This window comes from Dioscorea cayenensis, chromosome 11 (genome assembly GCF_009730915.1).
Source record: "Dioscorea cayenensis subsp. rotundata cultivar TDr96_F1 chromosome 11, TDr96_F1_v2_PseudoChromosome.rev07_lg8_w22 25.fasta, whole genome shotgun sequence".
Classification (NCBI taxonomy): Eukaryota; Viridiplantae; Streptophyta; class Magnoliopsida; order Dioscoreales; family Dioscoreaceae; genus Dioscorea; species Dioscorea cayenensis.
This window is the reverse complement of record NC_052481.1, coordinates 20,445,109-20,570,629: the sequence shown is the minus strand read 5'-3', so window position 1 is coordinate 20,570,629 and position 125,521 is coordinate 20,445,109. Positions and strand designations below refer to the sequence as shown.

At 34.0% G+C, this 125,521-nt stretch overlaps 15 protein-coding genes and 1 pseudogene across 20 annotated transcripts; 3 read left to right on the top strand and 13 right to left on the bottom strand.

Annotated features, from left to right (window-relative positions):
- Nucleotides 1-24,208: 24,208 nt before the first annotated feature.
- LOC120272065 (glyceraldehyde-3-phosphate dehydrogenase B, chloroplastic) lies at nt 24,209-26,664 on the top strand. Its single transcript, XM_039278803.1, has 9 exons — nt 24,209-24,380; nt 24,458-24,571; nt 24,717-24,878; nt 25,079-25,246; nt 25,329-25,489; nt 25,598-25,659; nt 25,742-25,791; nt 25,902-26,308; nt 26,383-26,664. The coding sequence occupies exons 1-9, from the start codon at nt 24,291-24,293 to the stop codon at nt 26,516-26,518; spliced, it is 1,350 nt and encodes a 449-aa protein (XP_039134737.1). The 5' UTR covers nt 24,209-24,290; the 3' UTR covers nt 26,519-26,664.
- Nucleotides 26,665-26,761: 97 nt separating this feature from the next.
- Nucleotides 26,762-29,248, bottom strand: LOC120272066 (homoserine kinase-like). Its single transcript, XM_039278804.1, is given in 5 exon segments — nt 26,762-26,993; nt 28,070-28,328; nt 28,330-28,563; nt 28,565-28,927; nt 28,929-29,248. Coding segments are annotated over 4 exon segments (1,032 nt in total). The 5' UTR covers nt 29,115-29,248; the 3' UTR covers nt 26,762-26,993; nt 28,070-28,079.
- Nucleotides 29,249-30,031: 783 nt separating this feature from the next.
- On the bottom strand, nt 30,032-34,008 carry LOC120272051 (glutamate receptor 3.1). 2 transcript variants are annotated; one of them, XM_039278782.1, is made up of 6 exons: nt 33,618-34,008; nt 32,164-33,534; nt 31,803-32,080; nt 31,667-31,698; nt 31,165-31,571; nt 30,032-30,713 (listed from the first exon to the last, which is right to left on the bottom strand). In XM_039278782.1, exons 1-6 carry the CDS (start codon nt 33,711-33,713, stop codon nt 30,291-30,293), a joined length of 2,607 nt encoding a protein of 868 aa, XP_039134716.1. In that variant the 5' UTR covers nt 33,714-34,008; the 3' UTR covers nt 30,032-30,290. The 2 variants fall into 2 exon arrangements, with proteins under 2 accessions (XP_039134716.1, XP_039134715.1); XM_039278781.1 differs by having other exon boundaries at nt 32,164-33,512.
- Nucleotides 34,009-39,351: 5,343 nt separating this feature from the next.
- LOC120272241 (probable protein phosphatase 2C 47) lies at nt 39,352-41,358 on the top strand. Its single transcript, XM_039279005.1, has 4 exons — nt 39,352-40,108; nt 40,165-40,341; nt 40,417-40,622; nt 40,696-41,358. The coding sequence occupies exons 1-4, from the start codon at nt 39,959-39,961 to the stop codon at nt 41,252-41,254; spliced, it is 1,092 nt and encodes a 363-aa protein (XP_039134939.1). The 5' UTR covers nt 39,352-39,958; the 3' UTR covers nt 41,255-41,358.
- Nucleotides 41,359-41,785: 427 nt separating this feature from the next.
- Nucleotides 41,786-46,148, bottom strand: LOC120272242 (protein seele). The gene is made up of 9 exons (XM_039279006.1): nt 45,955-46,148; nt 45,788-45,814; nt 44,991-45,070; nt 44,684-44,756; nt 44,504-44,561; nt 42,830-42,881; nt 42,637-42,661; nt 42,169-42,260; nt 41,786-42,036 (listed from the first exon to the last, which is right to left on the bottom strand). The coding sequence occupies exons 1-9, from the start codon at nt 46,075-46,077 to the stop codon at nt 42,000-42,002; spliced, it is 567 nt and encodes a 188-aa protein (XP_039134940.1). The 5' UTR covers nt 46,078-46,148; the 3' UTR covers nt 41,786-41,999.
- Nucleotides 46,149-48,902: 2,754 nt separating this feature from the next.
- On the top strand, nt 48,903-51,213 carry LOC120272239 (F-box/kelch-repeat protein At5g42360-like). The gene has a single exon (XM_039279003.1). It carries the CDS (start codon nt 49,333-49,335, stop codon nt 51,175-51,177), a length of 1,845 nt encoding a protein of 614 aa, XP_039134937.1. The 5' UTR covers nt 48,903-49,332; the 3' UTR covers nt 51,178-51,213.
- A 27-nt stretch (nt 51,214-51,240) lies between these two features.
- LOC120271737 (uncharacterized protein At4g15970-like) lies at nt 51,241-53,159 on the bottom strand. The gene is made up of 2 exons (XM_039278412.1): nt 52,632-53,159; nt 51,241-51,775 (listed from the first exon to the last, which is right to left on the bottom strand). Exons 1-2 carry the CDS (start codon nt 53,157-53,159, stop codon nt 51,275-51,277), a joined length of 1,029 nt encoding a protein of 342 aa, XP_039134346.1. The 3' UTR covers nt 51,241-51,274.
- Nucleotides 53,160-55,110: 1,951 nt separating this feature from the next.
- Nucleotides 55,111-57,195, bottom strand: LOC120271736 (annotated as a pseudogene).
- Nucleotides 57,196-58,465: 1,270 nt separating this feature from the next.
- LOC120272566 (uncharacterized protein At4g15970-like) lies at nt 58,466-60,469 on the bottom strand. The gene is made up of 2 exons (XM_039279424.1): nt 59,928-60,469; nt 58,466-59,032 (listed from the first exon to the last, which is right to left on the bottom strand). The coding sequence occupies exons 1-2, from the start codon at nt 60,456-60,458 to the stop codon at nt 58,532-58,534; spliced, it is 1,032 nt and encodes a 343-aa protein (XP_039135358.1). The 5' UTR covers nt 60,459-60,469; the 3' UTR covers nt 58,466-58,531.
- A 14,777-nt stretch (nt 60,470-75,246) lies between these two features.
- LOC120272491 (uncharacterized protein At4g15970-like) lies at nt 75,247-76,925 on the bottom strand. Its single transcript, XM_039279320.1, has 2 exons — nt 76,365-76,925; nt 75,247-75,878 (listed from the first exon to the last, which is right to left on the bottom strand). Exons 1-2 carry the CDS (start codon nt 76,908-76,910, stop codon nt 75,378-75,380), a joined length of 1,047 nt encoding a protein of 348 aa, XP_039135254.1. The 5' UTR covers nt 76,911-76,925; the 3' UTR covers nt 75,247-75,377.
- Nucleotides 76,926-88,593: 11,668 nt separating this feature from the next.
- On the bottom strand, nt 88,594-91,732 carry LOC120271846 (uncharacterized protein At4g15970-like). Its single transcript, XM_039278524.1, has 2 exons — nt 91,022-91,732; nt 88,594-89,257 (listed from the first exon to the last, which is right to left on the bottom strand). Exons 1-2 carry the CDS (start codon nt 91,640-91,642, stop codon nt 88,775-88,777), a joined length of 1,104 nt encoding a protein of 367 aa, XP_039134458.1. The 5' UTR covers nt 91,643-91,732; the 3' UTR covers nt 88,594-88,774.
- A 3,002-nt stretch (nt 91,733-94,734) lies between these two features.
- LOC120272631 (phytoene synthase 2, chloroplastic-like) lies at nt 94,735-96,362 on the bottom strand. Its single transcript, XM_039279501.1, has 6 exons — nt 95,990-96,362; nt 95,854-95,904; nt 95,589-95,761; nt 95,266-95,501; nt 94,996-95,188; nt 94,735-94,917 (listed from the first exon to the last, which is right to left on the bottom strand). Exons 1-6 carry the CDS (start codon nt 96,360-96,362, stop codon nt 94,735-94,737), a joined length of 1,209 nt encoding a protein of 402 aa, XP_039135435.1.
- A 1,710-nt stretch (nt 96,363-98,072) lies between these two features.
- On the bottom strand, nt 98,073-99,594 carry LOC120272529 (putative Myb family transcription factor At1g14600). 2 transcript variants are annotated; one of them, XM_039279367.1, is made up of 6 exons: nt 99,179-99,594; nt 99,002-99,078; nt 98,880-98,916; nt 98,723-98,783; nt 98,516-98,630; nt 98,073-98,342 (listed from the first exon to the last, which is right to left on the bottom strand). In XM_039279367.1, the coding sequence occupies exons 1-6, from the start codon at nt 99,333-99,335 to the stop codon at nt 98,130-98,132; spliced, it is 660 nt and encodes a 219-aa protein (XP_039135301.1). In that variant the 5' UTR covers nt 99,336-99,594; the 3' UTR covers nt 98,073-98,129. The 2 variants fall into 2 exon arrangements, with proteins under 2 accessions (XP_039135301.1, XP_039135302.1); XM_039279368.1 differs by having other exon boundaries at nt 99,002-99,076; nt 99,497-99,594.
- A 4,021-nt stretch (nt 99,595-103,615) lies between these two features.
- LOC120272579 (sucrose synthase 7-like) lies at nt 103,616-107,783 on the bottom strand. Its single transcript, XM_039279439.1, has 16 exons — nt 107,566-107,783; nt 107,354-107,486; nt 107,115-107,269; nt 106,834-107,026; nt 106,626-106,744; nt 106,328-106,544; nt 106,144-106,239; nt 105,765-106,055; nt 105,508-105,674; nt 105,197-105,421; nt 104,800-105,121; nt 104,473-104,717; nt 104,254-104,392; nt 104,049-104,137; nt 103,926-103,949; nt 103,616-103,831 (listed from the first exon to the last, which is right to left on the bottom strand). Exons 1-16 carry the CDS (start codon nt 107,664-107,666, stop codon nt 103,765-103,767), a joined length of 2,583 nt encoding a protein of 860 aa, XP_039135373.1. The 5' UTR covers nt 107,667-107,783; the 3' UTR covers nt 103,616-103,764.
- A 489-nt stretch (nt 107,784-108,272) lies between these two features.
- On the bottom strand, nt 108,273-115,550 carry LOC120272282 (protein ACCUMULATION AND REPLICATION OF CHLOROPLASTS 3). Of its 2 annotated transcripts, none has more exons than XM_039279059.1 (16): nt 115,255-115,550; nt 114,989-115,047; nt 114,735-114,799; nt 114,471-114,605; nt 114,131-114,179; nt 112,131-112,243; nt 111,973-112,044; nt 111,599-111,709; nt 110,915-111,096; nt 110,628-110,834; nt 110,448-110,539; nt 109,946-110,355; nt 109,719-109,823; nt 109,498-109,635; nt 108,786-108,952; nt 108,273-108,570 (listed from the first exon to the last, which is right to left on the bottom strand). In XM_039279059.1, exons 1-16 carry the CDS (start codon nt 115,521-115,523, stop codon nt 108,495-108,497), a joined length of 2,250 nt encoding a protein of 749 aa, XP_039134993.1. In that variant the 5' UTR covers nt 115,524-115,550; the 3' UTR covers nt 108,273-108,494. The 2 variants fall into 2 exon arrangements, with proteins under 2 accessions (XP_039134993.1, XP_039134994.1); XM_039279060.1 differs by having other exon boundaries at nt 114,970-115,047; nt 115,255-115,396.
- A 3,944-nt stretch (nt 115,551-119,494) lies between these two features.
- On the bottom strand, nt 119,495-122,329 carry LOC120272573 (protein indeterminate-domain 4, chloroplastic-like). 3 transcript variants are annotated; one of them, XM_039279431.1, is made up of 5 exons: nt 122,146-122,329; nt 121,897-121,959; nt 121,603-121,782; nt 121,112-121,511; nt 119,495-120,554 (listed from the first exon to the last, which is right to left on the bottom strand). In XM_039279431.1, the coding sequence occupies exons 3-5, from the start codon at nt 121,748-121,750 to the stop codon at nt 119,744-119,746; spliced, it is 1,359 nt and encodes a 452-aa protein (XP_039135365.1). In that variant the 5' UTR covers nt 121,751-121,782; nt 121,897-121,959; nt 122,146-122,329; the 3' UTR covers nt 119,495-119,743. The 3 variants fall into 3 exon arrangements, with proteins under 3 accessions (XP_039135365.1, XP_039135366.1, XP_039135367.1); XM_039279432.1 differs by lacking the exon at nt 122,146-122,329 and adding an exon at nt 122,091-122,109; XM_039279433.1 differs by lacking the exon at nt 122,146-122,329 and having other exon boundaries at nt 121,599-121,782; nt 121,897-122,042.
- Nucleotides 122,330-125,521: the final 3,192 nt, after the last annotated feature.

Below are 125,521 nucleotides of genomic sequence, written 5' to 3'. Positions count from 1 at the left end.
TTACACGTAAGTTGTTGTTGTTGTTCTTCTTCTTCTTCTTCTTCTTCTTGTTCTTGTTTATGTTCTTCTCCTTCTTTTTCTTCATCTTCTTCATCTTCTCTTCACCTTCTTCATCTTCTTCACCTTCTTCATCTTCATCTTCTTTTCATCTTCTTCATCTTCATCTTCTTTTCATCTTCTGCATCTTCTTCTCTTCATCTTGTCTTCTTCTTCTTCTTCTTCTTCTTCTTATTCTTTTGTTCCTGACGCATACAAAACGCTTTGCCCAATTGAGTCTGACGCCGATTTTCAACGCATGTGTCATATATACCATAGTTTCAACAAATTTGTCGTGGACATCATCATCGAGGATGTGAATATCTCTGTAGATGAAAATTCGGCCTCCTTGATCTCATCGTAATACAACAATCACTGATTTTGCTGGTTACTTATCATTTATATGTTCTTTTGTTCTATATAATGGTACTATGAATGACAAATATTTCATGTGTATTAATATATCTTACTGTATTAAAAATGATTTTTTGTGTAAAATACCATATTCCTGTATCTTATTTTGATTTCCCATGTATAATATGTGTTTCCCATGTAGAATATTTGTTTCATGTGTATAATCTATATTTTCTGTGTATTATTATTGATTGTGTGTATTTTTTTAATGCAGAGAGTCATTGTCAGACAGCGTCAACCCCAATGGCGATAGTTTTCTCTCCCAACATAATTCATTTGTGGCGCTCAGTATTGCCAGGTTTACTGATACACATGATGGGTCTGCTTTATAAGTAGGTCAACTGTTTGAGAATGCATACCACTTTAAAGATTGCTTGCGAAGCATAGCTATAAAGAAAAATTTTTGACTTTACATTTATAAAAAATGACAAACTTCAAGTGACTGTAAGGTGCGCTACTCAGGAATGCCAATAGCGAGTGCATGCTTCTAAAGAGGGAATTTATGACGCGTTCAGGCTGAAGACAATACAAGCAACTCACATTTGTGGTGGAGGAATTGGTACAATAACATATCCAAAAGCAAGCAAGAAGTGGGTTTCCGAACGTATCATATATAAATTAAAAGAAACACTATTATACAGAGCTGTTGACATACAGAAAGACATATTGTGTGACCACGGTGTTCGTCTTCCATACAAGCGTACATGGATGGGGAAGGAGGTTGTCAAGTCGGTGATTAATGGTAGTAAGGTTAGTAGCTATGATTTGCTTCTATGATATACTGATAAAGTATCCGAGACAAATCCCGGTAGCGTTGTCACCATTGACAATGACGGTGAACGGTTTAAGCATGCTTTTTTTTTCATTTAGGGCTTGTTTATTGGGGTTCAAGCATTGGTGTAAGCCATTATTTTTTATTGATGGAACATATTTGCTTGCCAAGTATGGTGGGATTTTATTAGGGGCAATAGCGAAAGATGGCAATGATGGTCTATTTCATGTAGCATTTGCTATCGTCGAAAACGAAACTGATGAGAATTAGACTTGGTTTCTTGCTACTCTTGGGGAGCCCTTGTACGGTCAAGATACCTACGATAAAATTATAACATTCATATCAGATCGATCGAAGGGCCTGGTCAATGCCGTCGCGCAAGTCTTCCCCTCATCAACACATGGTTATTGCCTACGTCATTTGGAGACGAACTTCAGGAAGACCAACTCTAGCCTCGGGAAAACTTTGCGATTGCAATGCTGGGTTGTAATCGTGAAAAATGCGTACGCATACACTTCGAAAGAGTTCGATGATGCAGTTCGTGAACTTGCATGTCTATCGCCCGATGCACATGCTTGGTTGATAGATAAGTCCGATGTTTATCATTGGTCGAACTTTTTATATAAAGGAATCCGATGGTGTGAGATGTATTCCAACGTGGCAGAATCCTTCAATGCCTGAATTAAAGAGGCATGACATCTACCAGTAACAAGCATGGTTGACTCTATCAGGTTAGTTACCTACTGTGTATGGATATGGGTTTCCATGTAATATATGAGTATTTCTGTGTGTTATATAGATTTGTTGTGTATGATATAAGTTCACTGTGTACTTATTTATGTTTTCCGTGTATAATATTAACTTTACAGTGTATAAATAGACATTCCTGTGTATACATATTGATTTCTTGTGTAATTGTCGTTTTCCAGGTTTAAACTTATGAATATGTTAGCCGAAAGACGCGAACAATCCAACAGGTGGGATACACACCTCTGTCATGAAATACGGAAAAAGGTTGAGCAAATCATTGATGACAGTCGTTTCCTGAGAGTTGGTCGATCTACTGAAGACATGTACAAAGTCATTAACAATAACAACAACGCAGTCAGCTTCCAGTCTCATCGGTGTTCATGTAGAAGGTGGGAAGTACATGACCTACCGTACAAGCATGCATATGTGCCGATTATGCAAACAGACACGAATGTCCATTCTTATGCTGATGATTACTTCACAATGGAATGGTATCGTCGGGCTTACACGAATCTAATATACCCTGTTCCTAACAGTGATAAACCATCTGATGACAACCATCAACTACGACTTAGGCCACCAATATCAAAGAAACGACCAGACCATCCAAGAAGGAAAAGAATAGAGTCAGAAGCCTTCGATATCCGCGAATTACATTGTAGCCGGTGCCACGAATCTGGCTATAATCGGCGATCATGTAATGCAGTCATAGCGGATTGACCATACTAAACCTAACGGTAGTGTATGATATTTAATTTTGCTTTTGCATGTTTGTTAGCATGACTTTTTTAATATTTTTGCATTCTCTATTTTATCTCTCCCGTTTGTGTGTGTAAAACCTTAATTACTCTTCATATTTTCGTTTTGTTGTGTGTAAAATCAATTTTTCTTTGTATACTTTCGCATTATTGTGTATTAAATATGTTTTGCGGTGCAATACATACATAATCCATGGTTATTTTGTATGTATCATATGTAATTGCATAACGAAAATTTCAATTACAGACAAACATAGGTATTACAAACATAAAATCTCACATATAATTGCATAATTGTTCATGTTTGTTTCTAATACTTTATACATTTTTTTCAACATCCTCGCCCACAGCATTTTCAGACTCATGCACAGTTACAGCTGGATAATTGTTTAAGTCAATGGTTATCTCGGTGTTGAATGTGCGGGTATTCTCCTGGTTCTCCTTTTCCTGCCTCACTTCATCGGGGGTAGCATCTTCAGTAGTGGATTCATTCTCGTCCTTGTCTTTGATGGTGTTCTTCTCTTCGTTAGAATGTTTCTTGTCACCTTCAATGTCCTTCTCACCTTGGTCATTCTTCTCCCCGGCATCCTCTTTCGCACTCTCAGTGTCCTTCTCCCTGGCGGCCTCTTTCTTACCTGAGGTGTCGTTCTCCATGGCGGCCTCCTTTTCACCTTCTGCGTCCTTGTCACCTTGGTTGTTCCTAGCCTCGTAGGCCTCTTTCTCACCTTCTACATCCTTGTCACCTTCACTGTTCTTTTCCCCGGCGGCGCCCTTCTCACTTTCTATGTCTTTCTCACCTTGGCTGTCCTTCTCCCCAGCGGCCTTCTTCTCACCTTGGCTATCCTTCTCCCCAACGGCCTCCTTCTCACCTTCTATTTCTTTCTCACCTTGGCTGTCATTCTCCCCGGTGGCCTCATTCTTACCTTCGTCGTTATTCTTCAGACTAGTGCTTGGTATAATTTTTTTACTCATTGCGTAGAGAAGTATACGGGTGACATAGCGGAGGCGGAGGATTTGGATATCCGACTCTGATATAGACAATTATTCCCCGTTCAAAAGCTGTTCAATATATCGCATGTAAAACACCGGACGATCAACAGATGCCGGGTGCCTGCTGGGAGGCAGTCCAACACATGCTCAAGTGGGAGGTGTCGAAATGGATTACTAGATGTGTTGACCTCAATGCATAATTAAAAGAGATCCCACTGAACAGTTTAATAGAACTTGTTAGTCACTAAAGAGAAGAGCATAGGAAAGCATACTGTAATTCCATAATATATTTTCGTCACTTACCATGTCCACGGTGTCAGAATCATAAATGTCAGAGTTGAGTGACGAGTAGTGCATGTAGTTCTGTTTTTCATTATGCAAAACGAGCAGATGGTAATGACCATGAAGTAAGATTGGCATAAGTATAAGATCAGTTGTTTTGTACCCGTATCTGACCCTTCCATCAGGTTCTCTGCTTGTTCCACTACAAATTGTAATTTCTGCATAGTAAGAGCTAGAGGCCGTATGACAACTCCACATCTCTTGATTGCCAATCAATTTGTTAGTAATTCCAAGCGGAGTATGAGTATGAGGGCATCCAATACATCATCGGGGACATTTTCCTTCCCTTTGAGGAGGACGAATAGATGGGCACGGGTGGTATACCCGTAGTCTTTATCATTCCTCCAGATGATAGAGCTAGATAAAAGAAGCACATTGTTATCCATAAGTATACACAGAAATGTTAAAATAATATGATATACACATGTAACAATATCAATACATAGTAAACTAAATATGTCCATAGAAAACTAAATATTTACACAATAAACATATATATATATATATATACACACACAGAAAAATATATAATTTACATATGTACACGATTTTGTAATATAAATTGTCTGAGCTATACAGGAGAAAAAAGTACTTGTCGACACATGTGTTGAGGAAGATAGTAAGGGATGCTTTTTCGAATTGGTTAAGCCTTCCGAAACCCAGATAGGTCTTCTTCTATAGTAGGAAGTCAGTCTTAGCCTTCTTTTGATCCTCAAAGTATACCTGCCCTTCTGGTTGAGGTTGGTGTGTGACCATAGCAAGCGGTGCTTCTGTCGGTTTTTCCTTTCTCAAACCATTCAGGGATTGAAGTAGTGTGTCTACAACACGTAATGCTGCCTCGTCATTTCCGAAGTTGTCACTCGAGATGGAAACCTTTTCAGCAGGTTTGTTCTTTTGTGTTGGCCCCTATTCCTTGTAGCTCTCTTTGGTGGAGCCTTTTTCGGTGGGACTCTTTTTGGCTGAACTCGCTTTAGCGGTGTCTTCTTCACTTGGCTCGTTTTGGTGGAACTCTCAGAGATGGATTGTTTTGACGTTTGGGGGAAGCATGTTCGACCTTTACCGGGATTTGTGTAGTCACTTGGTCTCAGGAGGCGGGACATGAGACGGAATTTCATCCATGGCTACCTGAGGAGGCGGAACATGAGACAGAATGTCATCTATACCAGCTTCAGGAACTAGAATTTGATTACTTCGGACAAAGCGATCAAATGTGGGGACCTGTGTTGTAGTTTCTGACTCTTCTTCTTCAATAGCTATTGGTGGAATGTGAACATCCTCGGAAGTAGATTCGTCATACTGTGCAAAGATTTTCGCATTGCTTGTATACTTCGTACTGTACTAACTAGAATAGTTTTTCCAAGATTGTGCTACCCTTTTGAACCTAATTCTAGGAGTAAAGGACGATCCTGACGAAGGGGGGCGACTGATATCTTTTGCCTTCACAGGGGGACCGAATTCGGAGGCGGTGACTGTGACTCAGCCCTTTTTCACTTTGCATCTTCACGTTCACGCTCGTCTATACGAGCTCCCAAGTCACAAAACTCTATTAAGACTTAATGCAATAATCATCGCATTTCATCATCACCTTGCGGAACCTCCTCTCGCCTCTCTACCGATGACTGTCAACGACCAATTTCTTCAGAGGTGGGTAGAGGGGATTGATTTCGGTGTCGCTTCTTTGTTGGCTCAATACTGGGCTTTTTACCCAACGGTCGGGGGCCTTGGTTGTTGTCAGGACTACCTTTTATAGTAGCCTGACACTGATGTTCTGATAGGGGTTTGCTTCTGGGCACGCTTAGTATTACCAACTAATATATTCTCCTCGTCGTTAGCTGGCAGAAGCTCGGATAACTGCTAAGTAAACACGAAACATCGTAACATTAGCATAGTATACACACTAATTCTAGAATATATACAGAAAGCAATAAACTATACACAAGAAATATGATATTATACACAAGAACATAATATTATACACATGAATCGAGTAATATACATCAGTACAACGTCGTAAAACAGGGGAAATAACACATTCATCCAAATTACCAATCATTTTAAACAACAATAGGATTAACTTACTTTTCTCCCATTGATTGAGTTCAGTAGCGGTTCGATAGACGCCGACTTCATAAAACCAAATAATCGGAGCGATGGACCAACCTTTGAAATACCCTGAACTAGGGCACTTTTCTTTACAACGAAGTTTGACACGGGCGGCTGTCGCAAGGATGTCTTCCATTATCCACTTCTGAGTATCATGCGCCCATGCATAACGCCTGAGTAACTCTAAATCATCGGCGTACCCTTCTACGAATGATGGTGCATTTAGACAAGTGTTGGGGAACAGAATCATCGTCATGAAGTACACAACCAGGAGCTTCACAAAGGTCTTCTTGTCGTCGTGTTTGCTACGTACAATTCTCAGTAGGCTATCTTTGATTGCATCTCGGTGACGGTTGTGCATTTTATACAGAAAGTTCTTCTCAAATTCTGACTAGACCCATCTCATGCTTGAAAGAGACAGTATTTCTATGGCAACTGAGGCCTAGGATGAGAGCGACGTCTTCTGATCTGAACGAGAGCATGCTTTGTCCTATCTTAAACATTTGGATGTTCTCGTCGTACACCTACAATACCGCATCGAGAACCCCTCACTCTTGCAACATGGGAGTGACGCCTATAAAATGGGCAAATGACGTACCGCAGAGTATCTCCCAATGGCGCCTGTTTATTTGTTTTTTCAACACTGCAATGGTTTCAACAACTGGGCCCAGATAACACTAAGCGTTTACAAGTATTGTTGCCATCTTCTGATCTATATAAAAAATACAAACATAAACTCAATCACTAAGAGATAAATATAATATTATACACAACAAACCACAGAGTATACACTGGAAAAGTGACAAACCTTACACAAGAATATCGATATTAACAAAGGAATCACACAACATTACATAGAAAATAGGGAAAGCCACTCAGATAACCCTCATTCCATGGCAATCAGGTATGTTTTCTCACCTTTGTGTTGCCTTTTTCCCTTGAGATAACTCGACAATCTTTCACAGAAAGTCACTAGAGATCTTTGCCGAAGATATTCCCTAACAAATAAAAACCGGGGATGAAAGTCACCGAAGATCTCGAAGACGAGGTTTTGCAAGAAAGAAAATTAGTGGAAAAAAGGATTTCAACGACCTTCACCGAGATAAGAAGAAGGCGAAAGGATGCGGCCTTTGGTGGAAGATAGGGTTTCATTCCCGAATCCTAACGATTTGTAGTCCCAACCATCCTTGCCAGCGGTTCCTAAGGAAAAAGCGGGGTTAAAAACGTCATTTCAGCCGATTGAATTCAACCCCAATTAATTCATCTCACACATCTTCTCTCAGGGGCAGCTTCGTTATTTCACAGGCCATTTAACGCCTCCGTCTTCTCCGTCAACTGATTTTGGGCTTAAAGGTAAATTACAAAAAAAGGAGAACCCCTGAGGAAACTTAATACTTTGAGGGATTAAAAGGAATTATTACAACTGTTGAGGGATTTTTGGGTACTTCCCCTTTTTCTAATCCTAATTTTAACCAACGTATGATTTTGTTCAGATTATAATATAAATACAAAAAAATTAATTATAAGGAGAAGGGGATAATCTTGAAAATAAAAATAAATCTTTAAAATAATCTCCCATTTTTTAAAAAATCCAGATAAATAAAAAAATTGAAACAAACCATCAAAGAGGGTTACGGTAAAAAAAACAAAAGAAAGACCCGATTTTTAAATTAAAAAAATGATAAATCCAAAAAGAAAGAGTTCAACCATTTTACCCGGTGAGTTAACAACAAAATGAAGCAAGAAACGCATAAAATAAAAAAATCAGGAAAAAAAAGATTGTGAAGAGAGGAGAAGGAAAGAGAAAAAAAAGAGACTGTGGAGAGAAAAAGAAAGGAGAGACTGGGAAAAAATAAGAAAAATATAGAGAGGAGAAAAAAAAAAAGAGAAGAGAAGAAATGAGGTAGACAGAGATTTGTCAGGAAAAAGACTGACGAGGGAAAGAGACCAAAAAAAATTAAGGTGCTCTCATCTCAAATATTGGATGAATTAAATATATTTTCATAGCATAAATTAAATCTAAAATAAGCATTATGCATGCATGTTATCAGATGGATCTTATTTCACTCCCTGAAAAGAAAAGCTCATGTGTCTCTTTTGTTTATGCATGAAGTCATGCTTGCTCTCTGCACATGTATGTACACGGTCATTTTTTCCCTCTTTAAAATCCAGATGCTCTTTGAGGTTTGACACTGATCTTCTCTTGTTCTCAATTTCCATTTTCTTCTTTTGATGTGATGTTGACGGGATTTCATTTAACAAACATGTGTTAAGTGGAGTGTTGGAATGACTTAAAAGCCATTGTTGATGTTTAAGTCTTTCCTTTCCATCTTTGTATGTGCACAATTTCTCTTCCGGTATCCACAAGTGCATGAATAGGATAGTCCTGAATCTTAATTTGATCAACATTTTAATTCATTGATGATACTTGGGACGGTCTCTCATTAGAGTTAAGATATCAAATTTCCCATTAACTTGGGATGTGAACCAATTGCTTATGATGGAATTAGAAGAATGACCATATGGGTTTATGCTCTATGCCATGAATTTTTAGTGTATTCGATAGAGTACTTTAGCGTAGAATGAAATAGACTTATATATAAAATTAGTGGGGAGATATGCAAAAAAAAATTATCCAATGAATTTATTTGCAAAAAAAAGGTGTTGGAAAATACGAGAATGCCATAAATTTGGGTTAGAAGCCACAAAAATAGAGAAATGTATAAAAAAATTATAAGTTTAAGGGATAGTCTGCAATGATACTAGGAAAATTTAGAAATGTGGGAAATATGGGTTTATTTACAAAAATATGAAGAATATATATAAAAAAGAAGTCGAGGGGTCTTATTGCAAAATATTTAGGAAAATGTGAAAAATATAGAATTTTGGGTTTTATTGCAAATATTAAGGAAAATGTGAAAAGTGAAAATTTTAGGGCTTTATTTGTATAAATTACTAAAAAAATTATGAAAAGTAAGGAAACCAAGGTGTGATATGAAAAAATGACTTTGGAAGGGTTAAAATGCACAAAATGAGAAAATTGGGATTTTAGTAAAAGTCGAGGCGTATTCTTGTAAATTTGCAACCCCATTTCCATAAACTCATGTTAAGTCCAATGTAGTGGTAGAGAGCTCTTCTCGTGAAAGTTTTCGCGTTACCTCATGAAAGTTTTCTCATTACCTCTTGAGACTCCTTGAGTTGAGTGAAAAATGCTCCAATGTAGTGGTAGAGAGCTCTTCTTATGAAAGTTTTCTCATTATCTTTTGAGACTCTCTTGAGTTGAGTGAAGAGTGGAAAGTCTCTTGAATACTACCCACTCTTGTTAAGTCCAATGTAGTGGTAAAGAGCTCTCCTTCTGAGAGTTTTCTTATTATCTCTTAAGACTCTCTTAAGTTGAGTAAAAAATGATATGAAAACCACCACCAACTCATGCTGAGTCCAATGTAGTGGTAGAGAGCTTTCCTTGTGAGAGTTTTCTACTTACTTCTTCAAACTCTTTTGAGTTGAATGAAAAATGCTATGAAGACCACCATCTCTTACTAAGTCAAATGTAGTGGTAGATAGCTCTCATACTGAGAGTTTCCTCATTACCTCTTGAGACTCTCTTGAGTTGAGTGTAGAGATGGCAATGGGACAGGGGCGGGGCGGCCCCACCCGTCCACCACATATGTTGCCCTGCTCCCCGCTTCTCCCCCTTTTTTTTTAACTTTTCAATACCATAATTGCCCCGCAGATTTTTTCAATCGTCCTCCCCGCCCCGCTTTTACAAGAATTGAGATAAAAAAAATAAAATTCCACTATCTTCAGTTCATTTACATCAATAATTACAAAAGATATAATACTACATTAAATAACAAATGGTACAATTTATAAAACAACACAACAAGACCATTCACCTTAAATTGTAAGAAAATATGAGAACAATTAAGTCAAATAAAATTTTTAAAAACATAGTCCAAGTTCAACATCCCATTAGTTACTAATAAAAATACCAAAGCAACCTTTGTTCAAAGTTCAAAGATGCTTATTATAAAATAATATTACATAGTCCAACATTACATTACATGCTAATAAAAGCAATTAAGTCGAATAAAAACATAACATTACTAATCAAAACATGAAGAACATAACCATACAAAGCAAGTAAGCAACTTGTTTTTAAGTTCACACATATCAACTTTCTAGAGTAATTAAGTTAAATGAAAACATAGTCCAACTTCCATTACTTATGAAATAACATTAAATAAGAAACATCTTGAGTTTGTCTCCCTTTACCAATCCTATAAAAAAAAGTAAACAAAAAAGAGAAAATATCTTAATAAGAATTCTACAAAGATATATAAATATGGAAGAAATAATATACTTAGGTACAATATAATTTACCAAGTCAAAAGCCATGAAATTGATATCATCTTCCTCCATACAAGTTAAAGTAGTTTCCAATAAATTTGTATTTGGATCTAGTAAAAAACAAAATAAGATACAAATCAAATTTGTAATAAAAGGTGAGATAAAAAAAAATTATTAAGTTACCTTTTAATTGATTCACCAACTAATTTTTGGCACGAGTTAAAGCTTCTACCATAGTTGAATGAAGTGTACTACGAGATGCACTCAACAATCTACCGCCCGTACTAAATGTAGATTCCGAAGCCACTGCTGAGACAAGGATACCATATAAATCTTTAGCAATCATTTGCATAATCGGATACTTGACGTCGGCAGTCTTCCACCATTGCTATAAATCAAAATTATTAGATCTCGGTCAACATCTTCTTCCAAATTAAAATCAAATTCTGACTTCTTTTGAATACTTCTACTTTTTCTCCTACTAAGAAATTTATCATATCAATTTGTAACAATTTTTTTCTGAGCCAATGTAGACAATGACAGATTGTTTTTTCCAACTCCGAATTCTAAATATTTTGTTTGATATTCAGAAAACAAATTATGACAAATAGAATCAATTCTATCAATTTCAACATCACAAACATCTCCATATATTTTAGAAAAGTGATATTCCAACATGCATTTCTTGTAACTTGGATCAAACACGGTAGCTATCCCCATGAAGCCATGACATGCACTCCAATATTTATCAAAATTTTCTAACATCCTTGTAGCCATCAATGCAACAACCACATTAAAATTATAAAGCCATTCAGTTAACGCAAATTTGATCTCACAAATCTTTGAAAAATAAATGTTTGTCGTTGGATACTTTGTGCCTGAAAACATTTCAGTTACTTCATAAAAGAGTTGCAATTTTTCAGCAATTATCCTTGCCATATCCCAATTTGCCTCTGTTGATGAAATCTTGTATATTAACTCTCTTTATCTTGCACGGCTAAACACATCTTTATAGGCGAGGGATGTATATCAATCATTAAATATGTTGAATTCCATCTTCTTTTGCAATTTAGGCACAATTTTTTTGAAGTTGGGACATGTAATTGTTGAGCACACTCTTCAAACTTCTCTATTCGTTTTGGAGTAGCTGTCCAAAAAAGAACACTTTCACTAATTTTATCAACACCATCGCCAATCACATCCAACCCATCCTTGACAATCAAGTTCAAAATATGTGCACAACAACGGATATGGAAAAATTTACCACAAAGTAAAAGTGATCTTGGTTGAAGCCGATCAAGTAATAGATTGACAACACTATCATTGACAAAACAATTATCTAAAGTGTTTATAGATAATTTTCCATACATTCCCCAATCTAATAGTGTTTTTATTAACTCCTTGGTAATTATTTCTTTTGTGTGTGGGGTAGGGACATAACAAAACACAAACATATATTAAGCCAATATTCATATAAAATAACTTAAAATAATTAAAGGCATGAAAGAAATAAAAAATAAAATTCCAAACTATAACATAAAAATTATCAATAAATTATAAATAAAATCATATCTTAGGATCCGTTTTTGTAAAGCCCAAGAATCATCAATGAAGTGAGCGGTAAGTGCCATATATCATTTCTTTTGGTGATTAGTTGTCCACATATCACTTGTAATTACAACTCTACTATCATTCATTTCAATCATTCTCATTGTTTTCAACTTCTCTTCTTTGTACATTTTAAGGATATCATTCCTTATTGTGTTACGACAAGGAATATTAAACAATGGTTGGAGAAGAAAGGAAGATCTACTAAAGCCATTATGATCAACCATTGATAAAGGGTATTCATGCACGATTATCATTCAAGGAAGGTCATTTCTTGCCAAAGCTTGGTTAAAGGCATAATTGCTAAGTGTTGTCATTCCATCCACCTTGTTTTGCTTTGATAATAGAAGTTGTTGTTTAAGGTCTTTGTGTGTTCATTTTGGACATCTTCTAAGGTGATCATGCAAATGAGTGGTTTCATTTTTAGACTTCCCACCAATTCTCTTTTGCAATAATTACATATTGCTTTCCACTCTCCATGAATTTCTTGTTTTGTGAAGTTCCTACACCGGTGATTTTAATCTTTTTGGATTGTAAGTGGTATCATCATCACAATTCATTGAAGATGTTGGACAAATTGGAGTAGCATTTGAAATTGGAATTGAGGTAGAAAACCCATAATTTCCATCCACCAATGATGGAGTAGAAGTTAATCTTACATCCTCATCTTGAAATATAGGTGGTGATTATTAATGTTCATTTTCCACGGGATTGGCCACATGTTGGCTATCCATAATAAATTTGATTTAAAAAACTGAACAAAAACAAATTAATGTGGCAAATTATATTAAATCTTTAAAATAATTGAAAACCAATCAAACTATAATTCAAACTAGAACAAAAAAATATCATAGCTTAAACACTACAACAAAACTCATGTTTGACTTTAAAGAATTAACTTATAATTGTTTATTGAATGTAATAGACATCAAATTAAAGCATCATGAGACATGACTTGTAAATGCATCCACCACCATAATTTTCATCAATAATAATGCTCAGACCTTCATTAATTTCCGGTGTCCACTTCAAACCATTCAAAATCTTCTTCTTACTTATGTAAATGTATGTCTTGAAAACGCTCAATTAAATATTAGCTTATTCTTATTTTAAACAGAAGGAATTTTTTCATTGGAAGGTCTAGTTATCCATGACTCATCATGACAAATGTGGTGCACGTTTTTGAATTAAAAGTCATACTACATTGAAGCAAAATGTGTTGCATGACTTGCTAACTAAATAAATGTCTTTTTTCCCTTTGAGTTCAATTACCTTAAGTTATAAATATTTAGTATGGGATAAAACTCTTATAACAGTACATGCATGTCAATTTCATACATCATGTGCATTTTTATGAATAAACAGGTTCTTTGATCATGCTGCAATAATCACCAACAAAGACCAGATCATGGAATCAAATAGGAACAATGAACACAATCCATGCAACCTCTGCACTAGCTACACCATTAAAAATAAAAGTAAGAGAGGATCCATTGAATGAAAAACTCACTGATTTGAACGGGCGATGGTCAAGAATGAGGAGGAGGTGGTATTTCCGGCGATAGCGGTAAAGAAGTTGATGGGTTCCGGGCCTTCTGGCGATGAGGTGGTGGAGATGACGAAGTGAATGGATGATGGATCTCAGGCTCTCAGCTCAGCCATTAGGGTTGGGTCCGTGACTCTATGGGAGAAGATTAGAAAGTTAGAAGAATGAGATTAGAAAATAGAAATTAAGGAAATGTTTTTATAAAACCCTTGTAATATACATTATTTATTAATAAGTCCAAGTTATAGCAATATTAGCAAATTATATTTTTGAAGTATTGTATTTTTGTAATTAAACCATTAATACATAAGTTTAATTAAAATACATAACTATCATAACTAAGTGAATGTAATCTTATTTACTTTGATTTATGAAGTGAGAAATTTTAAAAATTATATATATATATATATGAGTATATATCCAAATTTTTTAGCGAGTGGGCGGGCGGGCGAAAGTAAAACTAGACTCGCCCCGCCCCGTCCCTCGATTTTCAACAAAAAAAAAATCGCTTGTTCGTGGTAGATCCGGTCAGAAACCACGGGTCGGTTTGGTTTTTGTCATCCCTAGTTGAGTGGAAAGTCTTTTGAAGACCACCCACTCATGTTGAGGTCCAATGTAGTGGTAGAGAGCTCTCCTTGTGAGAGTTTTTTCATTACCTCTTGAGACTCTCTTGAGTTGACTAGAAAGTCTCTTGAAGACCACCCACTCTTGTTAAGTCCAATGTAGTGGTAGAGAGCTCTCTTTATGAGAGTTTTCTCATTACTTCTTTAGGCTCTCTTGAGTTGAGTGGAATTTCTTTTGAAGACCACTCACTCTTGTTGAGTGGAAAGTCTCTTGAAGACCACTCACTCATGTTAAGGTCCAATATAGTGTTAGATAACCCTCATTGTGAGAGTTTCTCTATTACTTCTTTAGACTCTCTTGAGTTAAGTGGAAAATATGTTGAAGATTATCAACTCATGTTGAGGTCCAATGTAGTGGTAGAGAACCCTCATTGTGAGAGTTTCTCCATTACCTCTTTAGACCCTCTTGATGAAGTGAAAAATATATTGAGTGAGTGGAGTTCAAAACAATATATTAAAGAACCCTCATTGTAACAGTTTCTCTTAAGTAAAAAAAATCTCTTGAAGGCCGGTGACCCTTGTGGAGTTTAAAGCAATGGTGAAAAACTCCCCTCTTGAGATCTACATGGTCAGTAGAGGTCTTTCCCCACTATTGAATGATGCTCACATCTCACATGTCAAAATAAAATAAAATAAAATAAAATAAAAGGAAAGGAAAAGAAAATAACTCTCTCAAATCTACTATAAAAAGCTCAACTAGTAAAAAGAAAGAAAGTTCTCTAAGTGATGACTAAAAAAAAGTTCTTGGAGTAAAAAAAAAAGCTTTGAGCAAAAGAAATATGTTTCAAGTGAATTAAAATATATATACATATATATATATATATATTTCCTTGATAATGATGAAGATAAAGACTTCACAAGTGTGGGACACTGAAGCCTTCAAATTCCAAAACCAAAAGATCTCAAGTTTATGATTCGCAAACAAATGAGGATCACCACCCAAAATCCACAAAATATTCTTAAAAAACAAACAAGTTAAAGCAATCAAGTTAGTGACCTAATCATATGAATAGTCATGCTTAGAGATACACAAGCTAATACTCAAAAGTATAGGAGAGTCGAGGCTTGAAAAGTTCAAATGATGGGACAAACAAATGAGTTCAGGAATCTCGAGACATCAAAAGTCAAAGAGTCAAAGAGCTTCATAGGTCCAAGACTGAAAGCTTCACAAACGTAAAATGCCAGAGCTCCCAAAAATCTAAACCAAATGGAATCGAGCTTGTGATTCAAAAACATAGAGAAGTCACAACTTGAAATCCAGTTGATATTCAAGATATAAGCAAGAAAAATAAGACTAAAGGCAACAAAATCAAAGGAGACATCCTCAACGCAATCTTCGGTGAAAAGTTAGGATAAGACAAAGTCGAAAATAGACTCAAATTATGTAAAGCTAGAGGAAGATTAGGATAGTAAAATTATGAGAGATAGAGTTTTCTAATCATTTTTTTCTCGATAAAATTTATGTAATTGATCAAATTAATTTATCTCATATTTGTTGTGTCTCATCCACACTTGCTCTTAATAGGAGGTTACCATGCATTAGTCTGGGGTAATTAACGTTAGGGGCTTGCTCCTAATGGAAATCATGAACTCACAATCTCTTGAAGTCAAAAAAATTAAAATTGATTTGTGATCAATAATTTTTTTAATCGGTCGATCCTAATTAAAGGCCAGGTAAGAATAAAAGGGCCCCACATCATTATAAAAGATTTAATAAATCACAAGTCTCGACGGGTGGATTTATATTTATTTGAATTAAAAAGAAAAATTCTTTCCTTTGGAGAGAAATGACACTACTTTATATATTTGAGTTTTATGGAATTATTATAATATTTTAAATTTCAATTTTTTTTTAATTATTAATTATTATTATTATCATTATAAAGATTTAATAAATCATAAGTCACAACTGTGGATTTATATTTGTTTGAATTAAAAATAAAATGGGAAATGGCGGTGGTGAAAATGGGGGTAATTTTGAGGCTTGTTTTTAATATTGTAAAAAAAAAATGGGAAATGGCGGTGGTGAAAATGGGGGTAATTTTGAGGCTTGTTTTTATTATTGTAAAAAAAAAATATTTACGAAATTACGCATGTTCTAGATTATTTATTAGAATGCGCAAGTTAGGTAAACATGGTGAAAATTTCTCCGCTTTTCAATCCTTAAAAAGGGAGGGAGAGCTTCTCCTATTTTTCATTTTTTTTTTAAAATTGAAAACGTGAGAGTGGGAGATGCCCTTAAGTATACATGCTTAATCTTTAAAAAAATAAAATAAAATTCTTAACGACAACTCAGGGGAGTTGCCGCTAAGAATTTTTTAATTTTTTTAAAAAGTTATATTAGAAAATAAAAATTTATTTATATTTTTTTTATGTTTTATTTTTAAAAAAATACAAATCCCAAAAATATTAGTAAATAGGGCGGTCAAACCTGCACCAGTTAGTAATTATTATGAAGTAGGGCGATCAAACCTACATCGGTCGGATGGTCAAACTTGCACCGGTCAATAATTAGTACAAATTAGGATGCTCAAACTTGCACCAGTCAAAACTTATTACAAAGTAGGACAGTCAAACCTACATCAGTCAGTAATTAGGATGGTCAAGCCTACAATTATCATAAATGAAAATAGTCAAAATTCGAACTTCTTATATAAACCAACCTAAGTAGCCCATTTTCACTCTTGCACACTATTTACTCTCATTAAACTCACTCACCCTTACTTCTTCTTGGCTTCAACAATGGTAGAGACCTCACTTGTTTTGGTTTACTACAATGGTTTCATCATTGCAAGTGAAGACACAATTATATTTTCGTCAGAGGATCAATCATATTTTTATGTCAAAGACGACATCTCTTATGAAAACTTAAAGTGATCTATTGATGAAAGCATTAAGATGCCGGACAACCAAAAAGTTTCACATATCAAATACCTGCTCCCAATTTCTTCAGGATCCAGCAATATTTGCTATCGATCATTCAAATTGCATAGTGATCGAGATGTTCAACTACCACAAAAAAAAAATCCCGATATTGGCATTATATAATTGTACATGGAGTTTAACATTACAACTTCTGAGGGTGCTTTTTCCTGACAACAAATCGCCACAAATGACCAGTTTAATGCAACATGGGACGAGTGAAAACTTCATCACCATACCAAGTTAATGAACCTGAAAGACTCTCTACAGAGTGGAGGGCACAAGATGATCCACCCCCAATATTGATTTCACTAATTCACAACATCCAGAAGGCGGAATGTGTTCTTCTCATAATACTCATGAAACCGAATTCGGTGGGTATGACGATCTAGTATAGACGATGATGATGACAATGGTGACAGCTTTGGGGAGGACAATGAAGTAAGTGTTGATGACATTCACTTAAAAACCTGCAATTTCGAAGATGTCCCTATGGCAAGCCATAATATCACAATAGCGCCAATGGAGCCTCTAGCACATATGCGGACCCCTGATTTGGAAGCAATGTTCACATAAGAATTCCTAGAATACCCTTTATTGTATGCTGATACATTAAGCAGAGTAATGATAAATGGAGATCTGCAGGTATGTATGCAATTTTAAAGCAAAAATGATGTTGTGATCGCAATTAACCATTACTGCCTACTGAATTCAGTAGAATAAAAAGTCATCGAGTCCGATCTGACTCGATACTCAGGTAAATGCAAGTCATATGGTGATGGATGCAATTGGAGGGTTCACACATTCTACAACAAGCAAAGACAAGTTTGGGAAATTACAAAGTACACTGGGCCTCACACGTGCGCATCAGCAATGATCTCCCATGATCATTCAAAGCTAGATTTAAACATGATTTGTCAAAAAATACAAGCACTAGTCCAACAACAGCTAAGCATTAATGTATCAGTCTTGATAGCGGAGATCAGGAATCGATATGGATACACATTGATATATAGCAAAGTATGGACAACTAAGCAAAAAGCGATTGAAGCAGCATTCAACAATTGGGAGGAGACCTACAACAAATTACCAAGATGGCTATCATCATTACAATAGTTTTTTCCGGGGATAATAGTTGATCTTGTGACCTTATCTGTTACGTGATACTCGCATCTTTCACAGAGTTTTCTAGGTGCTTCCCCGTAAGTGTGGAGGTTTTCAAATATTGCAAACCAGTTGTCCAGAAAGATGGCACACAAATTTATGAAAAATACAAAAAGTACTTTACTGATAATGATCACACAAGACGGTAATAAAAATATCTTGCCAATTGCCTTTACTATCGTGGAAAGAGAGAGGCTGGCTGCATGAACTTTCTTCTTGCGTAACTTACGTTCTAGTGTAATACTACAAGAAGGAATATGCTTCATATTCGATCGTCATGAATCTATCAAATCAGCATTTAGATTGCTTAGGCGTCAGATGAGTACTACGTGTGTGTACCATATTTACTGTACACTGTTTCAGAAACAAAAAAATGCAACGGATAGTTGTTAATATTATCAAGTTACAAATAATTTTTAATCCAAGTCTTACATTATTGTTAATTGTTGAGATTATCTTAACTTTATAGGTTGATTGTTGTAGGTTATTCAAAAACCATTCAAGATTTTAACTACTGGTGCATGTTATCATAGGACAACGATGCAGAGGTGACGAGATGGCTGGATAACATACCGTAGGAGAAGTGGGCTCAAGCCTTCGATAAAGAAGTGTAAGGTATGGTCACATGACAACCAACCTCGCAAAATGTGTTAATTCCGTGCTTAAGGGAACAAAAAACCTTCCCATAACAGTTATGGTTAAGTCAATGTACTTTTGACTTGTTGAGTTGTTTGTGAGGAAAGGTGTGCAGGCGCAAGCTCAGATTGCATCAAGCCTTATCTTTTCAAAATCACTGATGAAGGCAATCCAAGATTATCAACAAGCAGTATCTAGTATTTACGTTCGCCAGTTCGACCATGAAGAGAAGTCTTTCATAGTGGATGAGATGTCACCCCCGTAATGTGGGGGTATAGCTGGGAGTTATCGCATCAATCTAAGAGTGCATTGGTGTGACTGAAATGTTTTTCAGAAGCTACATTTTCCATATCGCCATGTCCTTACAGCATGCTCGCATATTCGTCTACATTGGGAGGAATATGTTAACAACGTATATAAGCTTTAGACAATATTTAATGTATATTATAAAGAGTTCGAGCCAGTTTCAAATGAGGGATATTGGAACCCTTATAATGGTCCACATCTATGCTTGATGTTAGATGAGAAGACCGACGAAAAGATAACCAAAATCTACAAGGATTCACAACGAGTTGGATATTAGGGAAGGTGTGCAGCCACAACATTATGGTTTTATATTGCAATGAAGGACATAATCCTCGAAGATGTCTTCTTTGTTGTAATGTTTTATGATGTAAGCTTTCCATATATTTATAACATACAATGACTTATCATTAAAAACTTTGTTTAAGCCTATGAAGAAAAAATAAATGAAAAAAATAATAAAAAAATGCACAACATAGAACACCAACCAAAAAATAGTAGACAACATTCTGCACATATAATAAAGAAAAACAACATCTAATACAACAACTAGTCTACCATTTACGTTGTTATCTCTCAGTAAAACATTGAGGTGGATGGATATCTATATCACGCAGTCCCCCGGCCTAGGTCTTCGTGCTTGCTCGGCTGATGGATCGTCATCAGATGATTCATTCAAATTGTGCATCGCTGAAGCTAGCATGTTCAGGTTTGCAACAAAGTACGAAGGGTTTGACAATAATTCCCAGTCTTGTTACCGAAATGGAGTTGAACGACTAGATTGTCCGCATTCTATAGGCGGATGAGGTTGATACTCAAATAAATTCCGCACGAAGTCCATCCCGAAATCAACCGAGTATCTATTGGGCTCAAATGGAGGAAATCGATGGAGATGAGATGCTTGAGTAACATTGATATCATCAGATGAGTGACATGATTGGTACCCCTCATGATGTGGTTGACGAGGAATATGTGTCTCGTCATGTTCGGCCTGAGAATTACACCTACAACATCTTCGTATAGGAGGACTCGATGGTAGCACATCTACATCGGCTATAGGAAACGCTATGAGTGGCGCTGGAAAAGTGTTCCCTCTCGTACGAGGATCCAATAGGTTTTGATCTGTTGATAAAAATAGTATGGTGCTAGTGGTATACCATTCATAATACTCCGCCAACATTGCGTTATTTCCGGTGAGAACATGAAAAGTGAGGCAACGTGATGCTCTATCTCTCTAATATCCAATCCATCTCCTGTGTATCAGTACCCAATCTGTGTCGCTTTTTCCATGAAGATCATGATCATGGGTCAGTCTAATGCAAACTGGAGCAAGCTTAACACCTTGGGAGAAGCTAAATTGTCTTATCACCCGATTGGTTTAGTGTCACTCAACAACTTCAAAGCAAATCAATGATGTAAATACAATCTACAAAGGTCTGTCCACAAAAATGTCGAGTGGTACTTGTGCTATTATCTCGTCCGCATCATAAGACCGCTATATAAACTATTAAAAATTGTTTACCAAATTAGCAACGATTATTAATACCGAAAATATGTGCATGTATTACAATCTTTTTAACAACATTATCTGTTGTATCTCTAAGCGATCTAGTAATTGCTTGTATAGCTTCATATTGTACTTGTTGCTGCGACTATTGTCATCCACTTCAATGTGCGCCCACCTAAAAAATGAGAATGAATTACAATTTAATTTATTATAATTGAGTGTAAAATGAAGCATCAATTTAATTTGTTCTCACCTACGGGCAAAAGGAAAGGATACGATAGAACATGTTTGAGAGGATATATTTGAAATCCTGTACCATGCCCATGATTGAAGTAATATCATCGATCCACTGATATTCTTCATATCCTTGTTGGATGCACGGCATAAAGACCTATACAGAGTTGCTAGACATGCTAAACCCCAACTATATCTTCCGGCTTCTGTAAAATCCCTCAAAAGTGGTAACCACTTCAGATGAACCCTGTTATGGGACATATCCAACATGAGGATGTAATCGATAAGCCTTAAGATATATGTATGTATATAATATTCTATCTCTCATTGACCTGCATCTTATGACAGACATGCCAAATGTTTCCTCAAGCCACGCTAGTGTTATACTCTAACCTTTCCTTTGCTCTGCCGGTTGGACCACTCCGAGAAACTCTGCACAGCGAGCACTTTCTAAACCAAAAGTCTACCAAATAACTTTGTGGCCGTTAATAGGTAAGCCTAGTGATAGCGCCACATCTTCCAATGTTATTATTGTTTCACCGCATGTAAAGTGGAACGTGTGTGTTTCTGTCCGCCATCTCTCCACTAATGCACTCACAAGAGTGGCACCAATTCCGAAATTAAGAATTTGACCCGTATGGTAGAATCCATCTTTTAAAAGGCCTGTGATTTCACGATGAGGCTCTACAATAGACACATGTCTACATCTTAAAACCAGATTAGGTTGTAAGAAGTTATTAATCAATTCAATAATCAAATAACACAAATTAAAAAATAAAATAGGTTGACCTGAAAAAATATAAGGCAAGGAAAAAAAAATATAAATCCAAATATATATCTTCCAAAATTTAAATATGATTGCACACTAAACCATAAACATTGGCTTGTTATTTATATAATATATCACCTATCTAACCCTAAACCCTAAACTATAAACACTAAACCCTAATCTCCAATCCCTACATAGTCAACCCAAAAAACTAAACACTAAACAACAAATTATTAACCCTAAACACTAAAATCTAAACCTTAAACAGATAAAAATATTTTAATAAAAAACAATATACAATTATTAATAAAAAAAATTAACCTAATAATATAGTAGGTTATCTAATCAAACATGCTTGGGCACTAATAAGACAATTATTAATACGATTAATAATTATGACATAATACAATTATTAATAAAAATTAATGACATAATATAATTATTAATAAAAAATTAACCTAATGATATAGTAGGTTATCTAAATAAATATGCTTCGGCGTTAATATAACAATTATTAATACAATAATTAATTATGATATAATACAATCATTCATAAAAACTAATGACATAATACAATTATTAATAAAAAAAATTAGCCTAAAAATATGGTGGGTTATCTAACTAAACATGCTTGGAGCGCTAATAATAAATTATTAATACAATTAATAATTATAAAATAATAAAATTATTAATATAAACTAATGAATTAATATAATTATTACTCAAAAATTAACCTAATAATATAGTAGATATTTAAGTATAAAATACAGAACAATTAGAAGTTGAAATAGGATTAGAAAGGGAGAAAATGAGAATGGAGGGGAGGTAGTATGAAGTTGGGATTATATAAGAAAAAAAATAGATGAAACGATAACATTGTTACCATTTTTATGGTCGTTAGTGGACTATTTTTTATTTTAAAACAAAATAAAATCGGAGAAATTCGTTTTCCCCCAAAATGCATATTTTGGTAAATAATCCAGAAAATACATAATTTAGTAAAAAAAATTTGCAATATTAAAAAAAACCTAATTTGAAGGTTCTATTTAAAAATTAAGTTATGGTGTTCATTTTAGTTTTAATATTAATATAGTGGTTATTACGTAATATTTATTTAAATATGCACAGATGTTAACGTTTGGAAACTCTTTTTATTTTTATTTTTATTTTTTTCTTTCTATAATGCTTTTTTTCCTAATTTTTGTTATCATATTCAATAAATCATAGTTTATCTATTTTATTAAAAATTCACACAAGAATTTGCACTGAATCACAAGACTGTTAAGATAGAAATGAAGTTGTCCATGAATTATACAAGCTCAAGCCATTAATCAATTCAGGCCCAAATGGGAACTAATTTAAAAATACAGAGATTTAGGAAAATTAGAATCACTGCATAAGTGCTTGGGATTCCACAATTAATAAACATAAGCTCAATATTGATGAGCTAAGGAACATTATATACAAAATATTTCTCTAATCTGTGATAAATTTCTGTGTCAAAAGATAAGATGTGGAATGAATAAAAAAACAATAGTTATCGTCGAAAAAAAAATGGTGAATTAGAAGTGGATGAATTTACATTGTTTAATTGGAATATTTGAAGGGATACAGTTTATTAAGAATTGGATCTTAGACCCAATTATAAAATAATGTTAAAAATTTGTATTTGAATATCTATAATAATTTTTTTATATAACACATAAATAATATCTTATTTATCATTCATGGTTGATTTTGAGTTAGATTAATTCAAATGTTAAAATTTAGTTCACAAAAACAAATGATTGGCAATCAACATATATTTTTAAATTAAATCCCTGCAATAATGGCTCCACTTTCTCAAAGGCTTAAAGCAATAACCAAATATTCTCTATCTTTAAAATGTAAAAATAAAAAATAAAAACAAAAATGATCCGAATCGAGATGTGACTCATTCTCATCTATTTTCACCGTTGGATTGCTTCAATTTAGTGACTTAACAAAAAATATCAATCTTTTAACATAATTATCAACCTATCTCTACATTATACAATAAACAAACACTAAAATTTATAAACTATGTTTAAAAATAACTCACGTCTTGGTTATGTAGAACCAAATAATCCACTAAATTATTTTTCTCGATTACAACCGAATAGCAAATAAGAGAAACCACTGTAACTTCAAAACCATGAAACAATCCATCCAAAATAAAAAGGATCAACAAGGTCACAGTTGTTAAATCTCAACCAGAATCATACACACAACACAAAGGGATAGAAATGTGTGGCCTGACACAAACCCCTTATCCCACATCTTGTCTTTTGACACCACAAAACTCCACACCTCTTGAACATTTTCATTGCACACCAAATACAATCACCATACAAAAATGAGTGATGCTAATTAATAGCACATAACTTTGAGCAAATTATATCTACCAGTGCTATGTAGTTTCATCTGGTCTGAGTTGCAGCAAAAATGGCCAGCCATGCAGCTCTTGTTTCATCCAGAATCCCTTCCGGCGCCAGACTCCAATCTAAGGCCTCTCACTCTTCAAGCTCCCCCAAGGTTGCATTCTCCATTTGTTCTCTGGAATTGTCAGCTTTGTTTTTTAGCTTTTAATATTGGATTTTCATACTATGCAGAGGCTCAATGTTGCTGAATTCTCCGGCCTCCGGTCAAGCTCCTGTGTAACTTATGCGGCTCATGCTGGAGAAGCATCCTTCTATGATGTTTTAGCTTCACAACTGTCTTTCAGGGTTAGATTCAAGTACTTTTGAGAAGATTTTCTGCATGAAAGATGTGATGTCAAATAAGAGATTATTCAACCGATCATAATTCGCTCTAATGTTTCTTATACTTAGTACTGATGACGACAATCATGTGACATTTGTTATGCGCCAGGGGACCAATGCCAGGCCTGTGAGGGGTGAGACAGTTGCTAAGCTAAAGGTGGCAATCAACGGCTTTGGGCGGATTGGTCGGAATTTCCTCCGGTGCTGGCATGGTCGAAAGGATTCGCCACTTGACGTCATTGTAGTGAATGACAGTGGAGGTGTTAAGAATGTAAGTCAAACTACTTGAGCTGAAAGCATCCTATTGAGAAATAATTATAAGATAACAGATGTCTTTATAATTCCAATCTCTTCTGTTTGAATAACTAAAAACACATTTCTATAAGTGGAGATAAAGTACAAGGTGTCTTCCTTAATTATGGACATAGTTTATAATACAAAATCTAATAGAGTTTTTTATACTATTTGTAGGCTTCACACCTTCTCAAGTATGATTCCATGTTGGGGACCTTCAAGGCAGATGTCAAGATTGTGAACAATGAGACAATTAGTGTCGATGGAAAGCCGATCAAGGTTGTCTCAAGCAGAGACCCCCTGAAGCTACCATGGGCAGAGCTAGGCATAGATATTGTCATTGAGGTATCAAATAAACTTATCTACAGTAAAAACAATGACAGAAAGGGTAAAAGTAACAAACATATACATATTTGATACCAAACAGGGTACTGGAGTCTTTGTTGATGGTCCAGGTGCAGGGAAACACATACAAGCTGGTGCAAAGAAGGTTATAATCACAGCACCAGCGAAAGGAGCTGATATACCAACATATGTTGTGGGTGTCAATGAAGGGGGATACAACCATGAGGTTGCCAACATTGTCAGGTGAGTTCTCTTCATGGAAAATATGCTAATTCAACTGGTATTTCTCAGAAGAAAAATATATGTATGTATATATATATATATATATATCTCATTGCTTACCATTTGCAGCAATGCATCTTGCACAACAAATTGTCTGGCTCCTTTCGTTAAGGTTATAGATGAAGAGTTTGGTGAGCATTGTTCTTTTCACATTTAAACATATATAAGCATTTCATTCAAAGTTAACAAATTTCTGCTGTTTCTGTTGTGTAGGAATTGTGAAGGGGACCATGACTACAACTCATTCATACACAGGAGACCAGGTGTGAATTATTGTTCAATGACTAATAAGTAACAACTCTTTAAATTCCATGAAAATGTAAACAATGGTAGAGGACATGAAACTAAATTCATATGCACTCATAAATGGCAGAGGTTGTTAGATGCATCTCACCGTGACTTGAGAAGAGCAAGGGCAGCAGCACTGAACATTGTCCCAACGAGCACAGGCGCTGCAAAGGCAGTGTCACTGGTACTGCCCAACCTAAAGGGTAAGCTCAATGGCATCGCCCTCCGGGTGCCAACACCAAATGTCTCTGTTGTGGACCTTGTGGTGAACGTGGAGAATAAAGGCATTACCGCTGAAGATGTGAATGCTGCATTCAGGAAGGCAGCTGATGGGCCCCTGAAAGGGATCCTAGATGTGTGCGATGTTCCCTTGGTATCAGTTGATTTCCGGTGCACTGATGTCTCATCCACCATTGACGCATCCCTGACAATGGTCATGGGTGATGATATGGTTAAGGTGGTGGCCTGGTACGACAATGAATGGGGATACAGGTAAGAATCCTCACAGTATGATCATCCTTCTCTTCTTTATGGATTTATGCTGCAGTGAGTTGCTTCTTTTGCAGCCAACGGGTGGTGGATCTGGCGCACTTGGTAGCAAGCAAATGGCCTGGAGCGCCAGTACAGGGAAGCGGAGATCCACTAGAAGATTTCTGCCAAACAAACCCAGCAACAAAGGAATGCAAAGTTTATGAAGCATGATTCATGCCACATATTTCTTATTACGATAGTTTGTTCAGCAATGTGATTACATAACCATAATGCTGTGGAAATTGATAAATTGAAAATTGTAAGGATAATGCATATGCTTTCAATGGGAAATTTTTCATGAGTGGGTACTGTAAGTACTAGCATACGATACAAAATTTTATACAATATAATCAAGGGCATGTCATGCTTTGGATGGAAGCATATTGCACCAACTCAATCAGCAGGCAAACCATCTCAAACAATCAGTTACTACTAAAAAAATTCCACCAAACATGGAACAAGTCTTTTTCCAACTGTCATTTATCTCCCCTTTCAACATAGAATTCAAGAATTTGCCACTTGTTCTTCTCATGAAACAATCTTCAAACTAAGCACAGGATGTCACACACCCATATAGACGAGTGTCCCGAGCTCACTGGGTGGTGGCTGAATTATTCTCATAGCAATGCGTCCACAGTGCCGGAGTCTGCAATATATCCTCTTTTCAAAACATAATCCATAAAAAATAAACAAAAAAAAAAGAACACATAAATGAAGAATGGTTTATGAGAATACTTTAACGAGGTAATTTGTGTAAGGTTTGATTACTGAAAACCATAAAAACATATTTCTGCTGCTATTACTAAGCAAGCCAGATAAAAAAACATAAAATTCAGATCACTGATGATGGAGAAAAAAAACTCCATAACTTACAATCAAATACAAAACATACATGACCAAATAACAAAGAGTATATTATTTGGAAAATAATGCAGCCATGACTTAGCAAATCACTAAACATAGGTCATTAAAGTTCATTGGCTTTCCTGAAAGTTTGAGGCATTAGATTTAGAATTCATTAATAACTCTAATAGAGAGACAGACATCCCTACAAGATAAGTTCTTGGAGCAAATAGGAATGTGAAAGTAACATTAAGCAAAAAGAACAGTTTGAAAATGTAAAAACTCAGATGTCAAACAATGTATGCACCATACATTACAATAGCCCATGATATAATTCCCAGAAATTACACTCTCTCCTGTATTCTACCCAAAAGTAAATAAATAAATAAACAGTTCAAATAACTAAAATTCCATTAGATTGATGCCAATGCCTATCACTATCTCCGGTTAGACTTTCAGGAATTCTCTTATAATGCAGGTCAGTTGAGAATTCAACTCTAAAATTTTAATTTTTATTTTCAAGATCCAAATAAAAATATTCAACCAATGTGTCCAATTGTCTTCTAGACTCCAGTAAACATTTCAATAAAAATTATGAACAAACTCTTTCTTGACATTAAAATGTTTGCATGATGCTAGGATTACACAAGTCAAACAAACAAAGCTTTATGCAAACCAATGGATAAACAAATACATGAACATCCATTCAGCTTGATAAAAAAAAAAAAGCTACTGTGAATAAGAACTAGGCAACTAGCTTTCCGACACTATGGCAAGAATTTCGGCAGTGATGGAGCTAAATAATGATTAAAGAAAATGCTGAGATGGGATAATCTACTTCAAAAGGAAAAAAGAAGTGAAGGTAAAAAGAGGTCTCACCTTGAGCATTCTACTGATTGCTGCTGCTGATTACTCTGGCTCCCACTCGATCAAGCTTGGACACAGTGGCCTTAGCCCTCAGACCACCATTCACCAAGAAGGCCTCAACCATCCGATCACCAATCTCCTTCCCCTGCTGCTCTCCATCAATCACGGCCACCACAGTTGGCCCCGCGCCGCTAATCGTGCATCCAAATGCCCCAGCCTCCATAGCCGCCACCTTCACCGCCGCCATCCCAGGTATCAAAGGCGCCCTCTTTTGGCTCCACAATCACGTCAGACGACAATGCCGATCCTAAAACCCTAGCGTCCCCCTGTAACACCGCCGCAACCAACGCCGCCGCCTGACTCGAGTTTCGAATGTGCTCCTTCATTCCCACCTCCGCCGGCAACGCCTCCCTCATCTTCTTCGTCGGTGCTTCAAAATCCGGGCTCACGAGCACGAAAACCAGATCACGATCGGCGGGAAAGTTGAGCGGCAGGATCTCGAACGGTTTCGTAGCTGCGGATGAGCACGAAGCCACCGAGAATGGCGGGGCCGATGTTGTCGGCGTGGTATCCGCTGACCTTCGCCTCGGACTCAAGGCCAGCAAGGACGAGGTCGTGAGCAGTGAGGGTTGAGCCGAAGAGAGCATCAACTGCCACAGCGGCGGCGGCGGCGCTCGCAGCACTGGAACCAAGACCGGAACCGAGCGGAAGCCCCTTCTCAAGAGAAAGAGAAAGCCCGACGGATCGGACACCAAGCTTGCGCATGATCTCAATGGCGGCGATGCCAGCGCAGTTCCGGAGAGGGTTGTGGCTAAGCTTGGGAGCGCCGGAGATGGAGGAGATGACTATTTTGCCGGGAGCAACACCAGGGATCGACGGAGAGGGTGATGACGTCACCAAGGCCATCGACGGCACAGCCGAGGAAGTCAAAGCCGGGGCCGAGGTTGGCGACGGTGGCCGGAGCGAAGGTCTTCACTGATCGGAAGACGGGGGAGGGGTCTAGGGTTTTGGCGGAGGGGTGGTTAGGGTTTGGGGAGTGAAATGAGAAGCGGAGCATCGGACGGTTGAGAAGCGAGGATAGGTTGGTATTGGACGGTGCTGATGGTCAAATGGACTCCTCGTGATCGGAGAAAACTCGACGGAGGCCGCCATTATTGGTCCTTGATACAAAGAAGGAGATGTAGTTTAATGAGGTTGATGACTATATATCTGTGATCATTCCTCGAGATCAGGTTTCATATCCGGGTTATGGATCTTTGCTTCGAACCCGGATCCGATAAGACATTATTCGATTAACACTAATAATGCATGGTTTAACGATAATAATGATAATAATAATAATAATATACTAGTATATATGCCCCCACCACCGGTTCAGGAGTTATGGATTTTTTTGGTTTTTTTCCTCCATTTTAATGATGCAATTGCTTTTTTTTTTTGAAGTGGGGATATTATTATTATTATTATTAGTATTATTATTATTATTATTATTTTATGAATATATGTTTATATCATATGTACATTGCAAAAATAAGAATTTTACTATGATTTTTTTCTTGCATAAAATTAATGTATAAACTTTGGTGTGTCAGAAATCTTACTTTATTCCAAATGTATACAGATTATTATAGAATAATTATTTATTTATACTAATTATTTTTTATCAATGATAACAAAGCCCCTATAATGATTAAAAAAAAAATCTTTTAGTCAACTATCCCTCCCCATCTAACGACATCATATCTTTTACGGAAGGTGTTTTTATTTTTACTAAAGAGGCTAAAGATGAGTTCCCAGAGGCTAAATTGAGATCATGAGAATACAGGAGAAAGAGTTAAGAAATTAACTCCCTCATTCATGCACAACCTTTGATATGACTTGTCTATTCTGCAAATAAAAAACAAAAAAAACAAAATAAAACAAAACAAAAAACCTCATCGTCCGATCAGGGTAAATAAGCTACATTGGCAAAAATAATAAAAAAACACATAACTCCCTAAAAAAAACCAGAAAAATCACAGTATAATTTACACAAGAATTTCATTGAAGCAAAACTCCCTAAGAAAGACATGATCATGGGTAAATAAGCTACATTGGCAAAATTGCAATAAAAATTGCAGAAAAATTACACTACATATAATTATCATGTTCAAACTTGAAACCTCATTGTTTGATCATGAGAATGGCAATCATACAAGGTACTTTTCTATTCTTTTTAAGTGATTTAAATTAACTAACTTTCTAACTCAGAACCATTTCCTGCAGACATCTGCAATTGTCTAGTTCTAGACCTGTTCTTCACATCTTCTTCCTTGTCATCGACAAATGAGAGGAACCGGTGGAGACTACGGCCAGACCGAGTGCTTCCTCGCTCGGAAGATGATGATATTTCTTCACCCACGGAATGGCGACTGAACTGCCTAACCATTTGAACCAAGTAGACAAGGAGAGCAATAAAGCATGCAAGTCCACAAATGAGAAACAATCCCCAAAAGCTACTAAGATTTAGTCGGTTTGAGTCGAGTTCATCGGTTGTTGAACTACATGCGCCTCTAGTCAACCACTTGTCGTGTATCTTTTGAAGATCTCCGTTCTCTGATAGTGCAAGAATGGCAGTTGACATGTCAATGGCTAATGGAGAGTCTCTTGGAAATGCCTGGAATTGAAACAATGTGAATGATCATTGTGTGTGAATGATAATGTTTGATATTAGAAGTGCAACAGAAGCGGTGAAACAATGTTATTATGGGATTTGTGGTTAATGTTTCACGGAAAGGCAGTGACTTTCTTCTTTGTTATGCTTATCTTCAACAGAAAAGACTATGTTGACATGAGAAATGCAATTGAAGTGGTTAAAGATTGATATGATCTTGAAAGGAGAAGAGAAACAAAAAAGAGGCGGCAAAGTTCTTTTTTATCATATCATTATCTTCAAAAGTGAAGAATGCATTGACAAAGGAAGTGCAATAAAAGCATTAGAGGAACGATGTTTTATGTGATTTCTTTGCTAATGTTTCATGAAAAGGTAATAATCTTCAACATGCAAAGACTATGGTAGCAAGAAAGAGAAATAGTAAAATATCGTGAGTGTTTGATAATCTACTTACGAATCCCCAGCCGCTTTTGGTGAACTCTGAACCAACTATTGTATATCCGCATTGTGTTGAGAGAAAATCCTCAACATAAGGGCGCTCATCCACCACAGCAGCAACCCCTCCATTGCTAGGACCAAGTTCAAGGGCATGGGCATATTCAGAAGGGGAACCAAGAGCTTTGAGCCTGGATCTTGGTATGTTGAGCTCCTCTGTCAAGTAGTTTTCAGCGAATGAACCTACTTGAAACCCGATAGGCTCATCGCTAGCTATCAAGGTGTCAATGCCTTTGATAGGCGATGAGAGTTGCTGCACTGTGAGTATTGAAGTCAAACTTGCTGTGTAACTAGACTGAATGATCAATACTACAAAGAGCCATATAATCAGCACGGCGCGGCCTAGAGTGCTCACAGTGTTCTCTCCTGTCAATACAAATACAAACATAATTAATCAGATTATGGAACCAATTTTCTTCTGTCTGCCAAAAGAAGACAACAATTGGTTTTTGTTCACTCACTATGAGCAAAAAACAATGTTGAAAAGCTGAACCTGCAATGTAAAAGCATATGATCAAATTAGAAACATTTGACAGTAGAAAGTAAAATCTATAATTTCATTACCCAATAAGTGACAGTTTTCATTTAGGAACATACCAAAAGATGGTAACAAGTTGTTTCCTTGGAGGGCCACGAAATTCATCATTGTTCCTATGTTCAAGAATCCATACCACCACCCCAACGAAAAGGAAAAACAGTCCGGTGACACACCACATCTCTATACTAAACGGTCGCAAGAAAGCCCAAGGACTTGAGTGTTGCTTCTTAACCGGGGCTACTACAACAAGCCCAGACTCAATATACGGTTGTGTAAAATCAACAATCCTAGTTCGATTCGTGACAATGGCAATATCCCCTACGACACCATCAAATTCCTACAATAGGTAAAACCACACAACTAATTTCAACATGAATAAATCTTGCAACAGAAGAACCAATAACTCTTACTGATACTCACATTTGTTATAATCTTATTCACAAGCTCTGTATAACTTGGATTCTGATGGCCATTACCAAAAGGGATGAACCGGTGCGGAACAGGATATGGAAGCAAGTTGACTGCAGCAACAAACACATCTATGCAATAACCTTTTATAGTGCCAGTATGAGGTTCTTCTGAAACGAATTCTTGGTAACTAGCTCTATTAGGGACTCCAATCCTTAACTCTTTCCCGTTATTTGGAAAAACCCAACCTCGAGGCTTTGTGATTGTCTCCCCCGGCCAAATTACACTGTGGAGTTGTTGATTAACACTGGATCGATTAGGCGGCTTGGAGTATAGTGTTTCCGGTGGAACAATAGACAATCCAGAATAATTAGACCAGTAACCAACCGTCCGAAAACCAGTTCCAACAACATTGATGATATCATAAGCAGGATGAATGAGGTATCCATTTGAATCAAACTGAATTGAACCAATCACACCAGACATATTAGTCTGTCTGATTTTATCCAGCAAAAGCTTACCTCCATCAAAGACACTCATTGCTTGAAGGTTCAAGTTACCTTCTTGAATATCCCGCAGCCTTGAATCATTGGAAAATGATACAATTCCACCATCATTAAAGAAGGCATCCAGGGCACGAGCAAGGATCCATACAGTATCATAAGCATAAAAACCATAGGAGTTGATGTGAAAGTTGTCACCAGTTTGGTTTTTGACCAACCCGCTCCACCTAGCCACCAATTCACTCTTCTTCTTGGAGTCTGCTGTGTGTTGGCGTAGAGCAATGACGCCTTGCATTGACTCCATGATTTGAGCACTGAGCGGCGCTCTTGAATCAAGCAAAGCCGTAAGCGAGTCTGTTGCTATCCAGACATAACCATTAGACATCATTTGAAGATAATTGGCCACAGAGAATACGATCAGACTAACAGTGGGATTAGCATGAAGAACAAGAACCCGAGACTCCATTAAAGCAACCTTAATCAACAAATCTGTGACATCGGACCTGTTTGGTTCTGGAGGCAACGCAGCTTTGAAAGAGATTTTACAGCGCCTTTCAGCAAGTTTATCACCTAAAGCAGACACACCATTTTGGCCATATTCATAATCAACAAAGATTGCAATCACTTCTTTCCATTGGTAATAACTGACAATCTCGGCCACTGCTTGCATTTGAAAAAGATCACTTTGAGTGGTGCGAATGAAGAAGGGGAATTGAAGTGTGGAGAGAGCTGGATCCGTTGCACCGAAAGAAAGAAGAGGGACTTGGAGCTCATTGGCAATATGTGAGATGGTGTGAGCTATCATGGAACACTGCGGACCAACAACAGCCACAATGTCCGCTTCCATGAACTGAAATGCTATAGAAAACAATACCATCCGCTGAAATATGATGCAAAATAAGATTTTTTTTCTTTTTTTTCCTATAAATTTAGAGCAAAATATAAGAATTGATGGTGTTTTACCTTCCACAATGCCCATAAAGCCATTGCATTGAGTGTCTTGCGTATCAACAACGAGCTTGGAACCCTTGAGTACGCTTGGATCAGCGTTGACATCATCCAGTGCTGTGTGTATGGCGACACTAGCAACCCTTCCAATGGTGGAGTTGAAGGTGAAGAAAGCTCCAATATTCACAATTTTAGGCCTGGGCCTTTTGGTGACATTCACATCAACACCATTCACACAAAGAGCAAAACAAAGAACCAGAACACAGAACAACCGAAGAAGTTCCATGAAGAAACTTCTAAAATCCCAATCTTTCATATCAAATTTCAACCTTTTTCACATCAAAGAGCAATGACCTCATGAACATCAACCAGAAAATCCAAAACAACCCCAGAACACAAGAACGCAAAAAAATCTAATCTTTTATACAGAGATAACAAGCAAAACTAGCAAATCAAAAAGGGGCATGAGCAATTACAAGCAGCTACAATGAATATTTATGGAACCAAAAGAGAAACCTGGTGACCATCGAAGAAGCAACCATGAGATGCCTTCATGTGAACAAGAGAAGCACTAAAGACTTGCAGAGAGTGAATGGATGACAATAAGAATCAAAATCACAACTTTAGACTTAAAAAGGAAAGAGAAATACTAGTTTGGTACACATTCAATGTGAATAAAAGTTGAAAGAGGATTAGTGGTGAGTAACATGAAATACAAAAATCATGTAAAGAAAAAAAGAGAACTTGATATTCAAAACCTATTCATTGGTGTTCCTCAAAGCAATGGTGGATTCCAAAGTTGAGATTGATGTGATGAGATGTATGGCATTGGATAGAAGGAATTGAATTCCATGGAGCAAAAAGATGACAAGTAAGCATTGACTACATGAGAAATTGGTGTATTAGATCTTTTGTGGATTTCAGAATATTGGTTTGTCTGGGATTGTTGATGGTGGAAAGAAAGAATGGAAAGGAATTTGGATGACTAGGATTTTTGGGTTTTGTTGGAGGCTCTAAGGATGGAATCAGGTTCTTGAGCTTTTTTTTCTTTTTCTTTTTTTTTTTAATTTGATTTTTTTTATTTAATGCTTTCATATTTGGCAGGACCTTTCTATCTCCAAACATAATGGCATTGAAAACAATTCAAAAAATATTTCTTTCCAAAATATAGTAGATATCTTATTATTATTATTATTATTAAAGAAAAGTTTTTCTTTTACTTACCACTCTCAAAAAAAATAAATAAATAAATAAATAAGCATTTGTCAACACCTCACCTTCTAAAAATTAGGTCATAATTTTTAAAAATTTATTTTAGGTTTTTCTTAAAATATATAAATGAAAATTTAAATAATTACACACATACCGGTGAAACAAAATATCATTCGCCACATGTTAGTTGTTTTTATATGTATAATTTTTTTTAATAAATATGAATAAATCATAACTTTCAATTATTGTTGTTATTTTTTTTTACAAAAAAAAAACTACATAATAACTAAATAAAAAAAAAACAAAGAAGGAAAGGCCAGTATCAATAACAAACTTCATAAGCCATTTAAGCAAGTCCAAGTCCTTATGAAAGAGACTTGAACTCTCTGAGGCAAATTCTTTATTTAATCACAAATTTTGTGTTCATTTATAATTAAAAATGAAATGCATGGATATAAATTAATTAAATATAGCAACACACAATATTGATAAATTTCCTTTTTTATTTATAATTAATTACATTTAATTTTGAAATGAATTATTTAATTTACAGTACTAAACATGAAGAACCAAATTGAAATTTATTTAAAATATATTATATTATAAAATTTTTATGAGAGCAACTTCACATGAATCACATCTACATTCGTACAGTTAAAAAGAAATTCTGATTTTATTGAATGTTAAAATTTCAACTCACTTGTCATAACAGTAGTTAATATGGTACATATATATTTATATTTTTTGAAATATTATAATAATGTAATTTTTTTAATGTTTTTCTTTTTGAATGATTCAGCATGATTTAATAAATATTTCAAAATATTCTCATCCCTAAATCATAATTATTAAATAAAACTAAAATTTTTTGGCTGATTATTTTCTTAATGAATAAAAATCATTAAATTTAACAAAATTACATACTATAAATAAATAAACATGCTTTGTGAATTATGCTATCCAACTCGAATCAGAATTTACCATGTCATACTTGACATGTCACGTGATCCATTTAATTGATATAACATCATAGCTATCCTCTCTCATAATAGAACAAAATTCATGATAAACATGCAATAAATATCATGCAACATGAAATGAAAAAGATAAATTATTTAGAGTAATGATATTTACAAATAATTGATAGGCCGAATTGGTAGTCTTAGCCAAGTTGGCATGCATATCAGCATCCATGTTATTCTTTCTTTTTTTTTTAATAAAAAATTAATTTCTCTTTGTTATCTAATAAATTGAAAATCTCTCCCTAAACTCTAAACAATAAATCGCAAACTCCAAAAAACTTAGGATTTAGGGTTTAGGGTTTAAGGTTTAGGATTTAGAATTTAGGGTTTGTGTTTTTTGAATTTTGGATTAAAGATTTTGTAATATTTAGGTTAAAGACTTTAGGGTATTAGGGATTAGAGTTTATGATAAATCTTTAAACTTAAAAAATTATAAAACAAGGGTTTAGATTATAAAAAAATTATTTTTTTTTTCTAAAAAAGATATAGATAAAGAATGATGCGGATGTTCACATGGATTTCAACTTGGCATCTATGTCATTCGGACTACTAATTCGGCTTATCAATTCAGCCTAAATAACATTATTTAATTATTTACTCACTCAAATTTGAGTTACTGAATTATAAGAAAATTCAATTGAGTGCCTTTATTTTAAATTTACGCTAATTAGATCACCTTGACTAACTCTATTAATGGTATACTGATATGGCATGTCACATCATGGCCTCTTGCCATATTAGTATGCCACGTGGATAAATAATTAAACTAGACAAGAGCATTGCTACAACCTATATGATTAAAAAATTAAGAGAAATTTAAAAATCAAATTATCTTTTATTTATTTGTCATGAACCACCAATTACTCCCTCCGTCTGTTGTGAATAATCAAATCTCATATACGAAGAAAGTTGGTTATTTCATATAATTTAATAAAAAATTAGTTATCTTTTCAAAATTATCCCTAATTTATATCATCACATTTCTCTCTTATATTAAATTTCAAGAAGATAATTAAATAAAGTGTTAATGTAATTTTGGAAAAAAAAAATAGTAAATGCTTCTTGATGTTTAAAATGACAGATAAAAAAGAACATGAATTTATGACAGATAAAAAGAAACAGAGGGAGTGTATGAGTTGACTATCTCCAAAAGTAATGACGATCTTTATTTATGTGACATACTAACGTGGTAAAGGGGTATGACATGGCGGCATGTCATGTCAACTCATAATTAATAGAGTTAGTGCTGATGATCCAATTGAATGTGAATCTAAAGTTAAGTTATCTAATTGAATTTTTTATAATTTTGGTGGCTCTATTTAATTTAAATAATTGAGGGATTATTTAATTTAAATAATTAATCTCAAAGAATTTCAAAAGAGTTGGTAGAACATGTCACATTCTTCAATGAATTTGCACACACTAAATTGGTACATGAAAAGCATTAAAATTGTGGAACATTGTGCAGGGGTTGGTAGCTACCTATTTTTATCTCTCGTACAAATTGTTTTATTTAATTGATTTGGCATCAGTGAAAACATTTTTTAAAAAAAGGAAAAATAAATATGTTATTTTAAAAAAGTTGTATAAATCAATTTGGGGGAAAAAATATAGGAATCATTGGAAGAGAGAACACAATCCAAGAATAATGGTGGATAAAAAATATATATATTAAAATTTAAAATAAAAAGACTTCTGGGAAGAAATATCAAGTTTATTAATTACTAGGTTGATGATTTATATAATAAATACAGTGATTAATTAATAGTGTTGATATTACCTATTTATTATTTATTTAATTATTATGTTACAGGAAAAATTATCTATCACTCATGAAAATTTCAAATTTCCCAAATCAATTTTTTTCACTTGTTTTATATTTTTCATCAAAATTATCAAAATCGAATGATATATTGCACCGTCCAAGGGTTTTGTTCACTAGATCAATTACGGGTCAATTGAGTTAATGTGGAGTCAATATAAATATTTATAATATTTTTATAATAAAATAATATATTATATGATATAATAAAAAAGTACCATTTTAAATAATTTAATATTTAAGAAGGTAAAAATCCATTTTCTGAGCATGAAATAGTATTGTTCAAAATAACAAGAAGCCATTAATAGCAATAGATTCATTTTAAAACTTTTTACAAACTCTGTTTAGTTCAATAAAATTCATATTAGACCAGTTATAAATCTGAGTTAATCACAAAATTGGAATAGTTCTATGATTGGTTTAACTAGTTGATCTAGTAGTTTAATCTGGTTCTAAACCCACTTATGTAAGAGAAGAGCTTGCCTTCAAGAGTTCTCTCCTCCCACAATGAATATAGTTAAGACTTAAGAGTAAATGTATTATTTTATGTGATCTAAATTTAAATAAAATTTTAAAAAAATAGAGATGTTTTAGAAGTATAATAAATTTATTAAATATGGGATTGCAAAAATTACATAGAATGTTTGTTTTGAAGAAAACTCGTAATTAAACTTAAATGTCATATAAAGTGAAAATACAAATATATATTGAGTTTATAGTTATATTTCATAATTTATGGACGTTCTTAATTTTTCTTAAATGAAAGAACATGCCATTTATTTGTTGAAAAAATAATAATAATTGAAGGGGTTGGTGAGAGGTTTGGTATGGTAAGTTGGTAACTCTTTACATGAAAAAATAAAAAATAAAATTGAAATAACTTAAAGCATGCAAAGCTATTTCTGTCATTGTCCGTATTCTTTCCCATTATTATTTGAAGAAATGAAGGCATCTTTCAATTGTAGTGTGGACCCATAAATGACTCCAATGTTGGAACACTGCCAAAATTTAAAAATTACAATGAAATATCATAATTTAACATTTTAAATATGTATATATATATTATTGGAAAAAACAAACAGTAATGCATGATATATTGATATAGCTAATATTAAATCAAGCAATAATGGATCACGAATATTAATCAAATGATAGTTCTATAAATTTTCATCCCATGCAGATCTGGATCTCAGATAAAATACATCCCTTTTTTTTAAAAAAAAAATTAAAATTAAAATTCATTCTAATTGTTTCATCTAAATGATTTCAATCATGACCTTACAAATATAATTTTTTTATAAGGGTGTATCAGCAATTTTCTTTAAACTTACAGCAGTATAAAAGTAATTTTAATAAATTCTGAGGGTTTACAGATAAAAAGCCACTAGGGTTCATCACAGGTCGACACGCGTCACATAAAGATTAGTAGCCCACCTCATCACCAGATCGCGCGTGCGCCCAATTATCAAAGATCTCAACCGTCCAATCATCGGCCTCGAAAACGGACGGTTGGGGACCTCACAGCAGCCGCACTGGATCCACATCCAAACTGGACCCACCAAACCGACACGTGTCAGTCTACCAACCAATCATAGTCCTATTCGGTGACCGGTTAGACCTGTTATCGCCGGTGACTTTAAGAGCTCTATAAAAAAACGTGCAGTTTTTCTCCACTCCCTTCCTTCTCTGGTCATCTTCTTGCTTTCGCTTTCTTTTTCACCGATTTTTTCTGCCCTAATTTGATCTTCTCTTCAAAGAGAAAGTGATAGTTTCGTTGATTTGGTTGGAAATTCGTGCATTTTCTTGTTCTCTAGTGCTAATTTTGTAGCAAAGTTGTTTTTTTTCTTTGAAATTTTGGCCCATTTGGCTTTTTCTTTGGAAATCTAGTTAGTGCTTTGATGATTGATGTTTAACATCAATTGATGCTTGTTATTTACGGAGAAAAAGTTAGTTAGGGTTTTTTTTTTCTTTTTCAAGCACGAGGTTTTAGTGATTTAGGTGGAGATTTTTATTAGCATGGTAATGTGGGTGGTGTTTTTGATGGTACTTAGGGTTTTGAGTTGTTGAGAAATTTGTGGTAAGTCAAGTGCTTTGATGGTGCTTCTCTGAACGTGGAACGTTGGTATTCTTTTTTTCTATTTGGAGTGGTTGTTGAGGGTTGGGGAAATTTATTGCCTTTGGACCCATAAAACTCAATCTTGGATCATTGAGTTTTGTTGGTATTGGTTGGATTTAGAGTTTGGGAAATTGGTAACATTTGGAAAGTTGTGAGCTTTTGTTGTTTGGAGGATTGGGAATTGATGAAGATGGAGTCTGGAACTGATTTCTCACCTAATTATTGTCAGGATAGTGTTACTGAACCTATGAGAACAACCGGAAAACCTCCGCGACTGCGGCCGGTTATCCGGCATTGTGTGAGCACTGCTCGGTTGGCTAGTTCGACAGATTCGGTATGTTATTCTATTTGTATACGTCTTTGAAAGTGTCTAAATACTTGTGTTTGTAGGATTTAGCATCTCCACCGGAGGAAGCGCAACCCAGTTTCTTGCCTGTGTTTCGGTCCGGGAGCTATTCGGAGATTGGACCTAAACAGGACATGGAAGATGAACACATATGTGTGGATAATCTAGTTGATCATCTTGATGGTGTTGCTAGTTTTCCATTGTCAGGGGCTTTCTATGGAGTGAGTTTCCGAGGTTTATTTGATCATGCATTGCATTTTCTAGAGTTTATAGACGTTATAGTTCATGTTTGGCAGGTGTTTGATGGCCACGGTGGTAAAGATGCAGCTTCATATGTGAGAAGGAACATACTAAAGTTCATAATTGAGGACTCTCATTTCCCCATTTGCATTGATAAGGCCATGAAGAGTGCATTTGTTAGAGCTGATCATGCATTTGCTGATGCTCATTCTCTTGATAGCTCTTCAGGCACCACTGCACTGACTGCTCTTATTTTTGGAAGGTTTGTATTTGTTCAAACTTCCAACTAGTAATCATTATTTAAGTAGGTCCTAATTTTGGTACATGAACTGCAGGACTATGCACATTGCCAATGCCGGTGATTGTAGAGCGGTGTTAGGGAGACGAGGTCGGGCGGTCGAGCTATCCATAGATCATAAGCCAAATTGCAACAGCGAAAGGCTGCGAATCGAGAGACTGGGTGGCATTGTGTATGATGGTTACTTGAATGGCCAGCTCTCAGTGGCAAGAGCTCTCGGAGATTGGCACATTAAGGGCACGAAGGGCTCGCTCTGCCCTTTGAGTGCCGAACCGGAGTTACAAAAGACCATTCTTACCGAGGAGGATGAGTTTCTAATATTGGGTTGTGATGGCCTCTGGGATGTCATGACCAGCCAGTGTGCGGTGACTATGGTTCGGAAAGAGCTCATGGCTCACAATGATCCCGAACGGTGTTCGCAAGAGCTTGTTCGCGAAGCTCTCAGCAGAAATACTTGTGATAATCTAACCGTAGTAGTTGTATGTTTTTCACCCAATCCTCCTCCCCGGATCGAGATCCCGAGGTCTCGAGTCCGGAGAAGCATATCGGCCGAGGGGCTACAGTTCCTTAAGGGTGTCATGGACAACAATATCTAATGTATTTTCCTTTTGTTTTTCTGTCTATTTTCTGTCATTGAACTCCTGTAAATTTGAAGATACTGATTGATTGTTTGTGAATGAGAAGTATGTGCTTTTCCATACCTCATGCTAATGTCAATCTTTGTTGCTATTTGTCTAGACAAAAGCTTGTTGTTCTAATTGGCAAACAATAACTTCTAGTTGGACAATAGGTGGAAAGTGAAGATGTGGTACATTTACACTGGCAGTTTTGTCACTGAGTCTGCATAACTTTAATAGAGATAATTGTCCAAGAAACTTAATGCAAAAGCTCAGGTGCAGATCAAACTATTGTATGAAATTGATAAAATGACCAAAAGTAGCAATCAGAAAGCAAAAGATGGTTATTGCAAAGATGACTAGAGAGCACACACCTATCTGCTTTCCTATCTGTGTACTTTCGGTCCATTCACTGTTGTTCATGTGCCTGCTTTCCAACAAAAGGAAGATAAAGAGGCTCAAACATTAATAGGCTTGAAACAAAACCATTGTGAGTATATCATTCTATGATATCTGACTCATAACTGGAAGCTTTTCAAACATTAATGGATGTAGTTGAGGTACACATTAGTTTTAGTAGTACATAATCATAACATTTGTCTATATGAGTAAATGATTTAAAAAAAGGGACCTCTGTAGATGATTAAACGGATTGTTTTGTTGCCAAGCTTGTTCATCATCCACCGATTAAAAAATTTAAAGCAATAATTTATTTGCTTTGTCCTCACAATTCTTTATGGTCATCTTTAGATGTGGAATCACTGCAATCAACAGATTAAAAAAAGATCAACTTGCAGGTTGGAAAATAATAGTTTAAAGGGTGGTCTGAATTCAACATTGAAAAGCATTATATTGAAACTTATGTTCTAAGATAGCTTCTGAACTTATTCTACCTCACGTTGCGGCAATGCTTGCTGAGATCTTGGCACAAAATCTTGCTTACATCCTCAGGTTGAACAGATCCTTGTTTTATCTGCTCAGTGAGCTACAGGAAACAATTGAACTCTGACTTAATTAGCAGCATATAGCTACTAGAGATAATTAACATTACTGTACATAAACGAAGCTGGACTTTGTGCTTGTAAGATATTAATAGTAAAAAGTGTGCAATTATAAATGAGAGCAATGAGAACTTTGAACTGCTGGTTGAGGACAATCACAAATCTTTCTGGCATTTAAAATGCTCTTATCTTTGAAAGTAATTGTTTGTCAAAAATATCTAAAATCCTAGATGTAATATGGCCATCAACTTGTGTTAGATTAAAGTCATCATCACCTGACTTTCTCTTAGAAAAAATAGAAAAAATCCAACAACAGTATGAACAAGAGCATGAACCATGCTGCATGATTAAGTAGCATACCTCATCTTCTGTTTCCTCAAGCAACCTGCGCCCATACACAAGAAAAGTTAAATCCTCATAAAAATTCAACATAAAGAATAAACAAATGCGAAACAAATCTTTCACTCAAGATAGGCAGTCATATGAAGTTTGGTCTATGATAGATTGCATATGGTGAGAATTTCTCATACATCATAAATTATGGCAGTTATACCTTCCACAATATGAAGATAAATCTTTTGAATATGCTCGTGCTTTTGGTTTATCTGCAAATGGATGGTATATCTCATTAATACTATAAACCATAAAAAAATTGTGTATTTAAATATAAATAAGGATTAAAGTGAAGACAAATATATATTGTGGAACATTTCTCACAATGAGGATAGAAGAGTACTGGGAATAAGGGGAGATAGTAATTTCAATTTTCTTACTTCTTATCAACTAGGAATATTATTAAAAAAATAATGCATGCAGAGATAATTAGGGGCAATATTGTTATCATAAACAATATTTTCCATAATTATCCAGAAAAAATAAATATAAGGTTTGTTACACAGTTGGGTCCAGTTATAACAAACTAAGTACAGGAGTGTCAAAAATATTCCCTCATAGCCCCTTGTGCTTCATTTCCCTTATCTCCTTCCCAAAATAAATCTTAGGCTGTGTTTTATTGCCCTAGAAAAATTTTCTAGGCAGTTTGTTTGCCACATAAACTCTATCATGTGACCCTATTTTCCCTAGTAAAAAAATTTTCCTGCCTCATAGGAAAAGTTGGGCGTGCGAAATGTTTAAAATAACTTTTCTTTTAAAAATTTAGAAGAAAAGTTTTTCATTTTTCTTTAAATTTTTTTAAAAAAAAATTTAAATTAATTTAAAAAAAATCCATGGAAAATGTAACTTTTTTCCAAGGAAAATTGATGCAATGAGGCTTTTTCCAAGGGAAAATGTTTTATTTTCCGTGTAAAATAAGAGCAATCAAACAACAAAATCTGAATTTTTCATAGAAAATTTTTGATTTTTTAGCTAAAAAATAATACCAATCAAATGACTATTTTTTCATTTTCCATGTAAAATTTTTCCATGGAAAAATTTTCTTTTCCAGCCATTTTCCATGTTGCCAATCAAACACATCCTTAATATTTTCTTGATTCTCAATTTCAATCTTGTAATGTTTAAAATTATCTAATCTTTTATTTATCTTTTTAAACTTCATAAATTAATAAATTTTTTTCTTTTAATCTATTCTTATCTTTCTATATCGTTTATAGCAACATTCATGAACTTCCATCATTTGAAATTTTTTATTTTATCTTAATTTAAATTTTAATACGGTTTAAATCCCTTCAAAGTTCTATTTCTCCAAAACAATTTGGTCTGCTCCAATATTCTCCACACATGTATATCTATGTATATATGCTTCCAATGTTAGACACGCATAGTAACACTGCACATAAAACATTTCAAATATTACTAGTGGCATAACATCACTTTTGGCTATGATATGCAGCTGCAACACCAGAATCATCACACGGCAACGCAGATGTAGGTCACAGTATCAGAAAATTCAAAGTTTGAGTAAGAAAGGCCACAGGGGGCAACTGTGCAGATATTAATGATAAGTAGATTTCCAAACTTAAAATTTCATGCAAAGATTTTTATCTAAGATATGTCATCCAGAAGGAAGATGATTTAAATGTGTATATGTATAACCAAGATGTCAAATATTGTAAAATAATCATGATAAGTAATAGTGAAACCTTATAGATTAATAGGAAATTTGCAAACTCTTTAAGAAAAAGTACACCAAAACTTTGACATAATATTCCAACACAGGAGAAGCAAATGACTTGTAACTTTAATTCTGAATGAAACTGAAAATTTCTACCTGCTTTGAGGCTGTCCCAGTCCTTTACTTTGATCCATTCTTTTTTACCTGAATCCACCTGCAAGATTCACCATACATTTCAGCAAAATAGAAGATAGAAACTGAATGCGCCTGGATCAAACAAAAGCACCATTCCTTATGTGTGACAATGTGCTTAGGTCAGAAAATGAAACAATTTACCTTCTCCAGAGTGTAGTCAAGCATTTTCTCGCAGAGGCCATCCAAGAGTTCAACAACTCTCAACTCGCTGACCCTAGAAACAGAGAAAATAGACATTGGGAGTTATATTTCAGCTGGTTATAAAATTAAATATATGAAATAAACTAGTACACTAAAGCATATTCCCCTAGAAATAATATTTTACATTGTATATAAATGATTTGATCTTCAACTTTAGCGTACAATTACAAATTCAACCAGACATTATCAAAGAAAGAATTGCTTAAAAAAAATCAAATCATTGAGGGATCAGATTTCAAGTTGATACTTATAATCAATGACTTTCCCTTCACGCTGGCCCTTGGAGTCCAAACGGTGTCGCATGTCCAAATGGTTTCTTGGTTTTTCCTGGAATATAATGACAGGAAAATCAATCATATAAATAATATGACATATTTGACATAACCGATGGTCAAAGACTAAATTTAGAACAACAAAGAACTAATGGTAAATCAAGTTACATGATGCCAAGATAGAAGAGGATGGAGGAACATGGATATTCGACAGTTGACAGAAAGGAGTCTCTATTTACTTCCAACTAAGATTATGCTATGAAACAACTAATAACTAATTTCTCAAAACAAATAATGGTTCTGGATATCCTCTTATTAGAAGCAAATACTTATTTGTGAGAGTACATTCTCATGAGCATTTAGAAAATATGACATGTTTTTCCCAAATTAAAGAACTCAGGAAACAAAACTTATTCTCTTGCCAGACTGCTGCATTACTAGAATCACAAGAGATTGAACAAAATATAAAACAAAAACAATGTACAAACAACACATTAACATTCTCTTGAGCATGGAAATTTTAATTATTTTTTTATTTTAACCCAAAACAGAACTTGTTCATAGAGAAATGGTCAGAATACTGCATTACTAGAATCACATGAGATTCATGAGATTGACCAAAAATATATAAAAAAAAGCAATGTGCGAACAGCATATTTGGTAAAGGCGTAACAAAAATTTCATTCTTGACAAATAATATGAATGGATTTAGATAGAAAAACAAGTCTTTCATTGTTAAATCAGTTCAAAATCAACGATAATGAACACTTACTCTCAAAAGTCCAAGCTCAATCTCACCCTGCAAATCATTCAATACAACAATCAGTTCCAATAAAATTCCACAATGAAAAACTATAATCCAGAACACAAAATCAACATTCCCTAAAATCAAATCAAATATCAAAACGAGAAAGCAAGGAAAGGAGTTAGATAGATCACCGCGACGGCATTGCAAGCCCCGCACTTGTCATCAATGGATAGAACCGGAACGAACACCGCCGAGATGAGGACCAAGACCAAGCTAATGGATTGAATGCTCTTTGCTCGTTCCCTTCCCTCCATTTCGCCGGCGAGCTCGAGCTCTTCGTTGTTCGAAGCTGCGAACCGGATCGAAGGGGGGTCACTGCCTTTCAAGATCTTCAAAGAAAAACTCGTTTTGCGTGGCCAATCCGATGTGGCGCTTTCCTATTGGACGTAATCCAGCATAAGTGCCAACATATATATATATATATATATATTCTTTTCTTAATATTTGAATAATATGATTTTTCCTTTTTTTTCCTCTTTTTAAATAATTTTGGAAAAATTATTTTTTTTTCAACCTCGTATTATTTTATTTCCCTTAACTTCATTAAGATTATGTTTGATTGGTAGCATGGAAAATGGCTGAAAAAAAAAAATTTCATAGAAAATGAAAAAAAAATAGTCGTTTAATTGGCATTATTTTCTAGCTAGAAAATCAAAAAAATTTAATGAAAAATTCAGATTTTGTTGTTTGATTGCTCTTATTTTCCATGAAAATGTAACATTTTCTATGAAAAGCCCTCATTTGTTATTTGATTGCATCAATTTTCCTTGGAAAATTTTAAAAAAATTATTAAAATTATAAACAACGCTGTATGGAATTGAATTTTACGATCAAAACGCAGCGGGATCTTATGTTTTTCCTGGAAAACTTTTCCCATGATAGAGGTAGGAAAAATTTTATCATGTTATGTTGTTTGGATGAGGTTTAGGAAGGGTTCATAAAGTAAAGTAAGGAAAGGGAAGGGAAGGGAAGGGATCAACCCATATCTTGTTTGGGGCAAATGTAAAATTAAAAAGCCAACGACCTGCGGGTCTATTGGTACACGGGTCGCCAATAGAGCTCTCACCGAGTGGTGAGAGTTCGATTCTCGGCTGATGGCACATTTCTGTGAGTTGTGAATAGTGATTGTGTACGAGTGGTTCCAGCGCCCACGTGAGCGCGGCTTCGTCCCCACTTGTTCCAGCGAGGCTTGTGCACGTCCTTGGGGTCTCTAGTGGGTTCGCCCCGCTCCTCTTCCCCAAAAAAAAAATGTAAAATTAAAAAGGTTTTGAAGGTAATATAAAAGAAATTTATATACTGTTATTACCAAAATATCCTTCAAGTTTCAAATATTATATAATGATAAATAATGGATCAATAAATAAATCTAATCAATAATCTCAATTAAGTATTACTAGAAAAATGATTAAGTGACATAAGAAAAAAGATATTTTCATCCAATAAAATTATAACATCAGTGGATCTTTAGCGATGAGAGGAGAGGAAGCTCAGTGATAGGGTTTTTTTTTTTATTCACTCCCAAAATATAAAAATATTATTATTTATTACAAAGTTTTAAGAATATTTTCGTCCATAAAATTAACAACTCTTCTCAATCCTCCAATTTGGATGGTTTAGAAATGGAGTGTTTTCAACCCTCCATTTACTTTCTAAACTGTAACAGTCAATGAGGAGCAAGTGGTGGTCAACAAAAAGCAAGCTACCAATGATATGGTGGTCAACAGTCAAAGGGACAACAGGCTGCAGAGGAGCAATCGAAGGATGACAGCTGTGACGCATTTTAGGGATTATATCATGGGATGAAGCAAAGGAACTACCATATAATTATCATACTGATTGTAATCCTTAACCAATAGCGAGTGATAGCGTGAGGCACAAGACACTCATAGTAGTGGTTGTTATTGGAGTATATATTTTGTGAAGCAAGAAATTGGTGGGCAAGTAGCCTATCTCATCTTTTCCTCTTTTCCCTTGTCTTTCTCTCTCTTCTCTCTTCATCTTCTTTTTCCTCTTCCCCTTTTCTCCAAATCTCAGTGAAGGAAAACCCTAGCTGCCCACGGAGGCCCCGTCCCACAAGACACTAATAATATTTTTATATTTTGTAATAAAATATAAAAATATTATTAGTTATTACAAAGTTTTAAGAATATTTTTGTCCATAAAATTAACAACTCTTCTCAATCATTCAATTTGGATGGTTTAGAAATGGAGTGTTTTCAACCCTCCATTTACCTTCTAAACCCTTACTCCCTCCTCTAACTCTTCTCCCCATGCAAAGGTCAAAGAACCCTTATCTCCAAACCCCCCCTCAACCCTTCCTCCCAAACAAAGCCATAGATGTTTCTGTAGAGGGTGGCAACAGGAACCTTGCAAAATTGAGGCTCCACTTGATCGTTGGGATGTGCTCTTGTAGTTCAGTTTTTTGGTATCCTGAGATGTATTTATCCAAATGATAAATAAATGGTCAAATTTCCACATAATTGAAGGATATTCTAAAGTAATGCAAGAGAAAATTCCATTATTGCGTTCGATCTAAGTAGATCAACATATCATTCCAATAAGAGAGTTTCTCAGACCCTTCAAATTGGATGCACTTTGCAAATGTTCAACAGCTTCTACATCTGAATAGTAAGAACACACAAGTAGCCATAGTGATTCTATTGAAAAGACATCAACAAATTTGTAAATCTATTTTTCTATGTGTTTAATATAAATTAAAACTTTTATATTATAAACAAACAAAACATAAAAATAGAAATAAATATAAACACAATTATTTATTATTTTAGTACTAATAAAAAAATATTTTAAGAGATATGGATAAGCCACTAATTATATTTTCAATTTCTTTATTATGTCTATATCTTTGATAAATACACACGTGGCAGTGTTGACCCATTGGTCAATGTACTCGCATATGCCGAATTTATGAGGACCAGACTTTTTGAACCCAAAAACGGACCGTTGCCATTAATTTCTCACGTTCGCGTGGGTCCCGTTGTAAGTCAATTTTTAAGTGAGAATAATGAGTGTGTTTTTTTTCTTTATAGTGATTTATGGTTATAAAGCTGATGATCAGCAACCGCATTCCCAGATCTGGAAACTCGATGGATTTCCATGGAATCCAGCTCCAAATCTCTTTCGGTTCCCGCCATTAGGGTTTGTTTCTCTAGCTTTGGATTTCTTCTTTATATTGATTGATTTGGTTGCCGCTGTGAATTTATTGTGTATATTTTGGTGATCATTGAGTGATTCTAGAGTTTGATTCTTGGATTTCTTCGGTATTGCTTTGACTTTAGGTTTTCTTTGGACTCTTTGAATGGTGAATTGTTTTAGGTGTTAAAGGTGTGATCTTTAGCTGTTGGTTTGTGGTTTCTTGTATGATTGCCAGAATTAGAAAAGGAAAGGTGGAATTTTTCTTTGAAAAATGATAATTGAGTAGATGAAAGGTTAGGGTTTGAGGATTGAGTGATTGTATTGTGTGTTTGTGTGTCATTTGTGTACGGAAAATGGTAAATGTGAGTGATTTGAATAGATCAAAAAGTAGTAGTAGGGTAACTCTCTTGAATCATTTTTCTGAGGGAGTGATTAGGGCTAGTGGGATTGCTGATGAGCTCTCCAATGGAGATTCATCTCTTCAGAGGGATTTCAGTGCTTTAAGGTTGTCAAAAAATGTGGCCTTGAATAAGAAGAAGAAGAAGAAAAAGAGTAGCCAAGGTATGTATTGGAGTTGGGGAAGAACACAGGCAAGGTGTTCGTCTTCTGGTCTCATTAGTCGTTATATAAGAGGTGGCGGATGTAGAGTTGGTGCTTGTGATGATTTTGATTTGAGTTTCAGGAAAAGGTCTAATGTTTCAGAGGACTGCATGCTGCATAGGCTGGCTTCTGGGGTTGAAAAAATCGATGTCGAATGCTTGGCTCATGGCACTGCTAGTTTGTTCCAGTGGAAAATTTCAAAAAAGGCGAAGGATGTTGAGGAAACTGTGTGTGAACCAGAACCTATATTTGAAATGCCATTACTCCCTGATGACGTTATGGAGATGATTCTCATTCGGCTTCCCTTGACATCTCTATTGGCTGCTCGTCAAGTGTGCAAGAAGTGGAAATTACTGGCAACCACACCGCATTTTATGCGGATGAGGTTGCAGGGTTCTTATCAGAGTCCGTGGTTGTTCTTGTTTGGCATTTCAACTAATAGATCTTATCATGGTGAGATGCATGCTTTGGATGTTTCACTAGATCAGTGGCATAGGATCAGTGATGATGCGCTGAAGAATAGGTTCATGTTTTCAGTTGCTAGCATGGGCAATGAGATTTACATCGTGGGTGGTTGCTCTAGTTCTGTCCAATTGAACTTGCCATTGAATGACGACTCCTTTAAGGTACACAAAGGGATGTTGGTATTCAATCCTTTGACTGGTTTGTGGCGGAAAGCTGCACCTATGAACTCGGCAAGGTTGCATCCTGTCCTGGGAGTCTTTCATGTTAGTGCCAATTGCAGCATTTTCAATGCAAACACTCATCGCTCCTCAAACCATCATCTAAAGTCTCGGTCGTTTAGGATCTCGGATGTTTATGAAGATCCTCACAGGTTTTCTCTCAGGTGTCAGGTCAGTGATTATCTTCATGAGACTCGCCACCATTCACATGAACTGAACAGAGAACCATCAGAATTTGCCAGAGAAAATAGCAACAATCAGCTGAGATTCGCACTGATCGTCGTTGGTGGTCATCGGATTTCTAGTGCTGGATCATTGTATCATCCTCTAGATACTGGGGAAATCTATGATCCTGTGACAAATAAATGGATAGAAATTGCAAGATTGCCTAGAGATTTTGGGACTGTTTGTTCTGGTGCTGTTTGCAATGCGAAGTTTTATGTCTTCTCAGAGAATGATAAACTTGCAGCCTATGATCTGGAGATGGGCTTGTGGGTTGTGATCCAAGTATCCCAACCACCTCCGCGCATTCAAGAGTACAAACTCAACCTCATATCATGTAATAGTCGATTGTTTATGCTATGCGTATCGTGGGGCGACACAGATGGGCTATTGAACAGGAGGGAGAAAGCTGTGAGGAAGTTATGGGAGTTTGATATATGGCATCACACATGGTCTGAGGTTTCAAGACACCCTGATGCTCCCATGGACAGGAATGCAACCTTTGTAGCTGATGACGATAAGATTTATGGTACAGAGATTTTTAAAATATTTGGTCAGCTAGTTGATTTCTTAACTGTGTGTTCTGTTTCTGATCCTGAACCGCGGTGGAGCCGATTATCAAGAAAGCATGCATTGCCTGAAGCAGATGGTGTTTCATTCCTGATAAAAAACATGCTGGTGTTGCAACTCTGAAGTGCATTGCAGTTTCTGTTATCAAATTCAGATGAATCTCTTCCATTTTCTATTGATGGGGTTTTCTGCAACAAGAACAGAACAAAACACAGTTGTTTTAACCAAGCGAAGCAAGACTACAATTCTTCGGCACACTCCAAGCCATTCTCTGACTTTGTCTCTCCTCCGGACTCATTGACATATACCTTCCCCAATCATTGAGCATCAAAACAAGGTCATGAATTTTTCTCCCTAAACCAATACAGCAATTAGCATGCATTGTACAAACTTTATTGAAATCTTTACTCGGTTCGCAAAAGCCACCAAAATAGGTGGTATCAAGAAATCTAATCTTTACTCCTAATTCTCTTGTGAATGCATTCTTCTTGATCAAATTTAAAACCTCTTGTTCATTGACACCAGGATACCTTTCTTGTGATTTGAACCAATACTTGAAAAAACTTATGGTCTTGTTGTTTGATTTCACATACATAAAACCTCCATTTGGTTTATTGTTTAAGTCATTTGGATTGCCCACAAAATAGTCACATGCTATTTGAAAATCTCCATCTTTATAGAAATGTGGTAGAGGATTTCTGAACCACATTATATCAGTGTCCTGTAAAACAATTTAAACAATTAAATAATCTTAGCCATTAATTTCTATTCATCATCTTAAAACAATATTCTGAAACACATACTTCAGCCAACAAAATCAAACTCACAAAATAAAAAACTAAAGCTCAAATTTGTTTAGTACCTGTCATCTCAATCTCTGATCATTCAACCCTATTTCAAATATTAATTCCACCCACTATTTTAAATATTAATTCCATCCCTATTTGAAGTATATTTTTGTGGTTTTTTTTCTTAATTTTTTCCCCCTCTGTTTTTTAAAACTCACATACTATATTCAGTCCAAGGATAGTCCAAGGATATGCATAAGACGTCGAATTAATCCTCAACACACATGTACCCAAGATTCCTCTCTCAACTCTAAATTAAATATTAATTCTACCCACTATTTAAAGTGTATTTTTGTGACTTCCCTCTTATATCTATTTTTTTTCTTTGTGGTTTCTTTCCTTTATTTATTTATTTTTTCTCTTTTTTTAAAACTCACATACTATGTCCAGTCTAAGGATATGCATAAGATGTCGAGTTAATCCTCAACACACATGTACCTAAAATTCCTCTCTCAACCCTAAATCAAATATTAATTCTACCCATCATTTAAAGTGTATTTTTGTGACTTCCCTCTTATATCTATTTCTTTTTTTCAATACGCCAATTTAATTTATTTTTATTTTTATTTATAAAATATGGAACAATGACACATCAGAAAAAAAAAAGCAAAAAATATAAAAGTTAATATTTTAATACTGTGCCATTCATCTTATCCTACCTAATTATTAAATTCTCAACTCATCATAATAATAATAATAATAATAATAATAAGCAGAAGAGAAACATACTGAGAAGATGAAGTCAAAGCCCAAGTCAAGAATAGTTCCAAGAAACTCAAGCCTCCTCCACATCATCTTCAAGTAATCACCGGACATGAAGTTCTTATGCTCTGAAAAGTCAACGCCTTCAGTGGTCAACGCAAAGCAGTGCTTGTGCACCTGCATGCACCTCACGTAACCCTTCTTATCCATGGCCACCACCACCAAATGATCCAACAACTCACTCGTTTCATTCCCAAGCTTGAAGCTCTCCATGAACAAGTCCAGCACTGAACCCGGTGAAATCCACGCCGAGTTCACCGTCGTTAAGATCACTGTCTTATTGTCCGCCATGGCAGCGGAGCTGAGAACTCGCCGGAGCTTCATTTCTTCAGTAACGCCGGCGGGGAGAGAGGTCAGAAGAGGCCATGAGTTGTCCATGGTGGAGGCCAGGTAGATGAGAGAGCAGGGTAAGACGACGGCGGCGAGCAGGATTGCCGGAGGGAGGAGGCGGCGGCGCCAGCTTTGAACTGTCTCGAGATCTCCGTCGGAGTGCATTGAGATTCGTGCTTTGGTGTTGATAGTGGTGATGAGGGTTGTGTTAATTGTGTTTAAAACGTGAGAGGTCATGATTTATATTTGGAAGGTTGAGTTGGATGTCTACACATGGTAGGAACATTAAATTTTACAGTGAATTTAGGAATTTTATAAAGCATTAAATATTATATTTAATAATTAAGGTAGTTTATAATTTTTAATAAATCTTATTTAATTATATATTATATTAAATTACGTTTTAAATAAAAATAATTTTTAACAATTAATATAATTTTTATAAATTTTAGATTACTAATAAATTTATAAGGGACGGATGTAGTATATATAACAATTTGGTGTAATGTGTATAACTTGTGTGGGTTTATTTTATTTGATTTATCCTATTGATTCGGATAAAAAATAATTTTTTTACTTTTAGGCTGTGTTTGATTGCCCTTTTTTCTCCTGGAAAAAATTTTTACTGGTCATTTTCCAATGTTTGTTTGCTAAAATTTTTCATAGAAAATTTTTCCATAAGCTCTATCACGTGACCATTTTTCCTCATTCCCACCTTGGGAAAAGTTTTCCAGAAAAAACGTAACAGGTGAAATAATAACTTGCGATTGAAATATTTAAAATAACTTTTCTTTTAAAAATTAAAAAAAAAGTTTTATCTTTTTTTTTTTAATTTTTTTTAAAAAAAGATAAATTATATAACTTGATAATATTTTAAATAAATTTATCCAGTGAACAGATCCCGCGGCGTTTTGACGGTAAGATTCAATTCCACGTAGCGTTGTTTATAATTTTAAAATAACATTTTTTTAAAAAAATTTAAAAGAAAAGTTTTTCCTTTTCTTTTAATTTTTTTTAAAAAAATATAAATTATATAACTTGATAATATTTTAAATAAATTTATCCAGGTTAGTGAAGAGATCCCATGGTAAGATTCAATTCACGTAGCGCTGTTTATAATTTTAATGATTTTAAAAAAAATTCATGGAAAATGTGATTTTTTTACAGGAAAATTGATGCAATCAAACAATGAGGTTTTTTTCATGGAAAATATTTTATTTTCCGTGGAAAAAAAGAGCAATCAAACAACAAAATCTAAATTTTCTATAGAATTTTTTTATTTTTTTAGCTAGAAAAATAATGCCAATCAAACGACTATTTTTTCATTTACCATGTAAAATTTTCCATGAAAAAATATTCCATGGAAAAATTTTCTTTTTCAGCCATTTTCCATGTTGCCAATCAAACACGGGCTTATTTTTTTACATTTTTTTCTTAGTTTCACTGTATATCTTGTTCCTCTGATCCTTGCATCTCAGGAAGTCTGTTAATAATAAAATATTTTTTTGAATATATTTTTAAAAAATTTAAAATAAAATGCTACCTGATAGGTTAGATATAAACTCATTATGCTCACCCCTAAATGTATTTAATATGATGGATTAGATTTTTTGAGAAAGTTTTCTTAAATTGTTTCATCTAATGAGATTGTGGAGCAAATATGTAGATAAACATAAAAATAAATTTATATATAGAAAAAAGTGTCCAATGTCATCTACAAATTAATATTTATGCAAAATCTTGGTGGGATGAGATTATAAAATCTAAATGCATGGTTTAACTATAAATATTTATATATTTTTTGGTTTTCATTTTTTTAAAACACAACATGAAAAAATAATAAAATACAGTACAACTTCTTAAATTCTTTTTGTACTAATCATGATAAAAAAAAATCAAATACAAAACAATACAAGTATTTATATAATAAGTCAATCATTTGCATTGTGCTGGATTGCTGGTATATATATTCTCATGTAATAATTAATCAAATACACTCTAAACTATTAAGATATAGGTTTTTTTTTCTCTTTAAAATCATATAATTCTAATTACATAAAAAAATCATAAATAAATAACATTTAAAAAAAAAAATTAGATCATATCACCTTACATTTTAATTAATCGGCGCAAAACTACACTCCTTCGGTACACTCCAAGACATTCTCTGAGTTTGTCTTTCCTCTGAACTCATCCTTATATACTTCCTCCAATCATCAAGCACCAAACCAAGGTCATGTATTTTCCGGTTCAAGCCAATACAACAATTAGCATGCATAGTACAAACCTGGTTGAAATCTTTGCTAGGTTGACAGAATCCACCGAAATTAACAGTATCCAGAAATTTGATTTTCACTCCTAATTCTCTTGTGTATGAGTCCTTCTTGATGAAATTCAAAACATCTTGATCATGATACCCAGAATAATTACCTTTTGATGAATACCAATACTTGCAAAAATTTATGGTCTTATTGTTGGATTTGGCATAATGAAAACCAGTATTTGCAACGTTGTTCATGTTCTCTGAATTGTCCCTAAAACTATCACAAGACAATTGAATATCTCCATCTGCATAGAAATGTAGCAAAGGATTTCTGAACCACATTATATCAGCATCCTGTTAAAAGAAGTTAAAAACAAATAGTTATTTTAATAAATAACAATTTAATTAACTTATTTGGTCATTCAAAAGGTTTCATGAGAAATTTTTGCATGCATGAGCAGTTGTGTATATAAACTCCAATGAATAATTAATAAATTAATTAAAATAAAGACACTCTCATGGAAAGAAGATTAATGGTGTCAAATAAAGAGAATTACTCTAATTATAATAATAAAAATAAAGTATTATAACATAGAGAGGTTTTACCCAAAATTAATCTAGAACCTTGAATAAAAATAAAATATTTATACTTTCACAATATACCTAATGAAAAATAATTAATTAAATTCAAAAATCAAAGCAGATATTTTTGTTTAATCTATTATTACAAAAATAGTCTAACTTTTTAGGAGCTCATGCCACTTGAATTCCTTCCCCTAGTTTTCTAATAATCTAAGTTAACAATTACAGAACTCAAAATCTAAGCATGTAATTCATATAACCATAAAAACAAAAAGAATATAAAAAAATATAATATAAAGTACAAATACTTCCTTCTCTAAACTCCAAATTATTTTTTTATTAAAAAAAATAATTTTTACAGCTTAACTTCTAAAAAAAATTATCATCAATTATCAATATCCTTATATATAAGATTTAAAACCTAAATCATAAAAATATATAACCAACTTCTCCACGTGCTACTAAAAACTTTCATAAAAATAAAAAATAAAACTAAATCAAAACATAAAAACATAAAAGAATGAACTCACATACAATCATAATATGATTTAAAAAAGAATCTAAATTTTACCACTATATGAGCCATCCTCTCAAGTTCTCAGCAATAAATAAATAAATCAACACACAAAAGCATAAATAAACCATAAACAAGAGCATATAATGAAAAATGAACACACAAACTACACTCCAATTCTTATTTTTACAAACTAAACATCTTAAAAACAATATCATCAATTCACAACATGATAATATAATTCAAAACACATAGAACCAAAAACTCTCATAAAAGTTGATAAATAAATAAACAAAAGCATGCAAGCATACCGTGAGAATATAGCTAAAACCCAACTCAAGCACAGTTCCAAGGAACTCAATCCTCCTCCACGTCAGCTTCAAATAGTCAGCGGTCATGTAGTTCTTCTGTTCTGAAAAGTCAACCCCCTCAGTGGTCAACGCGAAGCAATGGCCCATGCATTTCCATGCATCTCACGTACCCCTTCTCATCCATGGCCACCACCACCAAATGATTCAATAACTCTCTTGTTCCATTCCCAATCTTCAAACTCTCCATGAATAAGTCCATCATAGAACCCGGTGCCATCCACGCCGAGTTCACCATCGTTATGATCACCGTCTTCTTCTCGTCACCCATCGCCGCCGCGCTCATGACTCGCCGGAGCTCCTCCTTCCATGAGGTTTGTGTGGTCGGAAAGAGCTTGGAGAGGGAGTTGAAGGTGGTGCCCGGGCTGACGGAAAGGTAGAAGAGTGTGCAAGGGATGGTGACCGCGGCGAGGAGGAGAATCACCGGCAGGATCCTCCGGAGTTCTTTGGCATCTCCGGTGAACTGCATTGAGATTCGTGCTTGTTGTTTTTGTTGTGGTGGTGGGCGGTGGTGGTTGATGGTCTGAGGTTTTATAGTGATAATGTGATCTTGAGTGTTATTTATTTATTTTTTTGAAAATTTTGATTTTGATTTAGTTTAGAGTATGGGGATATATATATATAGTATTTTAAAAATAAAATATAAATATGTATGGGATATGCTTTGTTAAGTGGATAGAATTAGTTTAGAATAATTAAGAAAAAAATTTAAATGTAGCTAATTAAGATTTTCTTTCCAGATCTTTGAAGATGATTTAAAAACAAACTTATATATATATATATATATATCTTCTAGGGATGTCCCCAGAATTCATATCTGGGATGTAACTAGGAGCCGTTAGATCATTTGATCTAACGGCTCCCCCCAAAACCACACTGAAATTCTCTTTACCAAAACCACATGTCCCTATCTCCACAAACGCCTCCACAGCATCCACTGTCTCCGTCTCCACCAACGCCTTCTCCCCCGTCTCCACCAACGCCCCATCGTCTCTCGTGTTAAAGGTTTAGATCCATCTCTCTATAGATCAATCGATTCCTTCCTCTCATTCAACCGATTCCTTCCTCTCATTCGTTTTTCTGATTGATTTGAGTGTTAATTTGTTCTTGAAATGCTGTTAATTTCGAGATTGAATAATATTTCATTTGATTCGGTATTGACGAAATGTTTATCGTGAAAATCAGAATGTTATTAGATGGAGATTGTTGCTATAAAGATGGGCTTTATTTTTTGTTATTTTTTTTTTGTTAATTGGTTGATGCACTTGTTTATATGAATCAAAGTTTGAATTTTGTTGATGTTGAAGAATCTAAGGCTGCAACATTAGACATCCCCAGATATGGATTATGGGGACCTCCCTAAAAGACTTATCCCTATATATATATATATATATTAGAATTTATAAATTTAATTTGGTGCCATTTTTGTAAGAAATCTCTTACAAATTAATTAAATCAGAAGAATGTTCAGTTCGACCAACTCATTTCCTAACACGTATATATATGTGCATGTACGTACCTTCATCCATGTAACACTATTTAATGTAATAATGTCCGTATTCCTCTAGCTAACTATTATTTTGATAATTAGATATTTTGAATAATTTTACTGAAATCCATACATCCAAGAGATATTTTATTATTTATTTTTTTCAACTTGCAATTGCTTGAGTACATGTCCATCTTAACAATCTTAATCAACACAAAACTATTAAAATACAAATCGGATGTTCATCAAATCCTCTTGATTATTCATATATAATTTTTTTTTAAAAAATTCACACAACAATCCTATAAAACAACAAGCATGCTAACCAAGTGGAGCGAGACTACAATTTTTCGGCGCACCCCAAGACATTCTTTGAGTTTGTCTTTCCTCTGAACTCATCCTCATATACTTCCTCCAATCATCAAGCACCAAACCAAGGTCATGTATTTTCCGGCTCAAGCCAATACAACAATTAGCATGCATAGTACAAACCTGGTTGAAATCTTTGCTGGGTTGACAAAATCCACCGAAATTAACCGTATCAAGAAATTTAAATTTTACCCCTAATTCTCTTGCGTATGAGTCTTTTTTGATAAAATTAAAAACATCTTGATCATGATGCCGAGAATAATTAACTCTTGATGAATACCAATACTTGTAAAAATTTATGGTCTTGTTGTTGGATTTGACATAATAAAAACCAGTATTTGCAACGTTGTTCATGTCCTCTGAAAAGCCACTAAATCTATCACAAGAAAATTGAATATCTCCATCTGAATAGAAATGTAGCAAAGGATTTCTTAACCACATTATATCAGCGTCCTGTTAAAAGAAGTTAAAAGCAAATAGTTATTTTAATATATAACAATTTAATTAACTTATTTGGTCATTAAAATTAAAGGTTTCATGAGAAATTCTTGCATGCATAAACACTTGTGTATATAAACTCCAATGAATAATTAATAAATCAATTAAAATAAAGACACTCTCATTGAAAGAAGATTAATGGTGTCAAATAAAGAGAATTAGTCTAATTATAATAATAAAAACAAAGTATTATAACATAGAGAGGTTTTACCCAAAATTAATCTAGAACCTTGAATAAAAATAAAATATTTATACTTTCACAAGATGCCTAATGAAAATAATTAATTAAATTCAAAAATAAAAATAGATTTTTTTTAATAATCTAACTTTTGAGGAGCACATGCCACTTGAATTCCTTCCCTTAGTTTTCTAATAATCTAACAAGCTAACAATTACAGAACTCTTAAATCCAATCAGGTAATTCATATAACCATAATAAATAAATAAATAAATAAACAACAACAACAATAATAATAATAATTGATTCACTAAACTCCAAATTAATTTTAATTAAAAAGTTTTTTTTAGATCCCTCATGTATTTATTTCTTTTCTTCTTTTTTTTTTTTTAAAAAACACAGGCCAGTAAAATTTATTTCCATTAAAATATAGACAATGATATATCAAGGACATACACAAAATATATAGTTAATCCCTCACCATACTTTTTCTTTTTTCAAAAATAAATAAACCAAATTCATTAATAAACTCTCACCACACTTGCACGTATCCTCATTGTGCTTGAAATGAACGCTCATTTTATCCTACCTAATTACTAAACTCTAATAATAATAATAATAATAATAATAATAATAATAATAATAATAATAATAATAATAATAATAACATACTGAGAAGATGAAGTCAAAGCCCAAGTTAAGAATAGTTCCAAGAAACTCAAGCCTTCTCCACATCATCTTCAAGTAACCACCGGACATGAAGTTCTTCTGCTCTGAAAAGTCAACGCCTTCAGTGGTCAACGCGAAACAGTGGTTGTGCACCTGCATGCACCTCACGTAACCCTTCTCATCCATGGCCACCAACACCAAATGATCCAACAACTCACTCGTCCCATTCCCAAGCTTGAAGCTCTCCATGAACAAATCCATCACCGAACCCGGTGATATCCAAGCAGAGTTCACCATCGTTAAAATCACCGTCTTCTTGTCCGCCATGGCCGCGGCCTTGAGAACTTGCCGGAGGTCTTGAGAGGAGGAGGAGGAGGAGGGGGTAATCGGCTGAGAGGGGTTGGAGAGGAGGAACCAGGTGGTGGATGGCGTGGGGCTGAGGTAGAGGAGAGTGCATGGGAGGGTCACTGCGGCGAGGAGGAGGATTGCCTTGTGGAGGCGCCGCCGTGCCACTTGATCTCCGGTGATTCGCATCGAGATTTGTGCTTCTTTATTGTAACGATGATGATGATGATGATGATGATTGGGTGGGCTTATGGCTTTATAGTGAGGAGGAAGTGGGTGCAGTGGGCATGGAGAAAGCGTGGGATAAAAATGGAATTTCCTTTATTTATTTATTTTGTTTAATTTAAATTTTATTATTTTATTGTTTTTTTGTCATAGACGCATATAATGGAACAGAGGTATGCGAGCTAATTCTGTTTAATTTTTTTGTTATTTTTATTTATTTGTGTGAGAAAAAATGGTCTTAATTAATATATTTTTTGTTTCAATATAAAGGATTGAATTTGACTGGTTTTGATCAGTTGAGTGTGATAATAATAATAATAATAATATGAGGTATGCTTGGTTGTGCGGATAGAAGTTGTTTAGAATAATTAAGAAATAAAATTTAATAGTTAAGATTTAATTTTTCTTATGTTTCTAGAAAAAAGACTTATATATATATATATATATATATATATATAACATGAGATTTTCTTTCTTATAAATATGTATATTTTGGAATTTATAAATTTAATTTGGTTCCAATTTGTAAGAAATCTCGTACAAATTAATTAAATCATAATTATGTTCAACCAAATCATTTTTTAGCACGTAGGCATATGTACAAACTTGCACCTTCGTTCATGCAATATTATTCAATGTATTATTTAATGAATAATGTCCGTATCCACTATCCATCGGCAAGGAGGACTATAGATAATTATTTATGTGATTTTGTTTTAATAAAAGATTATTAGTGAGTTGCTAACCACCCTTTTATTTTATTGACACCATGTCCTCTATGCAGAGTACTTGTGCCTTCTATCAAAGAAATAAGTTTGAATGTGAAAGTACAAGTGTGATGAAGTAGTATCTTCATGTCTATACACACACATTTGAAATATGGTTACTCATATTTTGTAAGAAAAAATAATTTAAAAAAATTATTAGTGAGTTAATTACAATGCATGTAAGAAAAGTATGACTCTATTTTTACATATTTATGATAGTTCTGGTGGGTAGTGTGATTAAGAGAGTTACTCAAAAACTCACTAGAATAAGGAATACACACAATCAAACAAGATAAAGAAAACACATAAATTGGTAACCCACTTTAGCACAACCTTGCCTACATCTGGGGAGCAAAGCTCGGAAAAACAATCCACTTAAAGAGGTGATAGAATAAAGAGTATAACTCTCCCTTACTCACTCAAGACAAAGAATACCCTCTTAAGATTGCCCGATGCCCACTCTCCTCAACCCTCACCAAAGGGTCTCTCACTTGTGGCTCATCCTAAATTTTCAAGCAGGATATCTTATATAGACGCACCTACGTCCACTTGATCCTTCCTTTTCTAGAATTCTCTGTGGCTTTCTAACTTGGACACCTTCCAAAGTTAGATGTTGTAACACCCAGTTACAACACTGCCCACCTTACTAAACATGATTGAGTTCTAGCCATTGCACCCGAACTTGAGACACTTTCAACCCTCCCAGTTCCTTCAGTCCGCTTCGTAGCAGTTGACTTGTCCCGAACTCCTCCTGCTTGCAACCGCTTCCTTCCTCACGTCACTTCAGTAGGTCCCCTCTCTTGAGGGACGTGCCTACCAAGGCACACGCAACCATCTCACCATAGATGATCACCGAAGATCTCCCGATCTTCTTTCCAAACTTGGTCCAAGTTTGGTCTTCCCAAATGATTTTCGTTTGACTCATGGAAATATTGTTACTAAACTTGATCTCATCTCATCCAAGTTTAGCCTTCAATATCTTCAAACATGATCCTATTCATCCATGCTTGGATCTTCAAATCTTCAATCAAATCTCAAGTAACCTTCAATCAATCCTTCATATATGATTTGTCTCCTTGAATAACTCCGTCCATAATTAGCTCTTAGATCTCCCTTCAAATTATGTTGCTAAATATAGTCTGGAGAATCACATTGGTTTGTCCTTGTCTATCTTAGTTTGTGTCTTCAAATAGCTTCACACCAAACTAAGTTTCATGCAATCTTCATGATGATCTTTTATTCTTGCCAATAATAGAATATTCATCTCTTTTAAAATAGATCTTTCCTAAAAGGAGTTTTATTAAAAACATGATTTATCATCCCGGATCTTACCAAGGATAGATACAATCATACATAAGATAAAATTTACCTTTCTTGAAGAGATCCTTTTAACTTTATACCCTTTCCAAAATTAGTTAATCATCACATGAATCATTAAGAGGAATTTCTTCTAAATATAGTCTCCAAATATGATTTTCTGAGCTTCATATCTTCATATGCCATATCATTAAGCTTTAGTCACAACATCATCCTAGTTACTTCTTTTTTTGCCAAGTCATCATTGCCTAGTCATCTTCTTTTGGCATGTCACCTCTTGGCTTGTCACATAATGCCAATCCACGTCGTTAGACTTAACAATTTATTTTGTTTTTTTATGTTTGGGTATGTGATAAAAGAGTTTTTAGATTTTTGGTATTTTTATAATTTTATGTTCGTTTTTAAAGAATGAATAATGCTTGTCTTTTTTTTAATCCGTTACTTACATCTGATTTGATTTATTGATGATGGATTTCCTATTTATTAAGAATATGTAAATAATATCACATGATATAATATATATATATATATATATATACCTATTTATATGGATTGTTAAGAATGTCAGAAGAGATTTTAAGAAGTTTTAGATATAAATTTTTCAATTTTGATGAATTTCATTTTATAAATTAAATTAAGTGGATTTCGCCCACTAATTGTTTGATTGATTAGTACAGTGAATTCATTGCATATCAGAATATTATTTTATATACTTATATTTTATTATATTAGTAATAAATATAAATCTAAAAAGTCTAAAACCGTAATTATCACTTCCACAAACCCTCAATGCTACTATTTCAATGCTATGTTTGAAATTTTGAAATTAAAAAAAAATTTTAAAAATGGTGATTCTAATTTTAAAAAGATTTTATATAATTAAACTATTTTACAACAATATGCTTGTACAAAAAAAATTTCATGGTATGAGCCACGTTTGCAATGAATAGGTACTTGGATACTATGAAATGTTGGGTATACATATGTTACGTAGCTTTGGTGAGCTATTAAAAATATTATAAAAAAAAACTAGTGAGATAAATATCAGTGCAATATCATTATGAATCATAGGCTAACGTAAAGAAGGACAAATGTTATTTTTTTAAATTAAAAAAATAAAAAATGGTGTAAAACTAAATGACAAATATAATATATTATATTATTAAATATTTGCTATATATGCTTTATATATATATATATATATATATATATATATATATATAGAGGTTGCATCTTTTGAGTATGCTCCTAGATTCCATATCTATGAATGTTGATCTTGAACCGTCGGATTGAGATCCAATGAACTCAACACTTTTGATTTGAATTTTACGATAGATATCAACAGTAATACTGATTTATGAATAATAATATAGTAAAAAATGAAATGTACAGTATTTTCATCTGAACTCGTGAGATATATAATGAATAATTTATACAAGTATTAATTATTATCTGAGTTTGAAATGATGGTGAAGTGAGGGAAAAAACAGTGAGAGCTAGTAAAGCATTTTCATAATAAACCCCCCTAACTTTTCTAAAAAAATAAGTAATTAAATCACATTATATTAACTAATTACTTTATATTAATGTGTTCTGATATTACATGTCATGTTAATTAAACAGAAGCATAATAGAAACTTATGACGGAAGCTATATATATATATATATATATACTATAATAAATTTAAAAAAATCATTTTAATATATAAGTTTAAGATCAACTAATGAACATAAATAATCTATAGACATTAAAATTTATTATTGAGGGCTCATTTAACTAATAAATCTAGCATATATGAGACTTGCACATTAAAGAAATACAATTTTATATCATACATGTTATTTTATATAATTAATATAAACCATTGAATCTGGTTCAAATTTTACGGCACAAAACAATTTAAAATAGTATTCACCAATCTCATAACTTCGAGGTAGGGTTGTAAATGAGCCGAGCCGAGCCGAGCTTTGCCTTGTTCAAGCTTGGCTCGTTACTATTTAATCGAGTTTGAACTCGAGCCGAGCTTTCTTCGAGCTTCATTTATTATGTTCAAGCTTGGCTCGTTACTATTTTAACCGAGCTCGAGCTCTAATCGAGCTTCTTTCGAGCTTCATGCTCGAGCTCAACTTGTTAAGAAAATTCGAAGCTTTAGACTTAGCTAGCTAACTTGATTAAGGCTTGACTATTTTTTTTATATTTTATTTTTTTATTTAGTAAACTTATTTAATGAATCATTATCAAGTGTGACTCAACTCGATTTGAGGTTGATTATATTAATGATTGTTACAAATAAAATTATAAATGATACTATAAACGAGCTTTTAATTATACAATAAACGAGTTCTTCACAATATTTAATGAGCCGAGTTTGGTCGTTTATCTTATGAGCTCATTTAACTTAATGAACTAGTTGACCTGAGCTTTTAATGAGCTTAGCCTTTGAATAGTAGTTTATAGCCCTATATGTGTAACTCAAATTGACAACAATGACATAGTCACATATACACCTTAATATACATATACATATACATATATATAATGTAATATATATATATATATATATATAAACGAGCTCACAATCGAGCTTATAAACGAGCTTGGTCACGAGCTGTGTACGCGAGCCAAAACGAGCCGAGCTTTTGGCTGCTCAAGCTTGGCTCGTTTATTAATCGAGCTTGAAAATGATGTTCAAGCTTGGCTCGTTTACAATATGAGCTACTCACGAACAAGCCTTTATCGAGCCGAACATCGAGCTACTCACGAACGGCTCGGCTCAAATACACCCCTACTTCGAGGTTCAATAGTATGAGTTCTTTATCACCTTATTACCGGCCCCTCTATTGATGACTTAACAATTCATTATTTGTACACCATCTATCATAGAAAAATCTACTCCCGTTCTGACTAATAAACATCGATAAGAGCACTAATCTTCTTTTTTTTGAATAATAGACGACAAACGCCCTTTTTTATGAATATAAACAGTACTAAACAATACTAGAACCCGGATGTACAGTATGAGAATAGTATAGAAATCCCTGGTGAACAGTGTATGAACAGTACATGAACAGTGCTGTTGGGGGAGAGATTTGAACCCATGACCTCCCCCTTACACTTTGATGTCATACCATTGGGCTATCCAATAGTTGACGCACTAATCTTCTTTAATCTCAAAGCTGTGATCCATATTTGAAATTTGGAAGAAAGGGAAAAAACCTTACCAACCCATTAATGATACAAATTTAATGCAATTTTTAAAACTTTGAAATAAGGAGAGAGAGAAAAAAAGAAACATAACGTTTAGCATCGGTTTTGTTTTGTTTTATTTTTTTTCATTTTTGTTTTTTTTTTAAAATTTTATTTTTAATTTTTTAAAACAAAAATATTTGGATACACTAATAATTGTGTATTTAAAAAAAACAAAAATTGTTGCGTGTGAGGAAGCGCGGAACTAGTGTGGCAATTCGTCGAACACTTGATGTGCAATATCACAATACCCAGCAATCACACAATGAATGGGCAATGCAAGGATAACATACAACCAATCTCACAAGAATAAAGTAAGAGACACCAATTTAATGTGGTTCGGCTAAGAACAAGTTTACATCCACGGGAGAACAATGCTTCCCTATATTATGGGGGAATAACAAAAGTACAAGAGTACAAGAAATAGGCATAAATCCACAAGAGGATTACCAAGCTCTAAAAATTAGCCTTACCTAAAAAAACAAGAGTCTTACCTTGTTTTAATGAGATCAAACAAGAACAAGAGCTCTCCTCTACACCTTCACTCTTTCCACTCTCCAAATACAAGAAAACTCACCCTCTCTATCTTTCTCTCTTTTCTCTCCTTACACAACACCCAACAAACATAACCCTATATAAACAATAGAGCAATCTAGACCGTTGGATTAAAAGAGATCAAGTTTTTGGCTTCATCACAAGGATATCAAGCCAATATTTAACAAAAATACCTTTGGTTAGCACAAAGTTGTTATATATATAAATATATATTTTGAAAAGATGGATGAACAACTTAAATTAAGATTAGAAAGTACCAAAGAAAAACCAGGAGCAAAATATAATGCTTGACTACAAAACAGTCCACTAGATGTGGAGACACAACAAACCGAAAAGAAATACAACAAACAGAGGAACAAAGGGCCTCCTCAAGCCCAACAACAATATAAGGACTACTCCACACTCAAGTCCCGATCATCCTCGCTATCAGCAGGCTCACCAACCTCCACAACGCGGGGACCATGGAACTCCAAGTTAAGATAAATAAAGGTCATGGAGTCCTGCAACTTCTCCTTAGCACTATCTGATGCCGATAAGAACCAAGATAACATCACATGATCCATCTTTAAAATAATAGCATGAATAGGCAAAACAATTGCATTAAAGATTCGATCATTTCTAGTAAGCCAAATATTCCACACAAAAACTTTAACTAACAGATCTCCCAAATCTCTTTAAGAAGGACTCAGATTGGCCCACTAGCAGGTCCAGACATCACTCATAGACAGGGGCCGGTCAGGAAGCTGTAGTAATCTAGGTAAGGACCCCCCACAACTGTTGCGCAAAGGAACACCGGCTAAAAAGATGATCCACTGACTCCGACGCATAGTGGCATAAAACACAAGTGGAAGTCGGGAGCTGGTTACACCTATGCATCGCAAGGTTTTATTTCCAAGGAAAGAATATTGTTCTTCCAAACAAGCCAATTGAAAAGATTAATTTTCTTCGGACACGGGATACACCAGAAGAATCTTGCCACTGGGTAGCGTGTACCTCCATCGTTCAAAAAAATTGTATAAAAAGATTTCACAGAAAAACTCCCATTCAACGTAAGGCTCCATCTTTTCTTATCCGTCCGCTCTTTAGACACCAAGGAAAGACAGCTATGAATCTGTGACACCCCTGAGACTTCAGAGAAGGGGGATTCTGTTAAAAGGTTGACCAGATCACGAAGAGAGCTATTCGGATCTGGCGAAACACTAAACGTATCATGCCACAGAAATATCGGTGCTCTCGTGTCCAACCAGCGGTCCTTCCAGAAGATTGTCTCTCTTTCAGTGATGACTTCTTGCAGAATATAACCCCTCAGAGCCGGCAGACAACTAGAGAGCCCTTTTCAGAAAAATAAGATCCGCCCCACCTTACGAGGAAACACATTCCAATTGGACCTCTTGTAGTTGAAGAGAATTACACTTGCACAGCACAAAGTGAGGTCAGTTAAAAATTTTCACCACCACTTTCCTAGCAAAGTATTATTAAACGTACTCAGATCCAAAATTCCTCAACCCCCTTGGTCACTAGCCCTGCAAATGTGCTTCTAACAGACCAAATAACAACCCAGATTGTTGATCTCTTGGCCCTACCATAGAAAATCTCTTCTGATACGATCAATCGCCTTAATAACCCACTTTGGCAATCTAATTATCGACATCCAATATATAGGAAAAACAAAAAACATCAGGTTGACGAGCGTAAGCCTGCCACCTAAGCAGAGATGTTGTGATTTCTAAGAGGATAAACGTCTCCTAACTTAAGCAACTACCCCCTCCTAATCCTGTCGCCAAGGTCTTCTGCCCGAAATAGGTAATTTGAGGTAAGACACAGGAAGAATACACACCACACAATTAAGGGTAGCAGTATCATTAGCGCTAGGCAGCTGGCCTTTCTTGGTTGAGTAAAGGCACATTTTAGAAAAAATTAGTTTCAAGTCCTCACAACCCTTGAAAAACATAAAGCAACAGCTTGATGATCCTAAGATCCTCTATTCCGACTATGGTTATAGCTAACAAATCGTTTGCATAGTGAAGATTATATTTGCTACCGAATTCCCCCAATGGAACACCCAGCAAAACATGTGAAGATAAAGCATAAGCGAACATTTCGCTCATAATATCCGTGACCAAGACAAAAAGCAAAGGTGAAAGATAGTCACCTTGCCACAAACCCCTTTGGTAACAAATATAACAGTTCAAAGCACTGTTCACAAGGGTCGAAGCCTTTGAAGAGCTCAGAATGGACATAATCCACCCCCTCCATTTACTCCCGAAGCCCCTAGCTTATAGAAGGTCTAACAAGAAATCCCAATCCATAGTGTCAAATGCCTTGGCAAAGTCCACTTTAAGGATGTGCCCAGGGATTCCCCACTTATGGAGACTAAAAATCAGCTCCTCAGTAGTAGCGATATTGCCCAAGATGCAACCCCCCTTAAGGAAAGCAGATCGGGCCTTGTCCACTAGCTAGTTAATAACCTTGCTAAGACAAGTGGTCAATATCTTTGAGATGATTTTAATTGAAGAGTTGATCAGGCTGATGGGTCGGTAATCCCCTAGAGACTCCGGCGATTCCACCTTAGGAATAAAGACAATATTGGCCCAATTGATCTTTTCCAGATTGGCTCTGCCAAAGTAGAAGTCCTCACAGAGTTTGAAAAGATCCGCCTTGATTATATCTTAGAAATATTTAAAAAACTGAATCGGGAAACCATCCGAACCAGGAGCCTTATCCCCTCCAAGTTCAAAAACAACACTTTTCAAGTCCTCGAGAGAAAAGGATCTCTCCAACATTGACAAGTCCACAGGAGCCTTATTAGCCAAAAGTTTTCCCTAATCGATCTTGAAGCGAAAATCCCTCTTGGTGCCAAATTGATGACGGAACAGCGCGGCAAATACATTGCCAATTTCCTTGGTATTCGCTAGTTCCACATCGTTAATCCTAATAGATGAAATGAAGTTACGATTCTTACGCCCGTTGGCAACCGCATGAAAATACTTGGTGTTTTCGTCTCTTCCTTAAGCCACTGCAGCCTTGATCTCTGCTTCTAATACAATTCCTCTTGCCTTCTAATTACTTCCAGAGTGTCAAGGAGGGACTGCTCCTGGCTCACCTCCAAAGCACTAAGCTAACGGGGCTCCTTCTCAATGTCCAACCCTTCTTAATCCTCCAAAAAAGCCAACTTTCTGAGCTTGATGGAACCAAAAGCTAAATTTTGCCCAATGTCTTAATTGTTCCCTGAGGAATGACGTATTTTTGGCAAAAATGAAAGCCCCGCAGCCCATGGAGGAAGTGGACGTCCACCGAGTATGTACCAAATCACTGAAAACCCTCCACCATGGTCTAGGCTAATTCGAATCTAAAGGGCCTATGCTGAGAGCATTGAGAGCCACACTCGAGCCTAATCGGCACATGATCCGAGAAAATTCTTGGTAGACAGCTCTGAATCATCTTAAGAAAATAGGCAGCCCAAGCATTATTAACAATTAATCTATCAAGCTTCACCTAAATGGCTTTTGCTTGGCCATTGGTCCAGGTGAACCTCCTACCAATCATGGAGGGCTCCTGGAGACCAAGATCCTGTAGGAGTGCGTTGGCATTTCTCAACTTCTCAAGATTAGCTAGGCAGACCCGACATCTTATCCAGGAGATAAAAAATGGCATTAAAGTCACCCCCGACTACCCAAGAAACCTCCACCGGTCCACTGCAAGCTCGCGTTTCCTCTCAAAAAGAGATCTTAAGTGCTCTTGTAATTGGGTCGTACACCGCAGTACATTGCTAGTGTAAATTATCAATTTTTGAATAGAAATCTACTGATAGACTAAAGATCCCAAAAAAAGCTAACTTGCCAGAAAGAACAAAGCTATTCCAACCAATGACGAAACCGCCCGTAGTACCTCGTGAAGGGAGGAAGACAAATTGGTCAAGATAAGCTCCCCCTATTTCCCTCCAAGTAACCAAAGAAATCTCAGCCAACTTAGACTCTTGTAAACAACAGACATTAGCAAAGTGTAAATTCAAAAAGTCCTTAACCAAAAAACGTTTTGATGGTCTACCTAGACCCTGTACATTCCAAGAGACAATATTCATAAGGAAACTAATTAAATCTCGCGGACCTCCCTAGGGCTCTCCACCTGACCCTTGGAATAGGCCACCCAAAATTTTTCTAACATATGAATGTGAGCAATATAATCATCCACATGTTTGGCAGAATCAGCAAAAGCAATACCACATGCATTACAGTAACTAGCAATTTGCACATTTGAAAAATCCGAGGTAAGAAGGGGTTTGGAAGGAGTACTTTCCCTCGCGCCACCCTAGACGTTTTCTTTTTAGCTGATCTAGGTGATTCGGCCAAGAAACCCTCTTCCGCATTCCATCTAGAACTTTGGCTTGTCCCATCTTGCTACTCGGACTAGGAGGGATGGGTATCAGCTTGTAGGCCCGGCATGAGTTACCTTAGGGATCTGTTGAACTCCGACATCGAGTCGTCAAAAGCATACTTTTCATAATAAGCTTCAAAATTAGATGATTAAGGGTCGAGCCCTCAGCTATCTTGTCAACTACCTCCACCCTAGTAGTATCCAGAGTCAAAAAATGTCTATCCAGTACTAAAGCCCAGAAATTCTCTAGAAATTGCCAAATAAAGCCAGAAGAGGGAACAACGGAAGGTCTGTTCGATTTATTCCCAAAATCCACCCCCTCAACCTCCAAAGTAGGGCCCACAACAGAGCCCAAGGCTAAACTAATCACTGGGCCAAAAACCGGTCCACTAACATGCAAATTAGGCATCCTATTTTCATTTTCGATAAGGCCAAACACATCAATGCCAATCAATGAGCCCAGTCCAGGCCCACTTTCAACCTCCCCCTTATCAGCACCAATTGTCACCTCCCCCGTGCAGTGACTCACCTCCCTACCAGACTCCTTGCTCAATTTGCTATTTGAATAGGCCACGGCCTAGTCCACCTCACAAAGAACTAGGGGGTCCTCCAAGTGGCTATCAAAAATGGCCTTAACGTCTTCTAGGCCATCCTTCAAATGCAGCCCGATATACAAAGCAAGCAGGTCTTCCACCACCAGCAAGTGACGAGAACCCCTCTCCTCCCACAAGGAATCCTAAAAGGAATCTTGAGAGTTCACACTCGCCTGACACGTGGCCTTGTCACGTACTACAAACGAAACAAGAACCTCGAAATTCCTTCTTTCGTCACCTGTCCGCCGAGGAACCTGTCTCTCCTTCTTAGGCTTGGCCACCTAACACTTGACATGCCTCTACCTCGAGCCTAGAGCTCCTATACCCCCTGTTTCCATCTGACCACCTGACATAGCATTTTTGTTACCAACGGCTCCTCGCCTAACAAATGGATGTCCGTTGGTCCCTTGCACCAGCAACCGTGGGTGCGAAGACCCCTCGCCGGTGTAGGAGCTCTGCTTGACCACCGCCGATGAGCCATCCTGGCACAAAGCATCCCCATCCACGCGGAAGCTAGGCTCCACCGCTGCTGGAGTCGCAATACTTGCGAGAACTCCTTCTTCCACTCCATCCAAGAGCTTCCTAAACACTAAATCACCTGGCAATTCATTCCCGAACATATTGACTAGATGGGAGCGAAGCTTAACCCGTCCCAATCCCATTTCCGAAGTCGCCCCCACCATGGGGAGTTTACCTTTGTCCTTAAAAGGGAGGTCACGAATAGCACGAATCGTCACCTCAGGATCGCTTAACACCTCCTCCGAAGCAATTGGCAGCACATATCTCCCCGAGTCAGCTTGGTATTTTGGATACTCACTCCTATCTGTCGTGAGTAACACCTGATACCTACGCATACCGAATCTGAGGTCTAACTCCACCGATAACGACGACCCCAATCGGCAACACACGAACACTATAATGAATAGTTTGTGAGGTTTAGAGACATGTGACAGTGAAACCAGCTCACCGATCATCTTCAAGACCTCCATGATGATATTCCAACACCACCCGTGAAGAGGCAGATTCCAAATCAAGACCCACTGCCCGTCGCTGGCAGCTCTCCCCTCCGCACCTAGCTACACTGACCATGGGTTAGTTTCAGAGAGCAAGTCCCTTCCTTAGAGGTAATCTTCAGCGTACCTTGCTTGCAAACCTCTTTAACTTCCTCTTTATTTTCCAAAGGTACGAGGTAAGTGTCTTCTGTCACCAGCGTGAGGGGTCCAGCTAGAGGGAAGGGAATTACGCTGGGAAAGACTTCTTCCAAGCTACTATCTGTGATAAATCCAGAAGATACAGTAAGAAAAGCCATTTTAGGTAACTCCTTATGGATAGAAGTGATCTCCGGCGACAGGGCTAAAGACAACGATAAATGTCTAGCCCTTGGCAATATCTGCTGTACAGGTTGATTAATCATAGAAGTTAACTCAGTCATCGACATCCTCTTTGCCTCTATACCCTATGCCTCCGAGCCACTACCACGTTTCAAATGAACATGAAATCTCCTGCGCCGTGGGTTGCGGTGGAGATAAACCTTGCATCTTTCTGCCACATGTCCGACACAAGAACAAAACTGACAAACAACCTGGTGCCGGCACTCGGAGGTCTTGTGGGTATTTCTAAGACAATGTCCACATGTCTGATCGCTAGGCGACCGAGGACGCTTAGCCCCCGCTAATTCTGGAGAATCAACTTGCTTGCTAGATGACATCCCAGTGGAGTTTCTTGAAGGTTGTTGTTGTTTCTCCCGACGTGCACCTTGCTACTGCTTCTCCGGGTGTTCACCTGTCGAGGATGAGTTCACCGCTTCCACAAACGACATGATCGAATGACTTAGGCTACTAATCGGCTTTGGGTCCGATTCCTGTTTGGCCGCCTCCATAGCTCCCCCGCGACGCCACTATCGCCACTCCAGAGATCCCCAAGGAGGCTCATGGCTTCTCCTTTGAAAACTTTTGTTATAGTATTATGATGTTTTTTTATCTTTTTTTTAAATTCATATTTTTTTAGTTTTTTTTATAAAATTTTATTTTTTATATTAATTTACTTGATTGTATAATTAAAAAAAATTAATAGCATATATAGATTGGTATCGTATGGATAAAAACTATCTCATAAAAATTATACCATTTGAAACTTAAAAATATTATATATTTTATCTTAGTTTATAAAAATCAAGGGTAAAACAATAATTTTCATAAATATATTATAAAAATATAATTATTTATAATATGTAAACTAATTTGTAAAATATCAATTCCAAATAATAAATTTTAATAAATATTTTTCTTAAAAATATATTTTTTAAAATTATTGGTATTCATTGTAAAAAAAATTATATTTTTAAAAAATAAAAAATAAAAGTTATCAAAAATTAAAAGGAGAGAGAGAGAGAGAGAGAGAGAGAGAGAGAGAGAGAGAGGAGCACAAGAGGAAGGATTTAATAGTGGGAGGAAGAGTTTTAAAAGCGTTTACAAAAAAATTGAAAACATAAAAATATTGTTTCTTATTTTTTTACAAACATGAAGATTGCTACTAAAAATATTTTTAAAACAAAACAACATGCCTAAACATGTCTTCTTAGTTTTGTTTTCAAAATATATAATTTAAAACCAAAAGCATGAATTAACAATAATATTGTCAAATGACCCGAAAAAAATTAAGAGCAATCGTCCTAATTTGAAGGAGATTTTGAGGAATTTAACTATACAACAACCAGCTTGTACAAGGAAATTTCCATCACATGACTATATTTTTCATTAAATAGTTAGTTGAATATATACTATATTACTATGAAATCTGGGTATATGTCAAGTGGCTATGGTACGTGGACTACCAAAAATTTCATTCGTAAATTGGAGAGAAAATATCAATGCAATGTAATTATGAAGCATAGGCTAACAAAGGTGAGGGCAAATTCCTTTTTTCTAACGAAATAAATCAAAAATGAAGTAAAAGATATATTCTTCTCCCAAGGTCAAATTCTTAGGTTGACATTATTGTTATAAGAATGATGAATGGGTAGATCTATAGTAGAATTCCTGGATTAGTCAGTAGTTATGTTATAAGGATGGTGAAAGGGCAGATCCAAGGTTGAATGCCTTTGTCGATAGTATTGTTAGAATACTGTGCGTATAGTGTAGCAAACTGTATAAAACTATAATTTCCTTATCTCTTGAAAAAGTATGAAAACAATCTATTGTTGCTTTTTCTACTGCTGAGGCTGAGTATGGTATTATGTCTTCTACTACAAAGGAGATTATTTAGTTGCGTGAGATTTTGGTGTGCCCAAATCTACTCCCATTCCTCTCTACCGTGACAACCAGAGTGCCATCAAAATTATTACTAATCCTGTGTTTTATGAGCGCATGAAACATCTTGAGGTCGCTCTACACTTTGTTCGTCATCATTACCTTACTGGTAATATTCTTCTACAGTAAGTTGCCTCCGCTCATCAGCTTGCTGATTTTTTCATTAAGGCACATACTAATTCTCGATTTTAGTTCCTGATTAATAAACTCTCGATTTATAACCTACCGTAAGTTTGAGGGAGGATGTCAGAGGACTAGTATATATGTATACATATACTTTATACTCTATATATTTATACATACTAACTATTTTCATATTTATATGATTATATCTATTTATTGGCCTCATGCCTTAACGAAAGTAAGGCCATTCTTATCAACATCTAATGGTGTGCATGGTCAAGTATGTGCGGCGGCTATTTATTGGGATAAAGATGAGCTTGCATGTGGACATAAAGTCAGCATTTTTGGGTGGAGCTCCCAATTTTCGTTACTTAAAAAAAATACAATCAGTATTTAACACAGAAATGATGGTGCCTTCAAGAGATATTTTATTTTTTATTTTTTCCAACTTGTTATTGCTAGAGTACATATCGATCTTAACAATCATAAATCAACACAAAACTATTAAAATACAAATTGGATGTTCATCAAATCCTCTTGATTATTCACAATTTAAAAAAAAAATCACACAACAATATTGCTATAAAACAACAAGCATGCTACCCAAGCGGAGCAAGACTACATTTCTTCGGCACACTCCAAGATATTTTTCGACTTTGTCTCTCTTCCGGACTCATAAATATATATCTTCTCCAATCATTAAGCATCAGACGAAGGTCATGAATTTTCCTTCCTAAACCAATACAACAATTAGCATGCATTGTGCAAACTTTGTCAAAATCTTTACTCGGTTCACAAAAACCACCAAAATAAGTGGTATCTAGAAATCTCATCTTTACTCCCGATTCTCTTGTAAATGTATTTTTCTTGATCAAATTGAGAACATCTTGTTCATTGACACCAGGATACCTTTCTTTTGATTTGAACCAATACTTGAAAAAATTTATGGTCTTGTTGTTTGATTTCACATACATGAAACCTCCGTTTGGTTTATTGTTTAAGTCATTTGGATTGCCCACAAAATGGTCACATGCTATTTGAAAATCTCCATCTTCATAGAAATGTAGTAGAGGATTTCTAAACCACATTATATCAGTGTCCTGTAAAAGTAAAACAATTTAAACAATTAAATAATCTTAACAATTAATTTCTATTCATCATCTTAAAACAATATTCTAAACCACAGACTTCATATTACAACAAAATTAAACTCACACAATAAAAAACTAAAGCTCAAATTTGTTTAGTATTTTTTTATTTTATCATTTAATTAACCTCAAAATTCCCCTCTAGACCTTAAATCAAATATTAATTTTACTCACTATTTAAAGTGTATTTTTGTGATTTCTCTCTTATATTTATTTCTTTTCTTCTTCTCTTAATTAAAACACACATCACTTTATTTATTTATTTTTTATTTATACAAGTATGTCCAAGATGTAAGGTTAATATGTCAACACACACCTTATCATGCGTAACTAAACTCTCTACTCTAGTAATAATAATAATAATAATAATAATAATAATAATAATAATAATAATAATAATAATAATAATAATGATGATGAGGTGGAGAAGATATATACCGAGAAAATGAAGTCAAAGCCCAACTGAATAACAGTTCCAAGAAACTCAAGCCTCCTCCACATCATCTTCAAGTAATCACCGGACATGAAGTTCTTCTGCTGTGAAAAGTCAACGCCTTCAGTGGTCAACGCGAAGCAGTGTTTGTGCACCTGCATGCACCTCACGTAACCCTTCTCATCCATGGTCACCACCACCAAATGATCCAACAACTCACTCGTCCCATTCCCAACCTTGAAGCTCTCCATGAACAAATCCACCACCGAACCCAGTGATATCCACGCCGAGTTCACCGTCGTTAAGATCACCGTCTTCTTGTCCTCCATGGCCGCGGCCTTGAGAACTTTCCGGAGGTCTTGGGAGGAGGAGGAGGAGGAGGAGGAAGAGGAGGAGGAGGAGTTCGGTGGAGAAGGGTTGGAGAGGAGAGACCAGGTGATGGATGGCGTGGTGCTGAGGTAGAGGAGAGTGCATGGGATGGCCACTGCGGCGAGGAGGAGGATCGCCTGAAGGAGGCGCCGCCGTGCCACTTGATCTCCGGTGATTAGCATCGAGATTCGTGTTTCTTTTTGTGACGATGATGATGATGATGATGAAATGGGAGGGAGGGCCTCATGGTTTTATAGCAAGGAGGAAGTGGTGGTGGTGGTCATGAAGAAAGGGTGGGATAAAAATGGAATTTCCTTTATTTATTTATTTGTTTGGTTTTAAATTTTAGTATTTTATTTTTATTTTGTTGTGTTTTTTGTTATTGCTCCGTATAATGGAATAGAAATATGGTAGTTCTGTTAAAAAAAGTAAACCTCTTCCAACATATATATATATATATATATATATATATATATATATATATTACATGTATATAAAGGTTTAACCCAAAATCTATTATTTAAGTAATCTAAATTTCTACTATTTGAGCTAATTATTCTATTTGATTATTTTGTTACTTTTATTTATTTGTGTGAGAGAAAATGGCCTTAATATGTTTTTTTGTTTAAATGTAAAAGATTGAATTTGACTGGTTTTGATCAATTGAGTGTGATAATGTACGTTATTATTATTATTATTATTATTATTATTATTATTATTATTATTATTATTATTTGTTTAAGTTGTATTTGTTTAAATTATAGATCCTTATGTAAATTTTTAATAAGGGTTATATATAATATTTAGAAAAAAAGGAGGTTATATACTTATATATATTAATAATATATATATGAGGTATGCTTTGGTTATGTGGATAGAAGTAGTTTAGAATAATTAAGAAAAAAAATTTAATAGTTAAGATTTTATTTTTCTTATGTTTCAAGAAAAGAAATATATATATATCACATATGAGATTTTCTTTCTTATAAATATGTATATATGTTGGAATTTATAAATTTAATTTGGTGCCAGTTTGTTATAAGAAATCTCTTACAAATTAATTAAATCAAAATTATGTTCAACAACCCATTTCTTCACGTAGGCATGCCCACTTGCACCTTCATTCAATGCAATATTATTTAATAATGTCCGTATCCATCCGCAAGGAAGGACTATAGATAATTTTTATGTGATTTATTTTGATAAAAAATTATTAGTGAGTTACCAACCACATTTTTATTTTATTAGCATTAGGTTTTCTATATAAAGTATCTATGCTTTTAACTAAATAAATAGGTTTGAATCTCAATTTACACAAGATAAAAGTACAAGTGTGTTGAAGTACACAGTAATTTCATGTCTATGCACGTTTTTAAAATGTAACTTGTCCATTTTTTATAAAAATATATATATATATATATATATATATATTATTAGTGCTTTAATTAAAATATATGGAATAAAAATATTTTTATTTATTTGTTTTGTTTTTGTTCATGTTTGGGTATGTGATAAAAGAGTTATTTGAAGATATGTTCATTTTTAAAGAAGAATGAGTAAGGCTTGTCTTTTTTTATCCATTACTTGCATCTGATTTGATTAATTGATGATGGATTTCTATTTATTAAGGATATGTAAATAATACCACATGATATATATATATATATGGATCGTTAAGAATGTCAGAAGAGATTTAAAGATGTTTTTTACATAAATTTTTCAATTTTGATGAATTTCATTTTATAAATTAAATTAAGTGGAATAATTAATTTTCACCCACTAATTTTTTGATTGATTAGTACAGTGTATTCATTGCACATCACAATATTATATAATATACTTATATATGATTATATTAGTAATAAATATAAATCTAAAAGTCTGAAACGCTAATCATCACTTCCGGAAACCCTCAATGCTACTATTTTAATGTTATGTTTGAAAATTTGAAATTAAAAAAATGAAATAAAATCGTGGTTCTAAGTTTAGAAAAGATTTTATATAATTCAACCATTTTACAACAATATGCTTGTACAAAAAAAATTTCATACCATGACCCACATTTGCAATGAATAGGTACTATGAAATGTTTGGTGTATATATATATATATATATATATATATATATATATATATATATATTGAGTAATGATATTTAGGCCAAATTGATAGTGTTAATCACGTGGATGTCAAGTTGGCATCCATGATGTCAGTATCCACGTTATTCATTCATTCTTTTTTTTTTTTTAATAAAAAACATAATTTCTCTTTATCATCTAATATTAATAAAGTGAAAACTCCCTCCCTAAACCTTAAATTATAAATTGCAAACTCCCATAGGAGATTTGAGGTTTATTATTTAGGATTTAGGGCTTAAGATTTAGGGTTTCGAGTTTAGGATTAAGGATTTAAGGTTTTGAATTTTGAGTTAAATTTTTTTATAATATTTAAGTTTAATATTTTAGGGAATTAGGGTTTAGAGTTTATGATAAATCTTTAAACTTTAGAAATTATAAAACAAGGGTTTAAATTAAAAAAAAAATTAAATCTTTTCTAAAGAAAGAGATAGATAAAGAATGACATGAATGTTGACGTCGATGTCAATTTGGCATCCACGTTATTCAGACTACTAATTTGACCTATTAATTCAGCCTAAATAACATTACTCATATATATTACATAGCTTTGGTGGACTACTAAAAATTTTATACAAAAACCTAGTGAGAAAATATCATTATGAATCATAGGCTAACATAAAGAAGAAAAAAAAAATGTTATTTTTAAAATTAAAAATAAAAATGGAGTGAAAGATATATTTTTAGAGGAATTGCATGGAGCATCCCTCCCATTTTGTCAATGGAGTAAAAAGTTCTTTGACTTTTCCATATCCCTTATAAGTCCTCCCTTTTCTATAGAAATACTTTCAAGTCCAACAGTCCACTAACGGTGTTAAAAACAGAGTAAAATGACGGGATTGCCCTCAGTTGGTTATAAAATTTTGAAAATGTAAAATAGTTAAAGTAACCATCACATCACATCCCCATACTCATTTCTTCTTCTTCCGAGAAAAGAAAGGCTTTTCGTCTTCCTCCATTGAACGACCATATCGCAGTCGGCCGGCGTTTGTGTCGGTGCTACCGGAGAAAAGGAGAAAGCATGAGAGCATCCTTGCCTTCTATTTGGACACTGAAGGGAAAAAAAGGTTCGAAGGCCGACGGTATTGGAGGCCAACACCCTTTGGTTAGTCTTATCTTGCATTTATAGTTTATTGTTTGTTAAATTGGATTATCATTGTTCATAAGCCACGAAATTCCTTGAAATCTCTTGACGAAGACATGAAATTTGAGTGTGTAGTTAGTTTGTACAATAGGTTTGTGCCCTAATTTTCAGCTTGTAATGAATAAATCCGCATCGAATGCATGAAAACAAATGTCTTATGTATGCAGAATCTCTCTAATAACGTTGATATCAACATGTGGAATTTATTTTTAGGGCCAGTATTTACAAAATGTATTTGATGTTCAATTTTGCTAACAATCCTGCTACCGATAAGATTGTATCTCTTTAGTTGTATTATGAATGGATGATTAACATTTAGAACCAAAGAAGATGTGAATGGATCATTAACATTTTAGGATTCATGCATTTTTTTATTATGAATAGGATTACTATCGCTGGTTATTGTTTACATTTATGTTGTTCGCTCAATTCACGGATGACAATTGCTTTGCACTCGTGAGTTGTTGTTGATATTATGGGCAATTTATATTGTTTGGGAAAGATATAGTGGGTTATGACTTTGTTATTCAATAAGTATATGTCGCCCGACCCAGCTTTGTTTTTGTTTGTGTGATTAGGAAGATTATGGGTGACAATTCAGGAAATCTTGTGAACATACGTTGTTATTTAGCACCAGTTGTTGATACCATCAACCAGTTGAAGAAGATGATGACACGAAGGCATTGGGATATACTTCGAAGGACACCATTCAGCCACCTCATGGACATTGAGCCCATAGTCCAAGAGCGCAGTGTTTTGGATGCATTAATGCAGATGTTTGATGAAAGGAGCAACACATTCCATTTGGGGGATAGTTTTCTGCAATTCAAGGCCGAAGATGTTTCATTAATATTAGGATTACAATGTGATGGCACTGCCATTGACTTCAAAAGGAAAAAGGAACGTTCTGTATTTGAAGAGGAATACTTCAGTAAAGGAGTAGACCGAAACAGGGACTGCCTGGTGAGGTCATTAATGAACATGGTGGTAAAAAGAGAAAGCAAGAAAGAAGAAAGCTTTGTGAAGCTTTTATTAGTGTACATTCTAGGATTTGTCCTTTTCCCCACAACTTCATGTTCGTCACCGGCATGGTTACCCCACTATGTGGACAATCTATCAACAATAGGACAGTACGCATGGGCACAAGCTACACATAAATGGATGATGGATGATATACCTCTCGCAGCCGCTCGTGTGAAAGAGAGATGTGCCGGGAAGCAATCAAGGATAGGATACGTAAGGGGTTGTACTATGGCATTAATCATTTGGTTTTATGAAGTCACAGGTAACGAGAAGAAGATTCACTTTGGAAGGACACCACGCATTCTCTGTTATGGTGTTGGTAGTTACAAGAAACAAGCTGTTGTTAGTGCCTTGAAGGTATGTATATTCTAATTTCGTGAATATACAATATAAGAAGGTATGTATAGTTTAGCATGTACTCGTGAATATTCTAATTTCTGTTTTAATATTACAATATAGTACTCATAAGTATCGGTATGGAATAAATATTTACAATTGTAATGTTGTTTCACACCAATCTGTTCACAATTTGGCAAACTTGTTTACTTATTTATATAAATGTTCAGTATGTTATATAATATGTTTATTTTATGCAAAGATTTTTTATGTATTAATTTCTAATGTACATGTTTTCGTTGATGTTTGTTATCTTCTGCTAGTTTGTTCCACTCATGGCCGACAGAGAATCTGAAATTGAATTTCTCGGATATGGAAAGGTTCAACGGAATAACTCATTGATGGTTTCAGAGACATCCGATGCTATGAAAGCACCTTAAGTATATGAGGACAAGGCGAAGGAAATTAGATGGGAAAATGAAGGGGGAGCCCTCCCAGACGAAAGGTCAGCATAGTAGGCAGTCAGATAGCACACAGTTGGAGTCTGGCCAGCAATCGCTATCCTCAAGTCCAGTGAGGAAGGCCACAAAAGACGAGAACTATGAAACTTTGATGGAAGAGTTGATAGCACTTCGTGCAAAGGTAAGAGTTCTTGAAAGGAAGGAAGATGTCATCAACATCAATGAGTAGCAACCACCCCATGATGATCCGTCTGAACCCCCATTAGCAGACGTATCTGAAGCGTCCCAGTATGAGAAACCAGTCACGCGAGCTATAAGGGCAATGAAATCCTCTTGCCCAACACTTGCTCCCTCAACAAAAAAATGTCAAGACTCGAAAAAGGAAAGAAAAGGACAGTGCAACTCCATCACAAATGAGTGTGCTTAATGAGCAAACAAGCTGATGACATTGATAATGCCATAGAGTCCTTAACCCAATCGAAAAACGATGAAAAAAATTATTTGTAAAAAGAGGGGGAGAAGGAACCATCCCCAGAGAGGAAATACAAGATATCCCCACCGGTTTAGAAGACACTGGGTTACATATATGCCATGAGAACATAAAAGAACCTCCAAAAGATTTCATTCCAGAAAAAAAATGACCCGCAGGTTTTGGCCGTCTGAAAAAATTACAACAAATGGCATTGAGTGTGTTTCTCAACAGCAGAATAGACGAGTAAGTACCTCAACAAAATTTCACACTGTGCTGGTTCAATTTGACACTATGCTTATTGAATTCAAAATTAAACCTTCACTATCATGGTGTATTGATCGTTTTTCAAATTTTCTCTGCAAGTTTCAATTTGTGCATGCTAGTATTACAAATAGCAATTTAGATATCATTGTAATTGTTTATTTTTATTGTTAAGTGTTTATATTTATTATATGTTGTTCATATGCTTCCTTGATATGATACTAGGACTACTGTATGGAGTAATATATGGGGCATGAACACGCCATTGACAATCTTCATCAGCACATGTCATCAGTCACTCTATCTTTATCGTTCTTTATGAACCGAAAGTTGAAATTGCGTTTGACGGCTAAGTCACACAATGCATCCTTAAAAGTCTTTTTGCATTTTTCAAAAGCGATGACCGAGTCATAGTAAACTCGACTACGAATCTCTTGTCGGATTACTTATTGTTAAAGGTCACTCTCTCCTCCATGTAAAAAGCAGCGGTAGCATTGACAATGTTTCTCTAGTATGATGGAAAAAGTAAGTTGTTAGTTCAATAAATAAACAGAAACACTGTAAAATTGAATTCTTACTACCAAAATCTTAACAGAAAGCAAAAATCTAAACTAGAAAACCGAAAACTAACTACAATCTAAAGTGAATAAATACGAAAATGTTTTAATGCGCAAAAAAACCAGCATAACAATCACTGTATCACATGTGTACACCATTAAAATCGAATAGAAGGACAACATCTATCGCGTAAGCAGAGATTTACAAAAAATGAAAGAATAAAAGATATATGATATTTACGATGGTCTCGATGACCCAGAGTTGTCTTCTGTGTTACTATCCATAGTCTCTACCAACATATCAACCACGTTTATTTTGAATAACCGGTGAATGTTGCACATTGTTTGGAAGTCATCTTCGGAACTAATGGAAGCCACTGTCTTCTGCTCATCTGGAATTATATACTTAACTTTGACCGATGAAGCTTGAAGGTGCCAATACGTACATATTTCTTCCAATAATAATTCTCACCCACTCAAGATGGTTAAATCTAACACACAACCATCTCCCTTATATTTCTAGCAATGTGTAAAAACATGTTCATTAAGCCACTGCAGACAACAAAAACAAAAAAAACCTTTTAGTCATAAACGCCACCTATCCGAACATGGTGGTTGATAAAAATAAGATAATAATATGAACAAAATCTTTAGGTAGACGATATCGTTAACATACGGTATGCTCAAGATGAGATCCTTGTAGCTGGTGTAATGTTGCACTGGATAGCTTCTCCGGACTGGGGAGACGGAGACGACGAACGAAGATAGAATTGGTTCTTTACATGAAGAGGCTCAAGAATGGAAACAATATGGACCAGAACACCAGCTTCTTCATCAAGATACAAGTAGAAGAAGAATGCAACTTCCAAAGCAAGTTTGCAGTACAATAGCCATGCTGTGATTTGACTTGGCGCCATTATTACCTCCAAACTTTTTCAAGGGTAGTTTTGGGATTAAACAAAAATATCACAGATTGGGGTGACGGAAGGGACGAACGAGTACAAAAACTATAAATGAAAGACGGATGGAGACTTTAATTTTGTCAGAAGGACCTCGGAGGAAGTTTAAAAAATTTCAGGGACTTAAAAATAATTTTCCCATATTTTTATTCTGATTAATTTAGATGTAAAACTAAATGACAAAATATAATATAATAATTAATTAAATATTTTCTATATATGCTTAATATATATATATATATAATGAACAATTTATACAAGTATTGATTATTATCTAAGTTAGAAATGATGGTGAAGTGAGAGAAAAAACAGTGAGAGCTAGTAAAGTATTTTCTTAATAAACCCTCCTAACTTTTCTAAAAAACTTAAGTAATTAAATCACATTATATTAACTAATTACCTTATATTAATGTGTTGTGATATTACAAGTCATGTTAATTAAACAAAAGCATAATAGAAACTTATGACAGAAGCTATACATATACTATAATAAACTAAAAAAAAAATCATTTTAATATATAAGTTTAAGATCAACGAATGAACATATATATAGATAATATACTAACATTAAAATTTATAATTGAGGAGTTATTTAGCTAATAAATTTAGCATATATGAGACTTACATATTAATGAAATACAATTTTATATCATACATGTTATTTCATTTAATATAAACCATTGCATCTGGTTCAAACTTTACAGTATAAAATAAGTTAAAATAGTACTCGTCAATCCCATAACTCTGAGGTCCAATTGCATGAGTTCTTTGGCATCTTATTGCCCACCAATCTATCAATGACCTAAAATTTCACTATTTGTACACCACCTATTATAGAAAAATTAAATCTACTATCAATGACTTAAAATTTCACTATATGTACACCACCTATTATAGAAAAATCTCCTATCATTTTGACCAATGACTGATAAGTAAACTAATCTTCTTTAATCTCAAAACTGTGATACATGTTCGAAATTTTGAAATGAGGAAATAAACCTTACCAACCCATTATTGCTACACATTTAAGGTAATTTTTTAAACTTTGAAATAAGAAAAAAAAAAAAAAAGAAACATGAGTAATTAAGAGCAACCATCCAATTTTGAAGGGGATTTTGAGGAGTATAACTACTTTACAACAATGTGCTTGTACAAGGATATTTCCATCACATAACTATAATTTTCATTAAATAGTTTGTTGAATATATGATATGAAATCTGAGTATATGTCAAGTGGCTATCGTACGTGGACTACCAAAAATTTCGTGCGTAAATTGGAGAGAAAATATCAATGCAATGCAATTATGAAGCATAGGCTAACAAAGGTGAGGACAAATGCCTTTTTTCTAATGAAATAAATCAAAATGAAGTGGAAGATATATTCTCCTCCCGAGGTCGAATTCCTGATTGGACCAGACTATTATCAAAATGGTGAATGGGCAGACCTAAAGTAAAATTTCTGGATCAATCAATATTACTGTTACAAAGAGGTTTGTATCACAATGCATATATTATTAGACCTTTCCTTTAGGTTAAATCTTTCAATCCTGGTGTAACTTCTTTTATGAATGACCCTTGGTACTCTGAAATTCCAATTGCCCTTAAACCTACCTATTTAAACATGGATATTGACTATGATAATTTTCAGATTTCAGACCTTCTAGTTGATATTCACTGGAATATGTCCCGACTTCATGATATTTTTGGTAATCATGTTAATGATAACATTCTTGGGCAGAGCAAAATTAATTATGAGCATTCTAACCACTGGGTCTGGTACCCAAAGTCCTCTGGCACTAAAATATCCACTATGATATATTCATTCTTTAATCAAAGAGGTTGCTCAGATGATAACTGGGAGGGTTGGGGTAAGGTTTGGCGCCTCAAAGTTGCTCCTAGAGTCAAGCATTTTATGTGGTTGTTATTTCATAATGCTGTGAAAACTAACAAGTATCTTTATCGTTTAAACTTGGGGCCTAATACTCTTTGTTCTTTCTGCAATTTATTTCCTGAAAATGTGGATCATGTGTTTCTCAATTGTAGAAAGGCTCATCAGGTTTGGAGCATCACTTGTTCAATAATTGGTAAGGACATTAACTTGTCTGAAGGTTTGTTATCTGGTAGATGGTTGGATCTTGAATTGTCAGGTAATAATATTTATATTCAATCGGTAATAGCTCCTACTATTTGGTTTCTTTGGAAAGCCAGGTGCAACAAAATTTTCAGACTTGATGAGTTAAATTGTCATAGTGTAGCGCACAGAGCCATTGGGCATGTCAGAGAGTTTTGTTTCTCTTCCTCTTATCATTTGAAGAACAGGTTCATTATGAGTAATTTTAACATGCTTGATTTTCCTATCTTAACTGTTGCTCATATTTTCAATGTAGAGTTTTCCATAGCTGGACTTAGCTTTATTCTTTCAAATTCAACTTCAAGAGTTTTTTGCTCAGGAAGCTGTGGTTGCCCTGTTGTCTCCTCTCTGGATGCAGCAGCCAAAGCTTTTAGGTTTGCTTTGCAGGTCTTGCTTAACTGGTGTCCAAGCATCAAGGCCAAGACCATCTTGTTAACCAGCAAAGAGCTTGTCCAAGTCTTTCAGCAAATTCCTGAATCTGAAGATTGGAGATTTAATTGTCATATTCATGAGGTTCTGGAGCTTCTAGGAGAGATGGGTAATCCATCCATTCATGCAATCCCTTGGAGCTGGAGTAGAGCTTCCCAATCTCTAGCTTGCTATGGGCTCACTCATCATGAGATGTCCCTGTTTCATAGTGGAAGGTAGCTTCCCAGATGGTTGATGAAGATTTTTAGAGCTAATGGTTTAGTTTAGTTTGTTTTGTGTTAGTCTTTGTTTTTTGTAATTGTTTATTGTTTTGTCTATTTTGTTTTGTTTCTTGTTGGTTTGTAATCTAACTCTTTGTAATTTTCTTTGGTTTTTAATAAAATAGCTCTAAGAGCTCTTTCCCTCAAAAAAAAAAAAAAATATTACTGTTACAAAGATAGTGAATGGGCAAAGCCAGGTCAAATTCCTTTGTCAATAGATCTTTTAGTATGCATCGTAGTGAATCAGTATAAAAGCGTATCTGAGATCTTGTTCATTCATTGTTCACAGGTCCCTTGTAAGAGATGTTTTTCTCCAATCCAAAGTTACATGATAGGGGCAATTTATTAAATCTATTTAATTAATGAAATATCTTCTAGGTATGCACATAATATGACTGTAATCGCCCCATGTAACGTCTAATTAAATTAATAAATCTCTAGAGGGTCATTAAACTATCATAACTGATGCACCACAATATCTGCCTATCCCTTGACACCTCCTTTTGGAGCGGCTCTTGTCGCCTTTGTAAAATATATATATATATAATCTTCCTAGTTTAGATGTAAAACTAGATAATAAAATAAAATATATTAAAGAGGGTAAATCATAAATACTCTACTTTTTAAAATTTATTATTGAAGACTTATTTAACTAATAAAGAGGGTAAAGTTTTTTTTTAATTTTATAAATACGATCTTTCAAATTTTAAACAATTACGCAATTAAATTACCTTATCTTAACGTGATGTGATATCATGTCATGTTAACTCCACAAAAGCATAGAAATTTCTCATAGAAGCTCTGCACTGAAATAAATTAAAAACTCATATCACTAAATAGCTAGATAAGTTTAAGATTAACTAATGAAAATTAATAATCTATTAACATTAGAATTAATCATTGAAGAAGCATTTAATTAATAAATGAATTGAAGGGATAAAGATTAAAAAAACTCATAATTACAATGGAGTTAGGAGTATGATTTATCCACTTTAATAAAAAAATAATAATGGAGTTAAAGAGTTAAGAGCTCGAAATAAATGAATGATGAAAAGCTTCCAATTCTAAATTTTAGTTATATTGATGTTGGGGATAAAATAGCAAATATATATATTATAGATATGATGTGAAAAATATATAAATAATCCTTCATCCCTTAATTCATCCCTTAATTCATCCCTTAATTCTTCATCCAAGCGTCTCCTAGTATTTTGAGCAAAGTTTAAAATTATTGATTTCTAATTTCAAATTAAAATAGAAAAAAAAAATTCTATATAAACTAACACATGCTGAAAAGACCCTGATTTAGTAGTTGCCCATGTGATACTTGCCCTAGGTTTTCCTTCTTTGTTCTTTATTTTGCCCCCTTTTATTTTTCTTCAATCCAAACATTGACTAGAAATATAAATCATCTAAAAAAATTAAAAATAACGTTCAATAAGACCTTTTGTATAATTTTTTATTTAATGAATTCAATTTGATTTTCTTCATCTCCGAAGAAAATAAGAATGGTATGGTAATACATTAATAAAGTTATTTCCCAACCAACTATATTATATTACCAAAACCAAAGAATTTAGCATGTTTGATGTATGTTGCGTATTTATTTATTGGCTTAGTATTCATCTTTCTAACTATCATTTTAATAATTATAAATTTTGAATAATTTTACTCAAATCCAAGAGATTTTTTTATTTATTTTTTCAACTTGTAATTGCTTGTGTACATGTACATCTTAACAATCTTAATCAACACAAAACTATTAAAATACAAATCAGATGTTCATCAAACCCATAAAACACTCAATTATTCACAATTAAAAAAAAAATCACACAGCAATGCTATAAAACAAGAAGCATGCTAACTAAGCGGAGCGAGACTACAATTCTTCAGGCACACTCCAAGACATTTTCCGACTTTGTCTTTCCTTCGGATTCATCGACATGTATCTTCTCCAATCATTGAGCATCAAACCAAGGTCATGAATTTTCCTTCTCAAACCAATACAACAATTAGCATGCATTGTGCAAACTTTGTTGAAATCTCTACTCGGTTCACAAAAACCACCAAAATATGCAGTATCGAGAAATCTCATCTTCATTCCTAACCCTCTTGTGAATGCATTCTTCTTGATCAAATTGAAAACATCTTGTTCATTGTCTTTAGGATACCTTTCTTTTGATTTGAACCAATATTTGAAAAAACTTATGGTCTTGTTGTTTGATTTCACATACATGAAACCACCATTTGGTCTATTGTTTAAGGCCTTTGGATTGCCCACAAAATGGTCACATGCTATTTGAAAATCTCCATCTTCATAGAAATGTGGCAGGGGATTTCTAAACCACATTATATCAGTATCCTGTAAAACAATTTGAACAACAATTTAATCTAAAAATAAAATAAATTGATAGAAATAAAATCTCTTTGTTTCAAGCCCTTTAGCTAGTTAATTTCTTCATTGAAATCATATTTGTTTATAAATCTATAATCAAAAACAATAAACCATTTATTGCTCTCTTCTCTTCATTCATTTTGCAATATATGATTTTCAATCTTAAAAGTACATAAACAAATATAAATTTTTATGAATGTATATATTAGTAATTATCTATTTTTATAGTTGTGTGCCAGTAATTTTTTTTTAATTATATACATTTAAATATCCAGTGAACTAAAGTCAACCTAAACCCTATATTAAAATATATAAAAAGTTTCAATATTATACCATACCAAGTAGAGTAAAAGGACACAATTATTTTTTAATTTAATCTTTTTAAAAAATCTTATAATTGAATATAATTTATTTATAAAGTTAGTCAAACATTAATTTTTTAATTAGCCAAATTAAACTAGATTATATAAAACTTATGACCACGTAATGTTTGATGTCATGGTCACAATAATTTGCCTCCCCCACATCAACCTGGCTTCCTTCCTTCCTTCCATCCATGTGCATTGCAACCACAAAATATTTTTCATCTTTCATTTTCAAAGGTATCTTTGTATACAACTTTGCCTCTCTCACTTTCCAAATACCCAATCAAACTTTTCCTTTCTCATTGTATTTTTATTATTAAAATTTATTATATGTTATTATTTATAAAACTCAAATCAAAACTATTGAAAAAATAAAATAAACTTTACTATTTATTATTATAATATATATAACCCAAGTCTGGGTTTGAGTGATAGTTGTTCATAGAAGATGTATGAATTAAAAAAAAAAAAAAACTATTATAGTTCTATGGGACCATCCAGTGGTAAAAATTAGGATCTCATATTCAAAAAGTTTCAAATTCAAATTTTAATTTATATAAAAAAACACTTGTTAAAAAAATCTATCCCTTACAAAATTTTAAATATATAAAAAAACAAATCTATCCCTTACAAAATTCTAAATATAAAAAAAAAACAGATTAGTTAAAACAAAAACATAAATATCATTGAAATTCATTCCCATAAATAACTCTACAATTTCCCATATCAAATATAGCATGAAAATGAAAAAAAAAATTTTTTATCTTCATCAGATGAACATGATTAATTAATTATATAAAATCCAAATCAAGCTAACAATCAATGTCACTATGTCATCCTCACTTGTCATATCACACTCGGCCGGTTGCCCCCTCTATTAAATTTTCCAACCAATTTAAAAAAAAAAAACCTTTCATAAATAAATTCCTTTTTCTAACTAAAATCAAAATTTCCCCCACCACCCAAACTCTTCTCTCTTAAGTTCTTAACCCTACAAAACAAATATTTCCACTAAACTAAACTACAAGGCCATTTTGGTAATTTTCCCAACCATAACTAGCTCTCTTCTTCTCCCATTCTAAAACACACCTCTCATCCCAACCAATCAAACTCAAAAAAACAAACCAAAAACTCTCAACCCTAATAATAATAATAATAATTAAAAAAAAAAATTCCATCCACTAAACTTTAGGAATATTTGTGTAATTTTCCCTCCTACAAACTAATTCTCTCTTATCCCATTCCAAAAAAAAAACTCATACTTCATCCTAGCCCATTAAACTCTCAAAAACAAACCAAAAACTCTCAACCCTAATAATAACAATAATAATAACAAGAACAAGAAAGAAGAAGAAGAGGAACATACTGAGAAGATGAAGTCAAAGCCAAAGTCAAGAATAGTTCCAAGAAACTCAAGCCTCCTCCACATCATCTTCAAGTAATCACCGGACATGAAGTTCTTCTGTTCTGAAAAGTCAACCCCTTCAGTGGTCAACGCAAAGCAGTGCTTGTGCACCTCCATGCATCTCACGTAACCCTTCTTATCCATGGCCACCACTACCAAATGATCTAACAACTCACTCGTTTCATTCCCAAGCTTGAAGCTCTCCATGAACAAGTCCAGCACTGAACCCGGTGATATCCACGCCGAGTTCACCGTCGTTAAGATCACCGTCTTATTGTCCGCCATGGCGGCGGAGCTGAGAACTCCCCGGAGGTCTTTGATGGAGGAGGAGGGGATAGGCCGCCAAGGATTGGAGAGGAGAGACCAACGGATGGATGGCGTGGTGCTGAGGTAGAGGAGAGTGCATGGGAGGGCCACTGCGGCGAGGAGGAGGATCGCCTGAAGAAGGCGCCGCCGTGCCTCAGGATCTCCGATGATTAGCATCGAGATTCGTGCTCTGTGATGATGATGATGATGATGATGATGATGATTGGGTGGTCTCATGGAGATAGGTTTTATAGTCAACAAGAAGGGGGTGGTCATGGAGAAAGCGTGGGATAAAAATGGAATTTTATTTATTTATTTTGGTTTAAATTTAGAATTAATTATTAATTATTTTTATTAATTATTATTTGTGTGGGAACAGATGGCCTTGATATTAATTGTTTCTTTGAAAATTTAATCGATTGAATCTCTGACTGGTTTTGCTCAATTGAGTGTGACCACTTCCAAAGATTGGGTAGTTACGTATAGTTTTAATTAGGGATATATACAGATAAACATCAATTGTTCATTTTTAAAGTTACTGTTTTAAAAAATATTTGCAAAATATTTGATAATAGCCGTTTAATGATGATTAAATTATTATTACTTTTATACAGAAAATTATACAAAATTATTGTTCTTTATTATTATGCTTAATTATTGTTTGGCACTATGGAACATCTATAGAAGACATGTTTTTATATATTAAAAAGTATAAAATAGTTATGGATGAGAATGCTTTCTTGTATTATTTTATTAAAATTTTAAAAATAAAAAAATAATAAATGAAGTAGGAGACAAAAATAACATTATTAGCCTTATATTTGATTGAATTTTTAAATTTTAGTTAATTATGTTTTTTTTACACCACTTTAATTTAGTGATAAACTGACATTGTTGATATTGATGATGTGGCAGAGTCTTTTAATTTAAAGTATTTTATTTATTTGATTGTCCATTGGACTATGGTGATGTGTTTAGCCAAAAAAAAAAGTTTATGCCAAATCAGAAAATTAGTTATTTATTTATTTATAATTTACTACATATTATATATATATATATACACACACGTACCTATATAAAAAACTAAGCATGCAGCAATGGGAAAGCTTCAAAAGAATTTGTCTCTAATTTGGGATTACAATAAGAACAATTCTCTGTATAAAGTTAAGCAAGCACATGCTATATTTAAGAATTGCATGAATGTTACTTTTACTAAATTTTTTATTTTCCACATTTTATTTTTCTTAATGCAAACATAGACTAGGAATATAAAGCATCTTAGAAAAAGCAAAACCCTTGACTTTAAACTTTAAAGTGGTACAAGAGAAGTTTCTTTTGAAGGATATATAACCAACCTAAATCTTTTGTCCGGCTGCTTTGCTTGACTGGTTTTATGAGACTCTTTCTTGGAAAAAAAAGAACCAATAAATAAATAAATAAGAAAAGGCTTATTTAATGATGGAATAATTCTATTGAGTATCACATGGACATTAGAATCATTCTCAAAAATAGAAACTTCCACCAGACAAGTCATTGAACCATTTGGAAAAAAAAAACATAATATTGAAGAAAGACCCTTTGAATATATATATATATATATATATTTCTTTTTTATTATTTAATGAATTCAATTTATTAACTTCAACTCTAAAGAAAAATAAAAATAGTATAATGGAACATTAATGAAGTAACCTTTTATTAATTATGAAGATATGGTTTACTAACTATTTTTTTTATATATAATACAATTGATTTATGTTGTTTATTTATTTATTTATTTATTGTATTAGTATTGATGCATTAATGACTTTTAATTTGAAACTTTGACCGAGTTAAAAGCGAACTTTATTGAATAATATCTAGGTAAGGCATGTGACATGACTGAACAAGTCTATTAGATGGCTGAAATTTCTCATCAAATTCAATAACATGACTCATGAAAAAATTATGGTGAAAAGTAAATGAATGTGGTAAACAAATGTGAATTAAGTTATTCTAAACTTATCTAGGGTGTCAAATTTTGTTTACTTTGAAATAAACCCAATGAATAAAGTTTAAAACATTAATTCAAAAATCATGGTTCACCGGAAGAATCAAATTTATCTTTATACCAAGTTTTAAAATAATAGTTGATGAAGAATATTTTCTAGGGGCTCAAAAATTTAATGTATCAATTTATTTTAGTCATATTACAAACAAATTAATCGACATGTTAGATGGTATTAAACATGTGACTATTTTGACCCAAGTCAATGGAAAAGCTTAAGCATAATAAGATAAGAGATGATAGCTATATATTTATATTTATATTTATCAAATTGACTCATATAGGTATTGAGCAAAATTAATCACCAAAAATCCAAGCAAGAAAGAAATACCAAACAAAACACAATATCACAAACATATGAGAATTATATGGTTTGATAATTTGTCTACTTCACTGAATATGATCAAATTTTATTATGTTTCACAAAGAATGACTTTATGCTGTATCAAGATGATATATATATATATATATATATATATATATATATATTAGTATATGTCTTGTATATACATTCTTAGTTTTTTTTTTAAATCTAGGAGCATTTGATAGCAACTGTTAGATTATAATCTAATTAATAGTCACTATTTGAAGGGGTGGTGTGTAGAGTTACTATTATTATATTTCAGCACTATTAAAAGATAGCAGATCCGATAGATAGTGTTTGATACCATGCATGAATGAACAATGACCATTAGATGCAAATCTAACAACTACCGTGTCAAATTTAAGGATTTCCTTGGATGACACGGCCTCTCTATATCTATTTACATTTAACAATCACCGCAAGACATCTTTAGATTTCAAATTTAGAGACATCCTTAGATGGCATGGCCTATATATATATAAGAAACTAAGCTATGCCAAACTAATGAAACACCAAATATTGATGTCATATTCCTACACGCATTTGGAGTATGACTTCAATTGGATTAGGTTCAAAACAAGCTTAGGGATCACTGATAATGCAGCTGAAGCTGAGGCTACCGCCGAGAAAATCGGTTCGGTGCTTGATATTTATGACCAGCAACCGAACATAAACACATGCTCGATGAAATCTTATTTAACTAATCATATCAATATTTCCTTAATCTCTATGATCTTCATGCTCTGCATTCAATTTATAAGATGCATGAATGAATTTTTACTGAAACACATGATCAAAGGCTTTCAGAAAATGTTTTCAGTATTGTTGTTCAAAGACAATGAATTTCTCTTCATGAAATATTGTCTATTCCTGATCAATAATAACAACATTTTAATTTGTGTTATCTTTGTGTTCTTCATTCAATAGTAACATCCAGCAAGAAATATATAATAATGATCAAGTTTTTACAAAGCTTGAATGTGTCAAAGAAGCAGGCTTAAGAAGAGACCTGCCATAAGCCATTGGAAGTGCCATCAACTTCTTTGCTTTGCTAACATATGCTCTCTTTGTGAAATTATTGTAGTCATTTGCTTCAATTTCATCAAGGATTTGTCTGTACAAAAGCAGAGAAGCCCACACCTACAAAAGATTTTCAAAATCAATTCAAACTTCATAATTGAACATCAATCAAATTGAGACACACTGTTTTGAACTTACTGGCCATCTGCTAGCTTGGCTAAGCTCAGTCACTCCCTTCTCCGCTTGCTCGAAGAACATCCTTGCTCTCTTGATTTGGCTCTTCATGAAGCTCCTCCATTTATCAGTCACCTTGCAGTCGAAAATGTCCTCTTCTGTTAGACCGGCCTGAGCAAGCTCATCCTGAGGTAAATAAATCCTTCCCCGTCTTGCACTGCAGCAAACATAAGACTTCACATTTGATCATGCAAATATGGAGAACAATTTTGAATTTTGACAATCTTCACTCACTCTTCTCCAACATCCCGGAGTATATTGGTAAGTTGGTTCGCAATTCCTAAAGCTAATGCGGCATTGTATACACTCTCTGTTGCCGCCTTTGACTCCGGCGCAATGCCCATCACCGGAACACTCATCAATCCAACAGTCCCTGCTACATAGTAGCAATAGAGATAGAGTTCGTCAAAGTTCTTGTATCTTGATTTCCTGAGGTCCATTCGCATTCCTTCGATCATATCCTTGAATGGCTAAAAGCCGAAACAAATGCCATTCATCATTTTATTTCTAACAAGTACAAGTTTGATAATTCGGTGTAAGAAAAAGTAAATTCATACCTGAATGTCAACAGGATACATCGAAGCTGTATCTGATAAGGCAGCATCCAACATGTCATATGGCCGACCGGCAAAGAGATCCTCTAACCTTGACTCCCACCGATCTAAAGCCGATGGTGTTATATGTGAAGCATTAGGTCCATCGACAAGTTCATCCGTCCTTCGGCACCAAACTAAACAGAGTCCAAGCACACAAGACTAAATTAAATCAAGCTAGGTATATAAAATTATAAATTGAAGAGCTTGTAATGACGATATCTATTACCGTAAATAGCCCATATTGCTCGTTGTCTTTCTGGTGTCATAAGCATGGTACCTGTGACAAACCGAAAGAATTTTAACAAATGAATTCATTGAAATTCTCCACAATTCAACGCCTAAATGACACAAAGAAATCTAACCCAAATAGAATGTCTTCGCATACTCTGCGCAAACTTCACCGCACCGATCATAAGCTTCTTTCAACAAGTACATAGTCCCCGGGACAACAATGTCCGGCTTAACATCGACGGCATTTGGCCTTCTGTGTTGCTTCACCAATGCCGCTTGCTTAAGCACAACATCATACACCTTCTGCTCAGAAGAAAGCACTACATCTCCAGCATGATTGGCAACTAAACTTGAACAAATTGGGGAATTCCATCTAGAGTCCTTCCCAAACAACCTCCCTTCATTCCTTGAACAAAGAAATCTTTTGCTAGACTTAAAACTCCCACTAAATTCAAAACTAGATACTTCAACAGATGAAACAACATGCATCACTACAACTGCCATCTTGAAACAAGATTCAATCTTTTCGTTCACCCAATCCTCTCCACCTCCATTAACCTACAAAACAACAACAAGATTCAAGAAAATCCACCATTGGAGAACAGAAAACAAAAAAAGATCCCATCTTTATTTTTTTATAAGGAAACAAACAGGACAAGATTGAAAATGAGTGAATCTCAATCAAAGACAAGCAGTGCCCACCCATTGTTCATCACTTTATAATCCCCAAAGATTCCAAAAGACCACAAAAAAGGTTTATACTATATGCCCTGGAACCTCCCAAAAGTTCCCGGAAATGACTAGAAATTCAATCAAACAGGGATGAACTAAACCACTCACCTCTTCTCCTCTCACCCTCCAACATTCACCATCGCACTAAAAATCAAAACTTTGATTGAAAAACAGGAGAAAAATTCCACCTTTTTTTTTTCCTCTAAATTAAATCTTTCTTGAAGCTCTCTGCGATAAAAGTGTGAGCTGGCCACTGAAGCAGGGAATGTGACACGTGGTAGACGATGAGTCGTTGAGGATCGAGATAGGCTTATCGAGAGATGGTGGCGATCGAACGAGTGTTGATATGACACGTGTCAGTGAAATCTTGGTTGTGACGTGGGTCCCACCCAAAAAGCAACGCCACGTCTGATCGCAACAGCACGTGTCGACGAAGTAGACCTATCGGTCTTCATGGTCCTCCATCTGCCACGTCATCCAATAGCACCCTGAATTCGGACTCGAAACCCGACCTAACACCATGTCCCGTTTCATGGTCGGCGTTTTTTTTAGATTATTTTATCACGTAGGCCCCTTAGAAAAATAAAAATTAAGGCTTGGTCAAAGGAAAGGCCAATGAGTAAATGACGTGAGTGCGTGAGTTTTCTTTTCATATGACTTGGAATGAGAGGGAAGTTAGGTTCACACTGTTAATTAATGCCCATTAATTCAAACTTTCCATGTTCTTTGATCTTTAATCTATCTTTTCATTAGTCTATTTATGAATCTTAGCCAAAGTTTGGCGAACTAGATGTATTTTTCATTCGTATATAAAAAGAAAAAAACTATTATCTTTGACACATGCATGATATATGAACGTTGGCAGCTCCATCTGGTTGTCGGTTAACTGCTAAAAAAAACATTAATGATATATTATAATATGGGGAAAAAATATATATGAATTCCTTATTTGGTATGTTGTTATTAATATGACTATTTCCATTCAAAACAGAGATTTCAACATATATAAGATCATATATATTAATAATATGTATCATGGAAAGCTAATATATAATGCATTAATTAGTTTTAAAACAAAGTATTTTTCTCTCAAGCTTCTTCTTGTTTACCTTTTTTTGTTTTTTTACACTGAGACCAAAACAAACCATTTAAGTTTTTATGATGAAATACAGCAATGAAAATGAAAGGAGATAATATGTCTGTGGAAAAGTTGTCTTCACTTTGGTGGATCATATGCAAAAATTGATATTCTCATAATCTCATAAAGCCTGGCCTTGTTTGTCCAGTCTTTGTTCCCAGATTCAAAGTCCTCAAAAAGATAACAAAAACTCTGAAAACTGAAAGGGAGTTCACCTCCATTTCTCTCTTCAAAATTCTCAAACCATTTCTATTCCTGATCACTTTCAGAAATATATAAGTTCCATGTCTCCATGCATTCTCCTGCCAATTTAGATTTAGTGGGGTCCTAAACAATTAACAACCTCTTTTTTTGAAATTTTCATTGATCATCATCATAATCTGAACAACAAAAACAAGGCGTTAAATTACAGAATAAGAATAAGATCCACAAGTAGACATGGAAAGCTCCAAGTTTATGCTGCAATATCCATCAGAGTAACCAGAGCTTGAGAAAATGCAACTGCTTTCACTTGCCGAACAAGTGTTTACCATATTCTTCCTCTTTTTATGCGATGATAACGATAACAAAAGCGAGCAATCATCAACCTCCTCATCTTCTTCTTCTTTGCCCACCTTTTAATCAACCAACCAATAAAGTTATATATATATATATATATAGATATTAGTTTAGTGTGTGTATATATATATAGAGGGATTTGTGAGGCATTAAATTCATGAGGGAATATTCTAGACATGAAACATAGGGAAATATTATTTAATATATTGTTCTCTATCTTTGGTTGTACCTTGAAAAAGCCTGATCCTGCTCCATTGAAGAGATTAACTTCTTTTTGAAAATTATCAAAAGAGCACTGAGAGGTTTCTCTGGTATTGCAGATGGGCTGTGTTTCCACTCTAGCTCTATTAATAAAACATAAGAAAGAAATGAGAAAATAAGAAAAAAAGGAAAGGGCTTTTAAATTAGCAAGATTAATATGTAAAACAAACCAAACCTTTTCACTGTTGGCTTTGAATTATCATCTTGGTGATGATCACCATGAACATCACTTGTAACTTCACATTAACTTTCTCATGTTAGCCTTCTTTGTCTATATGTCAATAATAATCACAAAGAGAGAAAAAGAGAAAGAAGAGATGAACTTTTCTTACTTTGTTTATTGTAGTCATTCCTCATGCTTCTAAACATCTGAACAAGAGCACAAGAACAATAATCTTAAGAACAAGAAAACAAGAAGGAGAATTAAAGAAAAAGAAAAGAGTTTAATGATCACCTGAAGGTGGCTCTTGACATGAGAAATGGTTAGTCCTCTAACATCCATGAGTTGAAGAAGAAGCTTTGGAGTAGCCTCTAAAACCAAAAGAAACAAAACATCAAAGAAAGAAACAAAAACATGGAGAACTAGAAAGAGTGGATCAGTGAGTGAAGTTGCTAGCTAACTAGTTCTTACTGTGTTGGCCACCAAGCTTTTCAATAGCTTGAAGAAAACAGTAATGGAGATCAGGAGTCCATCTTAATCTTGGAACTTTAGATCTAATATACTGCCTAACTTCTCCTGATCCATTCCTCTTAGTCCCACCACCACCACTACTACCACCACTCCCCATAAATCAATCAATCTTCTTCTCCCTTTCAACTTTGAAAATAAAATACAAGCAAAACACCAAAAACTCTTTGCTAGCTAGCTCTCATGGTTCATGGCTACAACAACTTCCAAATAAATACACAAAGAGAAAGAGAAAGAGAGAAAGAGTGAGAAAGGTGGTACTAGTTTTGCTGCTGTTTTTCTGATATTCTCATCACGAGGTTCTGAACTTCTCTGTAAAATTATCATCATTATGGAAAGGAGCAAGTTTTGGCTTTTTACATAAATACATGAACCATATACTTTTGGAACCTACACATATATATATATATATATATATAATTCTTTATATTATGATTAAAAAAAAGAAGTTGAGTAAAAAACTAAAAATGTGTTATAATAGTGTATGGAATGAGTCAAAAAGGCTATTTTATATATATCATACAACTGAATAAAAAAGTCAACTCTATTTGGTAAGACTCAAAAAAAGAGAATGCCGGTCTAAGACCTTGAAAAGGTGGCTACGTGCATATGTCCAACAGTTCATATCTGTTTTGCATTCTTCTTGATGGAATTGGGATTTTCAAATCAATGACTTTTTTATTTATAAATATATATATATATATATATATATTTATTTATTTATATATAAAGAGGGACAAAGAGAAAAAGAGCAAGAAGATATGCAAACCAAATCTGGAGGGTATCTGAAAATTCCTCCTGTCATGCAGAGTTTGGCACGCCTAATAAAAAGAGTAGGTAAGTTTTGTGACTTGTCTTGTTACTTTACTAGGCATATATATATATTTATTTATTAAGGTATGAGTTTATATATATATATATATATATATATATTAGTAAAAAGTAAACTAACAAGTGTTGCAAAAAGAGGGACAACAAGATTTAGATAAGACAGTATGATTAGAATTTTGATTGTACGTGACATCAAACACAAATCCAAAGATAATTTCTGAAGAAAACATGAGGAGTTAAATGGCAAAAGATTATAAAGTTAGATTGATGCACATAATTATAAAGTGAGTTTATAATAATAAGATGTTGAAACATAAAAATGAAAAGATAAGTGATGTATGTGTGTGTGTGTGTGGGGCAGTGAGAACAGTTGTATAGTGAATGTCCTGCATGGAATTAAAAGATAGAGTGAATTTGAAGAGAGGTGATGAGATTAATTACATGATGCTATGGCAGCAACCAGAGAAGCAGTGGTTGTCCTCTCTCTGTTCTCTTCATCAAGTTTTCATTTCATTGCTTTGCAGTGTATTTATGAGTTGTTTTCACTGTAGTTAAGTGCTAAAATACTTTAGCTTTTTCTTATTATTATAAATATATATATATATATATATATATAGTGAAACATCATCCGCGGACGCTCGTAGAGTCGTCCCGCAGATGATGTACGAGACTCTTTTATAGGGTTGGATTACCGTGATTGATGAAGTCATCGCTACTGAGATTGATCGGACGGCTCGGATCAAAAACACCAGTATATCCCACTTTTTTTATCGCTGTTTATAACATGCACGATGCTATCAATACGTATCATCGATCATACTATCGAGCGATATCAACGCTCGCGATACGTTCGATTGAAACTCCATGCGGCATTATATCAACTGCTTTCATTCATCGACTTTACGTTTTTATATGACGTATGTACAGAATGTATCTTTTCTCTTTGAAAAATATATATAGTATATATATATATATATATACTACCACCCATATATATATATATATGGGTGGTAGTAGAAGTTTTAAGTACATTTATCCTATGTACATTTATATATTTTTCAGTACATTTACATATGAAACATGTCATACATAAAATTAAGGTAGAATGGATAGAATAAAGAGAAATTTTTAGTGTTTTTTATGATTGTAGAGCAGCTTTAATGTAGAGTAAGAGGTAAGTTTTACAAAAAAAAATTTCAGCTCTATAATGTATGAATCACAAATATTGGACAGTTAAAAAACTATTTATGGTAAAAACATTGGCAGAAGAGAATATTGAAATAAATGTTTGATGAAAATATTAATTAAAAAAAATTATTTGAAATAAATTGAAATAATATTTAAGAGAAAATCAGTTAAGATAAATGACCGGCAAATTCTATCTTAAAAAAATAGAAAACTTTGCCAGGGGAGGGTTGTTAAAGAGAAAGAAGCAGGTCTTAAAAAATTTAGCAATTAAAAAAATTTAAAAAAAGGTACAGATGACATGACTTTTTAAAATTATTGAAGAAAAGATGTTTGCCTCTTGACTTAAAAGTGAGTCATATTAATCTTTAAATTAATTAAAAATATATCTTTTGATTTATTTTATTTCAAAAAAATATATCTTTCCATGATTCAGGAGTTACATTAATTTATTTATGAGGCATTTGAGAAAAAATTGATAAAAAAAATTAGTTTAAAGATTAAATTTACACTCAAACGTGTCCTAAGTCCTAACTTATATTATATAAAAAAATTACGTACACCAAAGTTGACCAACTTAATAGACAATTATTATAACTTTAGATCACTAAATTATCTTTGAATTTTTTTTAATGTGCTTCTTGTTATCTTAATATTTTACCTTTTATAATTAAAAGCATAATTATAATATTTACAGTTTATATATAAAATTAATAATAAATTATGTTTCGAGACAAGAGTTTATCTTGTAATGCAAGATGTGTATTATATAAATTTTTTTAAAAAAATTATGATTTAATAAAAAGAAAGAGCCCCTCAGAAAAGTTATTTTTTTTTGTAGTAATTTTTAATTATTTACTTTTTAAAAAATATAAAATATTAATTAACAAAAAAAATGTGAACTGCTCTTTGCTTCAAAATGTAGGCCCCACAACCAGAGCACGAATCTCAACGCGCCAAGCCCAAAATTCTTCGTTTTTCCCTTTTTTTTCGCAGATTAGTCCAAGAAGTAATTATTATTATTTCCAGAGCCCAGAAATCAAACACTAAAAACCAAAATTTAATTATGAGGACATTTATTTCTTATTTCTTTCTTAGTTATTGGACCGTCCTTCACATCATTATTCCTCTCTGCCAGGGATTCTCCATCATTCATTCTTTTTTCCCTGTCAACCCCCTCAAAATTATCTTATTTATTTATTTATTAATTTATTTTCCCACTGAGTACTTGAACGTAATTTCAAATAGTCTCTTGCACTAACTGTTACAATGTCATTCCTGATCTGATAGACAGCCGGTTAAATCAAAGGATGCCTGACGTTATTTGCTTGTTTTTTAAGTTTTTTATTTTTACGAGGACTTCTTTGAAATTCAACAAGGGACTTATTTGTAAATTCCAATTACTTTTTAACATTAAAATAAATAATGGCTTTTATAGTACCATTACTGTTTATCAGTAAGAAGCTACGTGACATTAGTTAATTTTCATGAACAGTTGAGGTATTTAAGACTTGATGTAATTTTAGAAAATAATTTTATAAATATATAACATAAAAAAACAAATCCTTATTGTGTAATTTTTAATAATTTCTCTCATTTAAATCAATAAAATTATATATATATATTAAACAACTGTTAACATCTATAGATGATAAAAAATAAGAGAAAAACTTTGAGAGCGACAAGTGGAATTAAAATTTAACGAGAAAGTATTGCCAGAAAAAAAAATTCAGATTAAAGTTTTTTGAGAGATAGTGGTGATCAACTAAGATTATCCATATGGAATTTAAGGATGTTTTGTATATATATATATATATAATTTATTTATTTAAAAATATATTAAAAAAGATTATATATATATATATATTAATTTAATACTGAAAAGAATGACATGTGAGAATGAAATAGTCAAATCAAAGCTGAGGTTTTATGCATCATGCACTGGCTTGGAAGTCAAACTTATCACCTCTGCTTTATATATTAATATGAATGAATAATAAAATAAATTAATAGTCAAATTTCAATATGTGTTTCCTTGTTTTAAAAAAAATATATAATTTTGTTTTGTTTTATTAAATACAAACAGGGACATGAAGGACAAGCAATCAGGGTTCTCTAGAAACAATGAACATTAATTCAAAAGCATGCACTGTTTGCTTCATTGTTCATCTCTCTACAACAACAGTAAAAGAGGATACAATTTTTATTATTTTTTTAATGAAGTGGATAAAACAGAGTTCATTAAAGATAAAGAGGACATTTTTAATGTTTAGCAATAATTAATTAAAAGATAAAGAGTAGCAGTATTTTTATTGATAGCATGTCATGAATATTGCTAAACATTTTTATGGTTTTATGTAAATAGAATCAATGAATACTCCATTCCATTATAAACAATCAAATGCACACATATACACACAGATACAAAGATAAATTCACCAGGTTTTCAATCCAACATACATTCATATCACATTATATCACATCATATATATATATGTATATGTATATCTGTTTTATGTTGCTGAGGAACTTGTGGCTTGAGTGCTTTTTGGTTTTGGTGTGAAGCAGTCTTCTATTGCCCTGTGATAAATCAACACAATAAAATGATTCCACAATGAATCAATTAACAATAGCCAATATATATATATATATATTAAAGTCATGAAAGTCTCACTTTTGCAATCTTGATTGTGTCCTCCTGCAGAATAATCAGAAACAAAATCATTGATTAATTTCTTGAATCTATGAACAGATGAATTCATAAATTAGTTTTGATTTGATGATTCTCAACACTTGCCTTGTTAGCTTAGGCTTGAGTGTTGCCTTTGCTGGCTTATCCTGCTTTTCTTGTTCTCCGGCAATCCCGGGCACCGGCACCGTTGCCGCCTACATTCAAATCTCAATTTATCAAGTTCTCATTTCAAACACTCGGTTGAACATACTGCATTCAAATAAGAAGTTAATAAAACTATATATATATATATAGATGTTTAATTAATTACCAAGTTTCTGAATTGAAGACTGTATAACATATGCAGATATCTCTCTTTAGCATGTTTTGGTTCTTTGTTTAGCAGCCTCCAGAAGGTGTATGTAGACCCCATATTCAGTACTTTGTTCGCGTATATCTTCCATGTGTAGCTATGAAAAATACCATTTTCTGATCATCAGATACCGTACCAGTATATTTATTATTAGAATGTCAATGAATTTATTATTACCATTCGTATATACGTTGAAGAGCTGCGGTAGACATCTTGTTCCAGTAACTAGTGTCAGCCTTGCATTTCTCAAAGAAGTCAACAATCTTGTTGCTTGCTTCATCTCCATTGTTTGGATTAATATGAAAGCCCGATACACCATCGACAATGATCTCCGCCGGCCCACCTTGATTTGTAGCAAACGTTGGTAGACCACAGTTCATTGCCTCAATGACAGTAAGACCGAATGCTTCATAAAGTGCAGGCTGTGACATTTTAAACTATGGTGAGAATTACTAATATTTTGGTACCAATTAAGGAATTATACAAGTGTGTTACTGATCAAACCTGTACAAATGCTCCTTTGGTATCAGCAATGCAACGATACAACTCTCCATTGCGATACCGATCTGTTTGTGCAGCTATCCATCTTATCTGACCCTTCATTTGGTATTTTTCGATGAGCGAATGCATCTTCTTGATTTCGCTGATCTCTTCCCTGTCTTTTGACTTTGATGGATCAAAAAAGCCTGCAACTACAACAAGGTTTACCAATTCCCTCAGCTTCTTGTTCTTGGCGTACCACTCTACCAATCCTGTGATGTTCTTCACTGTGTCAAGCCTTGCCATTGAGAAAATTATCGGTTTTTTCGGATCGGTAAGGAGTCCTCTGTTTCAATTCACAGGGTTCGAATCAAATGTTAGACTTATTAGTGACTTGAAAACAAGAACCAAATTGACTTACAGATGTTCATCATTGTCCTCTTTACTATATAGAAGTTCTTCAATGGCAGGATGAAAATTGGTTAGTCTCTTTTGCTTCTGTGTGTATGGGAAGTATATCGATTGATCGGCACCAGGGGGAGCTATATTGAACTTAGGATTATAAACATTGATGCCCGACACGAACCGGCATAAACCTGGAAGACTAAATGCATAATGACTCTCGTACTGTCCTGGCTTTTCTTTGCTGCAGATTGAAAAGATTTTGCATTTCAATTTAGACGAGAGATTGACATTCATGTTTATGACATAAAATTCTTAGCAGTTACTAACTTTCCAGCAATTTCTTGGTATGTACTTGTGATGATGAAGTCCGTAGTGTTCATCGAGATCATGTCGGCGGTGAATTGGCATGAAAAGTGATACTTTTTATCCAATTCTTTCCATTTGAAGTCTGAATCTTCGTATTTTGTCTTCTCAAGAGCATGAGCAATGGTTCCCTATTCAACAAAGTCATATAGTTTCACAATCTACTTGTATCGCGATACTTTAAGCTTGATACTGGTAAATATCACATCATCGATCTTTACCTGCGTGACTCCAAGCTTGCTTGCCATTAGAGAAGCAACCAAATTTCCATCAGTGTAGTTACCAATGATCAAGTCTGGCTTCCCTTCCAGACGGTCGATGACTTTCTCGGCAGCATCTTTTGCATATCTCTCGAGGTAAGGGTAAATGTCAAACCTAGAGACCCACTGCTTAAGGACCCCATGATCAGTCTTGAATGGCACTCGAAGGATAAACGAGTGATTCGTGTTAAGTATCGGCTCAAGTTCATGGTCACATTTGGTTCCCTGGGCTTCGGGTATTTTCCTTGTTAACTAGCAAACACTTCTCCATTAGCATATTAAGAATAGAGAAAACAATAACTCTGATATACTATACTACCGATATAATTCAAGGTCTCACCACTAGTATTTGAGGCTTTATATTCAACCCTTGCTGTTTAATTCTGAGGAGCAATTCCTCTTCTAAAGCTTTTACTTGATCAAGGATATAAACAACCTGTTATAAAATTATTAGTGTTTATACTCAATAATAAAAGTGGTTTAAAAGTAGATAAAAATTAAGAGTATTTGATTGAACTCATTACCTGTCCTCCTGTATCTGGCAGACCAAGAACCCCGGCTTGTCCAAAATATCCATGTGGAGAGAAGATCACAATGTCGAAAACACACGGAACAAAACTGAAAAATTTCTCCATGTTCAATGGGTCCGGTGCTTGTAGAACCTCGGACAAACAATGTAGGTTATCCTTTACTCGTTCCGCTGTATCACCCCATCCTTTTTCCAATCCCCAATCTTGAAACCTGAGATTGAAATCAAAATTAATAAAAAAACATTGTACAAGTTTTGATACCATGTTAATTGCAAACTAAATTAACTGTCACCTGTGCTCGAATTTTGGAAACGGTGTACTCTTTGGGAGGTCGGAAACGTAATCCTCAGCTAAAAGCAAAGCAGTTTGAAGTTTGTTGACAGTGTTGACAGTATCATTGATTAGAAGGTTCTGCAGATTATCAAAATTGAGTCAAATTGCATGCCGACATGTTCACGGAAAACATTCAGATAATTTTCTTATAAAACATTTTTGATTACTTGGCCTTTATGATTGAGAGCAAGTAAATAGTCGAGTAACAGTTCAATGCTCTCGGATTGTTCATGGATTTTCGATGAGATAAATTTAGACATGAATTGAAGACCATTTCCTATGGATGAAGGCAATGCAAGCTGAGGTGTAGCAATATCAAAAGCACCAAAATCGATTTCCAATGCATTCTCATCACTTGCCCTGCAGCAAAATACATTAAGATTTGAATGCAGCAATGTTATGAACTGAGATCATTTAAAATTGGTAATGAAAGAGCATCAAGAAATACCATTTCTCATCAAATAATATTTCCTTCGCCTTCAAGTACTCAGAAGCCGTAATGCCTTCGACGGAAAGATCTCCGGAATGAACCTTGACAAACTCCCATATGCCAGGATGAGGCCTAACTGCAAATGAGACGAATGGCGGGAGAACAACAGCTTCCTAAGAATTTGAATTGGAAATTTGAGTGAATTATTAAAAATGAATAGAAATTTAATGAATTTGTGGACTGTTAACAAAATGTACCTGAGTTGAACATATAATGTAACCGAGATAGCCTTCCATGAGTCTCTGCTTTTCGACCTTGTCGTCCATAGACTTCTCTAGATCTTCCATAAGTTGCTTGTTTTTCATGAGCCGCTTTCCTTTGCCCACGTATCTGATCATACATTATTATTAGATACAAACCAAACATATATTATCTAAACTCGATTAAATTGAACTAACAAATAATGCACCTTGCGAAGCATCTCTTCATTTGATATCGGCTTTGCTTCAATGCATCTGGCATGCTGTCAGCAATTGTATCCGATCTCTTGAAGCTGGTTGAAGCTGCCATGTTTAAGTTCTTACAAGTTCAAAAAAAAATTAAAAAGATAAACTCTATATATATATATGAAATGTATTTGAGGATTTGTGAAGAGGGCTATATAGTTTTCTGTGTTGATTATGATGATAAGAGAGGACTATATTTATAATCTTTGTTATTGTTTGGCTTTGAATTATTGAGTGACTCTTTGTTTAGCTGTGACTACAGGAATAAAAGCATTGCTTAATGAATACAGCTAGCAAGGAGGCATTACTTGTAGAAACAGGCTCAAAGGAAAGATGGAAGGCAAGAAAGGAATTGATCATAAAGAGGAGATACTTTAAAATAAGTCATAAGTTTAGTTTTAATCCAGTGATTAATACTAAAAATACGGTTAAACCGGCTCGATAACCCTCCGCGATTCAGATATATTTATAAGACTATCCATTTTGCAGCTCTCCAGATTCATTTAATAGAATCAAAGATAAATGAATGTAAACCATGTCAACGATGAAAAATATTGAACATTCCTGTCTCCATTTTTCGTTACATATCAAACACATTTCCTTGTTGTGGTACTTTATACAAAAAAATCCTCTATGAAGATCATGATCATATAAATACGACAATCGAGCATTTTGCAGAATCGAACATTCATTTAATACAAAAGAAATTCAATTGGTAGTCAACAAATGTTTAAACCTGGCACATGTACAATCAGCTCCATCTTGGTGCTGATTGCAGGTTTTCTTGTCTATGATACAAACACTTTCACAGATAATGTTTTGCTGTGTCAATGATCAAGAACAGAAGAAAGTGTGTTCAAACAACTGATGATGGACTTTGCCAACATATTAACTAGCCACCAGTTTCATCATCCTTATCAAGCCGAGTCCTAGTCACAAGAACACCATCGTCCCATAACTCTGTCCACCTATTTACAAGAAATCGTTATATTTCGAATACCAAGTTAAATGATCTTCAACCTGGTATTGATACAGTGATGTCTAGCATTGAAATGAGGTTATAATTCTTGAAATTAGATGACCGTTTAATTAATTTGTTTATCTTCGGAAAACCGAAATACAGACAAAAGAAAAACATAGGTTAAGAGAACAAGGAAAGGAATGTTTCCAGGAATTTATTCACCTTGTGCCATCCGCATCAATGCAGAGGCTTTGACCATCACGCCAACCATTACTAAAATGGCCAAAGAAGATGCTGCCATCTTTGGAATAAAGCCTTCCTTCTCCATTTGCCTTATTCTTCCAAAAGTTTGCAAACCAACGACCACCATCATGAAAGTAGAACCACCCCTACAAAAAGTTTAACCGGCACCCTTGGAATCAAAAGAGAAGGAATAATTGTTTCCATGTAGTGTGCTTATGAAGATTTGAACTTGTGTTAATGTCTATAGGTTGTGAAGTGTAAGCAATGTAGAAAATGATAATAATGAAATACTTGCATACTAAAAAAGCTCCATCAAAATTATAACATAAACTTGCTTATTTGAAGGGGACAAAAATTTCACAATATGCATCAATGATTTGGAGAACTATAAAAAATACATCAAGAATTGTGTGAGCTGTAACATCATTCAAAGCCTGATATGTTAACAAGTTACTCGCAAGAGTATTTATTCCAGTAAATACTAAAAGCATGCCCAGTAGAAAGTTTGCTGTTATGATAATTTCTTAAACAATTATACAGACTTTAGTGATTAGTTGAATACTGATACGTTCTTACTTCAAAAAAGTTATCTCTTTTGCTGTATTCTTTCTTAACAGCCAGATAAATTTCAAGAAAAATAAGCAATAAATGTACAGCAAACTATTTCTAGCCAAAAAAAAAATCTACATACCTTTCCATGAATGAGATCATCTCTCCATGAACCTTGAAACACATCCCCATTACTGTAGCAGAATGTACCAGTACCTGATCTTTTACCATACCGCCACATGCCATCATAGAAGCTACCATCTGTGAAGGTTAGACGACCCTAAAGCAAACATCATGCATGTATCAGTACGCAGCTAGAATCATAGTAGTGGATTGGGCATCCCAGCATGATAAAGGAGATACCTTTCCTTCTGGAAGACCTTCTTGGCATCTGCCCCTATAAGTGCCACCCCTATACTGCATTTCCAGAATAGGTGTCCAGCTCTTGAGTGAATCTCTTTCTGCCTCCTACAAGCAACTTACTGCTTTGAGGATTGCAAATGAATGAACATAAATGATGCTGCTAAATTAAGAGAGATGTATTATAAAAAACAATAAAAAAGTAACAAATATTGACAAATAAGAAGTACCAGTACTGATGCTGCTCGGTCAGAGAGCAGCCCTCTTTTTCTGGGCCTAATTTCTTGCTTCCCCTTTAAGCGTGTCACAGCAGAACTGTACATATCTTTTATTGCTTCAAAACCTGTGCCTGACTTTAATTCCATGTAAGGGATGCTTGGGGGAACTAAGGATATCCTACTAGTACCACCAAAAGATTTTGGTAGCTTGGAGTCAGAATATGACGATCCATCAGAGATTTGATCAGAAGATTTAACACCAATATGGCTTGAAAAGGTGAATGTATCTAGCTTATCAATCTTTTCTGTCCCACTTAAAATGGCTCGCTCTTTAGCCCATACTTGAGCAATCTGATATCCAGGACTAACATCCCAGCTACCTGGTTGCTCTGTTTCCATGTCTGCTTCTTCTGTAGATTGTACTATTGTAGCCAGTAGTGAACAGAGAACTAAATTAGTCAATCTGGGGAGGACATTTAGAATGTAAAACCGGAAAAGATATCATAAGTCACACCTAAATCAGTCTGAAATTCATTTCCAGAAGTTGATTGATTTGGGATATCTGATGACTCAATGCAACTTCTGTCATTATCAAAGCTCAATTCTCTGCCAAAACGAGAAGGCACGTTAGTCTCCCATGCCTTCAGAGTTGAAACAAGCAAAATCAATAAACTTTGTACACCAAGTTCATTACTTGCTGAAAGATTCGGCTTCCTTGTCTACAGCACCATCGGACAAGTTCATGTTATCTGATAAGTTGAAGACATCTGATGTCCGAGATGATGCATAATTATTCCTTTGCTCTGGAATGCTTTTTCCTAAAAAGGAGGAGAGAAAGGGGAAGCGCACAGCCAGACCACCAAAAAAGCTCTTCTTGTTGGGAACAGTTTTCTCGTCGCACCTGTCAATCACAAACAGCATTTAAAATGGCATAGCAGGCTTCCCTGACCAATAAACCAAAGTATATACAGTAATCCTTACCCAACAATCAGGAGTGTAAGTATTATAAGGTTTGGCTCAAGATCTGGTTCATGAATTCTTGAAAAAATTATTTCACAAGTGCAAGAAGTAATTTGTCGGAAGATCTGAACATGGGCAAGTAAATCATTTTCTTCCAAGGGAGAAGCACTCGCAAGGGTGAAGATAACCAGGCCATTTGAGTTCTGAGCACCAAAGATAACACCAAACACCAGATAAAACCAAGTACCCAGTAGATTAAAACCCATGGGAATTGAAGAATGGGAATAAGCTTAAAGCAATAAACATGGTAAAAAGCGAATAACATTGTAATCCAGGATGTTACACTTTTCACACATACACATGAAAATCAGAAAGTAAAATTGAGATTAAATGCTTTACAGTTTACACCGACTTCATTATCTAGCTTCCTTTTAAGCAACTAAATTTCCCATTGAAATTAGATGGTGCTCTTCATTATGCAGGAGAGCTAAAAAAAGATATTACATGTCCGCCAAATTTACTCATAATTCATATGGCTATACACTTTTTTCATCATAAATCCTACAGCTAGGAGTAGGAAGCTACCAAAAAAGCTCGAGTTCACAAATATTGCTCGTGATGACTCTAAAGATAATGAGAGTTTAAGAACCAATGGGAACTGAAACATGAACCATCATACTATAGATATTGACTGAGAACTTTTACCTTTAGGCCATCACAAAGAGAAGGACATCGGGAGATAGCCTGTGCAATTGTTGTCTTGATGTTGTAACCAGCTCCAAAACTAACTTTAGCCTCTCCGTAACTTTCTAAAAGCTGCAAATATAATAACCAATACACAAATGACAACTTTAGATATACATAAAAGAGAAAAAATGATGCATAAGATTTAGAGACAGAATGTCAGGGATAGAGTCACTTTTAGGAGATTTCAGTGGATTGACATAGAAGAATTTTACACTGTATGAACTAAGAAGGTGTTTAGACTTGGGACCATTTGTAGCAGTTAGTTGAAGTGAATCAAAAGTACCATTCAAAGTAATATTAGTCAGACTACAATTTTGATGGGTTTCAATGACCTTTAACACATCCAATGATTTCAACAGCTTGGGTAGTGCAGCTGACGTGTCGAGCAGCTTCATATGCATCTCCTGATAATTTACAGAGAAATAATCAGTTCTATAAAACTGCCAAGAGTTTCAAATGTAGAAAGAAAAATTAAAATAAGTCAACTTACAGAGATTAAAAAAGAGATTGTAATTAAAGCCACAAAAACAGCATTGTTGGCACTTTCTAATGCCTCAGCTAGAGTTTCAACTTCCACTTTGAGTAATGAATCAGCTTCAACGACTGATAATAAAAAATAACATACTAAGCTAAAGAAAAATGCAAGTATGAAAATAGTGATTAGTTTGAGTTATCAAAATGAGTGTACAGTTGATTTCATTGTGGAATTATTGTGAGAATACTCACCAATGTAACTGATGAGTGCAATGCTAAGCCAGTGAGAAATATATAATTCAATCCAGGTGGATAAGCAGCCACCTGCTTGCCAGTAATCTGATTCAAATCCATTGCATGTTGATCTAAAATTCTTAACCTTAGGGCCTACATTCAAGGTGCACACAAATCTAGCATGCGGGAAGCATGCAACTACAGGGATTTGAAAAAGAAATTAATCATGATTTGGAAGATATTCTTTACACAAACCCTCTTTGCTGACATTCATAGGAAATATTTTCATTAGGTAAAAATTCTGGGGGATGCATCATATACCCAACCTAAGTCTTGCACTACTAGACATTTGGAAAGACTTCACACCACTTATGTGATGAATTGTTCATGTTGACACACCCCATACCAATAGTTATGAACCCCGTAGACCATCCCCATGGGGGGCGGTGAAGGAAGAGCACCCATTGGTAGAAAAAACCCACAACCCCACTTTTGCCATATATATCGTTATTTGGTGACCATATTCATTTGGGCTACAGTTGAATGGCGAAATAGGTTTGATTGTACATCTTTTTATGTGAATTTGCTAGCCCAACAAATTTTTCCCGAAATGACCCAGCCCAATTGGGAAATCCCAATTCAGTGGACCTTTCGATACAATTAAAAAGATTGCCACACGGGTGCCATATTCTAAAAGCTCAAAGCTTTTGAGACATTTCGAAATCGAGAAATCTCGACAAGAGCAGGTGCTATTAGAGAACAATTAGCCGATTCGGATTTGCAAATTATTCTAAATATTGTGAGATTTCATTTCGTACAACATTTTCAAATCGATCATTTTGAGAACATTCTTTTGCTGATATGATTACTAGTATTCGATGTTGGGTCATTCATAGCAATACTATACCTTACCTATTCATTGCGGGTTGGTCGGTCCATATCCGGTGCGGGCGTTAGAGCATTGAGAGGACCTTTCCCTAGTATGAGAGGACCAGGAAGGACGCACCTTTGGTGTACCAGTTATCGTGCCCATGGTAAACACCTAGAAATATATTGATTTCCCATAAAGGAGCCGAATGAAACAAAATTTTCATTTCTCCTATAAAAGACACCTCACGTGATCAAATTCAAGTCATGCATATAAGCACGGGGTATTTTTTTCTTCTATTTGACATCATTAGTATATCCCATATACATAACTTTGGAACTAATCAAAATCAAGACTTGGGTATCAGAAGCCCATTGTCTGCTTTGGCTCAACCCATACCAAGCTTAGCGATTTTGCCCTATAAAATACATCTTGCATAATCAAGTCCAAATCATACATATAAACACACAATATTTCTCCCCTTTTTCGATATGAAACTATTTAGTTTATTCCCTGTACAAAACCCTAAACCTACTCAAAATTGGGAGGGGGTACAAATATATCCATTTCTCATGTAGAGATAGAAGATGTCTTGTCTAGTCTCATGTAAAAACAAAATGTAATGATTTGAGCATTGAATTTACCACATTTAACAAAAAAGAAAGCTTATATCCAAAAAAATCTATTATAGCAACAAATGAAAAGATGAGCATCTAAACAAAGCCATTCAGCATAGAAATTTCAAACAGCTAGACACCCATTTCAAGTTAAATCTCATTTATAATAATCAAGCTCAAATTTTACTTGTAACATGTGACAAAGAAGTTCTAATAAAACTACCACAAACATGCCTAGAAAGGAACTGTGACCAGGCTACAAGATATGAAATTTGAAATGGGACACAAGATACTTACCAATATAAAAGTGTGAACACTCTCGAAGCTTACTTGCTATATCATCCACCTGTAGATCCAACCACCCGAATTACAATAATATTAAATAATTATGCTTTTCAAGCAAAGTGCTACAAGCCTACAACCTTCGTTAGAAAGGAAAAATTCAAGAAGTGCATTCCAACAAAATTTCCTTTTTGCTTAAGTAAATTTCTGAAGTAATAGTTGAGGGTAAAATTTTCAAACGTATTCTAAATGATATTTTAGAAAAAGCTGAACAAACACACAATCACAGAGCGAATTGATCAATACTAAACAGATCAAAAGGAATCTAACTCAATATCAGGCTACAAGGAATTACCTCTTCAAGTCGTCTTTGTCCCTCAAAAGTAAATGGCTTCAAAAGTATGGCAACAGACAACCCACCTGCTGATTTAACAGCACTTAGAAGTTCAGTAGCTGTAATAAGATCCATGCCATGCCCTGCACTTGCCACCTATAAAATAAGATAGAATTACAAGACCAAGAAAAGAATGCCAAAACTGCCCGTGATAGTAAAATTCTTATCAATGAAAAACCAAGTTCTTCATATAAGAACTTCACCAAAGGATACAAATATACATACAAGAATAACAGCCATAGGACATGGATGCAATGTTAAAGGATATTCCACATTTCTGACAACCGTATCTGAAACAAAAGAGAATTGAGATCAGGAACCATTGCAATTTCTAACATACTAAACGACAATCAAGACACAGTACACCTACGGCATAATTCCAAAAGCTAGTTAGATTTAAACTACTAGTCCCTTATGCATACTAACCACTAAGCCTACAAAAAAATTGCTTAGAGACTACCAGGTATGCATGAGAGAACCTGTTCCAATACACCGTTCAAGCAACTGAACCTTCGTAGAATCTCTTGCATGAATAGTCCTACAAGAAAATCAAACATCACAATAACTACACAAATTTTCTTAAAAACCAAAACTTTAGCAAAAAAAAATCCTTGCTTGATAGCATTTACAAGCAAATCAGCAGCTCAATAATAAAACTCGCTCATCAATGCATTAAATAACACTCAAATTAGTTTCAGATACACGAAAATTCATAACAAAAGGGGGAGAACGAAGGAAAGCGCACCAGAAGCGGAAGCGAGAAGATACGGCAGAGGAGGAGGAAGCAAGGCAGAAGTCGATGACAGCGTCTTTCCGGCTTCCAATGCCAATCACGTCCACTGGCCCTAAATCTTCGCACGGTTCCAAAGAAGCTCGGAAGCGAAGAGGAGTTCGCCGACTACGGAGTACGGTGCGGAGGGGGAGACGCCGAGCTGGGATCCATGGAGAAGAAGGACTTCGCCGGAGAGAGGACGGCGGAGAGATCGCAATGGGGATTCGAACAGCGGCCTCCATCGATCGAGAGAAGGAGGAGCGGGAGAAGGATGAGGTCCTAAGAGCTATAGTTTGTGAATGGGCTTAATTGGGCCCTATTTTGGGCCGGTCCGACGATAACTTGATCTGTTCATTTGGGCTTTTCGAGTCTGCTTGATCGTGGGCTGCCACACTGAGGGATTATAGTTAAATAAATAATTATATGTTTTTGAAAAATATTTATTAACATTAATTTCTGAAATTTTTAATCAAATACTTAAATCCGGTTAAAAATGCAAAAATAAAAAATAAATAAATAAATAATTGTTAATAGTATATTCCTATAAAACTACATTTGTTTATAAAACCCTATAATTTATTTTTTTTATTTTTTATAAAGCAGAGAAGTTATGTTAGCGCACAGACAAGAAATTAATATGTCAAACCCTCATATACCTTTGTCTTGCGTGAGTTAAAGTTCAAACCCACCTCATCAGAGAGAAAAACATATATTTTACATAGGAACAGGTGTCAATCAACTAAAAAATGGTCGCCACAAATTATCCCTATTTTGTATTAAAATATGCAAATCAAAAAAACTTTATTATAGCTCTTGCTTTTTTTCTTTTTATTTATACTAAAAATATTTATTACAAAAATAAAAAGATTAAAAATAAGTACACGCTTTATTTAAAATAAAATTATTGAACTGATTTTAAACCATTGGGTTTAATAAACAAATAGCAGTGTTTTGAATGGCCATACAGATAAATATGATTTATAAAGGAATGAACTTACAGGTGTTGTTTGGATTAGCTTATAGCTAACCCAAAAGCACTTAACTTATAAGTTAAGTGCTTATGAGATTCATATTTGTGTTTAAATGGGCTCTTTTTAAATAACCTCAAGCTGTGAAATAAACCCAAATACAGCTTATTTTATAAGCTGCAAAAAAAAGCTTATGAAATAAACTATTTTTGATAAAGCTAATTGGTTAAGTGCAATTATTAAAATGCCTTCAACTAATCTCAAAAAATTACATGCTTTTATATTTCACCAAATTCTCTCATCCCCATAATAAGAAGAACAACAAGAACAAAATAATAATAATAATAATAATAATAATAATAATAATAATAATAATGAGGACAACAACAACAAAAAACAATAACAACAACAATAATACATTTAATTGTAAAAATAACAATAGTGACAAATATTATTTATTTGTTAAATAAGACATGTGAGTAATATATAATTATTGAGTTATTATCATAATTCAGTAAATAGGCATTTTAGTAATTTATCACTATATTAGTACTTTTGAAATAAACATCCAAACATTTTCACAACTGCAAAAGTGCTTCTGAATCTAATACATCAAAATAAAAAAATATACATAAGCACTTAACTTACTCTAAAAGTACTTTTCCAAAAGTGCTTCTACAAAATTAAAAAAAAAAGGCACATTCTTTAAAAGTCAATCCAAACAAACCCTATTGTGTATGCAAGCAATTTTTTTAAATATTTAGGTAATGTTTGAGTGGAGATTATGAATAGAATTAAGAGTATTTTTAACCTTCTTCCTTGCATCTTCTTTGTATCAGGATTGAATTAGAAAATAAGCGAAATCAAGCATAGTTTAGATGGAGATTAAAGTTTTCTTGATTGTTGGACCACTTCACAATTTCATTATATGGGTTTCATTAAATTAAATTTACATCATATTAAAAAATGTTTTTAATTATTTAAAATAAATAATTAGGAGTTTTTTTACTTGCCACCCTGAAAAATAAGGAAACTTCACTTTACTATTTCGAGACTTACTTGATTACAAATAAAAAATAATAATAATAGTTGGCAATGATATTGAGACATTAGAACTTAATAAATAAAAAACCAATGGTTCATAGCCTATCTATAGTGACCCAATATGAAGAGTATAGTATGAGAGATTTAAAAGCTCTCAGTTTAAATCTCATTAGAAACAGTGATAGTAACAAATCTCTAGTTGTGGATACAAGTTTTATAGCCTAAATTCTATGTTATTATATGAGAACGCACAGGTTGGATAATCAATTCTCAACTCATGCGCAACCTTGACTATACTACCTTTGTCACATTTTATCATAAATAAATAAATAATATAATAACAATAGTTGCTACGAATTAAAACTCTTGCTCTACTATGTTAAACAACCGACAACCAGATCTTAAATTCACTTCAAAACACAAAAAATATGAAATAATAATAATAATAGGATGAAACTAATTTGAAGAGAATTCAAAGATGGTAGTGTATGAGAATAATTGAAGGGTTGATATATTGAAGGACATTGTGTCCCTTTGCATGTGGTTTTGTAGGGTTGTTTTATGGGGAGGGGTTGTTTTGTTGGCAAATATAAACATAGGATTCCATCTTCATGGAATATCTTTGAAATAAATAAACACATCATCATATTATATACACTTCATATGCTTTGCATCATGTCTTCCAAACCCTTGAAGACAATGCTAAAAACAAAGCCCAATTGTTCTTTTTTGTTATTTTATTTTATTTTATTTGTTCGAAATAATTTTGTTCTTGTCCCACATAAAATTAATGTTGTCTCCTTTAAACAGTATTATGCTCAAAATTATTATTATTATTATTATTATTATTATGCTAACGAGAGATATGAAGTTATTGAAAGTTCAGTAAGTGTTGTATATATATACACCTTTTAATATTTTCCACTTAATTAGTGCTTACTATAAAAATGGTAATTTTTTTCTTGCCAGATGTATTGCAAGAAAACAATTTAATGAAGCCAAAAGTTTATTTTACGATTTAGTTAACCGTACACTATCATCATGTATAGCCTTTTTGTTATTTAATGTTATATAAAAATTTATATTTCAGTTTAATAAAATTTTTTTTGTAGCAAATGCATGACATGATTGTAATATAATAATTAAAAAAAAATTAATGTGGGTGTCCAATTAATGAGTAAAATAATAGATGAAAACTTAAAATTTTCTTAATTTTTCTTATTTTGCATGATTATAACTTATAATTATCTCAAGCTTTTTTTTATTAATATGAGCTAAATAAATAAATAATTTTTTTAAAAATAATAATAAAAGATGCTTTTCTCTCTCCTCACTTGATGCAGAGCAAACATAAGCCTAGTCTTTGATGTAAATTACAAGAAAGCCACCAAGAGTGGAGCCAAGATGAAAAGCCATACAGTAGAAAAGATGGAAACCAAACAAGAAGATGAGTTCAAACACTAAATTGCGCCTCTCTCTCATCAGCACGCGCAGGTTAGTAACTTATAAGGCCTTGGTCAACCAAGTCAGTCAAACTGTTTGATTTGACTTTGGACCACGTCAACATGGTCAACCTAGAAGTATATACAACTTAATTAATAAATTTATCCATCAAGGAAAGTAGGAAACTCCATGCATGAATATGAAGTATGAACACAATATATAGGGTTAGCCATGTGTGCATAAAAAGCATGGTTTTCCTTGTTCAGCATTGAGATAGATAGAGAATTAAAAACTATATATGTAATTTTATAAGATAAAAAGATAAATCCATAGATATATATATGATATATATAGTAACACGGTTGCTCATGTTTGTTTATTGAGTGTGAGTTGTTGTCAGAAATGCTTTGTTTTAGTGTAGAGATTTGTAAATTAATTTAAAAATAAATTTTTAATTTATTTTATTTTAATTTTTTAAATATTATCTAATATTATACCTATATATATATATTCATTATAACTTATTTTTTTATTTAGCTCATTTCATAGTGCCTAAATCATATATGTTTATCATCTTAATTTCTAAGTTCCTGAGAAAAATAAAAGTCCCTTTTAAAATACTTGAAAATTTTCTCTATATATATATACACACACACATAACTAATTAGATATAATGAGTAAGCAAGAGACAGAGAGATGGTATATATATATATTGTATGCTGGTAGCGTTTAACAATATTGTGAAAAGAGAAATAAAATAGATAAACAGAGAGCAAGAGAGAAGGTATATATAATAACCATGGTTGGTGCCTCTTGTTTAGCATTGAGATAAACAAAGAAAGAAAGAGATAGAGAAGATTGAAGCTTGACAGGTAGCATACATACACTAAAAAAGAAGAAGAAGAAGAAGAAGAAGAAGAAGAAGAAGAAGAAGAAGAAGAAGAAGAAGAATAGCTTCCTCAACTAGCTACAAACCAACACTGCAACCAAGTTTTGAACTACTAGTCTCAAAGCAAACTCCCACCAGGAAAGGACCTTGAAGATGAACCTCCTGATTTCATATCTGAGTGATCTAAAGAACCCATTTCCATCCCTTGATGTTGTTGTTGTTGTTGATGATGATGATGAAGATGGTGATGATGATCTCTCTGAGACATATTACCACCTCCCATGTTTCTCACCATGCTCCCAACTCCAAGAAAATCTCTTGTCAAAGTGTCATTAGGTTTTGGATTCAACATGCAGTTCATCAGGTTCTGCAACTGAGTTTCATTGTCCAGTTTTGAGCTACTACTGAATCCTCTAAACAAAGATGATGTGTTACTGCTTGTTGTTGCACCCATTTGTGCTGCCTTTTGAAGAAGTGCAGTTGCTGACATTTGAGGCATCACTTGCTGATTAAACATATGACCACTGGTGTTATCACTCATTAAACTGTTTCCACTGAACAGACTTGTTGCTTGATGATGATGATGATGATGATGATCACCACCTCCATTTCCAACACTAAACTGATCAGAAGACATAATTAAATGAGCAGCACTATTTTGGTTGTTTTGAAGTTCAGGAAGTTGTTGTTGCTGCTGTTGCTGCTGCATCAATCCATGCAGAGATTGATCGATTTGGTTCGAGCTTCCACCGCCGAAAAATATCGGTTGTGGTTGCGGTTGATGAATGTCGAAAGGTCGGAGATGACCTTGTGTTTGTAAGGATGCAATGTTATTGTTCCCATAAAGACTGCTGAGACTTGTCGGAAGTCTTGATGTTTCTTGAGCCAATGCATCACAAAAAGCTCTGTGAGTAATGAAGCTATCACGCCTGCAAAATCAGAAATGATAATCACAAAAAATAATAATAATAATAATAATAATAATAATAATAATAATAATAATAATTAGATAATGATGATCACTATTTCAAGCTCTGGCTCTTCCTTAAATGCAAAGAGAGAATGTTTTCAAAAAAAAGATGCAAAAATAAAGAGGGCATCTAATAAATGAAATCAAAACTCTTTTTCTCAATGCAAGAATGTCACCAAACCCATGAAAGCCACCATTCAACAACTCCATTTCCATGCAAATCAATGAGAGAGTCATAAATGATCATGAAGAGATAAACACACAACATTATTAAGTTCAAAACCAAAAGAACTCCTTCACTGTAATGCATATCCTCTTCTCCACAACTTGCCAACTCACAAGAGAACAAACCTGATAAACCTTGCATACATGTCGGCACGTGAATAGAGAAGATAGAGAAAGTGGCGTTGATCTCAAGGATAAGAAATGAGATAAGTGAAAACAAACCCTAACCCTAATCAAACAATTCCAAAGAGAATTATGTGTATGCTGAGTTTGTGAATCAAAAGAGTGAACCTGGAGAAGAGAGTGCCACAATCACACCGGTACTCACGAGTGCCGCAAGTCTTCGAGTGAGCTTTCCAGTCCGACTGGACGGCATATCGCTTTGAGCACTTATCGCACTTCCACTTCTTCTCACCGTGTTTCCGACAAAAGTGTTTCTTGATTCCAGTGAGATCACCGAGAGCTCGGGAAGGGTCATGGTGGACACAAGTTGGCTCCGGGCATAGATAGACTTTCCGGCGTTGCACTTCCTTTGTGTTCTTTTGCCGGAGCTTCCAAGGAAGGTTATGGCCTCGCCGATGAAGCTGAAGGTTTTGTTCTCTCTGAAACCCTTTGTTGCATACCTCACAAATAAACCGATTTGTCGCCATTAGTGTCTTTGGTGACAAAGCTATCACTTCCGCATCTGGGTCTGCAAGATATGAATTATATAATTCAACATTTAAGAACTCATAATTCACTAAGAATTGGATGTATATAGTGGAAACAAATTAAATACTTGCATGGAGTTCCAGGGTTGCGCTTCTTCTTGGCCGGAAGAGGAGGAGGAGGAGGGCCGGAAGAGCTAGGTGTGGCCGACGGCTGTGTCGGCGTGTTATTGAACTCATCTCCGATGCGGAAGAAAGACGATGACGATGAATCCGCTGCCATGATTCTTGTTTTGGTTTGTGTGGCAAAGGGAACTGATGAGAAGTCCAAATCAGAAAACAAATAAAAGTTGTCAATCAATTCCTTTTGTTGTGATAGAAAAACAACATGATGAACATATATATTTATGTGTGTGTAGATCTGAGCACCTGATAAGAGGAAAGCTCCAAAGATTTTTGCCCACTTTCAGACTTGTATCTTCTTCACCACATCTGCATAAGAACAAAGAAAGAGTTGCACTCAGAACTAGTGGTGGTGATGATGATGATGATGATGATGATGAGATGGAGAAGAGAGAAAGATAGAAGACAACAAAAGAGAAGAGCTAATAAGATATATATACCAAAACAAAGAAAGGAAAAGGAAAGCAAAAGGAAATGAAAGCAAATAATATTTTCCTTCTCTTCTTCTTCTTCTTCACCTCCTTCTTTCTTTCTTCTTGGCTTGGTTTTGCTTGCTACTTTACACCGCAATTAATGGATAAACAAAATATTTTTTTGGGAAATTATATATATATATATATATATATATTTATTATAAATAGAGAAGCTAGATAGTTGAATTGTTTTGAGAGAAGAGAAGGAAAGGGAGGGGAGGGGAGGCGAGGTGAGGTGAGATGAGATGAGGTGGTGATGGGGTCTCACGCAGACAAGAGTGTCGTTATGTGAAGAAGAGAGGGTGTAGGGGTCCAGAGAGCTGTAAGCCTTACCTTCTTCCCATTCCCATCCCACCCCTCCCTCTTCATCTCCTTCTCTCCATCTCATGCCATCCATGTCAGGACAAACTCCTCTCCCCTAGCTTCTTTTCCTTTTCCATTTTTCTTTTTTTTTTCTTTCCTTTGTATTTATTTATTTTATCTTGAAGGAAAAAAAATCACTCTTTCTTATTATTATTATTATTATTATATTTTTCTTTTGAAGCAATAGAAATTAAATCAATATAATTTGAATTATCTAACGAATCTAATACTATGCAATAATTTCTTAGTCTATTGAATTTGAATTATTTGTATAAAATATTTGTGTTCTTACTGAGGAGACGGATTCAAGTCTCAACTCACATATTAAGAATATAGCCGTGTTAATGTATTAACTCTGCACATGTAGTATACTAATCTAGTCTAGAAATCATCTATAATGTATGCATAGTAGTAAAACCTTATTGTAATATTGAATTTTTAGAAATTTTATCTACATTTTTTTCATGAGTAAGTTTGATTTTCAATCTAAATTTTATTAGTGGTATTTGTAAAAATTTAGGGAGAATTTTTTTGTCATACATAATAAAATACTTACAATATCTTTCCCTGTATCTTTTTTATTTTTTTATTTAATTTTTATTTAATTTTTTAAATTTGATTTATAAAATAATTATGAATGGAAAGTGTTTTGTTGAACAATGAAGTAATTATAATTTAGATATGAAAGATTACAAATTTTATAACTATTTTCTACTTCATTTATAATAAGATAGTATCTAAAATAATTATATTTTTCTAAATTGGAGTCTATTTGACTGGTGCTTTTAAAACAATATGTTTGAATCCTTACAAATTCAAAAAAAAAAAAAACCTTTATTACATGATACATGTTGTCATGTATGCTTTTCTACTGTCTAAATTTGATAAATTAAATAATATTTATTTATTTATTATTCCCTTTTAAATATGTAGAAAATGATGTTGCCATGGCAGATACGTTAAATTGAGAAAAAAAAAGTATTATATCAATCAATTTTTTACTGTTTAATTACAACTCCTAATCATGCAGCCTTTTAATTTATTTTAGTTAAAAAAAGCATCAAGTGCAACACCATGGTATAAAAATTATCGACCACTTATTATATTTCCAAAATTATCTTATAACATATCCGTTATTAATATCCTTGTGAATAGTCATCATCTATATATATATATATTAAAAAAATTAATAATAATAACACACTCATATTAATAAGTAATAACATTAGTTTTCATAAATTCAAAAATTTATTAACAATATATATTAATAAGTACTTTATGAATTTTTTTTATATCTCATCGGCTATTATTACAATTATCATAGACATACTTCTTCATACCACTCCTATTATATTATGATAGTAATATTCCATTTCTGTTCGAAAGTTTGAATCCCTTTCAACTCACAAATTAAAGGTTCATTGCTTTTTCCTTCCTCATTTATTAAAAAAACCTAATTCACCTAAATAATAACAAATACAAGTAAAATATGTATATATATATATATATATATATATATATAAGGAAGCAGACAGATGAGAGCTTACTTAAAATCTCTGCAAGTAATTGAAAAACATAACACAACCAAAAGTAAACAGTAAGGACATACATATAAAGAATATTTGAAGGACAAATATGCTGCAAAGTTTGGTCATTTTTAATAATTTATACCCACACTAAATTCCATGATGATCTATGCCAGTGTGACACATCCGGCACATTACTACCACCATTATTCATATTTATTTATTTATTCGTTTATTATTATTATTTAACATGTGGGTCCATTGATCATAATCATAATATTTTATTATTTTTGGAAAATTTGAAAAAAAAAATTAAGAAATTTGTTTTCTTTTCTTGATTTTTTTTAAGTAAAAAAAGGAAACTCTTGGATCATATTGGAGAGTCTCAATCAATGGCCTAGTATGTAGATTTGAAGTACTGATATCGGTAGGAGTAATAGCCTTTTGAATTGGCCTAAGAAGAACAAACTTTTTTTTTGTAGCTTTAATAACTTATCCATCAAAAGGAATTAATTATAGACTTGTCATCCTTCCTACTGTCATTTCTCTATACTACTTTGCTATGTTTTGCTATATATTGTCACAAAATTAATATATATATATATATGTGTGTGTGTGTGTGTGTGTGTGTGTGTGTGTATTTAAAATAAGTAAATTTTGAATAAAGTGTGAGACCTTAAATGATTATATATACATAAGCCATGATCTGCTGACATTGTAGTTACAACATATAATTCAAGATTAAATTATTAAATCATAAAGTAATAGCTGAAAATAAACAGTTTTTTATCATTGAGTATTGTTGACAATGTGATGTTTAGCCTCTTTTATTATCATAATTTTTTTTCTCTTCGGAAACTCTTCATTAACTCTTTTTTATATTTTAATAATAAATATTTAAATATATTAACCTTTTACATGTTGCTGAGGATGGACTAATTATCCGTAGTTAGTTTTCGTCTCTTCACCGTCACCTTCTTCAATCTCCATGTTTTGTACTGTCACACTTATTTCATTACTAATGGATCTTAGATGTTTATGTTCTTTTGTATCTTTTATCTCTTTAATTTAATAGTTAATGTTGTCTCGCTATTTTTACTAATCAAATATAGTTTATTAAATTTTTTTAAATAATTTATAAATCTTTAACAACACGATATTATAAGTACCATATGATAGGTTCCCATATGTAGTAAACTGCATGTAAAGAAAGTTAATTAATAAAAAAATAATTATTAATGGAGGAAAATGGTAGAAGATATGGGCCATTGAATGAAGAGCGTAAAAACAAGAACATGACTGAGGACAAGCTTTGCCATGGTCTCATACATTTCCCATTCTGAAATGTCAACCTCTTTTCTCTCTCTTTCCCCCTCAAAACACTCATTTATTTCTAGTTATTCTCTTTAGGCATTCATGGTGGTACAAGAGACAGAATGACAGTATGAGAATCTCTTAAATTATTAATTTATGGCATTTCCTTCCTTAGGGCTTGTGACTCTCTCCTTC

What these genes read in the sequence shown, in the direction of transcription:
- LOC120272051 (XM_039278781.1), bottom strand. Translation starts at nt 33,918, where the DNA reads ATGAAAGATTGGGATTTTAGAAGTTTCTTCATGGAACTTCTTCGGTTG. An exon ending in TGAATAAGATTATAACAAAT is followed by an intron (nt 32,081 to 32,163) that starts GTGAGTATCAGT and finishes TACCTATTGTAG; the next exon opens with GAATTTGATGGTGTCGTAGG. An exon ending in CCAAAAGCGGCTGGGGATTC is followed by an intron (nt 30,714 to 31,164) that starts GTAAGTAGATTA and finishes TTTCAATTCCAG; the next exon opens with GCATTTCCAAGAGACTCTCC.
- LOC120272631 (XM_039279501.1), bottom strand. Translation starts at nt 96,362, where the DNA reads ATGGCAGTTGTAGTGATGCATGTTGTTTCATCTGTTGAAGTATCTAGT. An exon ending in TGTATCCTGTTGACATTCAG is followed by an intron (nt 95,502 to 95,588) that starts GTATGAATTTAC and finishes TTCGGCTTTTAG; the next exon opens with CCATTCAAGGATATGATCGA. An exon ending in CTCCGGGATGTTGGAGAAGA is followed by an intron (nt 95,189 to 95,265) that starts GTGAGTGAAGAT and finishes TGTTTGCTGCAG; the next exon opens with TGCAAGACGGGGAAGGATTT.
- LOC120272282 (XM_039279059.1), bottom strand. Translation starts at nt 115,523, where the DNA reads ATGGAGGCCGCTGTTCGAATCCCCATTGCGATCTCTCCGCCGTCCTCT. An exon ending in TGAATTTCAGACTGATTTAG is followed by an intron (nt 110,356 to 110,447) that starts GTGTGACTTATG and finishes TGGCTACAATAG; the next exon opens with TACAATCTACAGAAGAAGCA. An exon ending in AAGGTCTTCCAGAAGGAAAG is followed by an intron (nt 109,636 to 109,718) that starts GTATCTCCTTTA and finishes TGTTTGCTTTAG; the next exon opens with GGTCGTCTAACCTTCACAGA.
- LOC120272566 (XM_039279424.1), bottom strand. Translation starts at nt 60,458, where the DNA reads ATGCGAATCACCGGAGATCAAGTGGCACGGCGGCGCCTCCACAAGGCA. An exon ending in GCTTTGACTTCATCTTCTCA is followed by an intron (nt 59,033 to 59,927) that starts GTATGTTATTAT and finishes TTCTTTTAACAG; the next exon opens with GACGCTGATATAATGTGGTT.
- LOC120272239 (XM_039279003.1), top strand. Translation starts at nt 49,333, where the DNA reads ATGGTAAATGTGAGTGATTTGAATAGATCAAAAAGTAGTAGTAGGGTA.
- LOC120272573 (XM_039279431.1), bottom strand. Translation starts at nt 121,750, where the DNA reads ATGGCAGCGGATTCATCGTCATCGTCTTTCTTCCGCATCGGAGATGAG. An exon ending in GCGCAACCCTGGAACTCCAT is followed by an intron (nt 121,512 to 121,602) that starts GCAAGTATTTAA and finishes CATATCTTGCAG; the next exon opens with ACCCAGATGCGGAAGTGATA. An exon ending in TGTGGCACTCTCTTCTCCAG is followed by an intron (nt 120,555 to 121,111) that starts GTTCACTCTTTT and finishes CTGATTTTGCAG; the next exon opens with GCGTGATAGCTTCATTACTC.
- LOC120272529 (XM_039279367.1), bottom strand. Translation starts at nt 99,335, where the DNA reads ATGGGGAGTGGTGGTAGTAGTGGTGGTGGTGGGACTAAGAGGAATGGA. An exon ending in AAAGCTTGGTGGCCAACACA is followed by an intron (nt 99,079 to 99,178) that starts GTAAGAACTAGT and finishes TTTTGGTTTTAG; the next exon opens with AGGCTACTCCAAAGCTTCTT. An exon ending in ATGTCAAGAGCCACCTTCAG is followed by an intron (nt 98,917 to 99,001) that starts GTGATCATTAAA and finishes GCTCTTGTTCAG; the next exon opens with ATGTTTAGAAGCATGAGGAA.
- LOC120272241 (XM_039279005.1), top strand. Translation starts at nt 39,959, where the DNA reads ATGAAGATGGAGTCTGGAACTGATTTCTCACCTAATTATTGTCAGGAT. An exon ending in TGGCTAGTTCGACAGATTCG is followed by an intron (nt 40,109 to 40,164) that starts GTATGTTATTCT and finishes TTGTGTTTGTAG; the next exon opens with GATTTAGCATCTCCACCGGA. An exon ending in TGTCAGGGGCTTTCTATGGA is followed by an intron (nt 40,342 to 40,416) that starts GTGAGTTTCCGA and finishes CATGTTTGGCAG; the next exon opens with GTGTTTGATGGCCACGGTGG.
- LOC120272491 (XM_039279320.1), bottom strand. Translation starts at nt 76,910, where the DNA reads ATGCTAATCACCGGAGATCAAGTGGCACGGCGGCGCCTCCTTCAGGCG. An exon ending in GCTTTGACTTCATTTTCTCG is followed by an intron (nt 75,879 to 76,364) that starts GTATATATCTTC and finishes TTACTTTTACAG; the next exon opens with GACACTGATATAATGTGGTT.
- LOC120271737 (XM_039278412.1), bottom strand. Translation starts at nt 53,159, where the DNA reads ATGCACTCCGACGGAGATCTCGAGACAGTTCAAAGCTGGCGCCGCCGC. An exon ending in GCTTTGACTTCATCTTCTCA is followed by an intron (nt 51,776 to 52,631) that starts GTATGTTTCTCT and finishes ATTGTTTTACAG; the next exon opens with GACACTGATATAATGTGGTT.
- LOC120271846 (XM_039278524.1), bottom strand. Translation starts at nt 91,642, where the DNA reads ATGACCACCCCCTTCTTGTTGACTATAAAACCTATCTCCATGAGACCA. An exon ending in GCTTTGACTTCATCTTCTCA is followed by an intron (nt 89,258 to 91,021) that starts GTATGTTCCTCT and finishes ATTGTTTTACAG; the next exon opens with GATACTGATATAATGTGGTT.
- LOC120272242 (XM_039279006.1), bottom strand. Translation starts at nt 46,077, where the DNA reads ATGGAGGGAAGGGAACGAGCAAAGAGCATTCAATCCATTAGCTTGGTC. An exon ending in TTATCTTCATATTGTGGAAG is followed by an intron (nt 42,662 to 42,829) that starts GTATAACTGCCA and finishes GTATGGGCGCAG; the next exon opens with GTTGCTTGAGGAAACAGAAG. An exon ending in TTGAGGAAACAGAAGATGAG is followed by an intron (nt 42,261 to 42,636) that starts GTATGCTACTTA and finishes TGTTTCCTGTAG; the next exon opens with CTCACTGAGCAGATAAAACA.
- LOC120272065 (XM_039278803.1), top strand. Translation starts at nt 24,291, where the DNA reads ATGGCCAGCCATGCAGCTCTTGTTTCATCCAGAATCCCTTCCGGCGCC. An exon ending in ACTCTTCAAGCTCCCCCAAG is followed by an intron (nt 24,381 to 24,457) that starts GTTGCATTCTCC and finishes CATACTATGCAG; the next exon opens with AGGCTCAATGTTGCTGAATT. An exon ending in GAGGTTGCCAACATTGTCAG is followed by an intron (nt 25,490 to 25,597) that starts GTGAGTTCTCTT and finishes TACCATTTGCAG; the next exon opens with CAATGCATCTTGCACAACAA.
- LOC120272579 (XM_039279439.1), bottom strand. Translation starts at nt 107,666, where the DNA reads ATGGCAGCTTCAACCAGCTTCAAGAGATCGGATACAATTGCTGACAGC. An exon ending in CCAAAGGAGCATTTGTACAG is followed by an intron (nt 104,718 to 104,799) that starts GTTTGATCAGTA and finishes AAAATGTCACAG; the next exon opens with CCTGCACTTTATGAAGCATT. An exon ending in CTTCAACGTATATACGAATG is followed by an intron (nt 104,393 to 104,472) that starts GTAATAATAAAT and finishes TATTTTTCATAG; the next exon opens with CTACACATGGAAGATATACG.